The following is a 144,179-nucleotide window of genomic DNA, read 5'->3' as shown; positions in this document are numbered from 1 at the left end:
TGTACTGGGCTGTACGCACTACCCTCTGTAGCGCCTTGCGGTCAGATGCTGAGCAGTTGCCATACCAGGCGGTGATGCAACCGGTCAGGATGCTCTCGATGGTGCAGCTGTAGGATCTGGGGACCCATGCCAAGTCTTTTCAGCCTCCTGAGGGGAGGCTGAAAAGGTTTTGTCGTGCCCTCTTCAAGACTGTCTTGGTGTTTGGACCATGAAAGATCTTTGGTGATGTGGACACTAAGGAACTTGAAACTTTCGACCCGCTCCACTACAGCCCCGTTGATGTTAATGGGGGCCTGTTCGGCCCGCCTTTTCCTGTAATCACGATCAGCTCCTTTGTCTTGCTCACATTGAGGGAGAGGTTGTTGTCCTGGCACCATGCTGCAAGTTCTCTGACCTTCTCCCTACAGGCTGTCTCATCGTTGATGGTGATCAGGCCTACCACTGTTGTGTTGTCAGCAAACGTAATGATGGTGTTGGAGTCGTGTTTCACCACGCAGTTGTGGGTGAACAGGGAGTACAGGAGGGGACTAAGTACACACCCCTGAGGGGCCGCAGTGTTGAGGATCAGCATGGCAGATGTGTTTTTGCCTACCCTTACCACCTGGGGGCGGCCCGTCAGGAAGTACAAGATCCAATTGCAGAAGGTGTTTAGTCCCAGGGTCCTTAGCTTAGTGATGAGCTTCGTGGGCACTATGGTGTTGAACGCTGAGCTGTAGTCAATGAACAGCATTCTCACGTATGTGTTCCTTATGTCCAGGTGGGAAAGGGCAGTGTGGAGTGCGATTGAGATTGCGCCATCTGTGGATCTGTTGGGGCGGTACGGGAATTGGAGTGGGTCTAGGGTATCCGGGAGGATGCTGTTGATGTGAGCCATGACCAGCCTTTCAAAGCACTTCATGGCTACTGACGTGAGTGCTACAGGGCAGTAATCAATTAGGCAGGTTACCTTCGCTTCCTTGGGCACAGAGACTATGGTGGTCTACTTGAAACATGTTGGTATTACAGACTCAGTCAGGGAGAGGTTGAAAAAGTCAGTGAAGACACTTGCCATTTGGTCCGCGCATGCTTTGAGTACACGTCCTGGTAATCCATCTGGCCCTGCGGCTTTGTGAATGTTGACCTGTTTAAAGGTCTTGCTCACATTGGCTACAGAGAGCATTATCACACAGTCATCCAGAACAGCTGGTGCTCTCATGCAAGCTTCGGTGTTGCTTGTCTCGAAGCAGGCATAAAAGGCATTTGGCTCGTCTGGTAGGCTCGCATCACTGGGCAGCTCGCTTCTGGGCTTCCCTTTGTAGTCCGTAATAGTTTTTAAGCCCTGCCACATCTGACGAGCATCAGAGCCAGTGTAGTAGGTTTCAATCTTAATCCTGTATTGACGCTTTGCTTGTTTGATGGTTCGTCTGAGGGCATAGCAGGATTTCTTATAAGCGTTCGGATTAGTGTCCCACTACTTGAAAGCGGCAGCTCTAGCCTTTAGCTCAGTGCGGATGTTGCCTGTAATCCATAGCTTCTGGTTGGCATATGTATGTATGGTCACTGTGGGTACGACGTCGTCAACGCACTTATTTATGAAGCTGTTAACTGAGGTGGTATACTCCTCAATGCCATTGGATGAATCCCAGAACATATTCCAGTTTGTGCTAGCAAAACAGTCCTGTAGCGTAGCATTCGCGTCATCTGACCACTGCCAAATTGAGCGAGTCACTGGTGCTTCTTGCTTTAGTTTTTGCTTGTAAGCAGGAATCAGGAGGATATAATTATGGTCAGTTTTGCCAAATGGAGGGTGGGGGAGAGCTTTGTATGCATATCTGTGTGTGGAGTAAAGGTGGTCTAGAGTTTCTTTTCCTCTGGTTGCACATGTGACATGCTGGTAAAAATGTGGAAAACTGGTTTAAGTTTGCCTGCATTAAATTCCCCGGCCACTAGGAGTGCTGCTTCTGGGTGAGCGTTTTCTTGTTTGCTTATGGCCTTACAGAGTTGGTTGAGTGCGGTCTTAGTGCCAGCATCGGTCTGTGGTGGTAAATAGAAAGCAATGAATAATATAGATGAGAACTGTCTTGGTAGATAGTGTGGTCTACAGCTTATCATAAGGTACTCTACCTCAGGCGAGCAATACCTCGAGATGTCTTTAATATTAGACATCGCGCACCAGCTTTTACTGACAAAAAGACACACACCCCACCCCTCGTCTTACCTGACGTAGCTTCTCTGTTCTGCTGGTGCATTGAAAATCCCTCCAGCTCTATATTATCTGTGTCGTCGTTCAGCCATGACTCGGTGAAACACAAGATATTACAGTTCTTAATGTCCCGTTGGTAGGATAATCGTAATCGTAGGTCATCAAATGTATTTTCCAGTGATTGCATGTTAGCAAGTAGAATTGTTAGCAGTATATCTTTCTCGTTAGACTTGTTAAAGGAAAAAGCTTCTTCCAGTTCGTGGTGAGTAATTCCAGTTCTGAAGTCCAGAAGTTATTTTTGGTCATAAGAGACGGTAGCAGCAACATTATGTTCAAAAGAAGTAAAAAAAGAAGTTACAAAAAACGCAAAAAAACTAACAAAATAGCACAATTGGTTACGGGCATGTAAAACATCAGCCATCCTCTTTGGCACCATCTTCAATGCAATCTCGAACATGTGAACTTTCATGTGGCTTTAAAACAAATGTGTATGTCATCTGTAAATACGAATACCATTGTTAAATTACGAGCCTAGTTGGTTTATCCAAAGAAAAAGTCAGCAACCTTCCTGCTAGCTGTGATTGGCAGAGATAATGAGTGGGCTGGACATGCCGAGAGATGAGTTGGATTGGTCTGCCATATGGCACACTTCTGTCTATTTGAGCTGGTCAGTATGTCAAGGTAATCCTGTCTAACACGGCTTTAATTTTTTTTATTGTGCATTAAAACTGCATAAGTGTTGCTCTCCACTTTCTGGAGGACTGAGTTTTGAAATCAGTGGAATTCAAGTATGATAGCTTCCGGATTACATCTTCAAACTAAGGGCAACCATGGCGTCCGACAGGAGACGCACCCAACAATCAATTATGTATCAGTTACGGGTAAGATAGTCTGGCTAGCTACATTATCAGATATTACATGTTTTTTGACAGAAAGAGACATTTAATTGGCTAGCTTTAGCCTAATGTTAGCTAGCTGACATTGAACCTGGTTGGTTAGCTAGCTGCAGATTCATGCATTGTTATTATGGTTCATTGTTTATCTAGCTAGCTAGCTACCTGTCTTAACAAAAGACTCCACTATGCAAGTAACCATTTCCTAAATTCAGTCAGGCCATCTACTCAGATTTCAGAGCACTCTCGTCTGAGTGTGCCAGAGAGCGCAGAATAACTGATGAATTTATGAGTGCTCAACACCCGTTGAATATGGCCAGTGTCAGTAAATGTCAGTAAACTCATCGGCCGGAGCATCTGTGTGCGCTCTGAACGCGAAACTCTCTGAATTTACAACCGGACAATCTGACAGCACAGTTGCAGTCACCAACGCTCTGGAGAACATAACAGCCTAACCAGCTCTGCCAGTGCAGTAATGTTCAGTAAGCTGTTCTCTCTCACTTAGATGCCTGGAAGTAGCTGGCAAGTTAGCTTGGTTGCTTGACTGCTGTTGTTAGTACATTCGGATCAACCCAATATTCAGTACCTGCTTAATAAAGTGAACTAATGAACCCAAGTGAACCAATAAACAAGAGCCAATACTATTACCATACACACATAGTAACCTACTGACAAAACCATAACATGATTATATTTTATTCTATTCTATCAGTATCACACTGTCCTGCTCCAGAGGCAGGACAGTAACTCTAAGAGATACGTCACGAGGGAATACTTCACAGGAACATCTCTATGGGAACACCACTGTGGTGTCACTGTTTGTCCTTCCAAGTATTACCTCTCAAGGTGACATCCCAGCTAGTATGTAACAGAACGTTACCTAGAAGTTCAAAGATGGTTACATATAATTTTAATTTTGGTAGTGTTCTATGAATGTTCTCCAACTGGTTTGACATTGGGAATGTTATCAAATAGTTCAGAGAACATTAAGAAACAACAATCTTCTGTGGGAATTTCAGTATTCAGCTTAACGTTTCCTACAGGTTTCCTCATGGTTCTATTTAAAGTAATGTTCTCAAATAGTTCAGAGAATGTTAAGAAACAATGTTCTTCTGTGGGACTTTCAGTACTACATAATGACATTGTGAAACCAAAAACATACATTCCAGGATGCAGGATAGTTGCTTGGCTTTGGAACTTTCTCAGCACATTTAAGGAACTTCACAAAAAAAACATTATTTTCTTGATATTTCATTACTTTAACAGAACGTTTCCTAAAAGTTCAAACATGGTTACATTTCATTTCAATTTTAATAATGTTCTAGGAACGTTCTCCAACTGGTTTGGCTTTGGGAATGTTATCAAATAGTTCAGAAACAACGTTCTTCTGTGGGAATTTCAGTACTACAGAATAACGTTGTGAAACCAAAAACATACTTTCCCACAACTTCCAAGCAACCAAATGTGCTAGCTTGGATGTAACAGATGTCCACTCACTAACAAAATGTCCATAAAAGCCTTTGCCAATTTCAAACAGCAGCAAAGATTCTCTCTCCCCCCCCGCTCTCTCTCTCTCTCTCTCTCGCTCTCTCTCTCGTTCGCTCTCTCGCTCTCTCTCTCTCTCGCTCTCTCTTTTTCTCTCTCTCTCACTCTTTCTCTGTATCTTGTCTCTCTCTTTTTCACACGTTTTCTATAATTTCCCCACCCCCATCTCTCTCTGCCTTAGCTCTCCATCCCCCTTCACTCTTTTTCTTCTTATTCCTTATTCTCCATTCAGGAAAATGTTAATGTTGAGGGCAGAACTGCTGACTGGATGGAAACTTATAGACAACGTGAGCCTTGCCAAATAGCAGCTCGATGCAATAAGCCATAAGTGTGACAGAGACATAGTGACACGTCCAACAGACAAACTACTGACTCAGCATAAAAATAAACAATACAGTAACACAAAGCTATGTGCTTAGTCTCTTATAGTGGATGTGTGCGTGCGTGTTTTCGGGGCGTGTGTTTGTGGGTGCGTACATGTGTGGGCCCGTGGGCATGTATGTGTGTGTACGTACTGTGTGTGTGCATTTGTGCGTGTGCATACAGCCTCCACATGCTATTTGCTATGTACTGTAGCCAAGGCTCCATTAAGGATATCCTACTGTGGAGGAAAATGATTGAAATAGTTTTCTTCAGACAGTCAGTGTGAAAGCATTCAGCTGTATAAACCAATGAATCTGACCTTCACACTCTTCCTTTTCTCACAGTCACAAACCTTGGCACAGTAACTCCATGTTCTTTATGTAAAGAGAAAAATCCATTATGTTAGTGCATTTACTGGCACAATGTACAACTCTGCCCTTTTATAAGATGTCATTGTAAAAACCTTAGCTCTTCAGAGAGAGTGAATTCTAACATCACAATGTGAGCAGGGCCAGGAGGCTAGGACGCGCTCTAGGCTCTTATGGTGTAGTTCACACTGCTACCTGGTAAAGCAGGCCAGTATAGTAAAGCTGTCCAGCTGTGGAGAAGCGAGTCAGTCAGTGTGTTAAAAGCAGTGATCATGCTGTGCTAAAGGAAAAGTGCTTCTAGCATGCTGTGTCTCATGAATTATAATCCAACAGAAGGGAAATTGATGCCATCACGCCTGTTAAGACAACATTCAAAGACACAGGCGCACACACACACACACACATGCACGCACAAAAGGATGCCCACACACATACACAGACTCTCGTCATCTTTCTCAGAGGGCATTCATGTATTTCTGAAGACACGACGTTATCAGTCAAAAACACATAAGCATAAATGGAACCAGTCAGCAGTGTCTCTGTCTCTCAGCGCCTCTCTCAGCACCTCTGCCAAAATCCACTGAGATCTATATACAGTGCATTCGGAAAGTATTCAGACCCCTTCACTTTTGCCACATTTTGTTACGTTACAGTCATATTCTAAAATGGATTAAATACATTAAAAAAACATCAGCAATCTATACATAATACCCAATAATGACAAAGCAAAACCATGATTTTAGACATTTAAAAAACAGACATACTTTATTTACATAAGTATTCAGACCCTTTGTTATGACACTCGAAATTGAGCTCAGGTGCATCCTGTTTCCATTGATCATCCTTGAGATGTTTCTACAACTAGATTGGAGTACACCTGTGGTAAATTTAATTGATTGGACATGATTTGGAAAGGCACACACCTGTCTATATAAGGTCCCACAGTTGACAGTGCATGTCAGAGAAAAAAAACAAGCCATGAGGTCGAAGCAATTGTCGGTAGAGCTCCGAGACAGGATTGTCTCGAGGCACAGATCTGGGGAAGGGTACAAAAAAGAATCTGCAGCATTGAAGGTCCCCAAGAACACAGTGGCCTCCATCATTCTTAAATGTAAGAAGTTTGGAACCACTAAGACTCTTCCTAGAGCTGGCCGCCCTGCCTAACTGAGCAATCAGGGGAGAAGGGCCTTGGTCAGGGAGGTGACCAAGAACCCGATGGTCAGTCTGACAGAGCTCCAGAGTTCGTCTGTGGAGATGGGAGAACCTTCCAAAAAGACAACCATCTCTGCAGCACTCCACCAATCAGGCCTTTATGGTAGAGTGGCCAGACGGAAGCCACTCCTCAGTAAAAGTCACATGACAGCCGCTTGAACTCTCAGACCATGAGAAACAAGATTCTCTGGTCTGGTGAAACCAAGATTGAACTCTTTGGCCTGAATGCCAAGCGTCACGTCTGAAGGAAACCTGGCACTATCCCTATTGTGAAGCATGGTGGTGGCAGCAAAGTACAGAGAGATCCTTTAGATCCTTGAATACAAACCTGCTCCAGAGCGCTCAGGACCTTAGACTGGGGCGAAGGTCCACTGTCCAACAGGACAACGACCCTAAGCACACAGCAAAGGCAACACAGGGGTGGCTTCGGTACAAGTCTCTGAATGTCCTTGAGTGGACCAGCCAGAGCCCGTACTTGAACCCGATTGAACATCTCTGGAGAGACCTGAAAAGAGCTGTGCAGTGACACACCTCCTCGTCCAACCTGGCGGAGCTTGAGAGGATTTGCAGAGAAGAATGGGAGAAACTCCCCAAATAAAGGCTTGCCAAGCTTGTAGCGTCATTCCCAAGAAGACTCAGGGTTGTAATCCCTGCCAAAGGTTATTATTTTTGGGTACTTGTAGGTTTTAGCAAACATTTAAAGGGTGTATGTAAAGGGTCCTGCTATCATATGGATCAGTCAGATATTACATGCTAGCATGTGATCATCAAAGTGACTTGCAACCCACTGTCCCCCAGGCGCCAATGACGTGGATGTCGATTAAGGCAGACCCCCACCCCTCTTTGACTCAGAGGGGTTGGGTTAAATGCAACAGACACATTTCAGTTGAATGCATTCAGTTGTACAATTGACTAGATATTGCCCTTTCCCTTTCCAATATAGCATGTTGGTTAAGGAGTCTCTCAATTCCATTCAATTCAATTTGCTTTATTGGCATGATGTAACAATGTACATATTTCCAAAGATTACTTCAGAAATCTACAATATTAACATAATTAAAATAATAATAATAATCAATATTGTTAACGGGACAACAGTAACAACAATAACCAAGGGTCTAAATAACCATACATTGAACAGTAACAATAAGCATAGAGGACATGTTGGTCTGTCAGACACTGTCTCTCATCTTATGTTAGGCAGCAATGTAGTGCGCTGCCAACCCACAGCTCTCTGCGTCCTCCCCCAACAGGACAGGTAGCCTACTCACATCAGAGAGGTCTTTGAATAAGGGTTTTAAATTTAGGGAAATGACACCGTAATTGTTTTTTATTTTTTACATTTTTGTCAGGAAATGCAGCTCTGTCTCGTGTTCTGCTGTGATGCAGTGGTTGCACAGCCTTTCCTCTACAGGAAGCCAGGTTTTCCTGTGTCTACCCTTCTCAATGGCTATGCTGTGAACACTGAGCCTGTACTTTGTCAAGGTTTTTCTAAGGTTTTGATCAGTAACCATGGTCAAATAGTTTGCCATGGTGTACTGTTGATTTAGGGCCAGATAGCACTGCATTTTGCTTTGTGCTTGTTTAAGCAATGTCATTTTGTTTTGACTGTGTTGTAACTTGGTTTATTCTCATTGATTGGATGTTCTGGTCCTGAGGCTTCAGTGTGTTAGTCGAACAGGTTTGTGAACTCAGCCCCAGGACCAGGGACTCTTTTCTTTGCTCTGCTCTTGGCATTCCAGGTCTTGATAATGATATGAGAGGGAGTCACTGTATTTTTTGAGTTTTTATTATTAGTGGATGTTGGCCGAATTATCTCTCTCTCTCTCTCTCTCTCTCTCTCTCTCTCTCTCTCTCTCTCTCTCTCTCTCTCTCTCTCTCCTCTCTCTCTCTCTCTCTCTCTCTCTCTCTCTCTCTCTCTTCTCTCTCTCTCTCTCTCTCTCTCTCTCTCTCTCTCTCCTCTCTCTCTCTCTCTCTCTCTCTCTCTCTCTCTCTCTCTCTCTCTCTCTCTCTCTCTCTCTCTCTCTCTCTCTCTCTCTCGCTTTCTCCATCTCTCTCTTTCTCTCGCTCACTTTCTCTCTCTCTTTCTCTCTCTCTTTCTCTCTCTCTCGCTCGCTCGCTTTCTTTCTCTCTCTTTCTCTCTATCTTTCTTGCAACAACAAAGTTAATTATCATAGTCAAGCTACAGTCTAGCAGCTCTCTGGTTTGTATCATTATGGCTAGTTTACTAGGTTTATTTCACAGATTCTATAAACCCAAAGACCTGGGATGGAAAAATCAATGATAACACCCTATACCAAACCTGGGACATACGGTAGAGTGAAATATCTTGAGAGAGAAAAAAAAACATCACACTTTTTGCATAATTGTGTGAAGCACATGAGTGTACCCTTATTATAGCACTGGATGTGCTAAAACCATCACATTACTAAGTGTCCATCCTCACACTACGTTATCAGCTCTGGGATTGATGGGACAAAATAGCTAACTTGTTTTTCATCATTAGGGGTATTTTGATCAGGTTTTTCCACCACTTTGACATTAAGTTTGTCCCCTATTCCCTATACAGTGTACTAGTTTTGACCAGGGCCCATAAAAGTAGCACACCATGGAATAGGGAGTAGGGTGCCATTTGGGACACAGACATTCACATCTGATGCAGCTAAACTAAGTGCACTTACAGCAGCATGAGTCATTTGATTACAGATACAAGGCAGATAGTCAGTCAGTGGTTATCAGAACATTCGCCTCAAGTGATTCATCCAACATTAATACTAAGGCCCAATGTCAGACAAGAGCTAGAGGCTTCGAAAACCAGTCGTACATAAAATGACATTATTTTCCATCGACCAACTTTAAATGTTGACCACTTCATCAATATTCCATGGAACATTTTTGGTAATTGCATTGCAAAGGAGTTTAAACTTTATTTAACATTATTTTCCACATATACTGCTTTCTGATTGTAAATAAATAATTACAATTAAGAATTTAATCAACATTTGAGCTTGAACCAAAATGCCCTGGCTGATATTACTGGTATGAGGTTCCCAAATACAGAGTGGCAATAGTTCATGTTCCAGCTCATTGTTAATTGTGTTTTTTAATCCCTAAACAAAGGATGGAATAATAATCTGCATATTGGGGTCTTGTATTCAGGGAGTCTTAGACTCTTGGCATATCTCACATATATCTCTGTCTGCCTTCCTTATCCCTAATGTCAGAGAGGATTATGGGATGCCCAAAAATACAAACAAACACACAAACATAATTATGGCCTAGTCCTATCAGAGCCCATGATTGGCCTCTGATGCCGGAATATTTCATTCTGAGGGTTTTAATTGGCTGGTACAGTAGGGAGGTTTTAACCACTCTCTCTATGTACACAGAGCTCTACTGTTATCCTTCTCAATATGAACAGAAATGATGCAGAATTCTATATTTACAATAGGACACAATGCAATATGATTGGAAGTTATTACAACAGCTCATACAGATAAATAAACTAAGCAATTGTCTATGGAGATAAATAATAAATAATATATAAATATACAAACAAACAAACAAACAAATACAATATGATTATTCTGTAAATCAGACCCTGTCTGCCAGGCCAGTTGGTGTGTTTGTGTACAGTAGTAAGAATCATTGCACATAACTTTGAAAAAGGGCCAAAACTTGATGAAACCACTATGGGCAGTCAGATGTTCAGGTTAAAGGGGTTCATTCCAGGACAATCAACGTCAGGAATCCCTTTCTATTCTCAGTAACGGGATCCTGGAGACTAAACTCACTCTGAATCAGACCCTGATCACAGTCAGACACAGGCCAAACATGCTCCCAGGGCAGGAATTATGGAGAGAGTAGGAGTACTGAGGTAACTGATGGCTCCAAATACTGATGAAAACAAAACAGTGGGTTTGGCACTGAGATTCTGCTGACACAAAATGCTCTTTTTGTGGTTCAACCCTGGCATCTTAGACTGCACCAGAACTCCACTGTCCACTTCTCAATCTCCACCATTAACACACAGTGACGTCAAATAGCCACAGGAGTACATGAGCATCCTTAAACCTTCAAGCAGGTCAACCATTTAGCAAAACGGTTTTGGCCAGAGAGAGAGAGAGAGAGAAGAGTGGAGAAGGAAGACAGGGGGGGAATGAGAGAGGCAATTTCAACCAGTCTTGACTTTTGAGATTTAAGAGTTGAATGTAATGTAAACCCAGTTTTAAAAATAGGTATGGAGATGGAAAGATAGCAGAAGTCAGAAAATCTTCATCTGTCTCATATCCAACCTCCAACCAACCCAGAGCAGGATTCTAACAGTGCTGTGACCCGTTAGAGGTGAGATCTTAGGTAAGGAGTGCTGTGAGCCAACATTTCTTCAGAGAGAGAGAGAGAGGAGAAGGAGCAGTGAATAGCTGCCAAGATGTGCTCCTCCTAAGAGGAAACAGAGAGTTAAACATACAGCAGCATCTAACAGTGCCCTCCAGCTACCAGGCAGCTGCCTGCTTTAAACAAACCTGGCTGAAGCTTTCTACTCGAACCTTAAACATACGCTTCTTCAACTTAAAACAGATGTTTCCTGTTCTATTAATCCAAATTAACGTGATTTGTTTAGAATTGGCCGCTTCCAAAGACAATGTTTATAGGGTCTTAACAATGAAGAAGGATCTGAGATTTAACCTGTACTGGGGTGTATGATATACAATGAGAGGGGAAATGACAGTGTCAGAGGAAGGCCCTGAGAATTGTCAAAGACTCCAGTCACCCAAGTCATAGACTGTTCTCTCTGCTACCACACGGCAAGCGGTAGCGGAGCGCCAAGTCTGGGAACAAAAGCCTCCTTAAAAGCTACTACTCCCAAGCCATAAGACTGCTGAACAATTAATCAAATGGCCCCTCTTATTTTATTATTATTTATTCAAATGTTCTGCACTGTCTCTCTTGCACAGGCTTGATGTACACTCACTGGACTCTAACCACACCTACACATACTGCACTGACACTCCAACACACACACACACACACACACACACACACACACACACACACACACACACACACACACACACACACACACACACACACACACACACACACACACACACACACACACACACACACACACACACACTCACATACACACTCACAACAAACAAACAAAGGGAAGCACAGCCATGAGCTGCCCAGTGAAACAAGCCTACCAGGCGAGCTAAACGACTGCTATGTGCGCTTTGAGGCAAGCAACACCAAAGCATGCATGAGAGCACCAGCTGTTCCGGACGACTGAGTGATCACGCTCTCCATAGCCGATGTGCGTAAGACTTAAACAGGTCAACATTCACAAGGCTGCAGAGCCAGATGGATTACCAGGACGTGTACTCCAATCATGCGCTGACCAACTGGCAAGTGTCTTCATTGACATTTTCAACCTGTCCCTGACCGAGTCTGTAATACCAACATGTTTCAAGCAGACCACCACAGTTCTTGTGCCCAAGAACACCAAGGTAACCTGCACTCACATCTGTAGCCATGAAGTGCTTTGAAAGGCTGGTCATGGCTCACATCAACACCATTATCACAGAAACCCTAGACCCACTCAAAGTTTTATACCACCCCAACAGATCCACAAAGGACACTATCTCTATTGCACTCCACACTTCCCTTTCCCACCTGGACAAAAGGAACACATACGTGGGAATGATAGTCATTGACTACAGCTCAGCATTCAACACCATAGTGCCGTTAAAGTTCATTCCTAAGCTAAGGACCCTGGGACTAAACACCTCCCTCTGCAACTGTATGCTGGAATTCCTGATGGGCAGCCCCCAGGTGGTAAGGGTAGGTAACAACACATCTGCCACGCCGATCCTCAACATGGGGGTCCCTCGGGGGTGTGTGCTCAGTCCCCTCCTGTACTCCTTGATCACCGATGAATGCATGGCCAAGCACGACTCCAACACCATCACTAAGTTTGCCGACGACACAACAGATCACCGACAACGAGGAAACAGCCTATAGGGAGGAGGTTAGAGATCTGGCAGTGTGGTGCTAGGATAACAACCTCTCCCTCAATGTGATCAAGGCAAAGGAGATGATCGTGGACTACAGGAAAAGGAGGGCCGAGCACGCCCCCCATTCTCATCGACGGGGCTGTAGTAAAGCAGGTTGAGAGCTTCAAGTTCCTTGGTGTCCACATCACCAAAGGTCCAAAAGGCTTCTTAACCTGCTAGGGCTAGGGGGCAGTATTGACACGGCTGGATAAAAAACGTTCCCGATTTAATCTGATTACTACTCCTGCCCAGTAACTAGAATATGCATATAATTATTGGCTTTGGATAGAAAACACCCTAACGTTTCTAAAACTGTTTGAATGGTGTCTGTGAGTATAACATAACTCATATGGCAGGCCAAAACCTGAGAAGATTCCATGCAGGAAGTGGCCTGTCTGACAAGTTGTGTTTCATCTTGGCTCTTTTTATTGAAGACTGAGGATCTTTGCAATAACGTGACACTTCCTACGGCTCCCATAGGCTCACAGAGCCCGGGAAAAAGCTGAACGATATCGAGGCAGCCTCTGGCTGAAACACTTTATCGCTTTTGGCAAGTGGCCACTCAGAGTACTATGGGCTTAGGCGCGTGCCCGCTTCGACCGAATGCTTTCTTTTCCTTTGTCTGTTTATCTAAACGCAGATTCCCGGTCGGAATATTATCGCTTTTTTATGAGAAAAATGGCATAAAAATTGATTTTAAACAGCGGTTGACATGCTTCGAAGTACGGTAATGGAATATTTAGAATTCTTTTGTCACGAATTGCGCCATGTTCGTCACCCTTATTTAGCCGTTAGGATAGTGTCTAGAACGCACGACCAAAACGCTGCTGTTTGGATATAACGATGGATTATTTTGGACCAAACCAACATTTGTTATTGAAGTAGAAGTCCTGGTAGTGCATTCTGACGAAGACAACAAAGGTAATAACATTTTTCTTATAGTAAATCTGACTTGAGTGCTAAACCTGCTGGGTGTCTAAATAGCTAGCCCTGTGATGCCGGGCTATCTACTGAGAATATTGCAACATGTGCTTTCACCGAAAAGCTATTTTAAAATCGGACATATCGAGTGCATAGAGGAGTTCTGTATCTATAATTCTTAAAATAATTGTTATGCTTTTTGTGAACGTTTATCGTGAGTAATTTAGTAAATTCACCGGCAGTGTTCGGTGGGAATGCTAGTCACATGCTAGTCACATGCTAATGTAAAAAGCTGTTTTTTTATATAAATATGAACTTGATTGAACAAAACATGCATGTATTGTATAACATAATGTCCTAGGGTTGTCATCTGATGAAGATCAAAGGTTAGTGCTACATTTAGCTGTGGTTTGGGTTTATGTGACATTATATGCTAGCTTGAAAAATGGGTGTCTGATTATTTCTGTCTGGGTATTCTGCTGACATAATCTAATGTTTTGCTTTCATTGTAAAGCCTTTTTGAAATCGGACAGTGTGGTTAGATTAACGAGAGTCTTATCTTCAAAATGGTGTAGAATAGTCATATTTTTGAAAAATTGAAGTAATAGCATATCTAAGGATTTGAATAACGCGCCACAGGATTCAACTGGCTGTTGAGTAGACGCAAGCGTCCCACCTAGCCCATAGAGGTTAACAGCTTCTACTCCCAAGCCATAAGACTCCTGAACAGCTAACCGAATGGCTACCCAGACTATTTGCATTGACCCCCCCATTTTTATTTTTATGCTGCTGCTACTATCTGTTTATTATCTATGCATAATCACTTTACCTCAACCTACATGTACATACAGAGCATTCGGAAAGTATTCAGAGCCCTTGACTTATTCCAAATTTTGTTACGTTACAGCCATATTCTAAAATTGATTCAATATTTTTTTTCTCATCAATCTACACACAATAACCCATAGCGACAAATCAAAAACAGGTTTTTAGAATGTTTACAAATTTATTAAAAATAAAGAACAGAAATACTTTATTTACGCAAGTATTTAGACCCTTTGCTATGAGACCCGAAATTGAGCTTAGGTGCATCCTGCTTCCATTGATCATCTTTGAGATGTTTGTACAACGTGGTTGGAGTCCACCTGTGGTAAATTCAATTGATTGGACATGATTTGGAAAGGCACACACCTGTCTATATAAGGTCCCACAGTTGACATGTGTAAATTTCGGTGTTCCTCAAGGTTCGTTTTAGGACCACTATTGTTTTCACTATATATTTTACCTCTTGGGGATGTCATTCGAAAACATAATGTTACATTTCACTGCTATGTGGATGACACACAGCTGTACATTTCAATGAAACATGGTGAAGCCCCAAAATTGCCCTCGCTAGAAGCCTGTGTTTCAGACATAAGGAAGTGGATGGCTGCAAACTTTCTACTTTTAAACTCAGACAAAACAGAGATGCTTGTTCTAGGTCCCAAGAAACAAAGAGATCTTCTGTTAAATCTGACAATTAATCTTGATGGTTGTACAGTCATCTCAAATAAAACTGTGAAGGACCTCGGCGTTATTCTGGACCCTGATCTCTCTTTTGAAGAACATATCAAGACTGTTTCAAGGGCAGCTTTTTCCATCTACGTAACATTCCAAAAATCTGAAACTTTCTGTCCACAAATGATGCAGAAAAATTAATCCATGCTTTTGTTACTTCTAGGTTGGACTGCTGCAATGCTCTACTTTCCGGCTACCCGGATAAAGCACTAAATAAACTTCAGTTAGTGCTAAATACGGCTGCTAGAATCCTGACTAGAACCAAAACATTTGATCATATTACTCCAGTGTTAGCCTCCCTACACTGGCTTCCTGTTAAGGCAAGGGCTGATTTCAAGGTTTTACTGCTAACCTACAAAGCATTACATGGGCTTGCTCCTACCTATCTTTCCGATTTGGTCCTGTCGTACATACCTACACGTACGCTACGGTCACAAGACGCAGGCCTCCTAATTGTCCCTAGAATTTCTAAGCAAACAGCTGGAGGCAGGGCTTTCTCCTATAGAGCTCCATTTTTATGGAATAGTCTGCCTACCCATGTGAGAGATGCAGACTCGGTCTCAACCTTTAAGTCTTTACTGAAGACTCATCTCTTCAGTCCTATGATTGAGTGTAGTCTGGCCAAGGAGTGTGAAGGTGAACGGAAAGGCTCTGGAGCAACGAACCGCCCTTGCTATCTCTGCCTGGCCGGTTCCCCTCTCTCCACTGGGATTCTCTGCCTCTAACCCTATTACAGGGGCTGAGTCACTGGCTTATTGGTGTTCTTCCATGCCGTCCCTAAGAGGGGTGCGTCACTTGAGCTGGTTGAGTCACTGACGTGGTCTTCCTGTCTGGGTTGGCACCCCCCTTGGGTTGTGCCGTGGCGGAGATCTTTGTGGGCTATATTCGGCCTTGTCTCAGGATGGTAAATTGGTGGTTGAAAATATCCCTCTAGTGGTGTGGGGGCTGTGCTTTGGCAAAGTAGGTGGGGTTATATCCTTCCTGTTTGACCCTGTCCGGGGGTATCGTCGGATGGGGCCACAGTGTCTCCTGACCCCTCCTGTCTCAGCCTCCAGTATTTATGCTGCAGAAGTTTATATGTCGGGGGGCTAGGGTCAGTCTGTTATATCTGGAGTATTTCTCCTGTCTTATCTGGTGTCCTGTGTGAATTTAAGTATGCCCTCTCTAATTCTCTCTTTCTCTCTTTCTTTCTTTCTCTCTCTCGGAGGACCTGAGCCCTAGGACCATGCCTCAGGTCTACCTGACATGATGACTCCTTGCTGTCCCCAGTCCACCTGGCCGTGCTGCTGCTCCAGTTTCAACTGTTCTGCCTGCGGCTATGGAATCCTGACCTGTTCCAGACCTGCTGTTTTCAACTCTCTAGAGACAGCAGGAGCGGTAGAGATAGCCAATCATTGAGACTATGAAAAGCCATCTGACATTTACTCTTGAGGTGCTGACTTGTTGCACCCTCGACAACTGTGATTATTATTATTTGACCATGCTGGTCATTTATGAACATTTAATATCTTGGCCATGTTCTGTTATAATCTCCACCCGGCACAGCCAGAAGAGGACTGGCCACCCCTCATAGCCTGGTTCCTCTCTAGGTTTCTTCCTAGGTTTTGGCCTTTCTAGGGAGTTTTTCCTAGCCACCGTGATTCTACACCTGCATTGCTTGCTGTTTGGGGTTTTAGGCTGGGTTTCTGTACAGCACTTTGAGATATCAGCTGATGTAAGAAGGGCTATATAATTAAATTTGATTTGATTTGAATTTGATTTCACTGTGCATGTCAGAGAAAAAACCAAGCCATGAGGTTGAAGGAATTCTTGGTAGAGCTCCGAGACCGAATTGTTTCGAGGCACAGATCTGGGTAAGAGTACCAAAAAATGTCTGCAGCATTGAAGGTCCCCAAGAACACAGTGGCCTCCATCATTGTTAAATGGAAAAAGTTGGAAACCACCAAGACTCTTCCTAGAGTTGGCTGCTCATCCAAACTGAGTAATCGGGGGAGAAGGGCCTTGGTCAGGGAGGTGACCAAGCACCCGATGGTCACTCTGACAGAGCTCTAGCGTTTCTCTGTGGAGATGGGAGAACCTTCCAGAAGGACAACCATCTCTGCAGCACTCCACCAATCAGACCTTTATAGTAGAGTGGCCAGACGGAAGCCACTCCTCAGTAAAAGGCACATGACAGCCAGCTTGGAGTTTTCCAAAAGGCACCTAAAGACTCTCAGTGTCACGTCTGCTCCCACTCTTCCCCACCCTGGCGCTTGAGGGTGCCAGGCTGCCCTGCATCACGCATTTCTATCATCCATTACCCACACCTGCCTTCCCTCGTCATGCGCATCAGCGATTTTGGACTCACCTGGACTCACTCATCACCTGTTATTACCTCCCCTATATTTGTCAGTTCCCCAGCTCTGTTCCCCGCTTCTGCATTGATTGTTTTTTGTCTTTGTTTTCCTGTATGCTGATGCTGTTCCTGTCTCGTTCCATGTCCGCTCCTTATTAAACATTTGACTCCCCGTACCTGCTTAGTCTCTCCAGCGTCAACTCATGTGACACTCAGACCATGAGAAACAAGATTCTCTGGTCTGATGAAACCAAGATTGAACTCTTTGGCCTGAATGCCAAGTGTCACGTCTGGAGGAAACCTGGCACCATCCCTACAGTGAATCATGGTGGTGGCAGCATCATGCTGTGGGGATGTTTTTCAGCAGCAGGGACTGGGAGACTAGGCAAAGATGAACGGAGAAATGTACAGAGAGATCCTTGATGAAAACCTGCTCCAGAGCACTCAGGACCTCAGACTTGGGTGACGGTTCACCTTCCAACAAGACAGCGACCCTAAGCACACAGCCAAGACAATGCAGGTGTGGCTTCGGGACAAGTCTCTGAATGTCTTTGAGTAGCTCAGCCAGAGCCTGGACTTGAACTTATTGAACATCTCTGGAAAGACCTGAAAATAGCTGTGCAGCGACGCACCCCATCCAACCTGACAGATTTGGAGAGGATCTGCAGAGAAGAATGGGGTAAACTCCCTAAATACAAGTATGCCAAGCTTGAGGCGTCAACCCCTACAGTTAGGTAAAAAAGTATTTGATCCCCTGCTGATTTTGTACGTTTGCCCACTGACAAAGAAATGATCAGTCTATAATTTTAATGGTAGGTTTATTTGAACAGTGCGAGACAGAATAACAACAACAAAAATCCAGAAGAACGCATGGCAAAAATGTTATAAATTGATTTGCATTTTAATGAGGGAAATAAATATTTGACCCCCTCTCAATCAGAAAGATTTCTGGCTCCCAGGTGTCTTTTATACAGGTAATCAGCTGAGTGCTCCTAATCTCAAATTGTTACCTGTATAAAAGACACCTGTCCACAGAAGCAATCAATCAATCAGATTCCAAACTCTCCACCATGGCCAAGACCAAAGAGCTCTCCAAGGATGTCAGGGACAAGATTGTAGACCTACACAAGGCTGGAATGGGCTACAAGACCATCGCCAAGCAGCTTGGTGAGAAGGTGACAACAGCTGGTGCGATTTTTCGCAAATGAAAGAAACACAAAAGAACTGTCAATCTCCCTCGGCCTGGGGCTCCATGCAAGATCTCACCTCGTGGAGTTGCAATGATCATGAGAACGGTGAGGAATCAGCCCAGAACTACATGGGAGGATCTTGTCAATGATCTCAAGGCAGCTGGGACCATAGTCACCAAGAAAACAATTGGTAACACACTACGCCGTGAAGGACTGAAATCCTGCAGCGCCCGCAAGGTCCCCCTGCTCAAGAAAGCACATATACATCCCTGTCTGAAGTTTGCCAATGAACATCTGAACGATTCAGAGGACAACTGGGTGAAAGTGTTGTGGTCAGATGAGCCCAAAATGGAGCTCTTTGGCATCAACTCAACTCGCCGTGTTTGGAGGAGGAGGAATGCTGCCTATGACCCCAAGAACACCATCCCCACCGTCAAACATGGAGGTGGAAACATTATGCTTTGGGGGTGTTTTTCTGCTAAGGGGACAGGACAACTTCACCGCATCAAAGGGACGATGGACGGGGCCATGTACCATCAAATCTTGGGACCTCCTTCCCAAATCTTGAACCTCCTTCCCTCAGCCAGGGCATTGAAAATGCATCGTGGATGGGTATTCCAGCATGACAATGACCCAAAACACACGGCCAAGGCAACAAAGGAGTGGCTCAAGAAGAAGCACATTAAGGTCCTAGAGTGGCCTAGCCAGTCTCCAGACCTTAATCCCATAGAAAATCTGTGGAGGGAGCTGAAGGTTCGAGTTGCCAAACATCAGCCTCAAAACCTTAATGACTTGGAGAAGATCTGCAAAGAGGAGTGGGACAAAATCCCTCCTGAGATGTGTGCAAACCTGGTGGCCAACTACAAGAAATGTCTGACCTCTGTGATTGCCAACAAGGGTTTTGCCACCAAGTACTAAGTAATGTTTTGCAGAGGGGTCAAAGACTTATTTCCCTCATTAAAATGCAAATCAATTTATAACATTTTTGACATGCGTTCTTCTGGATTTTTTTGTTGTTATTCTGTCTCTCACTGTTCAAATAAACCTACCATTAAAATTATAGACTGATCATTTCTTTGTCAGTGGGCAAACGTACAAATTCAGCAGGGGATCAAATACTTTTTTCCCTCACTGTAGAATACTCAAGAATGTAAGCGCTGCCAAAGGTGCTTCAACAAACGATCTGAATACTTATGTAAATGTAATATTTACATTTGTAATTATTTTTTATTTGCAAAAATGTCTAAAAAACTGTTTTTGCTTTGACCTTATGGGGTATTGTGTGTAGATTGACGAGGGGAAAAATCTATTTAATCAATTTTAGAATAAGGCTGTAACGTAACAAAATGTGGGAAAATGCACTGTATTACCGCATTTACCTAAACTAAACTGTACCCCTGCACATGGACTTGGTACCGGTACTCCTTGTACCTCATTACTGTAATTTTATTGTGTTACTATTTTCCCATTATTTTATTTTGGAAATAGTTCTTACTTACTTTTTTTTACTCTGCATTGTTTGTTAAGGGCTTGTAAGTAAGCATTTCACAGTAAGGTCTACACCTGTTGTATTCGGCACAAGTGACAAATACAAATACATTTTATTTTATTTGAAATAGGTCCTTCCATGATCCTTTGGGAGACTGTTCTTTACCACATTACACTGTAGTACCACAAACGGTTGAATTGCAATTACTGAGACAACAACATCACCTTCATCATCATCATCATTAGCAGCATTATTATCATCTTTAGACCTTGACGTCCACAAGTAGTGTATTATCTCCCTCTGCTGTCTTCGAGAGTGGAGCAGAGACTAAAAAATCACAATCTTCAACCAGATAACCCTTCAGGCTGTCCAGGTGCTATTGTAGCAGCCTATACTGCGATGCGGAGGGTCATCACCCCGTTTCTCCTCCTAGCTGATCACTAGGTAAACTTTAACGCCGACCTCTGACCCTTGACCTGTTCAGACATGTTATTACAAACATCACTGAGCCCTGCCTACAGTAGTTTACAATATGTCTGGCATGAGGCCCTGTAACACTTCAACTACTTAACTTGGTTATTGTCACTCAAACAGTCTGAGGGTAAGTTCTTAATGGCTGTTCACTTCCCTAGAGATGAACTCTGACCCCTAACACTGAGCGTGCCGGGACTTCTCTTCTAATAAGTGACTCTGATTGGATAACACCTCAGAGGCTAAACCCCTCACTGGCCAATACAAATGAACCATAACATCTAGGCACCATACACAGGCTGTCCTGCATCCAATGGACTAATTCATCCCCCCCTACATAGCCCACTGTGCAACCGTATGCTCTGAATTAAATGTTGTATATTCATTAAATCATTGGTTCTCATACTGAGAATACATGCAGACAAATGACAGGAATAAACAAGCATGCATTCAGATTTATCCACCCAAATAAATGAACGGATCCCATTTACCATTCTCATGAAGGTTTCCTAAATGACACTTCTAATGAGAGTATGAATAAGCAAGACTGATGATGATGCACTACCTGTCTATCTCTATGGCACATCACGTATCCAATACCACATCTCTAATTGGCTATCCCTGTCAATGTACCTCGTTTCAGAATGCCTCGGCAGCATAAATTAACAAGTGAGTGCTGTTACCTAATTGCCTTGATTAGCATAGAGCCCTGCTGCAAAGCAAAGGCAGCAATCAGAGCAGGAAATCAGCAGTTATTATCTCTACCCACATGACTGTCAACAATGACAAACCGGGTCTAAATATCAAGCGCAACATGGGGCAAATCTAGATCTGACACAAAATAGTAAAGGGCCGTAAATTGGCTGTGTGTGTGAGTGTGCAGACATGTGGGAACTTGCACCTGTGTGTGTGTGTGTCTAATGGTGTGTCTCAGAGTCTCAGACACAGGCCTCGTTGGAATAGTACTTCATTCCTGAGTTATATCTACTGTATGTGCCGCTGCATCTCCAGCAGAAAGGCATTAATTGTTGTTAATGAAGGTTGTGATGAATACCATGGTGAGTGGATCTGAGTAATGCATTAGCCCAGAGAGACTGACTGTAGTGGTTATTACAGCTTAATCCACACAGGGCACACAGGCTATAATCAAGGAGCCGACAAATCAACACGGTGTCATTCAACAGGATCAAAGCCTTTCAGCACAGCTCTGCACTGATGCCTTGGAAATGGACCAATTAGAGAGGGGGGCGGTTGGGGGGGGGGGGGGGGGGGGGGCTGTGTTTCTTACTTTCCAACTTTACTACCCTTTCTATTACCTAGAGGTAGCATTAGACAAGATAATTATAGTTCTCTCTCTCTCTCTCTCTCTCTCTCTCTCTCTCTAGGCTACAAAGTTTTTTCTCACTCCAGGGTTTCAATGAAAGTGTTCTAAAAAACGTCAGTCAGATTATCTGGTTCAACCACAGTAACTCTCCTGAGAAACATAATGCTAAGCATTTGATTGGCAGGATAGAAACAGGCGATTGAGAGCCGCCACCTGGGAGTGATTGTTGTTTAGGCACCCGGACAGTCAAGTCCTCCATAGGGATCTGTGAGGCTTTGGGTTAGTGTCAGCAACAACCCCTCCCCTTCATCCCTACACTCACCCCTGCTCCCCCTTCTACCTGCCAATTACCGAAGGCTGCTGTGCTGAGAAATGAGGCTTTGGGTCTAGCTGAGGTATAGTAGAGCCTTAATGGGTACAGTAGGCTGGATATAGTAAACTAAATAATCCTGTAGTTACAATCCCTGATATCAAACAAGAGCAGAATCACCATCACCAGCAGCCTGTTGTTGACACTGTGCTCGAAATCCTCATCATCATCATCCCATTCCCCAACAATCCATAGGGATTCACGATAATTCCGTAGGGAATCATCATCACAGATATTCCATTGTTCCTGGTGAGGCTGTGAGACTGTGAGGCTGCATGCACCTCCACTCAAAGCCTTAACCCTAAAGCCTGTCTATCTGCTGCTGCTCTGAGATTAAGGTAACGACGCTGGTTTATGATGTCGGCAGAGCTGAGCTTAAATGCCCCTAATGACACTAGCGGGAAAAGAGTAGAGAGGAGAGGGGGTGAAGGATGGATGGTGGGAAAGGAAATGGAAGAGGGAGGTAGAGAGGAGAGGGGGTGAAGGATGGATGGTGGGAAAGGAAAGGGAAGAGGGAGGTAGAGAGGAGAAGGGTGGAGGAATCAATGCAGAGCGAATGGGTTCACTATTGTGCGACTAAGTATTGTGTTCTAAATCAGGAACCATGGATATGCAGAGCCATGGATATAAAGAGAAGCTGTCTGTGTTTGCAGGTAACACAGGAGGTTGGTGGCACCTTAACTGGGGATAACGGGCTCGTGGTAACGGCTGGAGCGGAATCAGTGGAATGGCATCAAATACATGAAACACATGATTTCCATATGTTTGATGCCATTCCATTCGCTCCGTTCTGGACATTATTATAAAACGTCCTCATCCCAGCAGCCTCCTGTGGTGTGTAAGTTTACTTTTATGCATGCATGAATGTCCCATTACAGTTCATATAGTGTGAATCTATGCATTTCTTCAGTAATTGATTTATTGTCTCTCACGCATGTCTGGTGTATCAAGACTACAGGAAACACAGATGAGACTATAAAACAGCCTATCTATGTGGAGATGGAATGGGAGGGGGGGCTTACACCGTGATGTGTCTCCCCACACAGGGCCTTCTGAATGACGGATTTCCTATTTAACCTCTTGGGTGGATGGGGGGTTGGCGTAGGTCGCGCTAGCTAGCGTAGCGGCGGGCTAATTAAGTGGGGAAAGATGATGAAGCGGCGTTGGGTGGTGAAAATGCTGATGGTGGAGAGATGTGAGGAACGAGGCAGGGTCGACTAACCGACAGCTCCAATCACCTCCACAGGTCACAGTGTTCAGTGTGTTGACAGGCATCATGGATCACTCGGCAAGAAAACAGCTCACGTCAACAACCACTAGCGGTCAACAACCAACAAACAACGACCAGACAAAACAACAAAGCAAACGGCCAGGCATACAGACGATCAGTTGCCCCCGGTAACAGATCGACCTCCATGCTCCAGGAGGCAGGAAGAGGAAAAGCTGACTAAATCTGCACCTCATCCTGTATTAATAGATTACTCATAATATGCTGCTGTGAGAGAGTTGGTTTCCCAGGCAACATCAAGGACTACAGAAATGGTTGAATGGTCATTAACTGCATGGCTGTGATTAAAACCTTTTTATTGTGGCAGGCTTGACAGAAAGGTATGCAGCTACATAAAAATTTAAGATAGATATTGCAGAATGTTCTGAAAACTATTTTACTCACTAATAAGGATATTAAAGAGCTTCAAGGCAACAATTAAACAAGTGACCATGAATCTGAATAGAATTCCAAAAACCATCTGAGAGACTTAATTAGCTTTGTCATTGTTAAACAATACATGTTTACTTCCTCTACTAAGCACTGCACCAAAACCGTATTTTATGCTGGGTTGAAAACAAGCCCGATCAACACACTGACTGACACTGTGAGCTATTCCCCTCCCTCCCTCCCTCCCGTTCTTCATTTAATCCGCACAGAGCCGTGACAGACAGACAGAATGTAGCTAACCACTGCAAACATCAGCAACATGGCAAACAACACGTTGTGGTGACAGCAGGGATCCTCCAACATTGACCCAGCTACATTCAGCTGTTAATACAGCATGGATACAACAAGATTTAAAAGATCCAACACCATAAAGAAGATGGATGGAAAGACATTGTTAAAAATATGCCTTTGTTTTCTCTCTACTTTTTCATGTCAAGATTCAAGATCATAAAATATAACAACTTGAAATTCCCAGGGAGTAATGCAATGAGTTTGGTTCCTTGATTATTTTTTGACAAATATATTTAGTCAATTTCTCCACAAATCCCCTCAAGCAGAAAGGCTTGAACTCTTAATACTCTATTTCTGGAAGGTCACACAGCAGTTCAGGCACTCCAATCTAACACTCTTCCTGGTTCATGTTGAAGGTCACTGTCTAAATGACCAGTCTGGATTGGACTGAATCGAGGTGTATATGTGAGGTGTGTGTGTGTTAGGGTGTGTGATCAGTGGCAGTAGACATGCCATAGCAGCGTGTCAGATGTCTTGTCTCTTGCTATAACCTAAAGGCCTGGGACTGTGAGGCTGAATAAGTGACTTCTTCTCTATTAGCTTTCACTGAGTAGAACTCGTCCAGCCACTGCCTTTCATTGAAGGTCAAATGTGAGAGGTCTATGAAAAAGGTTGCCTTCACACTTGTGGTCAGTCTCGAGTGAGATCCAAGTGACCTCTAGAAGTGACCTCTGGTGTGAGGTCAAAGTTCACTGATGGGTTCAGCTCCACATGTGAAGTCACATGCATAAAGCAGAGCATGTGTGTCATTAGGATCATTAAAATCTGACAGTTACCCCATGGTTCTTGACACCTAACCCTGACCTTTGTGGCCTATGTTGAGTGCATCAAAAATAAAATGTATTTATCCAATTCATGGAAAATGTATGCATTTTTTTTCTTATTTTCTCCATGCTTCAGTTGTCTTTTATCAATAACTGGAACGTGAAGGGACAAGATCCAGGCATTTTTCTCATCATAATGATCAATGAATGGGTCAGACACCTTCATCATCATTTACATTTTTACATTTAAGTCATTTAGCAGACGCTCTTATCCAGAGCGACTTACAAATTGGTGCATTCACCTTATGATATCCAGTGGAACAACCACTTTACAATAGTACATCTATATCTTTTTTTTGTGGGGGGGGTTAGAAGGATTACTATATCCTATCCCAGGTATTCCTTAAAGAGGTGGGGTTTCAGGTGTCTACGGAAGGTGGTGATTGACTCCGCTGTCCTGGCGTCGTGAGGGAGCTTGTTCCACCATTGGGGTGCCAGAGCAGCGAACAGTTTTGACTGGGCTGAGCGGGAACTGTGCTTCCGCAGAGGTGGGGGGGCCAGCAGGCCAGAGGTGGATGAACGCAGTGCCCTTGTTTGGGTGTAGGGCCTGATCAGAGCCTGAAGGTACGGAGGTGCCGTTCCCCTCACAGCTCCGTAGGCAAGCACCATGGTCTTGTAGCAGATGCGAGCTTCAAGTGGAAGGAAGTGTTTCTTCCTTTTTAATATGTAGGCTATTTGTCACTCACAGCCTTTGCATATGTTAGCATTTGTCATAGGAATACATAGACCACAATAATTTCTTCCATTCCATTCCTTTAAGCATGTGTTTACATAGAGAAACAATTTCAACCAAATTCCAGCAAAATAATACATTTCAGTCAGCAGATCGATTTGACCCTTTTTCTTCTGTAGCAGGAAAAGGCCTACAACTGTGACACATTGCTGAGTGCTTGTTTTAGACAAATGGTAGGCCTAGAAAATATAGTTCTGAGTAAGTCAGAAAGGTTTTCTTGTACGGGATTTTGTTAACAGCACGGACAACAGTCTGGTCCAATGTGTTTCCCTAGAAGGAAGCCTGACGAGCAACCTGACAGTTATTCAATGTTTAAAACGACAGCTCACTCTCTACCTCTAACAGTGTGTGTGTGTGTCTGTACATGCATGCGTGCCTATGTGTATGTATACCTGTGTGTATTTGAGCATAAACGTGTGTGTGTTGTAAGAGCAAAGGTGTGTGTGTGTGTGTGTGTGTGTGTGTGTGTGTGTGGAGAGAGAGTGGAAAGATGTTTTAGTGAGTCAGCAGAATCCTGTAGTATTTATTTCCCTCTCAGACACTGTCGGCCACATCAAAGGTCTGTTGAGTGGTACGACTAGTTCTCAGCCAAAGCCAGACATATGCCATCATTGGAAAAAGACATCTCCAGCAGATAATAACGGTGGGCAGTTAACATCTTTGTAGTGCTGCTGTTGAAGTGAAAGCCATAAGCAGAAAAGATGATTACTCAGGCTCCGGAAAGCTCTTCTCCTGTTTTAATCGCTCTACATATTTTTGTTTTAAGAATGAAATGTTAACATCCATAAATAGATGAATGGCTGGAATTAAAGAACTAGTATGCCTACAGAGTGGGGAGTTCAAATCCTCACGTGACCAAGCAAGATGGAACTATTTGCAGACATGAATCCACCACAGTAAAGCATAGTGCAAACATAAACAGATACTGTAGGAAGATAAACCTGTTAAATACAGTAGGTGACCCCCACAGCATGTCGCAGTAGAACCCAGACTCCAGAATGTTAGTGTATTATCTACAGTTGAGTTCAGCAAACTGACACAGGTGAGATGTAGCAGCTGGCTACTGTTAGGGTCTGTTTATCTTTCTAACGTCTGTCCAACCCACACATTCATAAATACACTACTTCCCTACCCCTGACTTAGTGCCCAAACAGTACAGGGCTCAAGGTGAACTAGAGCTTAAAACTTAAAACTTAAAAGAGTTAAAGGTTGATTTAATTAAATGAATAGAAATAAGCAAAATCCATAAAAATCATGTTGACCAACTTATGGAAGGAAATAGTAAAACAATATTTTCAGGAATTATGTTACACAACAGCAGCAGGTAGTTCAGGTCAAGATGTCTCGCTAAGATGACATCAGCATCTAGTGACACCCAATCTCCAGGGTCAGGTCCAAGTATAAACAAGGAGGAACTGGGAGGTTATTGTACTGGCCTGTAGAATAACAAAAACCACATGTCAGTTTGCCTGTGTGTATGGTGTGGTGTGTGTGTCTGTCTGTGTCTGTGTGTGTGTGTGTGTGTGTGTGTGTGTGTGTGTGTGTGTGTGTGTGTGTGTGTGTGTGTGTGTGTGTGTGTGTGTGTGTGTGTGTGTGTGTGTGTGTGTGTGTGTGTGTGGGGTTAGTTCGGATATGAAAAAACTAATCACACGTAACCCTGGAGACAGCTGACTATGACGAACGACCTCAACCGGATATTCAGGGAATTCGACATGGCTACACTCACATTCAAATGTAAATGTCAGTGTCAAATATTTCCCAGAAAATCACCCTAGCTCTCTCTCCAAATGTATCCTTTCGCTTGCTAATTCAGTTTTTTCATTTTCACTAGCCACCAAAATGATGAAGTCATTAAAATTCAGAAATGTACACTACTGTTCAAAAGTTGGGGGTCACTAAGAAATGTCCTTGTTTTTTAAAGAAAAGCAAATTTTTTTTGTCCATTAAAATAACATTAACAAATAACAAATTGATCAGAAATACAGTGTAGACATTGTTAATGTTGTAAATTACTATTGTAGCTGGAAACGGCAGATTTTTTATGGAATATCTACATACTGTAGGCATACGGAGGCCCATTATCAGCAACCATCACTCCTGTGTTCCAATGGCATGTTATGTTAGCGAATCCAAGTTTATCATTTTAAATGGCTAATTGATCATAAGAAAACCCTTTTGCAATTATGTTAGCACAGCTGAAAACTGTTGTTCTGATTAAATAAGCAATATAACTGGCCTTCTTTAGACTAATTGAGCATCTGGAGCATCAGAATTTGTGGGTTCGATTACAAGCTCAAAATGCCTAGAAACAAAGAACTTTCTTCTGAAACTCATCAGTCTATTCTTGTTCTGAGAAATGAAGGCTATTCCATGCAAAAAATTGCCAAGAAACTGAAGATCTCGTACAACGCTGTGTACTACTCCCTTCACAGAACAGCGCAAACTGGCCCTAACCAGAATAGAAAGAGGAGTGGGAGGCCACGGTGCACAACTGAGCAAGAGGACAAGTACATTAGAGTGTCTAGTTTGAGAAACAGACAACTCACAATTTTTTTATTTATTATTATAATAAAAAATATCAATCATAATAATAATATTTACAAAACACAACGTGCCATTGGAACACAGAAGTGATGGTTGCTGATAATGGGCGTCTGTACGCCTATGTAGATTTTCCATAAAAAAATCTGCCGTTTCCACCTACAACAGTAATTTACGACATTAACAATGTCTACACTGTATTTCTGATCAATTTGATATTATTTTAATGGACAAACAAACAATGTGCATTTCTTTCTAAAACAAGGACCTTTCTAAGTGACCCCAAACTTTTGAACAGTAGTGTATATTTGTTTTTAAATTATAGTTAATATTAGAATTATATAGCAGAATATCTCTAATTCTTTCAAACCCAGACAAATTCCCAGTACAATATGCTGTTTAGAAACCTAGGCCAGGGTTCAATCTGATTGCAGGTTTTAGACAATGGAGCGTTTAAAGGCAATTTCCAATTCAGCTGGTATATGCAGCGTTTACCGTGAATGCAATATCCACCAACACTGGAACATTGCTTTTAAAAGCTGCGTTGTCTGCAACCAGTGATCAGGTTGAACCCCATCCTTAAAGGATGACTGCACATGGGCAACACAGCTGATACACAAAGAAAAAGATTGGAAAAAACTATAGCTACAATATATCAATTGAATCAGTTACAACCAGCATCAATAGCATCCCAGAGGGACATGATTGATATGGAGGCTTGTGTTGTAAATAGAATCTGGAAGAGTTCTAAGTGAGAACACTCAGAAGAACCTTAGGCAGTCCCACTCATGGCTGGTGATTGTGTCATGGGGGCAGGGACAGAGTCAGCTCTGTGGACACACACTGGGAACAGTAATAGGCTTAGTGTAACAAGCAGGTAGGCCAGATCATATCTACAAATTAGAGAGAAGATTGGGTGTTAGATAGACCAGACACAGATGGAGCCAGGGTAAGATGTTCGATTGATCCCAGAAAGGTTTGAAAAATACTTTTTATTATTACCGTATATCCTTATTCTGTCAAATTGTGTGTGTGTGTGTGTGTGTGTGTGTGTGGTGTGTGTGTGCGTGTGTCTGTGTGTGTGTGTGTGTGTGTGTGTGTGTCTGTGTGTGTTAGTGTGTGTCTGTGTGTGTGTCTGTGTGTGTCTGTCTGTGTGTGTCAGTGTGTGTATGTGAGTTTGTGTGTGTGTGTCAGTATGTGTGTGTCTGTGAAAGATATGCATGTGTAGTTATGCCTTGTGCATGTTATTTTGTATTCTGTCTACCCCCCCCCCCCCCCCCCCCCAAACACACACACCCCAACTTGTATGTGCAACTCAATTAGTGCCCCAGAAACAGAGGCCTCATACAAAACACACTGACACAGCCAATTAGGATGTTTGTTTCCATTCACATTGTTCGTCGTTTATTTTCGACGACAGTTTAAGGTAAATCGGGCCTCAAAATGTGTTATTGGGGAACAACGGCTACAGTAGTAAATATGATATTCATTCTAGACTAGAGCTACAGTAGTAAATGTGTTATTCATTCTAGACTAGAGCTACAGTAGTAAATATGATATTCATTCTAGACTAGAGCTACAGTAGTAAATATGATATTCATTCTAGACTAGAGCTACAGTAGTAAATATGATATTCATTCTAGACTAGAGCTACAGTAGTAAATGTGTTATTCATTCTAGACTAGAGCTACAGTAGTAAATGTGTTATTCATTCTAGACTAGAGCTACAGTAGTAAATATGATATTCATTCTAGACTAGAGCTACAGTAGTAAATATGATATTCATTCTAGACTAGAGCTACAGTAGTAAATATGATATTCATTCTAGACTAGAGCTACAGTAGTAAATGTGTTATTCATTCTAGACTAGAGCTACAGTAGTAAATGTGTTATTCATTCTAGACTAGAGCTACAGTAGTAAATATGATATTCATTCTAGACTAGAGCTACAGTAGTACATATGTTATTCATTCTAGACTAGAGCTACAGTAGTAAATATGTTATTCATTCTAGACTAGAGCTACAGTAGTAAATGTGATATTCATTCTAGACTAGAACTATGGTAGTTACAGTACTGCAAGGCTTCTGATTCTACTGTAACATACTTTAGAATGTGATCACAGGGGTAGTTATGCAACACAGAGTGCAGGTTTCATCTTGACTTGCTGAAGCACTTCTCCTCAAAACCACTTTTGACCTGACAGTCAGGTCATGTTTTCACCTAAGGCTCAAGTCTTTGACTTATTAATGTAATTGATTGCTTGTCAGGTTGTTTTTATGGTCACACTAACCACAAATCTACTATAGGAGATTAGCTGTTAGTGCCAAGTGATGCTTCTTACAGATGTAGGATCACTAATTTGAGGCAGTTTGCTACATTAATGAATGGACACTTTTGTAAAGGTTGATACATTTTTCGTGAAGTTGAAATTACAAACTTTAGAAGCCTTTCTAAACCTCAAACACACTACACGTTTTACACTTCCTGCATTCAGGAAAGATTCTACATCTGTATACCAAACGCCACACAGCGTTCAGGTTTTATTGCTTTTCAGAGGAATCCATTCCAGGATTGTTCAAAGGCATTCCTCCATCTAAACATTGCAATAGTACATGGAGCATATTGTGGGAGAGAGTCATGAATGCCATGTTGAACCTGCTTCACAGAACCCTTTACTCAGAGAAGCTCTAAACTAGAACACCTTGGTAACGTCAGTCATTAAATAATTACTTGCCTTTCAACAATCTGGCCTGCAATCTATCTATCTACCTACCTCCATCTTTCTCTCCGACTCAGAGCTCCTCACGACCGTGTGCTTCTGAGAGGCATTTAAAGATGATTTAATTAAAAGAGAAATAGGGCAGTGAGGAGAAAACACTATTCGCTTTCTGGCCCAAATGGAATACCCAGCTGCAATCATAGAGCAAGGCATGCTCTCCCATGTCCAAACCTGCCTCCCAGGAGAGAACTGGTCATGTTAGTGTGTGTAGGACATGACTTTGATGTTGTCACTCTTATCCCAAAGGCATGGTTGTGTGATGAGGGAGGAGTGTGGGGTGTGTGTGCGTGGGCAGAAGGGGTGGTGTGTGTGTGTGTGTGTGTGTGTGTGTGTGTGTGTGTGTGTGTGTGTGTGTGTGTGTGTGTGTCTGCGTGCTTGAGTGAGTGCATGTGCGCTAAGGTGCAGAGAATCAGAGCAGGTGGTCAGTCCAGTTCAAGTGTTCAGCAGTCTGATGGCTTGTAGATAGAAACTGTCTCTGAGCCTGTTGGTATCAGACCTCATGCTCATTTGCCGTCTGGGAGTGAACAGCTTGTGTGTGTGTGTGTGTGTGTGTGTGTGTGTGTGTGTGTGTGTGTGTGTGTGTGTGTGTGTGTGTGTGTGTGTGTGTGTGTGTGTGTGTGTGTGTGTGTGTGTGTGTGTGCGTGTGTGTGTGTGCGCATACCAGTCACACAGATGAAATCCTGCTCTACTTGTGACCCCGGTCACAAACCTGCTAAATCTTCCCGGAATATCCCCATACTCCACTTATAACTGCAGACATCTAACCTAACAGCTAAAGAGCATCTAGAGAACCAGTTAGCCTAGATATCCTTACTTTACAGCTGGAGAATTTTCACTTAAAAGTCAGTGACCTAAAGTAGACACAACAGGGGATTTGTCTAGTTTTATTTGTGGTGGATGTGTATCCTGCTTATATTCCTGGGCCCTCCTGGAGTATTGTGTTGGTGGGGTGGGTTTCTAATGATGACATGGTGAGTCAGGTTGAGTTGTCCTGACCTGCCCTGCCATCCTGGCGGTGCCCTAATGTAATGTAGAGAACAAGTCAGACATGTTAGTCAAACTGGAATGGACCTTCTTGATTTCCTGGTCTTGCCAACCACCTGTAGCTCTGGCGACCCCTGGCACCTTGTCCATATCATTACAGAGCTTAGACAAATAAATAAATACTCATTATGGACTGAAGAATATGTACTACAGTTGCAATGAAAGAAGAACACCAGGCTAAGCCCATCTAATGTTATGAATATTGTATGTTGATTTCTGGTTTACCTCCAAATATTACTGTTCATTATTTTTTATTGTGATTGTTACTGTTTTCTTTGTGTGTACTGTCGAAAGCAACAGTGCATTGTTAGCTAGCTAGCTATTCACCGTAGACCATAGACCTTTACCTTAACTGTTCATTTCCTTAACTATTGACACGGTTTAAATGATTTGAATTTCAAAAGTGAATGTTCTCCTAAAATAACATAAAGCATGAGATTTATCTTGGGAATTACATTCATCTTTTAATTTCGGTCATACATTTTTGGTGCTGTAAAGTGAGATTACTATGGTAATGTAATTGCTCCTGTTTTATCTGGGCTACAGTGGAAGATGAGGATTAATTTCAGCTGTTGAATAAGAGTCATGTCTGTGGAAAAATAAAGGAGATAGTAGTCACAAGCCGTCTCTGGGTAGATTCAGACTGACACGTCAGTTTATACAGCCATTTTCTCCTTATCTGGAAGGAGTTTTTAGGGGAAAGAGAGAGAGACAACCCATATTTATGTTTATTTATTTTCCCTTTTGTACTTTAACTATTTGCACATTGTTACAACACTGTATATAGACATTTTACATGTCTTTCTTCTTTTGGAACTTTTCTGAGTGTAATGTTTTATTGTTTATTTCACTTTTGTTTATTATCTATTTCACTTGCTTTGGCAATGTACACATATGTTTCCCATGCTAATAAATTGAAATTGAATTGAGAAAGAGATGGAAGTTTAATTTCCTTATCTACAGTAGATACAGACATTACCATACATTGCATCAGCTGATATACAACCTGATTGGTTGATGTCTCCTAGTCGTCCCCCATATTGATACAAAAATCCTCTCGGAGATATAATAACAATGTCATATTTCATACCCACACACACTACGAGCTGACACATTGAATGTGAGCTCAAACTGCAGCATGCATACTAAAAAAGGCTCTTGTTGCTTGATTTAATCAAACATACAGTAGAATCATCTCCTACATTTATAATTGGGTTTTGATTCCCAGGTGGAGAAAAGGAAAAAAGGCCTTCATCACATCAAGGATGTGTTGGGGCTTTAAATGCCAGACAGCCCTTTTATAGAGGGAGAGAGAGACACAGAACGGCACACATAACGACACACAGAACGACACACAGAGAGACACATAGAGAGACACAGAGACACAGAGAGAGACACACAGACACAGAGAGAGACACAGAGAGAGACACAGAGAGAGACACAGAGAGAGAGACACAGAGAGAGACACAGAGAGAGACACAGAGAGAGACACAGAGATAGACAGAACGACACAGAGACAGATAGAGGAGCAGACAGGGAGAAAAAGAGAGAGAAGAAAGGGAAGGGAAGAATTCAGAGGGTGGAAAACATTGTCTATAGCAGGCATTTGAGCCTCAGTGAGGCCATTAAACATTGATGATGTTTACCCATATTTGTGCTGGCGTTCATTGCTCCGTTCAATCATTTTCTAGGTGAGAAGCTGGAAAGGGTACCAAGCAACTCAGCAACTCACCTGATAACCTCCTAAGACACTGCAATATTCCAAATTCATTAGAACAAAACCACTCATACACACACACACACACACACACACACACACACACACACACACACACACACACACACACACACACACACACACACACACACACACACACACACACACACACACACACACACACACACACACACTAACATGCAAATAATATGTATATATGTAATCTTCCTAAAGTGTCAAAGAAAGTACTACTGTGTGGCTGTAAACACAACGGTAACGCAGCTTGGCTACAGTCCCAGTGTTATCAGGAGGTTCCCATTAGGATGAATCTAAATGCAAGGATGTCTTTTTAATCCGCCCCCAGGCACTGACCCAGATCTTCACACCCACATGCATACGTTTCCTCTTAAGAGCAACGCTGGAGAAGAGCTGTGAGTATGTTTGTGCCAATCTCATTTACCGTAGTTGGTGTGTTTGTGTCAATGTTTGTCCAAGTGTAATTCATCTGTGTATGAGGGTGTCACTGAGTTTGTGTGTGTGTGTGTGTGTGTGTTGTCATGGGTATAGCTGTCTTGCACAGAGGGGGGTATGGGGGAAGTGGTACTATACAAGTGATGAGTAGAGAGAAGGAGAACAAAACATCTTATTCCTTTGGAATCTGTTCTTGGCTGTGAAAATAATTCTCTCTCGAGGACTATAAAGTTTGTGTCTGGCTGGGGTGTGTTTATTTAATCTATCTCTGTCTCTCCCTCAAACTATCATCAGAATTTTCTTCCCAAACGATCACTCAGACTACAGTACAGCAGAACCTTTCCACTGTTCTAGAAGGATCCTCTCCCAGTCTATTTCTGACACACACAGCCAGAAGACCAGATTATGACTGTACAGAAGGCTATGGACATGACACATGAGACATGAGAAACCAACCACTGTAAGCGTCAGCAACATTTGGTCCTTTGAAATAACACAATCCACAAAGTTTGAAGATTAGCTACAGTGCAAACCCATGTGTTCTAATGCAAGCACTGGTTTGGGTACTTCCTGCTTACCTTGTCCATTGGGTCAGGACCACAGGTACTGAGAGAGAAAGGGGGTGAATGGGAGCTGTGTGTCTCTACAACGAGAAGAGCGAGAGAGAAAGAAAGAGAGAGAGAGAGAGAGAGAGAGAGGGAGAGAGAAAGAGAGATAGAGAAACGAGAAAGAGAGAGCGAGAGAGAAAGAGAGTGGGAGAGAAAGAGAGATAGAGACACGAGAGAGAGAGAGAGAGAGAGAGAGAGAGAGAGAGAGAGAAAGAGAGTGGGAGAGAAAGAGAGATAGAGACATGAGAGAGAGAGAGAGAGAGAGAGAGAGAGGAGGGAGGGAGAGAGAGAGAGAATCTTTAGTGCTGTTTGAAATTGAATGCTCCCTTCCATGAATAGCAGCACTTTGGATGTAAAGCCCAGTGTGCCTCATCCTCTCTCTCCCTGCCTGTGTGTGTTAGTGCTGAGGTAAGCATGCTGTCTCTTTACAGTCCATCCAACTGGGAGGAAAACATTAGTCTATGTGGGGAGATAGATTTCGCACTGGGACACACATTCATTCATAACACAGTCATTATTCCAGGTGTGCAGTTTAGCCTGGCAGACAGCTATTCATTACCATAGGTGTTGGTTCATTTGGGATTTTAGTGTGTGTATGTGCGCGTGTGCATGTGTATGTGTGTGTGCATGAGTGAGAGTGAGAGACAACCCATATTTATTTTCCCTTTTGTACTTTAAATATTTGCACATTATATGATATTTGAAATGTCTTTATTCTTTTGGAACTTTTTTGAGTGTAAATGTTTACTGTACATTTTTGTGCTGTTTTTTCACTTTGCTTATTATCTATTTAACTTGCTTCGGCAATGTAAACATACGTTTCCCATGTCAATAAAGCCCTTAAATTGAAACTGAATTGAGTTGAGAAACAAAGAGAGAGAGAGAGAGAGAGAGAGAGAGAGAGAGAGAGAGAGAGAGAGAGAGAGAGAGAGAGAGAGAGAGAGAGAGAGAGAGAGAGAGAGAGAGAGAGAGAGAGAGAATGAAGGGACATATTCTTCATAATAAAACAGCTACAGTGCCTTCAGAAAGAATTCATACCCCTTGGCTTATTCCACATTTTGTCGTGTTAAGTTTGAATTCAACATTTATCAACAACAACAAAAATTCCCCTATCTACACACACTATCCCATAATGACAAAGTGAAAAAAAACGTTTTTACAAATGTTTTCAAAAAAGTACAGAAATATCTCATTTATGTAAGTATTCACACCCCTGAGTCAATACATATTAGAATCACCTAAGTCTCTAAGAACTTTGCAAACCTGGATTGTACAATATTTGTACAAAACTATTCAAGCTCTGTCAAGTTGCCATGGTTTTTAAAACCAATTTAAGTCAAAACTGTAACTCAGCCACTCAATAATATTCAATGTCGTCTTGGTAAGCAATGCCAGTGTATATTTGGCCTTGTGTTATAGGTTATTGTCCTGCTGAAATAATGTATTTAATAATTTGTCTCCCAGTGTCTGTTGGAAAGCAGACAACCAGGTTTTCCTCTAGGATTTAAAAATAAATAAAAATAATTGGATTTATTGAATATTCGAAACATACAATATACTTGCAATGAAGCCGCTCAACAACTACATCATCCAGTCATCCAACAGATTCCCATTCAGAGCGACACACAGCATCCAGGGTCAATGCCCTGCTTAAGGGCACGTTGACCGATCTCTTACCAGGCCAAAAAACGTGAACCCGAACCCTCCAAGATTCCCCCACAGTTCCCCAATAGCTGTCCCTCAACCATTAGAGACCCCTCCCACAGGAAGAAAAATAAAAAATACAATTAATTCCATTCCCCACCCCCAAGAACCCCCCAATGCACCAACAACCAAGAGAATGAACTAAAGAGAAAAAAAAGGAAAAGACAGAAGAAAACAGAAAACAACAAAAAAATGTATAATACATTTAAAACAAAGGACATCAAGGACAACTAAAATCATAACAGCAATGCCAACTGTATATGTTTGTGTGCATGTCTGGCACTATTACATGTATGTGTGTGTTCTTGTATGTGTTTGTTTGAATGAGAGTGTGTGTATATGCATGTGTACAAACACCTGCATGGCATCAGCCTCAGGCAAACCGGCATTAGTTGTAAAAAACTGCCACTTATAGTGTCATTAAAATGTACTTTTTATTATGTTTTATTGTTTTTATCTTTGACCATCATTCTATCTCCCACACAACAACACCACTCCCACTTGTCTCCAATTCCACATCCCAACCCTCAGCCCATCCCATCTATCTCTGCTGGCCACCCACTTCGGGTTTCTACGCAACACATATCTTTCAACTATGCTGTGATGTTTAACGTACAATTTCAATCTATCTAATCGAGTGGAATCCACAGATTGCGAGTTGAAGATAAATCATTTTACTAAGAGTATTAGTATATTAGTAATTGACTGATACAGTCTCTCAAGATCTCCAAACAGTACTATTTCTAGGGTCAATTTTAGATCAATGCTATGCATTTTCAGCCATTCCTGACCCTGAGACTAGAAACAGGCTACCTGAGGGCAATACCAAAATAAATGGTCTATTGATTCTGTATCCTCACAACAAAATCTGCAGAGCTTCGATGATTTTATGCCCCAAATATTCAACATTTTGTTGGTGGCAAGAATTCTATATAATAATTTTAGCTGAAAAGCACAAAGTCTTGAATCTTGCATTATTTTATATATCAACTCATACACCCTGTACCATGGAATCGGTACATCAAAAATCTCTTCCTAACTTTTTTGCAATCTTTATGGCACAGTTGTCAACATCCTGGTCCTCAAATGAAACTGCAATACTTTCCTATTCATGCTATTTTTATTCCTCCACCAGTTTTGATCCTTTATATTGGGCAGACAGACCAGTTCCCTACCTTCTCCCGCTGCCACCTGCCTCCTCCATTGTTGGAGTAATGCTGTAATCAATTGGTTGTACTCTTGGATTGAGCAGACCTTTCCGTACAATTTGATAACTCCATGAAGGACATAACTCTACCATTCCAATTTACAATAACATTTAAGAACCAAATACCCTTTTCAAACATCTTTCCCATAAATACATGTATTTAGTTAACCAGCACATTTGAGTTCAGCCATAATATTTGTTCTATCTTTTCAGGGGGATGAAATTGTAGCCAGCTCTGTAATGCTTGTTTGAAAAAGATACTTTGAAAAAAATATAATTTTCAATTAATCGAAAATGAGACATGGCAATCTGCACAAAGGCAAAAAGGCCCTTTTTAAACAATGGATGAGCTTTTGTTAGTAATCTACTTGAGAACCATTTAGGGTCCAAATAAAACTTTTGAATGAGTGATGCTTTTAGAGAGAGGTTTTGTGCTTCTATATGTAATAATCTCAACCCACCCAATTCATATTTTTTATATAGATAGGCACGTTATATTTTGTCTGGTTTAGCGTCCCAGATAAAGCAAAATATTTTTTGCTCATATGATTTGAAAAACGAATCATCAGGAATAGGCAGCGCCATAAGTAAGTGAGCAAACTGAGATATGACTAAGGAGTTAATCAGGGCAATTTTTCCATAAGATCCTGGTTGCAGGGTCTTGCAGGATCTTGTCTATTTTTACAAGTTTTCAATTGAAATTCATTGTGGAGAGCTTATTTATATGTTTTGTGATATGAATACCAAGTATGTCTACTTCACCATCAGCCCATGTTATAAGTAAACTGCAGGGTAATGTAAAAGTTGTATTTTTTTAAGGATCCAATACGTAATATTGTACACTTATCATGAGGTTTTAGTCCAGAGAGTACAGAAAAGTTATCTAGATCTTCCTGGAGACATTGCAGGGATCTAGCGTGCGGACTTAATATAAAACTTGAGTCATCGGCACACATGGACACCTTTGTTTTTAAGCCTTGGATTGCTAATTCTCTAATGTTGTTATTGGATCTGATTTTAACAGCTAGCATTTCGATGGTAAAATCCAGTCTTACTTTATCAAATGCCTTTTCAAAATCCGCTATAAATACCATTCCTGGCTTCTTATATGTTTCATGATGTTCTATTATTTCTAGTAGTTGTCGTATATTATCTCCAATGTATCGTCCATGTAAAAAACATGTCTGATCAGGATGAACAGGATGAACAATACCACTCTTCCTCTAGGATTTTGCTTGTGCTAGGCTCTAGTCAGTTTTTTTATCCTAAAAAGCTCCCTAGTCCTTGCCGATGACAAGCATACCCATAACATGATGCAGCCACCACCATGCTTGAAAATATGAAGAGTGTGTCACGGTTGTTGTAAGGAGAAGCGGACCAAAGTGCAGCGTGTGTGTCGTTCCACATTTTATTTACACTGTGAAACTATGCAATACATAAACATAAACTAAAGAACAAAACAACAAACCATGACTCAGAGGTGAAACATACACTACTCAAAAACAATCTCCCACAAACCCAGGTGGAAAAAAAACCTACTTAAGTATGATCTCCAATTAGAGACAACGAGGACCAGCTGCCTGTAATTGGAGATCATCCCAAACAAAACCCCAGCATAGAAATACAATACTAGACCCTGACAACATTTAAATAGAAAACATAGAGAAAAAAAACCTGTCACGCCCTGACCTACTCTACCATAGAAAATAACATCTTTCTATGGTCAGGACGTGACAGAGTGGTGCAAACATAATACTTTGTATTCAGGACATAAAGTACATTTCTTTGCCACATTTTTTGCAGTTTTACTTTAGTGCCTTGTTGCAAACAAGATGCATGTTTTGGATTTTTTTTAATTCTGTACAGGCTTCCTTCTCACTCTGTCATTTAGGTTAGTATTGTGGAGTAACTACAATGTTGTTGATCCATCCTCAGTTTTCTCCTATCACAGCCATTAAACTATGTAACTGTTTTAAAGTCACCATTGGCCTCACGGGGAAATCCCTGAGCGGTTTCATTCCTCTACGGCCACTGAGTTAGGAAGGACACCTGTACATTTGTAGTGACTGGGTGTATTGATACACCATCCACAGTGTAATTAATAACTTCACCATGCTCGAAGGGATATTCAATGTCTGCTTTTTTATTTTTATCCATCTTCCAGTAGGTGTCCTTCTTTGTGAGGGAATTGATAACCTCCCTGGTCTTTGTGGTTGAATCTGTGTTTGAAATTCACTGCTTGACTAAGGGACCTTATAGATAATTGTATGTGTGGGGTACAGAGATGAGGTTGTCATTCAGAAATCATGTTAAACACAATTATTGCACACAGAAAGAGTTAATGCAATGTATTATGTGACTGGTTAAGAACATTTAGTCCTGAACTCTTATTTAGTCTTACCATAACATAACCATAAAGAGTTGAATAGTTATTGACTCAAGACATTTCAGCTTTTCTCCCCAATTTCGTGATATCTAATTGGTAGTTACAATCTTGTCCCATCACTGCAACTCCTATAGGGACTCTTTAGAGGCAAAGGTCGAGAGCCATGTGTCCTCCCAAACACGACCCTGCCAAGCCGTACTGCTTGCTTGCAGGCGCCCGGCCCGCAACAAGGAGTCGTTAGAGGAAATCCCATCCGGCCAAATCCTCCTCTAACCCGGATGATGCTGGGCATATTGTACGCCGCCTCACGTGTCTCGCGGTCACGGCCGGCTGAGACACAGCCTGGGATCGAACCCGGGTCTGTCATGCTTTAGACCGTTGCGCCACTCGGGAGGCCCCAGATGTTGATTTTAAAATAATTTGTTAACATTTCTAAAAATACAATTCCACTTTAACCTATTGTGTAGGCCAGTGACACAAAATGTATATTTAATACATTTTAAATTGAGGCTGTAACACAAGAACATGTGGAAAAAGTCAAGGGGTGTGAGTACTTTCTGAAGGCACTGTATGTGGTCTCATTTTGGAATTATATATTTTTTTCTTCGTCTTTTGTCATATTAACTGATGGAATATCCTGATATCACCTGGGCCTAATGCACATCTAGGCTATTCGAGGCGGCAACCACCATCGCAGTTTGCCAGCGTGGCACCATCAGCCTTGGCACGACATGACTCAAGAGCAGAGGGTTGCCATGACAACCAAGTGGCCACACTTTACCGACAGACTCAACATGAACTGCCCACGTCTATTTTCCACTTCAAAGAAACCGGAACACTTTGAACAAAACCCTCTGTAGTTTGGCTCGGCATGTTCAAATGGGACCCAGAGACATACTGTACAGTGCATGACTGCCCTCCATATTGTGTTTATTAGTTTACTGGTTACACCGTCATACTAAATTTGAAATGTTTACCCTACATGAAACCTGTTGTACCTCATTATAGTTCTTCATCTACACATCGGAAATCAGAACCTAATTGACCTCTATTCAAATGCATACCTGATTTTTCTTGACACACCTCTCTCTGGTCTTTGTTTGTCCCTCTCCTCCCACCGTCTTTGTCATTGTGAATGGACGGAAATGGAGAGCACCAAAACACAGCACTAGTGAAAGGACTTGATGAAGCCACAGCCTGCAGCCAAACAATGGGGGAGTCTCCCTGTGTTTAGCTTCCACTTCCTTACCACACAGACACAGGGCTTACCGAGGAGAGAGACACTGTATTATGGTGGATGACAGAACAGGGCAACTATTTGATTGGAAACAAGTACATTTGGCCAAATTGTATAATGTATAGAAAGAAAAATGCAGGAAATTGCTAAATGGATGGACATTGTGATAATTTGGTTGCCTGAGCACCTCTTAAACATTATACTATTCATTAACCTACATCTAATGTTAAAATACAGCCCTGAGGCAATGCTCAAAGTCTCTCTCACTCGACAGTCACCACTCAAATCCCTTTCTCCCAACGACACAGTTGCCAAGGAAACGCCAGCAGTTGCCAATAGTCTTAAAATTCCAAAATGAGACGGTTGAATCTCTATGGAAATTCCAGAGGTGGAATATTTTTCACTGAAGCGCCATTCTCCAGAAACAGAAAACAGTTAACGCCCAGTTAGCCAACTGATTTTCCATAACACCTCAATTCCCAAAACCAGACATTAACCAATTATTGTGCAGCTAGGCAACCTGACATGACATGCATTTTGCAAGGAAAGGAAAATTAGGAGGCAGAACTAAGCCATAACATTTTGTGGTTTATGTTTTTATATAACAGTCTTATGGTCTTGTTCATCATCTCCTATGTTTGTTCTCATGTCTCTACAAGCAGTTGGTGAGTGGCTCAGTTTGTTTATTCTGTGATTTTATTACCGGACCAAATTGCTCTTGCGGGAGACCAGTGCAATTTTCAGCCCACACATGTTAATTAGACACTCTATGCTGCTCACCCAGAGAGAAGAAATATAAACACTTTATGTACAATACAAGCCCTTTTACAACTCCTGTATATCATAGGTTAGGTTCAACAAATGGATGTTTGGTGTCAATGGTGGGGATGGGGATGGTTTGGGCTGCTACAGATGTAGGATCTTAATTTGATCCCCTTGCTGCAGTGCATTTTCAACTTGTAGTGTATTTGAACTGCCGTCGAACCGAGCTCCGGAAATAGATACATTAAGAAAGTGCATTATTATTATACCTTTATTTCAACAAGGAACACAGACTGAGACCAAGCTCTCTTTTACAGCTGGGCCCTGAGTATACATGTTTACACATACATGAGGCACAACTCTCACTTGTTTATTTAAACTATGAATTTTTAACTATGAGCAAGTGCAAGTCAAGTCTCACACTTCCTGCACTTCTGGTCATTCACCATCCCTACGGTAGCATGTCCTGGAGAAACCCCAAACACAAGAGGACTCCAAAACTCAAAGAGGAGGATTATGTCCTACGTAGGTTCTTTTGGATAAATTAGTCTAGTGACATTCCATGTTTGAATGGACGCAGAGAGAGGCAGGGGTCTGAGGATTGGGGACAGGTAAACCCCACATCTCTAGGAGTGGTGATAATGGTAACCCTTTGACTTTTTCCATTAACTCTACTTTAAAATGTCTGGCTTAAACCAAAATCCTTCCCATCATCCATTTCAGGCAGCCCAGTACTGATGGCCCATTAATGTACTGAGGTGAGCGTCCATGTTTTTAACAGCTACCCTCGCCCCCTGGCTCTGCCCTACTGCAACCCTAACAGGGATAAAACACCCAGCCCTCCCCAAAGTATAGTAAATGGTCATGTATAACTCCTCTCCATTTTGTCTAATAAAAACAGAAGGTAGTGTGTAAATCACAGTGCTTCTCCTATCCACTGCTGCAGCTGAATCTTTAATGGAGGCCATGTTACAACACATCAGCCCTGGGAAGTAATGCAATATTTTAAAAGGACAATGCTCAGTCCCCAACACAGCTTTACAGGATGAATACAGTGCAAACAATGCTACCGCCACTGGAGATCTTGCTAAATGTTTGATTTTAGGACATGCAGAAACATTTTAAATGTTCACTGATTTAAAGGCTTTATTTTAAAGTAAGTTTTAGAGCCAATAAAACAAAACAGTTCAGTTGAAGAAAAAACTATTGCAAAGGAAAAAAGCTCACAGAATTTGTTTGTGCATCTAAACATATGGGAGGATTTCCAATATGAATATGGAGAATGTAAAAGGAATGAACAAAATCCCTCACGAGATCCATCTGTATGCATACTGCTTGAATATGTAACACACATTACTCCCTCCCCCCCCTCTCCTTGTGTCTCCTCAGCCTCCATGCTCTGGAATGGCAACACTGTCACCACAACACAGCAAGAGGATGAGCCATGTTGCTCCAAATCACTGTTTTCTGCTGCTGCTCCAGAGTAAAGCAACAAAGCGTCCCAGCCTCAGACACTCCTCACAGGCCAAACAGCAGGCCGTACAGCAGGCCATACAGCAGGCCGTACAGCAGGCCGTACAGCAGGCCATACAGCAGGCCAAACAGCAGGCCATACAGCAGGCCATACAGCAGGCCAAACAGCAGGCCAAACAGCAGGCCAAACAGCAGGCCATACAGCAGGCCATACAGCAGGCCAAACAGCCAGCTTGGCTGCAGGACACAATAGGAACTGGATGTCCTTGACTGGACATATGAGGTTGAATGGGGGCATTCTGCTGTATGGTTTTTGGTGTTGTTATTCTGGTGAGAAGACAATCTAGATTGCTTGCTCATTCTATTGTGGCTTTGGACAAACATTATTCATTATTCATGATGAACTGAACTATAAAGTCAAAAGGACATCAATGTAGGGCTCAAATTGCTATTACTCTGGTACAGTCACTGTTTACCTGTAAGGATAGACACAGGAGATGGGAAGCAAGTACAGGGAGTGAACATTTAATGAAACAACGGACAAATAACAAAACAAGAACAGCGTCTGGACAGGGGGAACAAAACGACATTAAGACAATAATGCTGACACAGGGAACCAACTGAGGAACAGACAGATATAGAGGGGCAATCAACAAAGTAAAGGAGTCCAGGTGAGTCCAAAGAGTGCTGATGTACGTAATGACGGTGACAGGTGTGTGTAATGGTGGGCAGCCTGGCGCCCTCGAGCTGGCACCCACTTCACTATTTCATATGTGTGCGTGCAATTCAGTCATAAAATAACATCCTTGTTTATCTTTCCATATGGGAGCAGAGACACAAGAAGAGACCAGTCAGGCACAAGAGGATACTAGTGCTCTGGTATAAACCCCACAATAAACTCCACAGCTGTCAATTTAGAAATTCATGCAAGTGATGGAACAATTCTTGAAAGTGTTGATTGTTTGAAATATCTGGGTTGGAGGATAGATACTGAATTATCTTTTGGAAAACATATTGATTATATTATAAAAACAATTAAACTATAAGCTTGGGTTACTTTACAGATCTAAGAATTGTTTTACTGTATCCATTAGAAAGACCTTAGTAACCCAACTGCTGCTTCCAATACCAGACTATGGTGACATCATCTGTCAAAACACAACCACGACCTTACTTGCAGATTCATTTTTGTGTTGCATTATAAGACATCATTGCGAAAAGTAGGAGTCACTAAATTGTCTGTCACTCCCAAGCAGAAGACAAATACATTAATAGCAATTCATTTTTAAATATATCAACTTAAATTTCCCTGTATACATTAAGGAACAGCTAACTTTACAAGACTCACAGGACTCCTTTTGACAACATCAGCAATTACAAATTCCCAGGGTATATCATAAGGTTGGACTAAGATCTTTCAGATACAAAGGCCCAACTGACTGGAATCATTTACATACAGAAATAAGGGCATTAAAATCACACATTGAAATTTAATGTTAAGATCAAACTGTTTGTGTTTTTAACTAATAGAAACATCACCAAGTGAAGGCATTTGTGAATATGTATACTGTATATTCTAGGTACTAAGGTATATTAGTTATAATAGTAGTTGCAACAGTAGTTTTTATTAGTTGTAGGCCTATTAGTAATTGCACAAAACTTTATGCTGTTAATGTACATTTTATTAATATTATTATTATTGTTTCATTGATGTTATTAGACAGTAATTGCCATATTACTCTTGTTATTAAGTATCATCCAGGCTGTATCACAACCGGCCGTGATTGGGAGGCTCATAGGGCGGCGCACAATTGGCCCAGCATCGTCCGGGTTTGGCCGGTGTAGACCGTCATTGTAAATAAGAATTTGTTCTTAACTGACTTGACTAGTAAAATAAAGGTTAAATAAAAATACAAATAAAATAAACAAGTTTTTTGGACACTTGAAACAAGATAGTGCATCTTAAGAGGTTTCATCCTGCAAAATGTCTAATAACTAAATATACTGAACAGAAATATAAACGTGTCACAAACCTCTTCATCAGAAGATATGTTGAAATCGCTGTCGGACAAAGTGGACCAATATGCAGCGGATTGCGTGCTCATCACCATTTATTTTAAATGTGAACACGAGGAAAAAACAATAAACAAAACTCACGACAGGAACAGTGTAGCAGGCTAAACAAAAGCAGTGCTAACATACAACTACCCACAAGTGACAAACAAAACACACACCTACTTATAGGACTCCCAATCAGAGGCAACTAGAAACACCTGCCTCCTATTGAGAGTCCAGCAACCAAATCTGCACATAGAAAACTTAACCTATAACCTACTCATACTAAAACATACACCACAAAACCCCGGAACACATAAATAACACACCCCTCTAAGCTATACACAACAAACCCCCACCATACAAAACAAACATACCTCTGCCACGCCCTGACCAAATAATACAAATAATCCTCTATACTGGTCAGGACGTGACAAAACGCAACATGTAAAGTGTTGGTCCCATGTTTCATGAGCGAAAATAAAAGATCCCAGAAATATTCCATACTCACAAAAAGCTTCTTTCTCTAAAATGTTCTGCACAAATATGTTTACATCCCTGTTAGTGAGCATTTCTCCTTTTCCAAGATAATCCATCCAGCTGACAGGTGTGGCATATCAAGAAACTGATGAAACGGCATGATCATTACACAGGTGCACCTTGTGCTGGGGACAATAAAAGGCCACTCTAAAATGTGCAGTTTTGTCATACAACACAAACCACAGATGTCTCAAGTTTTGAGGGAGCGTGCAGTTGGCATGCTGACTGCAGGTATGTCCACCAGAGCTGTTGCCAGAGAATTGAATGTTCATTTCTCTACCAATGTCGTTTTAGAGAATTTGGCAGTACGTCCAAGGGTCCTCACAACGGCAGACCACTGGTAACCATGCCAACCCAGGAACTCCATATTGGCTTTTTCACCTGCGAGATCGTCTGTGGGGTGGGGGGTGGGGGGGTGCTGAGAAATATTTCTGCCCGTGAATAAAGCCCTTTTGTAGGGAAAAACTAATTCTGATTGGCTGGGCCCTTCCAAGCACACCCATGGTTGCGCATGTCATGTGAAATCCATAGGTTAGAGCCTAATTTATTTATTTCAATTGACTGATATCCTTCTATGAATTGTAACTCAGTAAAATCTTTGAAATTGTTGCATGTTGCGATTATATTTTTGTTCATATAAATAAACAGGAAATTAAGATTAATTCACACCAACACAATAAATAAATGCAGTTGTACATTCATAATATAGTGTACACCAGCCAGAATGAGGGGAGAAAACGTTCATGTAACAGTGCAGTAGAACTGTTCCGTGCAGTGGAAGTGGCTCATGTGGACCACTGCATTACAGACGGTGGCTTTAAAAAAACACCCATCATAGTTCTCTTTTATGCTAAAACACAACATTCCTTGCATAATCAAACACAGCTTCTCCTGGAGAACCAATCGGCTCCTTTTAAACAGCATAAAATCTTTTGACAAGCAAGATGTTCAGATGATTCAATAAAGGGGAAATCATATCATTTCACAAATGTGGAACATGTCTGTCAATGTAGCTTTTCTCTCCGAGCTTCCCAGGTCCAACAGGATGAATACATGAAACCCTCTCATCTGCTATTAATGGTGCAGTACGCCCACGTCTGATTCAACTCCACACAAAGGTCAGGAAGGAGGGTGGTGAACATTAAGCAGCCGTTAATTGAAAACACGTACAGCTCTCGAGAAGCGTGAAGAGTGAACAGAGATTCTATAAAACAATTTTGATTTGTAGGTTTTAATTCAAATAAGCGGCGAAATATGAATATATACAGTGCTGTGAAAAAGTATTTGCCCCTTTCTATTCTTGCATATTTTTGATACTGAATGTTATCAGATCTTCAACCAAAACCTAATATTAGATAAAGGGAACCTGAGCTTACAAATAACAAAAAAATGTATACTTGTAACGATGTATGCTGAGAGTCAGGAAGCAAGTTCAGGGAGTGAATACATTTAATAAATAAATGAACACAACAAGAAACACGAACAGCGCACCAACATGACACAGATACAGAAACAATGATGACTGGGGAAGACACCAAAGGGAGTGACATATAAAGGGCAGGTAATCAAGGAGGGGATGGAGTCCAGGTGAGTGTCATTATGCGCAGATGCGCGTAACGCTGGTGACAGGTGTGCACCCCGTAACGAGCAGCCTGGTGACCTAGAGGCCGGAAAGGGAGCACACGTGACAGTACCCACTCCCAGACGCGCGGCTCCAGTCGCAGGACGCCTACCAAGATGACGACCTAGAGTGCTTTAGTGAGAGCATATGTGACAGTACCCCCTCCCCGGGGCGTTCGGCTCCAGCCGCAGGACACCAACCAAAGGGACGATCTGGGGATCCGGAGCGGACCGGTCGCCTCTGCTGAGGCGCAGAAACCTGACGAACAGGCTGAGGAGTGAGAGCCTGATGAGCCGGCTGAGACCTCCCTGGTTGCCTTGGTCGAGGAACGGGAACCTATTCACCCAGCTGAAGGCATGGGAGCTTATCGAACCCGCTGAGGCATGGAAGTCTACAAACCCGGTAGCTCCGGTAACCAGGTAGCTACGGCTCCAACACCCGGACCCGACATCACCTCCAACACAAAAAAAAGAAAACACTCCCTGATGCTTCTCTTTGTTGAGTCGTCATGCTTTAACGATGTACGCTGAGAGTCGGGAAGCAAGTTCAGAGAGTGAATACATTTAATAAATAAATGAACACAACAAGAAACACGAACAGCGCACCAACATGACACAGATACAGAAACAATGACAACTGACCTAGAGGCCGGAGAGGGAGCACACGTGACAATACTTATTTTATTTAATTAATTAACAAAGTTATGCAACACCCAATTTCCCTGTGTGAAAAAGTAATTGCCCCCTTACGCTCAATAACTGGTTGTGCCACCTTTAGCTGCAACGACTGCAGACAAATACTTCTTGTAGTTGTTGATCAGTCTCTCACATCGCTGTGGAGGAATTTTGGCCCACTCTTGCATGAGGAACTGGCTTTAAATCAGCGACATCTGTAGGTTTTCAAGCAGGAACTGCTCTTTTCAAGTCCTGCTGCAACATCTCAGTTGGGATTAGGTCTGGACTTTGACCATTCGAAAACTTCAAATTGGTTGCTTTTTAACAATTTTCAGGTAGATTGTGTGTTTTGGATCATTGTCTTGCTGCATGACCCAGCTGCGCTTCAGTTCCCAGATGGATGGTCTGACATTCTCCTGTAGAATTCTCTGATGCAGAGCAGAATTCTTGTGTCTTTCTATTAAGGCAAGATGTCCAGGTCCTGAGCATCCCCAAACCATCACGCTTCCACCACCATGCTTGACCGTTGGTATGAGGTTCTTACTGTGAAATGTAGTATTTGTTTTTTTCCAGACATAATGGGACACATCTCATGCAAAAAGTTGACTCAAGTTTGCCAAAAAGCACCTGGAATATCATCAAGACTTTTGTAAGAATGTTTTATGGACAAAAGTAGAAGTTTTTGGATGACATGGGTCCCAACAAACAGTTCCTGCTTGAAAAGCAGCAAATGTCACTGAGTTAAAGCAGTGGGCATGCAAGAGTGGGCCAAAATTCCTCCACAGCGATATCAGAGACTGATCAACAACTACAAGAAGGGTTTGGTTGGAGTCACTGCAGCTAAATGTGCTCCAACCCGTTGTTGAGTGTAAGAGGGCAATTACTTTTTCACACAGGGGCATTGAGGGTTGCAGAACTTTGTTTATGAAATAAATAAAATAATTAGTATGTAATTGTTGTGTTATTTGTTCATTCAGGTTCCCTTTATCTAAAATTAGGTTTTAGTTGAAAATCTGATAACATTCATTATCAAAATTATGCAAAAGTAGAGAAAATACTTTATCACAGCACTGTGTACTTCAAAATGACAACATGCCAGGTTTCAAAGGATCCAATGCTATGAGGACAACAACACCCACAACACAGCCCTGAAACAACCAAAAACGTACCGCTTGTCTCCTCTGTGGGTTGTATTCCTTAGTCATGCCTCACAGCCCCAGCCTGATTAAAGTAAATCCAGAGCCTGTCCTAATTACACACACAGGACCTCAATTTGTGTTTATTACTGCCTTGGTATTTCAAAACCAGTCATTAGAGCAAATTGAAATCGGTCGCGCAGGCAAAGGCCTTGGAGGTCAGCCCTTTTGTGTCAAATGGCCCTGGTCTGTTTCCCTGTTTCCCCCTGACCATCTCTGGGGGAGTGGACATCTCCTCCCAGGGGCAGAGAGAGGAGAAACCTACACTGACTAATCAGAGGCCAGCTGGTCATACACACTCAAAATATGAAGGGGCTCAAAGTACGTAGGGATGACTGGGGTGTAGTCTGGAAGGGTGCTACGACCCCCGATCGTAAGTAGGAGAATTTAGCATTTTTCAACTACCTGAAACAGCTTTTTCCTGCAATCTGTAGGCATAATCATTATGGTTAATTCTACTGTATGTCAAAGGTATGTCTATTTTTCTGTATATCTAAGCTTACCTCTTGAGCTGTCTGTATCCTCCTGACTGGTGGTTATTTTTTTAAATAAACAAAATATGCTACTACTTGTTACGGCTTGGTGATCGTGGAGGAGGAATGAGGCGCAGGAAGCAGCGAACACAGGGTAGTGGTGTTTTTAATATACACTCACACAAAAACAAATGTTCCCAAACACAGGGGAGAAAACACATACGGCGTAAAACAACGCCGACACGAACATAAGCCGTCTGACAAGAAACAATCCCGCACAATACGGAAGCGGGCCAGCTAAATTAAATAGCCCCGCTAATTAACTAAACTGAACACAGGTGCCCAAAACCAAAAAAAGGGAAAACCAAAAAGGGAATCAGTGGCAGCTAATAGGCCGGTGACGACGACCGCCGAGCGCCACCCGAGCAGGAGGGGGCGCCACCGTCGGTGGGAATTGTGACACTACTAAGCTACTAAGCTATATGGAATTGTTTTAAAAAGGTCATACCAAGGATCATTTAGTTATTTAATTTAGAATTTTAAGACCCCTTGAAGTATCAAAAAAAATATATAAAAAATTATTTGATGAAAAATGTAGTTTGGCCTCATTGCTATTAGCCTATACAAACACACTGAATACCGGATTCACTACATGGAACAACAGATACATCTAAAGAAAGTTTGTTCTGAAGTGTGTGTCCTACACTACGTTTTAGAACACCTACTCATTCAAGGGTTTTTCCTTTCTTTTTTATATTTTCTTCATTGTAGAATAATAGTGAAGACATCAAAACTATGAAACAACAGATATGGAATCATGTAGTAACCAAAAAAGTGTTAAACAAATCAAAATATATTTTATATTTGAGATTCTTCAATTAGCCACCCTTTTCCTTGATGACAGCTTGCACACTCTTGGCATTCCTCAACCAGCTTCATGAGGTAGTCACCTGGAATGCATTTCAATTAACAGGTGAGCCTTCTTCAAAGTACATTTGTAGATTCTTTCCTTCATAATGCGTTTGAGACAATCAGTTGAGTTGTGACGAGGTAGGGGTGGTATGCAGAAGATAGCCCTATTTGGTAAAAGACCAAGTCCATAATATGGCAAGAACAGCTGAAATAAGCAAAGAGAAATGACAGTCCGTCATTACTTTAAGACATGAAGGTCAATACGAAACATTTCAAGAACTTTGAAGTGCAGTCGCAAAAACCATCAAGCGCTATGATGAAACTGGCTCTCATGAGGACCACCACGGGAATGGAAGACCCAGAGGTACCTCTGCTGCAGAGGATAAGTTCATTAGAGTTACCAGCCTCAGAATTTGCAGCCCAAATAAATGCTTCACAGAGTTCAAGTAACATACACATCTCAACATCAACTGTTCAAAGGAGACTGTGTGAATCAGGCTTTCATGGATTAATTGCTGCAAAGAAACCACTACTAAAGGACACCAATAATAATAAGAGACTTGCTTGGGCCAAGTCACATGAGCAATGTAGTCCAAATTTGAGATTTTTGGTTCCAACCAATTGTGCTTCGCCTCATGGGCCTCCCGGTCGTGGCCGGCTGTGACACAGCCCAGGATCAAACCCGAATCTGTAGTGATGCCTCAAGCACTGCGATTTAAGTCAAAACTGTAGTTCTACCGCTGAGGAACATTCACTGTTTTTGGTAAACATTCACTGATCTTGATAAGCAACCCAGTGTAGATTTGGCCTTGTGTTTTAGGTTATTGTCCTGCTGAAAGGTGAATTAATCTCCCAGTGTCTGGTGGATAGCAGACTGAACAAGGCTTTCTTAAAGGACTTTTATCCTGAAAAACTCCCCAGTCCTTAACAATTATAAGCATACCCATAACATGATGCAGCCACCACTATGCTTGAAAATATGAGGTGTGGTACTCAGTAATGTGTTATATTGGATTTGCCCCAAACATAACACTTTGTATTCAAGACAAAAATGTAATTGCTTTAGCCACATTTTTTGCAGTATTACTTTAATATTCTGTACAGGCTTCCTTCTTTTCACTTTGTCAGTTAGGTTAGTATTGTGAAATAACTACAATGTTGTTGATGCATCCTCAGTTTTCGCCTATCACAGACATTAAACTCTAATTGTTTTAAAGTAACCATTGGCCTCATGGTGAAATCTCTGAGCAGTTTCCTTCCTCTCCGGCAACTGAGTTAGGAAGGAGGCCTGCATCTTTGTAGTGACTGGGTGTATTGATACACCATCCAATGTATAATTAATAACTTCACCATGCTCAAAGGGTTATTCTTTTTTTACCCATATACCAATAGGTGCCCTTCTTTGCGAGTTATTGGTAAACCTCCCTGGTCGTTGTGGTTGAATCTGTCTTAAATGTACTGCTTGACTGAGTGACCACTATAATTGCACAGAGTGAGTCCCTGCAACTTATTATGTGACCTGTTAAGCACATTTTTACTCCTGAACTTATTTAGGCTTGCCATAACAAAGGGGTTATATACTCATTGATTCAAGATATTTCAGCTTTTCATTTTTTATTAATTTGTAAACATTTAAAAAAACATAATTCCACTTTGACATTGTGGGGTATTGTGTGTAGGCCAGTGACAAAATATCTGAATGTAATCCATTAAATTCAGGCTGTAACACAACAAAATGTGGAAAATGTCAAGAGGTGGAATACTTTCTGAAGGCACTGTATGTTTCTCAGTTGAACAGGTTGGACCAAATTAGCCCTTTTATAGATTACACTGACTTGTGGGGATTGGATGCCAATTAGATAGTAACAAATAGTAACATATTTCAATGAGCCTTGACCAAAACCAGCACTTCTCTCTTCCCACTAGCTCAGATCAGCATAGTTTCTAATTGCGTAATAACGACATATCAAGCAACATAGAGTTATGGATTCTAGATTCCGTTCCACCTATTCTGCTCCAGCCATTACCACAAGCCCGTTCTCCCCAATTAAAGTGCCACCAACCTCCTGTGCTGCCAAGACACAACAACCAACATGAGGTCACACTATGACCTGACTACAGCCACAGTCATATTGCTCATCATCTCTGTCAGCCCTTCCCATTGGTGGTTTAACTGTCAGCATTCCATCACAGCATTCCATCACATTTGATATGGGTCACTCTATAGAAGTACTGTAGTGCAATTGGTGGCTAGAATTTTTTTCACATTTTCAGCACACGTCTTCCAACATATGTCAGGTATATGCTGCTCACACACTTTGTATTGCATATTTGAAATATTTACCTGAATTCCATACCCCCCCCCCCCCCCACAAAATGTGTCACTACTGAAACATAGTGAAAAGTTTGAATGGCTGTAACTGGCTTATAAATCAAATCAATCAAATTGTATTTGTCACATGCGCCGAATACAACAGGTATAGACTTTACTATAAAATGCTTTACTATAAAATAACTTTTTCAAATAAAAAGAGAAAATAGTAACAGCGCCTATCCCTCAGAGGCCCCAACACTGAGTACCGTATGTTCCAGTGAAGGCACAATGATGTCCAGCCGGTAAAACCTCATAAACGTGTGAGGGGATGCCAAACTTGCCGCATTGCAAATCTGTTGTACAGAAATGCCCTAAAACAAATGCCTCAGGCTCTCCGGAGGTTGAACTCCCCTGCTATTATAAGTCAATATATAGTAATACCCTCCACTATCCAATGGGATACCCGTTGACGAGAAAAAAGAGGTGGGTGAAAAGCCAGATTCTCTAAAACAAGGATGAATTGCTAACTTTAGGCACAAAGGAAGGGTTAGGTTGAAGGGTATCCTTAGATAGCCCAGGGCCATATTGCAGGCACGAACGATGAACTGATGCAGAATTCAGCACTAGTAGAAAAGTAGTTTGGAACTAGGGAAATGTATTCTCAGTGCCTTCCAGCATCTTGAAAAGGCTGCTGTGAAATAGCTTCAAGCACAATAGACAGATTTTCGCAGCCATCTACAAACACACACTGTTACACACACTCAGACTGGAGGCGGTAAACATGCGTGTGCCAGTTTTCACGCAAACGTTGCCATTTATAAAAACCAAACTACCCTCCCGCAAACTTTAGAACATGCGCACACACAGTTTCTAGTGGTTGAAGTATTGCATTGCAAGGAGCCTAGTATTTGGTGAAATGGGGGTTATGATGAACACTTATTCATAACATAAAGCAGGTTAATCTTCAGCTCTGACATTTTCTCCTGAGGTGCTGACCTGTTGACCTTCCATAACCACTGATTTTTATTTGACTTGGTTGGTCATCTATGAACATTTTAACATCTTGAAGAATGATATAGCCTTAATAGACATGTACTCTTTTAATATCCTCTCTAGGTTTCTTCCTAGCCACCATGGTTCTACATCTGCATTGCATAAGTGTATAAGTACTTTGTGACATCTGCTGATGTGATTGATTGAAAAGATGCAATCATTTGCCGTTAGTGAGAAGAGATAAAATATATTTTGTTTATCTTTGCATTCTAACATAATTAGAAATAGGTATCTATGGCCAGATTGTTCTTCAAGATGTTCAAACATTCATAGATGACCAGCAGGGTCAAATAATAATCAGTGGTTGTAGAGGGCGCAATAGGTCAGGACCTCAGGAATAAATGTCAGTTGGCTTTTCATAGCCGAGCATTCAGAGGTCGAGACAGCAGGTGCGGTAGAGAGAGAAAGTCGAAAACAGCAGGTCCGGGAAAAGGTAGCATGTTTGGTGAACAGGTCAGGGTTCCCTAGCTGCAGGCAGAACAGTTGAAACTGGAGCAGCAGCACGACCAGGTGGACTGGGGACATCCAGGAGTCATCTGGCCAGGTAGTCCTGAGGCATGATCCTAAGGTTCAGGTCCTCCGGGAGGGGAGGGGGGAGAGGGAATTAGAGGGAGCATAATTCAATTCACACCAGACAACAGATAAGACAAGAGAATTACACCAGATATAACAGACTGACCATGGCCCCCCGGCATAGACTATTGCAGCATAGATACTGGAGACAGATAGGGCCGGGTCGAGGGACGCTGTGGCCCCGTTCGACGATACTCCCAGACAGGATATAACCCCACCCACTTTGCCAAAGCACAGCCCCCACACCACTAGAGGGATATAAACAGACCCCCAACTTACTACCCTGAGACAAGGCTTAGTATAGCCCACAAAGATCTCCTCCAACACACAAGCCAGAGGGGGAACAAAACCGGACAGGAAGATCACATCTATGACTCAACCCAATCTAGTGAAGCACCCCTCCTGGGACAGCATTGAAGCGCACTAGTAAGCCAGAGAAAGCCCTGCCTCCAGCGGTTTGCTTAGAAATTCTAGGGACAATTAGGAGGCCTGCGTCTTGTTACCGTAGCGTACGTGTAGCTATGTATGGCAGGACCAAATCGGAGAGATAGGTAGGAGCAACCCCATGTAAAGCTTTGTAGGTTAGCAGTACAACCTCGAAATCCGCCCTAGCCTTAACAGGAAGCCAATGTAGAGAGGCTAGCACTGGAGTAATATGATAAAATATTTTGGTTCTAGTCAGGATTTTAGCAGCCGTGTTAGGCACTAACTGAAGTTTATTTAGTGCTTTATCTGGTAGCCGGAGAGTAGATCATTGCAGTAGTCTAATCTAGAAGTGACAAAAACATGGATTCATTTTTCAGCATAATTTTTGGACGAAAAGTTTCAGATTTTTGCAATGTTACGAAGATGGAAAAACGCTGTCCTTGAAAAATTCTTGATATGTTTGTCAAAAGAGAGATGAGGGTCCAGAGCAACGCTGAGGTCCTTCACAGTTTTATTTAAACGACTGTACAACCATCAAAATGAATTGTCAGATCCAACAGCAGATATCTTTGTTTCTAGGGACCTAAAAGTAGCATCTCTGTTTTGACCAAATTGAAATGTAAAACATTTGCCGCCATCCACTTCGTTATGTCTGAAACACAGGCTTCCAGGATAGGCAATTTTGGGGCTTCACAATGTTTCATCAAAATGTACAGCTGTGTGTCATCCGCATAGCAGTAAAAGTTGACATTGTGTTTCCGAATGACATCACCAAGAGGTAGAATATATACTGAAAAAAATTGTGGTCATAAAATGGAACCTTGAACAACGCCGAAACGTACAATTTATTTGTCAGAGGACAAACCATCCAGAGACAAACTTATATCTTTCCAACAGATAAGATCTAAACCAGGTAAGAACTAGTCCGTGTAGACCAATTAGGGTTTCTAATCTCTCCAAAAGAATGTGGTGATCGATGGTGTCAAAAGCAGCACTAAGGTCTAGGATCATGAGGACACATGCAGAGCCTTGGTCTGACGCCATTAAAAGGTAATTTACCACCTTCACTAGTGCCTGTCTCAGTGCTATGATGGGGTCTAAAACTAGACTGAAGCATTTCATATACATTATTTGTCTTCAGGAAGACAGTAAGTTGCTCCGCAACAGCTTTTTTTATATAATTGAGAGGAATGGGAGATTCGAAATAGGCCGATAGTTTTTTACATTTTGTGGGTCATGGTTTGGCTTTTTCAAGAGAGGTTATATCACTGGCACTTTTAACGAGTTTGGTACACATCCGGTGTATAGGGAGCCATTTATTATGTTCAACATAGGAGGGCAAAGCACAGGATGTAGCTCTTTCAGTGGTTTAGTTGGAATTGGGTCCAGTATGCAGCTTGAAGGTTAAGAGGCCATTACTTTTTTCATGAATGTGTTAACAGATACAGGGTAAAAAAAAGTGTGTCTCCATTGATCCTAGGTCCTGCCAGTTCTATGCAAATTCAGGACAACTGAGCTTCGGAGAAATATGCAGAATCAAAGAAGAGTCTGTAATTTGCTTTCTAATGACCATGATCTTTTCAGTGAAAAAAGTTCATACATTTATCACTGCTGAAGGGAAAGTTACCCTCTTGTTGAATGCTGCTTTTTAGTTAGCTTTGCGACAGTATCAAAAATACATTTTTGGATTGTTCTTATTCTCTTCAATTAGGTTAGAAAAATAGGATGATCGCACAGCAGTGTGGACTCTTTGATATTGCAAGGTACTGTCTTTCCAAACTAGTCAGAAGACTTCGAGTTGGGTGGAGCGCCATTTCCATTCCAATTTTCCTAAAGCTTGCTTCAGGGCTCTGGTATTTTCTGTATACCAGGGAGCAAATTTCTTGTGACAGATGTTTGTTTTTAGGGGTGCGACTGCATCCAGGGTATTACGCAAGGTTAAATTTAGATCCTCAGTTAGGTGGTTAACCGATTTTTGTATTCCGACATCCTTGGGTAGGTGGAGGGAGTCTGGAAGGGCATCTAGGAATCTTTGGGTTGCCCAAGAATTTATAGCAAGGATTTTGTTGATCCTTGGTTGTGGTATGAGCACTTTATTTATTGCGATTACAAACATAATAAGATGGTGGTCCTATAGTCCAGGATTACATTTAGGAAAAACATTTGGATCTACAATATTTATTCCACGGGATAAAACGAGATCCAGGGTATGACCGTGGCAATGAGTAGGTCCGGAGACATGTTGGACAAAACCCACTGAATCGATGATGCTCCAAAAGCCTTTTTGAGTGGGTCCGTAGACTTTTCCATGTGGATATTATAGTCACCATAGTCCGATAGTTGTGGGTGAGTCCCAGAAAGAGGGCCAATTATCTACAAATGCTATCTTTTGGGAGGGGCAGAAAACAGTTTAACCAGCGATTGAGTTGTGAGAATCTGCTGTAGAGCTCATCACTCCCCCTAACTGGGAGGGGGCTCTGTGTTTAATTTTCCGTCAATTCGCAAGAGACAATGTACACCGAGTGTACAAAAACTAGGAACACTTCGCTAATATTGAGTTGCACCCCCTTTTGCCCTCAGAACAGCCTTAATTCATTGGGGGCATGGACTCTACAAGGTGTCGAAAGCATTCCACAGGGATGCTGGCCCATATTGACTGCAATGCATCCCACAGTTGTGTCAAGTTGACTGGTAGTGGATCTCTACTCTGAATAGCTCGTTCCATCTCATCCCACTATTTGAAGATGGATACACTGCTGCCATGAAGGGATGCACCTTATTGGAAATGATGTTCAGATATCCTGTGGCATTCAAACATTTGTCCACTTTTATCAAGGGACCCAATGTGTGGCATAAAAACACAGCACCACCACCAGCCTGCAATGTTGACATGCTATATGATGGATGCATGTAATCATGTGGTTTCATCCCATCAGCTTGAAACAGCAGGAACAAGGAGTAATCAGACCAGGCAATGTTTTTCCAATTCTCCAGTGTTCAGTGTTTTTGTTCATTAGCCCACTGCAACCATTAACGTACTGCATTAGCATCGAATAGCCCCTGTGATATGCAACTTTTCAGGGAAGTTAGGAACCAACATACACAGGCAGTCAGGGAAGCTAAGGCTAGCTTTTTCAAACAGAAATTTGCATCCTGTAGCACTGACTCCAAAAAGTTCTGGGACACTGTAAAGTCCATGGAGAATAAGAGCACCTCCTCCCAGCTGCCCACTGCACTGAGGCTAGGAAACACTGTCACCACTGCTAAATTCGCAATAATTGAGAATTTCAATAAGCATTTTTCTACGGCTGGCCATGCTTTCCACCTGGCTACCCCTACCCTGGTCAACAGCTCTGCACCCCTCACTGCAACTTGCCCAAACCTCCCCTATTTCTCCATCACCCAAATTCAGATAGCTGATGTTCTGAAAAAGCTGCAAAATCAGGACCTCTACAAATCAGCAGGGCTAGACAATCTGGACCCTCTATTCCTAAAATTATCAGCCAAAATTGTTGCAACCCCTATTACTAGCTTGTGCAACCTCTCTTTCGTATCGTCTGAGATCCCCAAAGACTGGAAAGCTGCCGTGGTCATCCCCCTCTTCAAAGGGGGAGACACTCTAGACCCAAACTGCTACAGACCTATATCTATCCTACCCTGCCTTTCTAAGGTCTTCGAAAGCCAAGTTAACAAACAGATTTCAAATCCCACTGTACCTTCGCCGCTATGCAATCTGGTTTCCGAGCTGGTCACGGGTGCACCTCAGCCACGCTCAAGGTCCTAAACGATATCATAACCGCCATCGATAAGAGACATTACTGTGCGCCGTATTAATCGACCTGGCTAAGGCTTTCAACTCTGTCAATCACAACATTATTATTGGCAGACTCAACAGCCTTGGTTTCTCAAATGATTGCCTCACCTGGTTCACCAACAACTTCTCTGATAGAGTTCAGTGTGTCAAATCGGAGGGCCTGTTGTCCGGACCTCTGGCAGTCTCTACGGGGGTGCCACAGGGTTCAATTCTTGGGCCGACTCTCTTCTCTGTATACATCAATGATGTCGCTCTTGCTGCTGGTGATTCTTTGATCCACCTCTACGCAGATGACACCAATCTGTATACCTCTGGCCCTTCTTTGGACACTGTGTTAACCTGTTGGGGCTAGGGGGCAGTATTTACATGGCCGGATAAAAAAACGTACCGATTTAAACTGGTTACTACTCTTGCCCAGAAACGGGAATATGCATATAATTAGTAGAGTTGGATAGAAAACACTCTAAAGTTTCTAAAACTGTTTGAATGGTGTCTGTGAGTATAACAGAACTCATATGGCAGGCCAAAACCTGAGAAGATTCTATACAGGAAGTGCCCTGTCTGACAATTTGTTGTCCTTCTGTTGCATCTCTCTCAAAATTACAGCATCTGTGCTGTTACATGACATTTTCTAAGGCTTCCATTGGCTCTCTAAAGCTGCCAGAAAGTGGAATGGGGTGTCTGCTGTCTGCTGTCTCTGGGCAAAGAACAGCAGCAGAGTTTGTAAGTGGTCAGGCTGCGGACAGTGAGACTGAGATGCGCATTCACGAGACTACTCAATTTTTTTCTTTCAGCCTTTGAATGAATCCAACGTTGCCCGGTTGGAATATTATCGCTATTTTACAAGAAAAGTAGCAAACAAATTGATTTTAAACAGCGTTTGACATGCTTCTAAGTACGGTAATGGAATATTTTGAATTTTTTTGTCACGAAATGCGCTCGCGCGTTACCCTTCGGATAGTGACCTGAACGCACAAACAAAACGGAGGTATTTGGCTATAAAAAGAGGAAAGGGGCTGAAACTGAGCTCTGGGGGACACCAGTAGTGAGAGCACGTGATGCAGACACAGATCCTCTCCATGCCACTTGATAGGAGTGACCTGCCAAGTATGATGCAATCCAGGAATGTGCAGAGCCTGAGACACCCAACCCTGAGAAGGCGGAGAAGAGGATCTGATGGTTCATGGAGTCGAAGGTAGCAGATAGATCTATGACATGTGTCAAACTCATTCCAAGGAGGGCCAAGAGTCTGTAGGTTCTTGCTCCTCCCTTGTACTTAATTGATTAATTAAGATCACTGATTAGTAAGGAACTCCCCTCACCTGGTTGTCTAGGTCTTGTTGGTATCTTGAGGAGGGGTGCAACTCTGGCCATTTTGAAGTCAGAGGGGATGCAGCCAGTGGTCACGGATGAGTTGATGAGAGAAGTGAGGAATGGGAGTAGGTCTCCAGAGATAGTCTGGAGAAAGGAGCAGGGGTGGTGGTCAAATGGGCAGGTTGTTGGGCGGCCGGACATCATTAGTCACAAGATTTCATCTACAGCAGGAATGGGCAGTCCTCGGGGGAAGAAGTGGTGTCACATTTTTCCCCTACCCCTAGCAAACACAGCTGATTAAACAAAATGCATTCTAAACTGAAGATCATGATTAGTTGATTATTGGAGGCAAGGGTGTTATCTGGGGCTGGGGAAAGGTGTGACACCAATCAGGCCCCTAAGCACTGGAGTTGCCCATCCTTGATCTAGAGAGAGAGAGGGGAGAAAGGGGTCAAGGAGTAGGATTATTCTGTGTAAGTGGGACCAGTGGACTCAGTAGACTGAGTGAATGAGGAGCGGATGTCGTCAACCTTTTTTTCAAAGTGGTTGGCAAAGTCGTCCCTAGAGAGGGAGGAGGGAGTGAGAAGAGGGAGGAGAAAATGGAGAAGAGTTTCCCAGTGTTGGAGGCTGAAGCTTGACATTTAGAGTTCTAGAAATGGGCTTTAGCAGAGGATAAAGAGAAGATAGAGAAGTGGGAGTGGAAGGATGATAGGTACTCCAGAAGTTTAGTTTTCCTCCAATTCTGCTCAGCTGCCCGTAGCCCTGTTCTGTTAGCACAGAGTGAGTTACTCAGTGGGAATGGTAGGTCGGGCCGGCCGGGAGGAAAGGGGATAGGGAGAGTCAAAGGATGTGGAAAGGGAGGAGAGTAGGGTCTTAGAGACAGAGACATGAGGGAGAAGGATTTAGCAAATGGAAGAGAGGATAGGATAGAAGAGGAGAGAGTAGCGGGAGTGCGAGCGTGAAGATTGTGACGGTGCATTACCATTGGATAGGGGCTGAGTGGGTAGGGTTGGAGGAGAGATGAAGAGAAATGGAAACAAAGTAGTGATCAGAGACACGGAGGGGGGCTGCAGTGAGATCAGTAGGTGGACAACCTCTAGTGAAGATGAGGTCAGGTGTATTGCCTGCCTTGTGAGTGGGAAGTGACTGGGAAAGGGTGAGATCAAAAGAGGAAAGGAGTGTAAATTAATTAATTGAAGTCAGGCATCAGGAGGTTAAATACACCCAGTACGATGAGTGGTGAGCCGTCATCTGGAAATGTGTTTATCAAGGTGTCAAGCTTATTGAGGAACTCTCTAGGGGCACCTGGTGGGCAATAGATGCCAACAATATTAAGCTTGAATGGACAAGTGACAGTGACTGCATGGAATTCAAATGAGGAGCTAGACAGGTGAGAGAGGGGGAAAATAAAACATCTTTGGAGAAATGAGTAGCCCTGAGCCACCACCGCGATGATCAGATGCTGTCAGACTACGAGAGAACACATATTCAGATGATGAGAGAGCAGCTGGAGTAGCAGTGTTCTCTGGGGCAATCCTTCAGGGCCAAAAAGTGTAGGGACTGAAGGGCAATAAAGCCTGAAATGAACTCCCCATTATTGACCGCAAATCGGTAGTTCCAAACACTGCCAGAGACTAGGAATTCCACATGGATTGTGTGTAAAGGACAAAACTAAGGGTTGCAGCCACAGGATGGGGAGCGTCTTTAAAACCTACAGGAAGAGGAGAGAACTGGGATGGGAAACACACATGTACTTGCCAAAACTACAAAAGAGCAAAATGAGATCAGAAAATAACTAGATAAGAAACTCAAGAGAGAGAGTGGTGTAGAGCCATCCTCTCCTTCAAACAACTCTGAAGAACAACTCCCCAGAACGTCTGTTTTGACGAAAGTCTTCGGTTTGGTGACAACACCGCCGCTTGATATTACCACCGCTTACAGCTGACACTGAAAAAACATGACACAATGTCCCAAGAACTTCCTGACATTTTCCTAAAAACGGCCTCAGTGACAACCCTGGGACAAATCAGAAACTAGACAAAACCTCGTAGGGACCATGACACAACGTCCCAAGAATGTCCTTAGAGCTCTATTTTTACCGGGAGGGATGGTCGGTGGTGGATCCAGCTCGATGATTGGGGTGGAGGAGGTTAGCCAGCAATGGCTCCATTATAGGGGGTTTGCCCAACCCCAGATCCTCCTAGGGTGACCACATTTAAAAATATCCAGATGTGTTAGCTTTCGAAATAAGACTTTGAAAAATAGAAAAGGCATTTTGGCGAATTCTACTAAAAAATCTGAACTTTCCAATAGGGTCTGGTTCCTGCAGATACCTTCTCAAGGCACAGATGCTGTGAGACATATGAGCTGAGACATAATGTCGAATGGTGCAAGAGAGGATGGTGCGCTACTGCCACCAACAGCATGGGTGGTGAAATTACATAACTAGCTACTATCTACACACTGGACCAGAGCTGGTGTGGACCAGTGTTATCAAGCTACTAGGTACAAATAATATTTAAAAAAATATTTGAGGAAAACATGTATTTGGCATTATTGCTATTAGCCCATACACACACACACATTGATGAACAGGTTTACGTCATGAAACAAGGAGTTGCTAGAGTGCGATGAGCCAAGTAAAGCCCCACCGGCCAAACCCTCCCCTAACCCAGACAGGGCTGGGCCAATTGTGATCTGTCCTATGGGACTCCCGACCACGGCCGGTTGTGGCACAGCATACGATTAAGTGCCTTAGACCGCTGCACCACTCATGAGGCCTAACCCCTTATTTTTTAAACTAAACAGTCTTCAAATATACTGTACACCCATTCATTTTTCCAACTGGTACTGGGGGAACCTTCAGATGAGTCTTGTGACATTTACATGTTCGTGAGAGTCTGACTTCATCCCTTGCTGTTGCCGCGCATACTTCTGGAGCTCTTGTTTCAGAGGGCCCTCCTTCAGACTTATAACAAATTGGTTGCGAAGAGTTGATTAATCATTGTCAGATCTGTCCTGTTCTGATTGGAGCTATCGGCTAAATAGCTCCTGTGTCAGCAGGAGGTAGTCTCCCATAGGTTCATCTCCCCTCTGGTTACAGTCAAAGAAGCAGTACCGAAGAGTGGGTGTTGGGGTGAGGCTGCCAAACTGGTCCTGTAATGCAGCACACAAAGAAGCAGGTGAGTTCATCTGGACTTGACTAAACAACATGGTTTTTCTTTGCACTGCCATCTAGAGCCCCCATGATGAAATCAATCTACTGCTGTTCTGCCAGTTCTAGGGATTCCATTTGTGCCCGCAACTCCCCAAAACTAACTCCACTACTCTCAGCAATACATTTGGTAACCCAGGGTGAACACATGAACCACGGCATTGCTACAGGAGTATACTGAGGTAGTGGGCCTGCCACTAAAGAACTTGCTGCCCCCTGTGCTCCATCCCCTAGCTGATCCATAGCCCCTGTGCAAGAGAATTGTGCTTGGAAAAATCCTACCGATGCTACTTGACTTTAAGAGGTGTCAAAGTTTAGCGTGAACCCCTTTTAACTCCACCCAACACTGCACACAACCCCAACACAGAAGACCAGGACAGGTAAGTAGCCTCAGGGTAAGTTTTATTGTAATTTCATGGGTTAACATGGATTTGGAACCTGTTTCCCCAATTCCCACAACAGACTGCACGATTTCCCGGAGGGGGCCGACAGCATAGAGCCTCCCCTCAGGTAGGTTACCGCAAAAGTCATGTGAAAGTAACACACTGCAAATTATTTTGATATGGCACTGCAAAAATATAGTGAAAAGCAATAACAATCTCACTCCACTGCACACTGAATTATGCTAATATGGCACTGCAACAATATAAACTCAGCAAAAAAAATAAAGTCCCCTTTTCAGGACCCTGTCTTTCAATGATAATCCAAATAATAAAATCCAAATAACTTAACAGATCTTCATTATAAAGGGATTAAACACTGTTTCCCATGCTTGTTCAATGAACCATAAACATTTAATGAACATGCACCTGTGGAACGGTTGTTAAGACACTAACAGCTTACAGACGGTAGGCAATTAAGGTCACGGTTATGAAAACATAGGACACTAAAGAGGACTTTCTACTGACTCTGAAAAACACCAAAAGAAAGATGCCCAGACCACGTGTAACAACACCTGCACAGGATCAGTACATCCGAACATCACACCTGCAGGACAGGTACAGGATGGCAAAAACAACTGCCCGAGTAACACCAGGAACGCACCGAGGCCTTTACTCTGGAGCGGGATCGATTTGGAGTTGGAGGGTCTATCATGGTCTAGGGCGGTGTGTCACAGCATCATCAGACTGAGCTTGTTGTCATTGCAGGCAATCTCAACACTGTCCATTACAGGGAAGACATCCTCTTCCCTCATGTAGTACCCTTCCTGCAGGCTCATCCTGACATGACTCTCCAGCATGACAATGCCACCAGCCATACTGCTCGTTGGCCTTGCTCTACTCTGCCAACCCCTCTAAAGGACTCTACTGCTATGGGACAAAATAGTGAGTTGGAAAGACAGACAAGACAACATGTAGAGAGGGTGGGGATAGGTTCTTAATTTCTAGGGCCCAACGAGAACCATATCCCCACAAAAATAAAATAATAAATGTCTCTGTCTGGCGAAATATCCAGATCCGCATAGTTCCCTGTCCTGGAACACGCCCGGTCTGAGACTCTGTTTGGCAACGTCACCGATGTCCCGGAACGAGAGGGAGACAGACATTAGTGGCTTTCAGTGGTGTGGTAAAGTAGCCCAGAGAGAGAAAGTGTAGTATAAGGGGAACACAGGAAGAATCACATCCCTTACTGGGCGGAGCTAAAGCTCCTAGATGTGTGTTGTACCAATGCCTCTTTGTCCTCTGTTCTCAGATCACCCCTCAGCTCCACAGCCACAGTTCATTGTCAATGCAGCCGCCCACTTCCTCACTCGAATTTGCCTGTAGGACTTCTCATCCGGCAGACACTGGTTTATTGCAATCACAGCAAACACCCAAGACATGCGAACTTTATAGGGGACCTATCCCCACGGAGAGACATTCTCAGCTCAACTCTCAGCAGCCAAACAACAGAAAACACACGGCTTTTAAAGGAAATGACAGCCAATCCCCAGCTACCTGTTTGATTAGCCAACTCTCTGCAGGTGCGTCTGATCACATCAGCCCCGCCACACACTTATTCACTAATCTGCCAATCCATTTCGTGACATAGCCCAAACTGTTTGGACGCTACAGACAGTACCGACTTCTGACGAGTCCCAAGACATTTGTAGAGCAAAAGGGAAACTCCATCATGTTCGTGGGAGTCTCATCTTTCCATAGAGGGGTTCGTTTCTAGGTGAAACCGTTCAGATGCTACAGACAATTTTGGGAGAAGACCGATTTTCGGGATGTTTCATGGTCTGACAAACACCACTCTGGCTAATGAGATTCCCTCGGGAGCGCAGACATTGACTCTAGAGGGTTTTTAAGACCTGTTTCAAGACTAAAATGGCTGCCTCTACCATATGGATGTTTGTGACTATTCACAATCTAATATATGATCACAATCGAATTTGACAACAATCCAAGATAAAACATAACCCACAATGTAGATTATTATATGTGGAAAAATATGGGCCATCATGTTATGGACTGTACATTGCATGAATAATGCACAACATTTGGTTATGTGGTATAGCCATGCTATAGCCTACCAATATACGTAACTACTGTAGTAGTTCCATCCAATGCTAGAGGGCAAGAGGGATGAAGGTGTCAACAGAACTTCATCCATGGAGCAATCCCCTGTGAAGTAATTTGGCACCCTCATGAGGAGTTTGTCAGAAGTGAAGTGCAAGGACACACACACACACACACACACACACACACACACACACACACACACACACACACACACACACACAATTTACAACCATTCTAAATGATATTTTCCCTAACCCTAAACCTAACCCTAACCTTAACCCGCAAACATGACCTTAACCCTAAGCAACAATCATTCAGCAATCAAGAAATCAATCAAACATCATCCAGGAATCCTGGACAAATACATTGGGAAACACATAAATATAAAAACAATGGAATTATTGCACATTCCAATGAACTATAAAACTATAAAATACAGGATTATTTCCTTTGAATGACTGTAAAACCCAATGAAAATGGATATGATGTTTATTGAATTTTTTTCACAGGCAAAATAGCACAAGATTGAATTGTCACCTTGTCACCAAAAATATACCCAATTACTAGAAAAAGGAGACCCTTACCTCAGAGATCATACAAAATACTACAAATACTGCAATGAAATCTATTTAAGTGAATCAACACCAAATATCAAATTACATCTACTGTTTCCCTCTCATATTCTCAATCTTTACTGTGATGATGGTACTACAATTACTGTCAGGTAATGCTTTAAACATTTATGTTCAAACTCTCAACTTTGATAACTGTTCAAATCAAATATTTACAAAAACACAATGTATGTACTTATAAGGCAGCCTAAAAGGGTCCAACGATGCCCCAAAAATACTATAAAATCAAATAAGTAGCTATCAAAACCTTGACAAAAAGCCATTGATGTATCTATTTCTTATTTATCTTCCATTGAGAAATTGAATATACCATTCTCAATAAGACATTATAACACCTCAACTAACGCTAAACGAATGAAAAAAGCCTGCACTATAGCCAGGGTTCTATAATGCCCCAAAATTACTGTACACTCAAATAAGCAAACAGGCAAATTTCCAAAGCTTGACAAAAACTCATTCACATATTTGTTTCATAATTCAGCTTCTGAGGCTGCTCTCATTTGTATAGTTAATTAAAAGCTCTCACAACTGAAACATATAAATAATTCATAGGTTATTTATGTGTAATTACCATTTTACTATGTACTTGCAAACACGTAGGAATTTAAATAATAGTAAATACTAGTACCTAGTAATGTCCCAAAGCATAAAATAAAGTGCTACCAACTTGGTAAGTCTACCTTAGTCTGATCTTAAAGTTTAATCGTAAACCCTAGCTGTGCTGTATTGTACTGTATATCAGCGGTTTACAACCTTTTCTGTTCTGGGGACCACCAAATCATCTTCAAAAGGACTACCATTTGCAGAGTCACAGAATTCTTTAACTTAAAATATCTTAGCAGTCAATTTTATCAATGAATGTAACAGATTAAAGGACTATTATTACAGATTAATGTTTGTAAAGCCTTTACACTTGTGGGAATTGGCCTATATGGATAGGGCTAAATTGAATTTTTTTTTACATAAGAAATATGGAAAGCATATGCATAACCATGGTAGCAAATATAAGGGAACAGTTTGGAGATTATGGGAAAATGATTAGACTAAAGGTAAGGAGACAACAGTTGACCTGACAAGAGACTGAATCCAATCATGACATTTTAAGTGCATTTTACATTTACCATACTTGTTGCAGCATTTGTTATTAACAACATCTGAAAATACTCTAGATACATTCAGTAACATGACAGGAATATTCGTGGAAAATTTGGGGTAGGTGCAACATAAGACAAAAAAATTACAAGGGTTTGAGTGAGAGGTCTAACTGGTGTTTCCAAGTGGCCATACACCTCTCCAAAGTTTGCACAGTTCCTAAATAATTTCAATGCACTTTTATGACTCAAAGAAGAGCTCCTAGTTGTGCCGTTGAGCCCTGCATCCCCTCCTTTTCACATTAACCCTGCAAACAAAAACTTGTCATTAGGATGTCCCCGGAACATCATGAAACGGACACCTAAAGTGGTCAGGATGTTGTGTCATGGTCCCCTGGAGGTTTTGTCTAGCTCCCGGTTTGTCCCAGGACATCCCAAATTACGTTTTTTAGGTCATTCTTGGGACGTTGTGTCATGGTCTCCTGGAGGTTTTGTCTAGTTCCCGGTTTGTCCCGGGGACATCCCCAACACAGGAGGTTGGTGGCACCTTAATTGGGGAGAATGGGTTTCCAGGTGTCTAATGCCATTCCATTTGCACCGTTCCAGCCATTATTATGAGCCGTTCCCCCCTCAGCAGCCTCCTGTTGTCCCCAAGGATGTTTTTGGTCCCCTGGAGGTTTTTGTCACTTGATGTCCCAGGTGTCCCAAACCATTAGAAGTAAAGTAATGAAATGTAATGTATAGCATGTTACTGTTCCAATTTAGGTGTTTATCGGTGTCCAAATCTGTAATTTAAGGGGCAACACAATTTGCATTGTAAAAAGTAATGTACAATTGCTTATAATACCCCTATGGTATTATGTTTGGAAGAAAAATATAAATGAATAATAATAATATAATAATAAATTGAGGACCACCTGCAGTACCCCATGTTGGTAAGCACTGCTCTATATTACTGCTCAAATATGAGTAAAAAGATTCACACCAAAAGCACTGATTATGTCAAGAGATTTTGTGCTGTAGTCCCTCATCATCTCTTACTTTGACTATAATGTCATAGACTATTATTCACAAAACATTTTCTTGGTTGCGCTCATCGTGGTTGAGGTACTTGATTAGTCGTGGTGGGAGGGGCAATTTTTTTATGCACCTCAGTCTGTGGATTCCAACCTGCTGGCGAATCTTCAGCCTGCACAACTGCATCAGTGGACGTGATTGCGCTGGAAGACAATGGCAACAGATATGGTAATACTGTATGTGACGCTTGTATATAGAAAGTACATAGCATGTGCACAAGTCATTCCAAAGAAGTGGCTGTTTGGGCAGTGTCGTGTGTGCATGCATGACATCCCCCTCATCACATCAGTAACCCCCAGCAGCCAAGGGCATAACTTTGTGTTGAATATTAGGGGGGTGTTCAGGGTCAATGGATTCAGGGTTTGACACCCTGGTGGGGGAGGGGGGGGGGCATTCTGCCCCCGAAAAAAGAAGGAAAAAAGAAATAGCTGTGAAATGGTCATTTCTGGTTAATTTTAAAGGGAAAATACATACAAAACTTTTCTGATAATTTGGACAATCACAACTGAAATACCAATCATTTCTGTATTACTTTAAACTCTTGATCTAACTAATATAATTCAGAAAGTCACTACCAAACCACTGCTTTAACTACATTTAAATGTCATAACCCATTATTCTGTTTGTGTACCCTTCACACTTTTCATCATCTAAAATATATTTTCCCCCTCCAGAAATTAGGCTAACAACATACTGGTCCATATTATCAGGCTGGTGTGTTATTTAGCAATAAGCTAAATAACCTGTAGCATAACTGATGCAGCATGCAGGCTGGCTGCAGCATACTGGCATTTGTGCATTTAGCCAGACCAGTGCTTCCCAAACTTTAGTTAAGTTGGTTCTAGAAGTATTCTAAGGATGATTATTAGGTTGCATAAACATGATTAGTGCTATCCCCCCAGAATTTTGGCCTTCACATTTGTTTTTTGAACATTAATAAGGAGGATAGACTTTCGCTGCTGGTCAGAGTCTGAGAGACAGGCAGGGCAAGCTGCACTGAGAGAAACAGGGTTGCTTGAGCCTACTGCCTGAGGTTCAGATAATTATTTAAAAGGTTGACAATACTTCCACAGTTGTCATTGAGCTCTCAAAATTGATCCCAATATAACCGTTACCAACTACCACTTGTTTTGAAAACTAGCATTCACATGTGAGATGCGCATCACTTCGCAATACAAACCTTCCCCATTTGACAAAATATAATTGTCGATATAATTATTTTTCGTGCTTATGAATTTACCATAACATTTGACTGTACTAATTTATTTGTTATAAGTTAGCTCACAGTTTTGAGGGTTTGCTAAGAAGAGAGAGATGAGAGAGAGAAAGAGAGGAGATATTGCACGTTTCTCTGTTCTCCTTACAAGCCTTGCTCAACTTTCTTCCCTTCTGAGGATCGGGCCAAACCAAAAGCATAATTGGTGGTGGGGGGATCCAATCATAAAATGAAGAATTGAGGAACACTGTGCTGTAAAGCCACAGAAAGCCAGTAGCTACCTGACACTTTACGGTGGGAAAATTATTTTGAATCAATCAAATTCATTATGGTATATTATTGAGGTGTTATATAGACCTGTCACTAATATTGTTGGAGCCATGACCTCCCCATACCCCTCACAAGTTTTTATTTATCTAGGCAAGTCAGTTATGAACACATTCTTATTTACAATGACGGCCTACACAAGCCAAACCCTCCCTGTCCCGGACGATGCTGGGCCAATTGTGCACTGCCCGATGGGCCTCCCAATCACAGCCAGTTGTGATACAGCCCAGGATCAAACCCAGGTCTGTAGTGACACCTCTAGCACTGCGATACAGTGCCTTAGACCACAGTGCCACTCGGTCCCTTATGAGCCTGCCAGCAGCTGCTAGCTAGACATTAGCTCTGGGATCCAGGTCAAGGCACCACTGTAACAGGCTGGTATGAACCCTGCTTATTAGCCACGCATACAGTCCTGCTATACCAAAATGCTACCTTATGTTGTGTAGTATGTGTAGGTGTGTCTGTACAGTATGTGTGCATGACACTCACTTGCTTTCTCTTTGATGACTTCCCAGTCCTCCAAGCTATCTAGGTGCTCAGTAAGTCTGGAGCAGAGTTTCACATGGCCAACGTAATTCAGGAGTACATCTATGATGGGTCCTGCCCAGCGAGTAGAGATTATCTCACAGAACTAATGATGGAAACACAAAAAGCAATGATAGGCTATGGTATATTGTATTTTTTAGTCTCTACTTTACAAGAAGTGTCCCAAATACCTATGTCCTAACATGACAGCATAACAATTATAGGCGATTATAGTGTAGGTAAACATTATTACATAGTAAATCAAAAAAACATTTCTTACCACAGGACACTTCAATGAGTGACTATAAAGGAAAATAAAAAAAATGGATCTCTGTTTCTGCATAGATCTGATCATTTATTGACGGTACATATTATGAAACAGACTGCTCCTTTTTCTTTATTTCAACCCGGTGAAGTGTCCTGGGGTAAGGAATGTTTTTGGGATTTTCAAGTCCCTCAGTCTAGGAACTGATTACCTTTTTTGTTCAAGCTGGGCTAAAGCGCGTTTGGATACACTTTCTTTCCATTGGTACATAGTACTTACAATTGTTGCTGACAGCATACCACCCTGCATCCCACTGCTGGCTTGCCTCTGAAGCTAAGCAGTGTTGGTCCTGGATGGGAGACCAGATGCTGCTGGAAATGGTGGACCAGTAGGGGGCACTCTTGCCTCCGGTCTTAAGATCGAATCCCAGGGCAGTGAATGGGCCATTTCTCTGCTCAGAGTGCTGTCTTTTGGATGGGATGTTAAACCGGTGACCTGACTCTCTATGGTCATTAAAAATCCCCCTTATTGCAAGAGTAAGGGTGTTAAAGCTGGTCTCCTGGCTAAATTTCCATTTTGGCCACCTAATAATCCCCCTCATTCTTAATTGGCATTATATTTAGAATGTATGTAAATATATTACACAGATGCACATACCAAACATTTCATTGTTATTTTGTTTACCTGAACAGGTTCCCCAGTACTTCTGCATGTATTGGTATTGTAGCGCAAGTCATCCCTCTCAGAGGTCTCCTGATGTGGTGGGTGTGGACCACTGCCATAAGTGCAACTAAAACAGGAAAGGGCGTCGCAGCCATTGTCCATCAGATACTTCAGCATAGACAGGTACTTCATACCGAATATGAGGGTGGCCGGGAATGAGGTGGGGTGAGTGGGTACGTAGGCGTTGACATTGGCACCGTGCTCCACCAGCAAAGTGACCAATTCAATACTACCCTGCCTCAATGCTACCAGTAGCGGGTTGAAGGTGTCCAGGTTTGGGATGGCGCCGGCTTCTAGAAGCATGGTGGTTGCCTCCACGTTGCCGTTGGCGACGGCGAAGTAGAGAGTCGTGCTACGATGGTCCTCGTACATCATGGAGCGGTCATCTGACAGCATGGCGTTGACGTCGTAGCCGGCCTCAATCAGGACCTCCACAACTGCGTCCCTGTTGCACTCTGCGGCCAGGTGGAGGGGACTGACTCCACTGCGATTCACTCTGTACTTGCTGGTGACTTTGATCAGCAATGACACAATACTGAAAAAGAAAACCACACAGAGGGAATTAGTGGGTGCCCAGAGTGGAAGATTAGTGTTAGGGTTAAAACATTCCCTTAAAACGTACGTAAAGTTCCCATTTTTTTCAGAAATCACAGTTAAAGTATTCCAAGATGGAGAATTCCCTCCCTGGTTACTACCCTTCTGATAGCGGGAATCCTCCAACCGGAATCCTCCAACCGGAATCCTCCAACCGGAGTCCTCCAACCGGAATTCTCCAACCGGAATCCGAGGAATCCAAGTCTCCACAAGAAATACCGCAACAGGACTCAAGGCATACAGTACACATTCTATTCTGAAAAATAACATTTCTTCACAGCTTTGTTGTGGTGTGTCTAGAATATGTGTCACAGTTCTGACTAATCCTAGCATTTTGCTTTGTGTACTTTACGAACTGAAAGATTACAGTAGCATTTTCCTTGGTTGATAGTCCCTTTCTAACTTATGTTCCTTTCAGTTTAGGTGCGGAGAAAGGTGCATGTGAGATGTAAGTCTGTGGAGTTGGAAACAGAAACTAGAACAGCGGCGATCGGTGCTGTTTAAGATGAGGGAGGACAATATATATTAATTTATGAGCATGGCCTTATTTCTTTTACAGCATATAGGATGACTGTCATTCATATTCCATTTATCCAGCTCAATGCAATATCGATTAGGTTTAGGCTACTATATATAGGATACTCACATTTTCCCTGTACCCATCATGAGGTTTCTACAACCTAGCCTATGAATTAAAGTTTGTAACGTAGGTGAACAGGTCAAGAGAATTTTTAGTAATCAAGGAGACAGACATTGACACATTCAATACCGCCTTGCACATTCTTGTCTCCATCTATCTGATCTATGGTGTAATCATTAGTCCAACAGTTGCAATGAGTTTCTATTGGACAATTCAGGTATGTTTATCCCCATTTCTAAAAGTGGCAGTAATAAAGCCTCTTGAAAAAGCCAAACCTTTACCTGGAAAATGTAAAAAAACTATCGGCCTATATCGAATCTCCCATTACTCCCAAAAAAATGAAAAGCTGTTGCGCAGCAACTCACTGCCTTCCTGAAGACAAATAATGTATACGTATTGTTTTCACTATATATTTTACCTCTTGGTGATGTCATTCGGAAACACAATGTCAACTTTCACTGCTATGTGGACGACACACAGCTGTACATTTAAATTAAATTGCCTAAACTGAAAGCCTGTGTTTCAGACATTAGGAAGTGGATGACGGCAAAGGTTTTACGTTTAAACTCAGACAAAACAGAGATGCTAGTTCTAGGTCCCAAGAAACAAAGAGATCTGCTGTTGGATCTGACAATTAATCTTGATGGTTGTACAGTTGTCTCAAATAAAACTGTGAAGGACCTCAGAATTATTCTGGACCCTGATCTCTCTTTTGACAAACATATCAAGAATATTTCAAGGGCAGCTTTTTTCCATATTCTTAACATTGTAAAATCAGAAACTTTTTGTCCAAAAATTATTCAGAAAAACTAATCCATGCTTTTGTCACTTCTAGATTAGACTACTGCAATGCTTTACTCTCCGGTGACCCGAATAAAGCACTAAATAAACTTCAGTTAGTGCTAAACACGGCTGCTAGAATCCTGCCTATTTTATTATCATATTACTCAAGTGCTAGCCTCTCTACATTGGCTTCCTGTTAAGGCTAGGGCTGACTTCAAGGTTTGTTGCTAACCTACAAAGCATTACAATGGGCTAGCTCCTACCTGTCTCTCCGATTTGGTCCTGCCATACATAGAACAGCTGGAGGCAGGGCTTTCTCCAATAGAGCTCAATTTTTATGGAAAAATTCTGCCTATCCATGTGAGAGACGTAGACTCGGTCTTGACCTTTAAGTCATTACTGAAGACTCATCTCTTCAGTAGGTCCTATGATTGAGTGCAGTCTGGCCCAGGAGTGCGAAGGTGAACGGCAAGGTTCCTCTAGGTTTCTCCCTAGGTTCTCGCCTTTCTAAGGAGTTTTTCCTAGCCACCGTGCTTCTACATCTGCATTGCTTGCTGCTTGGGGTTTTAGGCTGGGTTTCAGTATAGCACTTTGTGACTTCTGCTGATGTAAAAAGGGCTTTATAAAAACATTTGATTGATTGATTGACCTACGGTAGCTACAGGACAGCAGCTTAAGTTCAAAGCTACAGTCTGGGATCTGGGAATTATGGTAATTCCAATTATTGAACCACTGATTCTATTCTTGGATAATATAATGTATACATGTACACCAAAATAATTATTTATCATGCCTCATTTTAGGAGCATCAGGTGGTGACAGAGGTCTCAGCAGAGTTAGGCAGCCAGGCGAGAGAAGTCTGTGGCAGAGGTGAGGTGCATTTTTGCAGATACAACACTTTATTCTCTCTGTCCAGCAAACACTGGACAAGCCATATGCTATTTTAAGGCAGTCTGACAAACCTCCAAAGTTGATTTCCAAACTGTGTCAAGGGTTGATAGGGGCTTTTCCCGATGACACAAAACATGTAAAACTAAAATGTGAAGAAGACCTGGTGATGAATGGATATAGATATGTTAGAATGCCCAGTCATGTTTATATAATCTCAGACATAAATTAATGCAGTTTAAGACCATCCATAGAACCTACTATATGCCAGTGAAACAGAATATCATGCACTCATAAATGGTATTATTCTGCTGGAGGTGTAAAGCTCAAAAGGGGAAATTTACATTTTAGCAGACGCTCTTATCCAGAGCGACTTACAGTAGTGAATGCATACATTTCATACATTTTTTTTTTTTTTGTACTGGCCCCCCATGGGAATCGTACCCACAACCCTGGCATCGCACACACCATGCTGGCATTGCAAACACCATGCTCTACCAACTGAGCCACAGGGAAGTCAGGACAGCAGCTTCCAATTAATATTTGCATATGTTGTGGTCTTGTGAAGGCTGGCTGAATTCTGGCAAAGAGTATGTACTTTTATCTCAGCATGTCTACAGATTCTCCCTTGTCCCTGTTTTTGTTTGCTTGGAAATGTTTATACTGGAAACCGTTATCAGAAGAAACTGTGTAACCTAGCATTTTATATGGGCTCCCGAGTGGCGCAGCGGTCTAAGGTACTGCATCTCAGTGCTAGTAGGCGTCATTATAGACCCTGGTTCAATTCCAGGCTGTATCACAAACAGCTGTGATTGGGAGTCCCATAGGGCAGAACACAATTGGCCCAGCGTCGTCTGGGTTAGGTTTTGGCCGGCGTAGGCAGTCATTGTAAATAAGAATTTGTCCTGAACTGACTTTCCTAGTTAAATAAATAAATAAAATAGTGGCTAATAAATGCATTGCCATTAATTGGAAGGTTGATTTTCCTCCCACAATGTATGGAATAAATTTAAAGTTATATACAGTATCATTAGATTTGTTTTAAGATTAAGGATACACTGTGCAACTTTCATAAGGTCTGGATGCCTTATATGGAATACTGTATTGTATTGAAAACATGCCCACGTCAGGGGAGATTTAGATAATCCCTAGCTGCTGGGCTGCTCAGTCCTTACTGTTGTCACTCTGGCACACCTGAAGTCGTTAATGAATGTTTCACTAAGATCCTAAAGCTGAGTGGGGTGTGTTGGGTTCGGGCGCTACAGGGTCGTGGACCCCTAGGGGCAGGATGGGGTGACCCAGCTATATTGTGTGCAAGTAAAATGAGCTCTACAGTACTATTAGGCTTATGATATGAATTCTGTGGAGGGTGTACTGTGTCTGTGTGTTAGGAAGTTGTGTTGGGGAGAAAGTTGAGTTATTGACAAGACTGGTGGGGGTCCCGTGTGCAGTTAGCTCTGGCTGGCTGGGCCGTCTGACTGAAATTTGATATAGAGGATGTCTTAAAGACAATCAAAAGTTGTCTTTGTACTTTATTTGTAAGAGTTGTTAATTTGTTGGGCTACTGGTTAAAGGGTCAACACAATATTGATTATTGAATTATCATGGATCTAGTTCAGTCTTATCAATCACTTAAACATATTAAAAAATATCTTACCTAGCTTAATGACTGTGGGAATTTTTGCTTATTTTTGTTGTTCTAAATAGAGACGGCTAAAAGGGCCATTGTGTAGAAATGCAGGAAATGTGCTTAAGATGTCTGAAAAAAATGGGAGTCCCAGTCCCCCTCCCAAGTTATGTCCCCTTCTGAAAATGGCACTGCTGGGTGATTTAAACTTCTATGGGCTACGTGGGACGCTAGCGTCCCACCTGCGGGACACAGCCAGTGAAAAATCAGGGCGGCAAATTCAAAAAAACCAAAATGTCATAATTCAACTTTCTCAAACATACAACTATTTTACACCATTTTAAAGATACACTTCTCCTTGATGTAACCACATTGTCCGATTTCAAAAAGGCTTTACAGTGAAAGCAAAACATTAGATTATGTGAGGAGAGTACATAGACAAAAATAATCACACAGCCATTTTCCAAGCAAGAACATGTGTCAATAAAACCCCAAACACAGCTAAATGAAGCACTAACCTTTGACGATCTTCATCAGATGACACGCCTAGGACATTATGTTACACAATACATGTATGTTTTGTTCGATTAAGTTCATATTTATATCCAAAAACCCCATTTTACATTGGCGGGTGATGTTCAGAAAATGTCTTCCAACCAAAACTACCGGTGAATCAGCACATCAATTTACAAAAATACTCATCATAAACGTTGACAAAATATAAAACAATTATTTAAAGAATTATAGATAGACTACTCCTGGATGCAACCGCTGTGTCAGATTTTAAAATAGCTTTACGGAGAAAGCACATTTTTCAATATTCTGAGTACATAGCTCAGCCATCACAGTGAGCTATACAGACACCCGCCAAGTTCGGGGCAACCTAAACTCAGAATTAGTATTAGAAATATTGTCTTATCTTTGCTGGTCTTCATCAGAATGCACTCCCAGGACAGCTACTTCCACAAGAAATGTTGTTTTTGTTCAAAATACTCCATAGTTATGTCCAAATACCTCCGTTTTGTTCGTGTGTACAGATCACTTATCCAAAGGCATAACGCGTGAGCGCGGAACCAGAGACGAAAAGTCAAAATGTTCCATTACCGTACTTAGAAGCATGTCAAACGCTGTTTAAAATCAATCTTTATGGCATTTTTAACGTAAAATTGCGATAATATTCCAACCGGACAATAGCATATTCATTCAAGAAGAAAAAGAAGGAACGGCGCGCTCGCGGGACCGAGCATATCCAATCCCTTTGTTGCCAGGCAGACCACTCAGTAACTGAACTCCTATTATCTGCCCAGTGACAGGAGAATGCTCAAACCACTTTCTGAAGGCTGTTGACAGTGGAAGCCTTAGGAAGTGCAACGTCACCCCACAGACACTGTAGTTTCGATAGAGAATCAAAAGAAGAACTACAATTCTCAGACTTTCCACTTCCTGCTTGGATTTTTCTCAGGTTTTTGCCTGCCATATGAGTTCTGTTATACTCACAGACACCATTCAAACAGTTTTAGAAACTTCAGAGTGTTTTCTATCCAAATCTAATAATAATCATACTAATAATATGCATATTCTAGTTTCTAGGCCAGAGTAGTAACCTGTTTAAATTGGGTATGTTTTTCATCCGGCCGTGAAAATACTGCCCCCTACACCCCAACAGGTTAAAAAGTCTCTTCTGTGCAGATGGTCAGGGGCTGGAACATAATTATAATAACTTGTACACTGCAAATTAACCGCAAGTAAGCACAAACAGATTACATAGTACAATAATGTTATCATTTCAAAGCTTGATTAAATTGAGACACCATTATGTATCTCTATTGATTTGAATTCCTGGTGAGTTTACAATATTTTTAGTCCAACAACGAATCTAATAACAAAGAAATAACATCGCTCGCTATTTTAAGCTAACTTGAGTTCAAATGGCGCTTCTGGGAAGTACACCTAGTTTCCTGAAATGAGTCACATTTTAGAAATTATATTTACTTTTGATACTTAAGTATATTTAACACCAAATATTTGTAGACTTTTACTCAAGTAGTTTTTTACCTTGTGACTTTCACTTTTACTTGAGGCATTTTCTATGGTATCCTAACTTTTACTCAAGTATGGTAATTTGATACTTTTTCCACCACTGCTTATGTAAACAAATCCAAACAGCTGTGCTGCTGGGCAGGTCGGTCTCACTGTCTGTGTGTTCTGGATAGACCTCAAACAACTCCGATGTTTATCCCATGTTAGTGGGCACTGTAGAAATCAAAAGCCAACCTTCATGTAAGTCATCGAGAACTCTTGTACACAAAACTATGTTTTGGACGATACTGACTTTATGACTGGAATAAATGTTTCTGACTAGTTGTGATGCTACGGGGGACCAGTACGGAGAAAAATTTTTTATGAAATGTATGCATTCACTGCTGTAAGTCGCTCTGGATAAGAGCGTCTGCTAAATGACTAAAATGTAATGTAAAAATGTTTTCAACAAGAGAAGTTAGTTCTAGAGTTCAGTTCTGCTTTAAGGGTGCTGTGCATTGATATTTGTAGTATTCCCATGTATCAAGGTATTGTAAGATAATTGTAGGTACCCATCAGCTCCTCGTTGGGCAGCAATATGTAGTGGCAGAAGTCCTTTATTGCCCGCTTTGTTGGCATCAGCATCCTGAGAAAGAAGAAGCTCCACAATGTCCTTATGGCCGTTCTTAGCTGCTTCATACAGAGCGGTGGCCCCATCACTTGCCTCACTGTTGATATCAGCACCTAGAACATATTCAGTGCAACTGACAGTTAGAAAAGTCAACAATCGATCCATAGTAAGAGCTCCATGACAGTTTTATGTGATCTGCGCCCTTTGGCCGATCTGCAAGGCATTCCTAGTCGATCACCAAACATGTCTGTAAAAACCCAACGATAAAGGCTGTGATAAAGACTTGTGCTCTCTTTTTTTCTTGCTGTTGACAGTAGGTGTACTTGATTCAGAAGCCCTGCGCACCGGATAAGCAAAGTGCTCCCATTATTAGCAGCTCGTCATGTCTCTTTTAATATCAAGGAATATTTCACTTTTTCTGGTCATAGAAATAACATGAATTTGTGTATGAGGCAGATGCGGTGCGACTCGAGTTTTTCCATCTGGTAGAAGATGGTGTCCCCTCTCTCTGGTCAGTCTCACCAGAAGAAAGGAAGGAGAGAGCAGGGACCGTGAGAGGTGGACTCTCTGCTGCTCTCTCCCTCCCTCTGTTGATACTAATGCCGTGTTCAAAACAACTGGGAACTGGGAAATCTCTGACTTACATCTTCAGTGCGTTCAAGACAACTGGGATATCGGGAAAAAATGAGATGTGACTGTGAAAAATCGTTTTGAACGGTCATCCAACTCGGAATTCCAAGTCGGAAACTCAAGCATCTTTCTAGGCCTCTGATCACTGACGTAATGATTTGACCTTGTTTTTTTCCCGGGTTCCCAGTTGTCTTGAAAGCACCATTACCATCAGAAGCAGATACCATCAGTCCAGTAAAATAAAAAATGTACTTATTTGCTAATTATTTCAATTCATGCTCAGCTGTGCCTCGTAAGTGCTACAGCAACTGATCGATTTAGTAATCAAAGCTCGAGTTTTGAAATATAATATGGTCTGAGAAGAACAATATTGGCATGCCAGGCATGTTGTAGCTAATATGCTGTGATCATGCATTAGGCCCACTGCACAAACCTCAATATTACAGAATAATTGTTTTTCTAGGTTAATGTTACATTTTTTAAGTCATGAAAAAAATCTGAGTGGTAGATCTATGCTTGCTTATTGACTGCGAAAGTAATCTTGACTCAGAAAAGGTTGGTGACCGCTGGCCTACAGAGTTCACCCATTTTTCCAGGGGAAAGACATACCGTGTTTAATGAGAAATCGAAGTGTTTCCTTGTGTCCACTCTGGGCTGCAGTAAACAGGGGCGCGATACCGTACATGTTGGTTGGGCTGAGCTTCGCCCCGGCCTGGACCAAGATCTCACAGATCTCCACGTTGTTGCGGCTCACAGCCTCCTGGAGAGCTGTACAGCCCTGAATGCAGTGTTTGTTCACTACAGCACCGTGATTCAGAAGCATGACCACAATCTCAGCATTACCACTTTCACAAGCTGTGGAATACAGTCAAAGATGAAGTTAAATGGAAGAAATCCCAGACTTTGTATGTCATGGAAGACAGTGTTTCCTAAACAAGGGTTTGGGGGTATTCCCAGTGTATGCAAGACAGCTTAGAATGGTATTGGAAGAGGCATTCTGTAATGGCAGATTTTGAGGGTAGCTGTATTTCTCATATCAAGCCATCCCTGTCCCCCCATATACCTTTCCTTTCTAATGAAGTGTGCACTTGTTCACTAGTATTCCCCACAAATGCAAAAGCATTAGATCGGTGTAGGCTTGGGCTGGAGGAATTCTTGTATCAGTAGTTTTCTTTCAAATCCATGAAGGGCAAGTTTTTCATTCAGTTTTTTCTCACGGTGTGCTGATCTTGCAGCCCAACACATCATTTTATTATCAGTCAAGTAGCCTATGACTTAGAATGCTTAAAATAAAAGGATAATTACAAAGAGATAGGCAGATAATCTAGGTCTTAGTCGGGCTCTAAGGCAAATGTGTTACCTTTGTAGAGTGGGGTCTCTCGGTCCTTGTTGGCGAGGTCTGGGTCAGCCCCCTTCTCCAGAAGCATCTCTACACAGGCCACCTTTTCCCTGTACACCGCCAAGATGAGAGCAGTCTGGCCTTTCAGGTCACACTTGTTAATCATACTAGGTTGAGCTTGAAGGGTGAAAAGAAGAACACATGAGATAAAAATTAGACTAGGCTATACTTTATTTTAGTCTGCTACTTAGCTGGGTGTTAATTGGTAAAATTGTAAAATACTTGGTAATTACGTGGTAAAAGGGATGTTCCATTTGGTATGGACTGCTGTTGTGCTCAATTGTTCAATTATTTGACGTGAGATGAGAAAATATAAATTGCCTTCAAGCCACATTTTAAAAAGTATAATAAATCTATGTAATATAGCCTACACCATCACAACAAATCCATTATTTATTTTAGACAGATCTAAACAAACATGATATGAAGAAAGTGTAGTCTATTTCAGAAGAACAGAATAGCATACTCAGTTGTCCTGATGTTAGGCCCTGATGTGGCTATGCCATATGGCTGTGGGCTACACTAGTTCAGTTAGCAGACACGATTTGCTTAGAATTCCGTGGCATTGTTTCATATTATTTTATAGTATTAGTATTATTATTACAACAGCTGGTGCACAGAATCTAAGGAAGTCTCTAGATTTTGCTCGCCTGAAGTAGAGTATATTGTGATAAATTACAGGCCACACTACTTGCCTAGAGAGTTTTCAGCTATACTTCTCGTGGCTGTTTATTTACCACCACAGACAGATGCCGGCACTAAGACCGCACTCAGCCAGCTGTATAAGGAAATAAGCAAACAGGAAACCACTCACCCAGAGGCGGCGCTCCCAGTGGCCGGAGACTTTAATGCAGGGAAACTTAAATCAGTTCTACCAAATCTCTATCAACATGTTAAATGTGCAACCACAGAGGGAAGAAAATTCTAGATCACCTGTACTCCACACACAGAGACGAGTACAAAGCTCTCCCTCGCCCTCCATTTGGTAAATCCGACCACAACTCTATCATTCTGATTCCTGCTTACAAGCAAAAATGAAAGCAGGAAGCACCAGTGACTCGGTCTATTAAAAAAGTGGTCAGATGAAGCAGACGCTAAACTACAGGACTGTTTTGCTATCACAGACTGGAACATGTTCCGGGATTCTTCCGATGACATTGAGGAATACACCACATCAGTCACTGGCTTTATCAATAAGTGCATTGACGACATCGTCCCCACAGTGACTGTACATACATACCCCAACCAGAAGCCATGGATTACAGGCAACATTCGCACTGAGCTCAAGGGTAGAGCTGCCGCTTTCAAGGTGCGGGACTCTAACCCGGAAGCTTACAAGAAAACCCGCTATGCCCTGCGACGAACCATCAAACAGGCAAATCGTCAATACAGGGCTAAGATTGAATCATTCTACACCGGCTCCGACGCTCGTCGGATGTGGCAGGGTTCGCAAACTATTACAGACTACAAAGGGAAGCACAGCCGCGAGCTGCCCACTGACACGAGCCTACCAGACGAGCTAAATCACTTCTATGCTCGCTTCGAGGCAAGCAACACTGAGGCATGCATGAGAGCATCAGCTGTTCCGGACGACTGTGTGATCACGCTCTCCGTAGCCGACGTGAGTAAGACCTTTAAACAGGTCAACATTCACAAGGCTGCGGGGCCAGATGGATTACCAGGACGTGTGCTCCGGGCATGTGCTGACCAACTGGTAGGTGTCTTCACTGACATTTTCAACATGTCCTTGATTGAGTCTGTAATACCAACATGCTTCAAGCAGACCACCGTAGTCCCTGTGCCCAAGAACAAAGGCAACCTGCCTAAATGACTACAGACCCGTAGCACTCACGTCCGTAGCCATGAAGTGCTTTGAAAGGCTGGTAATGGCTCACATCAACACCATTATCCAAGAAACCCTAGACCCACTGTAATTTGCAAACTGCCCAAACAGATCCACAGATGATGCAAGCTCTATTGCACTCCACACTGCCCTTTCCAACGTGGACAAAAGGAACACGTATGTGAGAATGCTATTCATTGACTACAGCTCAGCGTTCAACACCATAGTACCCTCAAAGCTCATCACTAAGCTAAGGAACCTGGGACTAAACACATCCCTCTGCAACTGGATCCTGGACTTCCTGACGGGCTGCCCCCAGGTGGTGAGGGTAGGTAGCAACACATCTGCCATGCTGATCCTCAACACTGGAGCTCCCCAGGGGTGCGTGCTCAGTCCCCTCCTGCACTCCCTGTTAACCCACGACTGCATGGCCAGGCACGACTTCAACACCATCATTAAGTTTGCTGACGACACAACAGTGGTAGGCCTGATCACCAACAACGGCGAGACAGCGTATAGGGAGGAGGTCAGAGACCTGGCCAGGTGGTGTCAGAATAACAACCTATCCCTCAACGTAACCAAGACTAAGGAGATGATTGTGGACTACAGGAAAAGGAAAGGAGCACCGAGCACATCCCCATTCTCATCGACGGGGCTGTAGTGGAGCAGGTTGAGAGCTTCAAATTCCTTGGTGTCCACATCAACAACAAATTAGAATTGTCCAAACACACCAAGACAGTCGTGAAGAGGGCACGACAAAGCCTATTCCCCCTCAGGAAACTAAAAATATTTGTCATGGGTCCTGAGATCCTCAAAAGGTTCTACAGCTGCAACATCGAGAGCATCCTGACCGGTTGCATCACTGCCTGGTACGGCAATTGCTCGGCCTCCGACTGCAAGGCACTTCAGAGGGTAGTGCGTACGGCCCAGTACATCACTGGGGCAAAGCTGCCTGCCATCCAGGACCTCTACACTAGGCGGTGTCAGAGGAAGGCCCTGAAAATTGTCAAAGACCCCATCCACCCCAGTCATAGACTGTTCTCTCTACTACCGCATGGCAAGCGGTACCGGAGTGACAAATCTAGGTCAAAAAGGCTTCTCAACAGTTTTTACCCCCAAGCCATAAGACTCCTGAACAGGTAACCAAATGGTTACCCGGACTATTTGCATTTTTCTTCGCACTATTGGTTAGAGCCTGTAAGTAAGCATTTCACTGTAAGGTCTACACCTGTTGTATTCGGTGCACGTGACAAATAAACTTTGATTTGATTAAGAATACAATTGAACATAGCTGAATAAAATATCAAATCAAATCAAATTTATTTTTATATAGCCCTTCGTACATCAGCTGATATTCTCAAAGTGCTGTACAGAAACGCAGCCTAAAACCCCAAACAGCAAGCAAAGCATGTGAAAGAAGCACGGTGGCTAGGAAAAACTCCCTAGGAAAAACTCCCTAGAAAGGCCAAAAACCTAGGAAGAAACCTAGAGAGGAACCAGGCTATGAGGGGTGGCCAGTCCTCTTCTGGCTGTGCAGGGTGGATATTATAACAGAACATGGTCAAAATGTTAAAATGTTCATAAATGACCAGCATGGTCAAATAATAATAATCATAGTAGTTGTCGAGGGTGCAACAAGCACGTCCGGTGAACAGGTCAGGGTTCCATAGCCGCAGGCAGAACAGTTGAAACTGGAGCAGCAGCACGGCCAGGTGGACTGGGGACAGCAAGGAGTCATCATACCAGGTAGTCCTGAGGCATGGTCCTAGGGCTCAGGTCCTCCGAGAGAAAGACAGAAAGAGAGAAAGAGAGAATTAGAGAGAGCATATTTAAATACACACAGGACACCGGATAAGACAAGAGAAATACTCCAGATGTAACAGACTGACCCTAGCCCCCCGACACATAAACTACTGCAGCATAAATACTGGAGGCTGAGACAGGAGGGATCAGAAGACACTGTGGCCCCATCCGATGATACCCCGGGACAGGGCCAAACAGGCAGGATATAACCCCACCCACTTTGCCAAAGCACAGCCCCCACACCACTAGAGGGATGTCTCCAACCACCAACTTACCGTCCTAAGACAAGGCCGAGTATAGCCCACAACGATCTCCGCCATGGCACAACCCAAGGGGGGGGGGGGGGGGGGCGCCAACCCAGACAGGAAGACCACGTCAGTGACTCAACCCACTCAAGTGACGCACCCCTCCCATGGACGGCATGGAAGAACACCAGTAGGCCAGTGACTCAGCCTCTGTAAAAGGGTTAGAGGCAGAGAATCCCAGTGGAAAGAGGGGAACCGGCAAGGCAGAGACAGCAAGGGCGGTTCGTTGCTCCAGCCTTTCCGTTCACCTTCACACTCCTGGGCCAGACTATACTTAATCATAGGACCTACTGAAGAGATAAGTCTTCAGTAAAGACTTAAAGGTTGAGACTGAGTCTGCGTCTCTCACATTGGTAGGCAGACCATTCCATAAAAATGGAGCTCTATAGGAGAAAGCCCTACCTCCAGCCGTTTGCTTAGAAATTCTAGGGACAATTAGGAGGCCTGCGTCTTGTGACCGTAGCGTACGTGTAGGTATGTACGGCAGGACCAAATCGGAAAGATAGGTAGGAGCAAGCCCATGTAATGCTTTGTAGGTTAGCAGTAAAACCTTGAAATCAGCCCTTGCCTTAACAGGAAGCCAGTGTAGGGAGGCTAACACTGGAGTAATATGATCAAATTTTTTGGTTCTAGTCAGGATTCTAGCAGCCGTATTTAGCACTAACTGAAGTTTATTTAGTGCTTTATCCGGGTAGCCGGAAAGTAGAGCATTGCAGTAGTCCAGCCTAGAAGTAACAAAAGCATGGATTAATTTTTCTGCGTCATTTTTGGACAGAAAATTTCTGATTTTTGCAATGTTACGTAGATGGAAAAAAGCTGTCCTTGAAACAGTCTTGATATGTTCTTCAAAAGAGAGATCAGGGTCCAGAGTAACGCCGAGGTCCTTCACAGTTTTATTTGAGACGACTGTACAACCATCCAGATTAATTGTCAGATTCAACAGAAGATCTCTTTGTTTCTTGGGACCTAGAACAAGCATCTCTGTTTTGTCCGAGTTTAAAAGTAGAAAGTTTGCAGCCATCCACTTCTTTATGTCTGAAACACAGGCTTCTAGCGAGGGCAATTTTGGGGCTTCACCATGTTTCATTGAAATGTACAGCTGTGTGTCGTCTGCATAGCAGTGAAATTTAACATTATGTTTTCGAATGACATCCCCAAGAGGTAAAATATATAGTGAAAACAATAGTGGTCCTAAAACGGAACCTTGAGGAACACCGAAATTTACAATTGATTTGTCAGAGGACAAACCATTCACAGAGACAAACTGATATCTTTCCGACAGATAAGATCTAAACCAGGCCAGAACTTGTCCATGTAGACCAATTTGGGTTTCCAATCTCTCCAAAAGAATGTGGTGATCGATGGTATCAAAAGCGGCACTAAGATCTAGGAGCACGAGGACAGATGCAGAGCCTCGGTCTGACGTCATTAAAAGGTCATTTACCACCTTCACAAGTGCAGTCTCAGTGCTATGATGGGGTCTAAAACCAGACTGAAGCGTTTCGTATACATTGTTTGTCTTCAGGAAGGCAGTCAGTTGCTGTGCAACAGCTTTTTCTAAAATTTTGGAGAGGAATGGAAGATTCGATATAGGCCGATAGTTTTTTATAATTTCTGGATCAAGATTCGGCTTTTTCAAGAGAGGCTTTATTACTGCCACTTTTAGTGAGCTTGGTACACATCCGGTGGATAGAGAGCCGTTTATTATGTTCAACATAGGAGGGCCAAGCACAGGAAGCAGCTCTTTCAGTAGTTTAGTTGGAATAGGGTCCAGTATGCAGCTTGAGGGTTTGGAGGCCATGATTATTTTCATCATTGCGTCAAGAGATATAGTACTAAAACACTTAAGTATCTCCCTTGATCCTAGGTCCTGGCAGAGTTGTGCAGACTCAGGACAATGGAGCTTTGGAGGAATACCCAGATTTAAAGAGGAGTCTGTAATTTGCTTTCTAATGATCATGATCTTTTCCTCAAAGAAGTTCATAAATGTATTACTGCTGAAGTGAAAGCCATCCTCCATTTGCGAAGGCTGCTTTTTAGTTAGCTTTGCGACAGTATCAAAAAGAAATTTCGGATTGTTCTTATTTTCCTCAATTAAGTTGGAAAAATAGGATGATCGAGCAGCAGTAAGGGCTCTTCGATACTGCACGGTACTGTCTTTCCAAGCTAGTCGGAAGACTTCCAGTTTGGTGTGGCGCCATTTCCGTTCCAATTTTCTGGAAGCTTGCTTCAGAGCTCGTGTATTTTCTGTATACCAGGGAGCTAGTTTCTTATGACAGATGTTTTTAGTTTTTAGGGGTGCAACTGCATCTAGGGTATTGCGCAAGGTTAAATTGAGTTCCTCGGTTAGGTGGTTAACTGATTTTTGTCCTCTGACGTCCTTGGGTAGGCAGAGGCAGTCTGGAAGGGCATCAAGGAATCTTTGGGTTGTCTGAGAATTTATAGCACGACTTTTAATGCTCCTTGGTTGGGGTCTGAGCAGATTATTTGTTGCAATTGCAAACGTAATAAAATGGTGGTCCGATAGTCCAGGATTATGAGGAAAAACATTTAGATCCACAACATTTATTCCATGGGACAAAACTAGGTCCAGAGTATGACTGTGGCAGTGAGTAGGTCCAGAGACATGTTGGACAAAACCCACTGAGTCGATGATGGCTCCGAAAGCCTTTTGGAGTGGGTCTGTGGACTTTTCCATGTGAATGTTAAAGTCACCAAAAATTAGAATATTATCTGCTATGACTACAAGATCCGATAGGAATTCAGGGAACTCAGTGAGGAACACTGCATATGGCCCAGGAGGCCTATAAACAGTAGCTATAAAAAGTGAGTGAGTAGGCTGCATAGATTTCATGACTAGAAGCTCAAAAGACGAAAACGTCATTGTTGTTTTTTTTTTTGTAAATTGAAATTTGCTATCGTAAATGTTAGCAACACCTCCGCCTTTGCCGGATGCACGGGGGGTATGGTCACTAATGTAACCTGGGGGTGAGGCCTCATTTAACACAGTAAATTCATCAGGCTTAAGCCATGTTTCAGTCAGGCCAATCACATCAAGATTATTATCAGTGATTAGTTCATTGACTATAACTGCCTTGGAAGTGAGGGATCTAACATTAAGTAACCCAATTTTGAGATGTGAGGTATCACAATCTCTTTCAATAATGGCAGGAATGGAGGAGGTCTTTATACTAGTGAGATTGCTAAAGCGAACACCGCCATTTTTAATTTTGCCCAACCTAGATCGAGGCACAGACACGGTCTCAATGGGGAAAGCTGAGCTGACTACACTGACTGTGCTAGTGGCAGACTCCACTAAGCTGGCAGGCTGGCTAACAGCCTGCTGCCTGGCCTGCACCCTATTTCATTGTGGAGCTAGAGGAGTTAGAGCCCTGTCTATGTTCGTAGATAAGATGAGAGCACCCCTCCAGCTAGGATGGAGTCCGTCACTCCTCAACAGGCCAGGCTTGGTCCTGTTTGTGGGTGAGTCCCAGAAAGAGGGCCAATTATCTACAAATTCTATCTTTTGGGAGGGGCAGAAAACAGTTTTCAACCAGCGATTGAGTTGTGAGACTCTGCTGTAGAGCTCATCACTCCCCCTAACTGGGAGGGGGCCAGAGACAATTAATCGATGCCGACACATCTTTCTAGCTGATTTACACGCTGAAGCTATGTTGCGCTTGGTGACCTCTGACTGTTTCATCCTAACATCGTTGGTGCCGACGTGGATAACAATATCTCTATACTCTCTACACTCGCCAGTTTTAGCTTTAGCCAGCACCGTCTTTAGATTAGCCTTAACGTCGGTAGCCCTGCCCCCTGGTAAACAGTGTATGATCGCTGGATGATTAGTTTTAAGTCTAATACTGCGGGTAATGGAGTCGCCAATGACTAGGGTTTTCAATTTGTCAGAGCTAATGGTGGGAGCCGTCGGCGTCTCAGACCCCACAACGGGAGGAGTAGAGACCAGAGAAGTCTCGGCCTCCGACTCCGACTCGCTTAATGGGGAGAACCGGTTGAAAGTTTCTGTCGGCTGAATAAGCGACACCGGTTGAGCATTCCTACAGCGTTTCCCTCCAGAAGCCATGAGAAAGATGTCCGGCTGCGGGGACCGTGCGAGGGGGTTTATACTAACGTTACTATCTGTACTTACTGGTGGCACAGACGCTGTTTCATCCTTTCCTACACTGAAATTACCCTTGCCTAACGATCGCGTCTGAAGCTGGGCTTGCAGCACAGCTATCCTTGCCGTAAGGCGATCGTTCTCCTGTATATTATAAGTACAACGACTGCAATTAGAAGGCATCATGTTAATGTTACTTAGCTTCGGCTGTTTGAAGTCCTGACGAACCATGTCCAGATAAAACCTCCGGGGTGAAAAAGTTGAATGAAAAAAGTTGAGTGAGGGAAAAAGTAAAAATATACGGTAATGAAAAAGTAAAAAACCGTCAGGTATCAAAGTAAGATCGGCAACAAAAACGCACAGCAGCGTAAACAAGTCTGCAAGTTGTGACCGGAAACAAAAATAGAAAGGATATTTTCTCCAAACGATTTGAGGGAGTGCGCATATGCATCTATTCTGTGTTGAGCGGTTAACAAAGAAACAGGTACTCCTACAGTGTATGCTTAATTTAGAGTTATTTATGTAACTTTAGTTGTGATACAAATGTTGGGCTATACGTTTTGAGTTTTAATACATTTTAAGGCTGCATGATGAGACTAATGACTATTTGAAAAAAGTTGCATGAAAGGCATGAGCTCTGTTTTGTTTTTTTGTGTGCAGACTGTACACACTTCATCAGTCCCTCATTCACAATTTGACAAGCACTTGATAATACCATCCCCTTTGTGTGGCCGCAATGCCCCCTAAAAAAATCCATGCCTTTTGCGGCCAGTGGCCATTGTGCCCTTGAGCTGAATCTAATAATTATAATTCCCTTTTCCCGGCTACGTGGTCCAAAGCACCTCTAACTAAAATGGCTCTCCATCACGTGATCAGGTCTTTCTCACAAGCTACAAGTGAAGACAGACACACCGGGGACTCAACTGCATGCGTCCTTATCCAATTCCTAGGCGCATATTGAAGATATTGGAAAAACTGTCCACATTTACTTTTTGTCAGGCAACAAGATGAGTAGGCCTAACGAACAGCAGAAAATCACTAGCCTATGTCAATCTAACATCCCCCATAGTAAAAAAGACAACTTATTCTATTCTGTGCAATAAAGAAATATTTCAAACATAGTCTGGGAAAGTTGTGGAATGGAATAGATCCCAAATGAATGCAACCACTAGCATCCCAAAAACGTTTAAGCTATGAGGCTGACAAAACAAATCAGAACGTTTAGCTTAAAATGTTGATAAACTATTCGACTATGTCTTCACATTATAAGCGCAGCATTACGCACATGGCAGTAGGCTATAAGCGGAAATGTTCCATTAGTTAGAAAACACCATTATCGAAAGTGACTGCAAATGTGATTATGCATGTAATGCTTTTATTATAAAGTTGCATTTTTATGGTGAAAATGATCTTCCCAAAACTTGAAACTCACGTGCTGTGTATGTATGCCAGTTAGGCTTTACACCTGTTGGAAAGTGGATTAATGTGCTTCATTTTAAGAAGTTATTTGGCCACTTTAGTTGTGATAGAAACATTATCAAAACATATAGGCCTATGGCCTAGAATGCACGAGGTGTGTGACCTTGATTTGAAAAAGTCGCAAAAAAAGGCATACGTTTCTTGCCTTACTGCACACAAGCTGGGCATCATTCACACGTGATAATATTTCATTCACATGTGATAGGCTAATATTGTCTATTCTTGATTTATTCTTGTCTTTACATATACTGTTGGGATCGCCTAAACTTTGAACATTGAGATATTAAATAAATAATAGAGACAAAGCCTCGAATAGAAAGAGTTTGTAAAAAGCCAGAAGGCTTTGGAATGTGTTTGATGGAGGAGAGGAGAGCGATGTGTTGATATAGGGAAGACAGATATCTGTGGGTCAGGAGATGAGGTCAGGAGGAAAGGAGAGCGATGTGTTGATATATGGAAGACAGATGGATATCTGTGGGTCAGGAGGTGAGGTCAGGAGGAGAGGAGAGTGATGTGTTGATATAGGGAAGACAGATGGATATCAGTGGGTCAGGAGGTGATGTCAGGAGGAGAGGAGAGCGATGTGTTGATATAGGGAAGACAGATAGATATCTGTGGGTCAGGAGGTGAGGGGTGAGGTCAGTTCCTCTTAAGGAAGTAATCAGGGTTGCTATCTGGTTACCTTCTTTCCTGTAGAGCCATAAAATGTAAGGATTGGAGAGAGAGGAGGAGTGTCTTAAGTAGGATGCATATAAACTGTGATGTCTGAAATGTTTAGCTGTCTGATTTTCAGCTGTACAGAACCTTTGGGAAGGATTAAACTTGGTTAAAGCTTCTACAGTGTCCGAGTTATTTAATCTGAAAAATAAGAACCTAACAGTTGGTGTGGCCGGCAGGATTCACCACGATTTTTAATCAAAGCAAAGAGTCCAGATTAGTGGAGCAGAGCTGGCAACAAACAAAAGGTAGGCTACGTTCCTATATCTGTTTCCACTCATTTTGACATCTTGGGGAGATGAGAATCGTTGACTGAACTAATTATGGGATATGGACCTGGAGAGCCTAAGTTTAATTCTATAGGCCCATTGTGTGACGACCGGTCGTAGCTTTGTGGTATATGCTAGTACCATATAAGTAAAGAGTAAGTCCTGAGCAGGATAGATCCTGTGGAGGGTAAGTCTCATGAGTCCCGAGCAGGATAGTTCCTGTGGAGGGTAAAAGTTTAAGAGTAAGTCCCGAGCAGAATAGATCTGTGGAGGGTAAGTCCCAGGAGTCCCTAGCAGGATAGTTCCTGTGGAGGGTAGAATCTCATATATAAAGTCCCGAGCATAAGCCTGTGGGAGGGTAAAATCTAATAGAGAGAGGGGAAGTCCTGAACAGGGTAATCCTGTGGAAGGTAAAACAATTGTGTAACGGTATATAGACCCATAAGAAGGGCAAAAGGCCGAGTAGCAGTGGCCATGAAAGCGCAGGGTGTGAGTGAATGTGTGAAAAAGGTTGGTTTATGCCCTATGGGCGGGCGCGATGAGAGATGAAGTGGGTTATCAATAATAGTGATATTTGAGGAAGTATTGGAATAGGACATAAAGTCCTGTCTGTATTCTCCAGTGATAAATGTTTCAGACGCTATGGTATCGGTTCTAATACAAGGTATTAAGTGCCGTGACCAATTAAATATTATCCGGGGAAAGTGTGTAGTGCTATCTTAGAAAATAACTAATAGAAGGTGTGTATTATAGACGGGAGTGAAAAAGCTAAAATACCCTGAACACCGATGGGAGTGTTTAGGGAATAATAACTATTGATATGGCGACAAACGGACCCATTTCTCCCTGTAATATAGAGATAGCGAATTTAATAAAGCCATGGAGGCGCTAAAAGAAGCGCACGAGCATTCTACCAATTCGACTGGAATATGGGAAAAAGTGAGCAAATTAGAAAACATTTGACAACCTTTTCCTGCTGACGGAAAATTCTAATCAAATAAAGAATTCAGGGAGGCAATTATAACTTGGCACAAGGACATAAAACCAGAATCAAAAGCTCAATATACCAGCGTTTTAATACAATGGAAAATGTGTAACGATAAACCCATAAAGTGTGACACCAGTACTTTACTACAGAAGGCCTGGGAATGGGAGTGTATTCATAAAATTTGCGCCTCTGCTTTAATGACGGGGTTGAACACTGTGATCAAAACGATAATTGCGGGGGTAGTAGATTTCATCTGAGACGATGTTTTGAGAGTGGAATATGACTCCGCTCGCCTCGCAGACATGCGAAGGGTTAGTAGAGCCATAGAGAAAAGCACTGAATATAGTTTCAATGGCCAGGATAAAACTAAGAAACGTAGAAGAAAAAAATCATCAAAACGTAAGGAGAGGGCTCCCTGTTTTAGATGTGGGACTATCAGGCATTGGAAGAATGAGTGTAAGTGTCACGACTTCCTCCGAAGTCGGTCCCTCTCCGTGTTCGGGCGACGTTCGGCGGTCGACGTCACCGGTCTTCTGGTCATCGCCAATCCACCTTTCATTTTCCATTTGTTTTGTCTTGTCTTCCCACACACCTGGTTCCAATTCCATTCATTACATGTTGTGTATTTAACCCTCTGTTCCCCCCCATGCCCATGCCCTTGTCCGGAATTGTTTATTGTAATTGCTTGTGCACGTTATGTCTGGTGTGCGTCGGGTTTTGTACCCATTTATTGATTGTTCTGTTTTCCGGTGGGTTTTTATTATTAAACTGCGCCGTTGGAAACACAGTTTTTGCTCTCCTGTGTCTGACTTCTCTGCCGCCAGTACGCACCCCTTACAATAAGGTGATACTGGAATCTAGTGAATTAGCAGGAAATGCGGCTATACAAGAGTTTGCATCTTTTTCAAAAGAGCAATAACGAATCGTTTTGAGGTTAGCAAGAATGGAACTTTCACGTAGCCGTGTATAGTTTCTGTTCAATCGATAAACAGTACATAGAGATTACAGTTTCTATGTGATGGGAGATGTATTCGATCACGTTTAACCTAACTTTTATTAGCGTACCGATGGGATTTACAAATAGTCCCACGTGGTATCATTTAGCATTGAAACAATCGTTAAAAGGGTGTCAATTGTAGGTTCTGCGTTGGTACAATACGTGGATGATTTGTTATTAGCGTCATAAGACGAAGAAACTCATATGCGAGACCGCACCACATTGGTAGACAATTTGGCGGAACGGGGTCATAAAGCATCGTATGACAAAGCACAACTCGCACGCTCAGGAAAACTTTAGGAGTTTTCAATATTGTTAAACATTTTATTCTGTCAGTCTCTGAAATTGCTGAGCCGCTACAGAGATGACGTAAAGGGAATAGAGTAGCGGGGTAGGCTGTGTGTGGTATGCATTTGGAGTAATTCATGATTTCGGTACATGGTGGTCACCACGGGGCATGTTAGAAGCGACAGGAACACCAGTAAACATGGTCTGGAGGTAGATTTATTATTAGAATAATGTCAGTTAACCAGTAAATTAGCAGTGGTGAAATGTGAAGCTCATACAAGTCGTACAGATAAAATTGCCATAGGTAATCGTAAAGCAGACGAAATGGCTAAGGCGGCTGCCTTGGTGAGAGAAAGTGTTATGGAACCACATATATATATTGTGGAATCCGTACGATGAGCCATGGCTAAATTGGCCACAGGAAAACGTATTTACATTTGAAGATTCTAGGTGGAATGCCAAAGGAATGGGTTCTAAAGGTAACATAGTTACATTATATGACGGAACACTCATTGCAAATGCAGAAGGCCTTAGGGTTTGTCTAAATCATTACACAGTTTATGTTGTTTTATTTTAAGTACATTTAATGTCGTCTTATTCTGGAATGGGATTGTAGAATGGGGAAAAGGAGACCAGTGAATCGTTAGACTCGGTGGAGAGATACTATCGCCGTGTTGTGGGATTTATTGGGAGGGGTCTTTTCAATTCAGTTAAAATGGGTATGCAGGAGGATGAAATGTTTGGAAGAGGTATTTAAATGGTTTCCGAATGACAGGGAAAGAAAGGGAGAGGAAACATTTTAATGGTGACGAAAGCTCTGAATATTAAAAATTCCTAATGAAGAATGATCAACTTCATTAGGAATTAAATAGACGGGGGGTTTCTGCACAAAATTCATGAGAAACACCATTCTCTATCCACATTGTACCATTACTTTAGGAGATTATTATTATTTCTGTAGGGAGTTATAAAGAGTTGTAATGCTAAATTGTTTATTTTTGATTTAACACGTTTTTTTTTAATCACATGTTTGAAAGGGGTAAATGACCAGTTCCCTGAGGTCCTGGTCTTTGGGGTACTTATACACTGGTACTGTGTTCAGGCTGCATAGAGAAAAGGAAAATATATGTTAATAAGGGATGACAGTAACTTCAAATGGACTGTGATATATGTATTGCTATCTTCATGATCTGGTAACCATCCTAGGGGTCACCAATAGAACAAGGGAGTATGGACTCATTTAGAAAATGTATTTTTTTTAGCAGTAACATTGTTATTTTTTTGTTGTTGACATTTGTCTTAGAGATGGTATAAAGAAAAGGTTAATGTCATAATTCGACATATAGTCAATGTTTGTCTAGTTCCTGAAACAGAAATGTAATGAACTTAACTGTTGTTATGATCTGTGTTTTTTTAGGTTATCATGGAAGGTGATGTCAGATCATGTTTCAATGCATGGTAGAAATAATTTGACCATAGACAGTGTGTGTAGACCTCAAAACCCTCCTAACCGGCTGAAGAAAAAGCGACAAAGATGTGCTATGAGAGACAATGACTTTTACCACTCCTATCTGAGTCCGAGCCATAAACCAGGGCCGGGCTACTGAGAGCGCGTGCAGAGTGAGCGTGGAGAGAGAGAACAAGCTCAGGTTAAAATCGGGACATTATCAAAGGCCATGAAATGTGACAGGCAGAAGTTACATGAGCCGTTGGGAAAATGAACTGTAAACGATATCTGAAGAAGACACGCTAGAATGATAAATGCCGGGTGAAGGAAAGGGGGGGTGGTGGAATACGCCCTGCTAACTATGTAAACTGAAAATGCATTGAGATACTGATTTTTCTTTACCAGGCCACTCATGACAGGAAAACCGGGACAAAGGGGGGCTGTAATGAGAAGAGTTATGACCGGCAATAAAAGGTTGTTTATAAATGTGAGTTCTGACAGGGATGATGTGTGCGGAGTTGATAAACTGGAATTTGAGCCTTAGTCTCAAAGTAAGCACTGAGTTCAGTCATTCTAAATTCGGGTTGGATAAGTGATAAAACGTTTTCGTTGTGATTGGAATACTGCGAGAGAGAATGGCTAAAGCACGATGAGGGGCTGGGGCGCAGCTAACAGTTATGTGGCCGAGAATGTTTCCAGAAACTTCTCTCTAAGTGTCATCCTGAGGGGAGGTAATTGGTCTGGGAGACTCACTGGATGACAGCTTGGGACTAACATGAACGTTTTTTTTTTTATTTTACCCTGTATTCAGAGTTTTTATGTTAGATCACATCAATGAGTGGTGCTGAGTTATTAAACAAGTACTTTGTTTCTCTTTTCTTTTCAAGTCAATATGTTTTTAGGTTTAGTGGAACATGAGGGTATTCATTGTTCCAGAGTAGGGAATGATGTATATTGACTATTTGATTTGAGAAGGTGTTAATATGTTTGTAAATATAGAAAATGCATTAGGAGTATGATTCCATTCCCAGAGACTGAATATTGTTGCAGGAGATAGCTCATAGAAGAAGGAGAGCAGCTAACTGTACACAATATGGGGATTTAGTTGAACCTTACACATACCCAGATAATGGTGAAAATAGCAGAGATAGTATTGTCATTTCAGACACTATTGTCAACTTTCAGTAATGAGTTTGTCACAGAAGGCATAACACTTGAAAGAATAGCAACCGATCCCTGTATACAGGAGGCCACATTGCAAGAAGGGAAGTTTGCTGTGATAATAGCATCACATCTCCTGCAGAGTGTGATTAAGAAACATGTGACTCAGAGTTTTGTACGGTTGGATACTCTTCCAACGCCACTAATCTCTCCCCCATTTCTGACAGCTAGTAAACACTTGACACACCTCCCAGTAGATTGGGAAAGAACAACGATACATGGGAAGTGTCAGAAGGTGGCTGCTTATCAACCGTTGGGGCCCAAAGTCTACACTGTAACAAAGGTGTTTACAAACGGGTGGGGGGTGGATCGGCCTTGGGATGAGATGTGTACCTAACTTGAGCACAGGGATGTATGATCCGCAGGTACCAACTGTAGCAGAATACAGGAGGTCAGTGGAGATGTTGGTGGCTAGATACCAAGGGATAAACTGGGAAACAGGTAGGGGGTATCTGAAAGTTCAGTCCTAGACTTATCAGTAAACCACAAAGACAATAGGAGAGCAGGAGACAAATTCTGAGCAATAGCTAGTCTCACAGCAGTCCCTGTAGGGACAGTAACAGAAGGAGCAGTAGTAGAAGCGTAGAATGCTATATTAATAGCATGAAAATGGACTACTGCGCAAATGAGGGGTATTGTGAGACTATAGTCATGGGCCATGTTGGAAGTAGCAGTGGTTACTTTTGTAGCATTGTCGGTATATCAGTAACGACGACTCATGTCACATGGATTGGTTAGTGGCAACTGGGGAACCGATGGGAGGACAGAGGATGCTGTTATTTAAATATCACAAATGATGTTGTCAGGAAATAACTCATGTGTTGCAGTGTGTATATCCTCAGGTGGAACCAAGACATAACCAACGGCACGGGCTGAATTCTGGAGATTGAGTACATCAAGAGACACCAGGCGGGGGTGTTGGAACAGCATTGATTTGAGAGACACACTACTTCGAACAGTACCTGCAGTGGTTAAGATCGTCATGTCTCTCCTTGGGGGTTGCATAGTTTTCACGTGAAGTGAGGTCCAACGGCATAATGGGTGAGTGAAGACACCATGACACAGGAAGCGGAGCGAGAGAGAGACTAGATTCCACTGTAAGACATACAGATGGTTGGGTCTGGAAATGACTATAAACATCATAGTTGGTTTGGGATTTAGCTGCTTTATGGGTTAATGCATCATATGATAGAGGATAGAGGGGTAATTGTACTGTGAACAATATGTTGAAGGCATTGATGTAAAAGCAGATACAGTGCCGAGTTCCCTCAAGAGGATGGAACGTGGATTAGGGATACGCACTTGCATATCAGGTGTCGTGCCTATCAGGTGAAATGGAGAATATGGGGAACAAAGTGAAAATGACATGACTTGGGAACACTTCTCGGAACCTGGGGCCTAAAGGGGAAGACTGGGTGAAAGCATGAGGAAGCTTTTTAGAGATTTCATTTTTGTGGAACCCAGCAGGAAATTATATTGGAGGCATAGTCAGGTGAAGAGAGAGTGGGAATTGTCATGGTTTCAGACTTTGGTTTTCATGCATATATAAATATGCATAGCTGATCACATTGTTAACCTGTTAGGGCTAGGGGGCAGTGTTGACACGGCTGGATAAAAAACGTTCCCGATTTAATCTGGTTACTACTCCTGCCCAGTAACTAGAATATGCATATAATTATTGGCTTTGGATAGAAAACACCCTAACGTTTCTAAAACTGTTTGAATGGTGTCTGTGAGTATAACAGAACTCCTATGGCAGGCCAAAACCTGAGAAGATTTCAAGCAGGAAGTGGCCTGTCTGAGAAGTAGTGTTTCATCTTGGCTCTTTTTATTGAAGACTCAGGATCTGTGCAATAACGTGACACTTCCGACGTCTTCCATAGGGTCTCAGAGCCCAGGAAAACGTTGAACGATATCGAGGCAGGCTCTGGCTGAAACACTTTATCGCTTTTGGCAAGTGGCCACTCAGAGTACTATGGGCTTAGGCGCGTGCCCGCTTCGACCGAATGCTCTCTTTTCCTTTGTCTGTTTATCTAAACGCAGATTCCCGGTCGGGATATTATCGCTTTTTTTATGAGAAAAATGGCATAAAAATTGATTTTAAACAGCGGTTGACATGCTTCGAAGTACGGTAATGGAATATTTAGAATTCTTTTGTCATGAATTGCGCCATGCTCGTCAGCCTTATTTAGCCTTTAGGATAGTGTCTAGAATGCACGAACAAAACGCCGCTGTTTGGATATAACGATGGATTATTTTGGACCAAACCAACATTTGTTATTGAAGTAGAAGTCCTGGGAGTGCATTCTGACGAAGACAACAAAGGTAAGAACATTTTTCTTATAGTAAATCTGACTTTGATGAGTGCTAAACCTGCTGGGTGTCTAAATAGCTAGCCCTGTGATCCCGGGCTATCTACTGAGAATATTGCAAAATGTGCTTTCACCGAAAAGCTATTTTAAAATCGGACATATCGAGTGCATAGAGGAGTTCTGTATCTATAATTCTTAAAATAATTGTTTTGCTTTTTGTGAACGTTTATCGTGAGTAATTTAGTAAATTCACCGGCAGTGTTCGGTGGGAATGCTAGTCACATGCTAGTCACATGCTAATGTAAAAAGCTGGTTTTTGATATAAATATGAACTTGATTGAACAAAACATGCATGTATTGTATAACATAATGTCCTAGGGTTGTCATCTGATGAAGATCATCAAAGGTTAGTGCTACATTTAGCTGTGGTTTGGGTTTATGTGACATTATATGCTAGCTTGAAAAATGGGTGTCTGATTATTTCTGGCTGGGTATTCTGCTGACATAATCTAATGTTTTGCTTTCGTTGTAAAGCCTTTTTGAAATCGGACAGTGTGGTTAGATTAACGAGAGTCTTATCTTTAAAATGGTGTAAAATAGTCATATTTTTGAAAAATGGAAGTAATAGCCTATCTAAGGATTTGAATAACGCGCAAGCGTCCCACCTAGCCCATAGAGGTTAATACTGTTATGTTTTATTTTTTGTTGTTGCTTTCCAAGTCTTGTGCTATCACTCTCTTAGGAACCAGAAGGGAGAAGTTGAGAAACACAGCCGCTCCATCTGCCATAGAAAGACGGCAGATTCAGCTGGAATGGCATTTTGTTATGCGTCGATAGATGGGAATAAAATTGTGTGATCACAGTTTAGAGGCCATAAGTCTATGAATTTGTACACCTCAAAGTGACTGGTTGTTCATTGTTTGTTGTTTAATTCATGTTTTATAATCATTTGTTAGGTTTTTTTTTTTATTTAATGTTTTATTATCATTGTTTACACATTTAAGTCATTTCCAAGTTTATGTAAAGTGAACATTAGGATGCTATTGTTCAAGAGGAAGGACTGTTGGGATTGGCTAAACTTTGAACATTGAGATATTAAATAAATAATAGAGACAAAGCCTCGAATAGAAAGAGTTTGTAAAAATCCAGAAGGCTTTGGAATGTGTTTGACGGAGGAGAGGAGAGCGATGTGTTGATATAGGAAAGACAGATAGATATCTGTGGGTCAGGAGGTGAGGTCAGGAGGAGAGGAGAGCGATGTGTTGATATAGGGAAGACAGATAGATATCTGTGGGTCAGGAGGTGAGGTCAGGAGGAGAGGAGAGTGATGTGTTGATATAGGGAAGACAGATATCTGTGGGTCAGGAGGTGAGGTCAGGAGGAGAGGAGAGCGATGTGTTGATATAGGGAAGACAGATAGATATCTGTGGGTCAGGAGGTGAGGTCAGGAGGAGAGGAGAGCGATGTGTTGATATAGGGAAGACAGAGAGATATCTGTGGGTCAGGAGGTGAGGTCAGGAGGAGAGGAGAGCGATGTGTTGATATAGGGAAGACAGATAGATATCTGTGGGTCAGGAGGTGAGGGGTGAGGTCAGTTCCTCTTAAGGAAGTAATCAGGGTTACTATCTGGTTACCTTCTTTCCTGTAGAGCCATAAAATGTAAGGATTGGAGAGAGAGGAGGAGTGTCTTAAGTAGGATGCATATAAACTGTGATGTCTGAAATGTTTAGCTGTCTGATTTTCAGCTGTACAGAACCTTTGGGAAGGATTAAACTTGGTTAAAGCTTCTACAGTGTCCGTGAGTTATTTAATCTGAAAAATAAGAACCTAACAATACTAAATAATATATATGTGAAATTTCTTTTGATTTAGACTGGACCATTATAATGCACCTGTCTCGAAACAGGGGCAGTGGAAAAAAATACATGTCATCTGTATGCACTTAAATAGAGAATGGAGGACGCTTTTACTGTGGTTCATGTTCATGCCAGCCAGGTAGGCTATACTCCTGCTGTAAAGAGGAGCAATGTGCTTAATATTAGGAAAGTTGAGAAATAAATATAGTAAGCCTAGCCTATAGAAAGCAGAGTGATGGCCTCTTCTTTTTAATAGAGGCCATCACTCTGTTTTCTCACGCAATTTGCATCGCCTATAGAAATATTGCAAAACATAAGCTCATGGGCTCTCATGAAATGTTTGATTACATTTGCAATGATGTGAGAGTGATTAGAGGGACAATAGAGTGCTGAGTACCAGGCAGTTAGCAAGTTTGGTAGGCTACTAATGACCATCAGCAGCATCAGCTCTTGGAGAAACCTAATTACCTCATGACTCGTGACCCCCGGTGTGGCAGTAATAAGGTTACCGTGACAGCCCTAGTTACCACTTCAAACTTTCTCAGTATATATCATGTCAACAAGCTGAAATAGGATTGTAAAATAAGTGTTGCCAAAAAGGACAACAACAATGATCCCAAAAATGACAGTACTAATGTTAAACATTAACCTATCACTATACATGTTCATACATGGAGTTTTGAATTGCACTTACCCCCAAGAAGAACCCTGACACACTGATCTTGGCCATAATATGCAGCCTCGTGCAGCGGGATCCATCCATACTTGTCAGGCCACAGTATGTTATTCTCAGTGTTTTTAGCCATAGCTTGAACCGTAGTGACATCACCATTCAGGATGGCTTGCACAATAGCGTCCTGTTCCCTAATAGGCAAACATACCCATCATCATCCACTTGCTTTTTTTCCTCTAGCCCACATGTACAATACAAGACATTAAGCGGAAATCCAGATCATTCTGAAACTCAGTAACTCTGACAGTGATAATTTTTTGAATTAGGTAACTTTGAGTTATGGATAGTGGATTAAAACAAAATACACTCATCCTTAGTTAGGGTTTATGGTGTTGGAAAAAACATTGGTTACCTTAAAAGGGGAATTCCACCACTTTATCTCGAGCACAATAGCACTGTCTACATTTGTGAAAATGGCGTTGTGGTTAAAAGACAAGATAAAAAAGTGCAATTTGATGAAAACATTTTTAAAAGCAGTGATTTCTAAACACTACTAGAATGGTGATGACACGGTGAGCAGGAAAAGGTTCCCCTCCCCTCCCATGGCTAGAAACTTGATGCAGATTTAGAAAATCATTGTTGTGCAGTATTATTCAGTTGTATTTGCCATTTTCTTATCTTGAAAAGTGAAAGTGGTGGAATTTCCCTTCAAGCAGATCATTCCCAGCAGGTTTGTATCCTATGAGGTGGAGAAATAACATACAATAAATGCCATCACATATTAATACAAACATCATTACATATCCTAAAGTGTTCATGTCTTGGTGTGAAGGGAAGATGTGTTGCTAAGATACCCTTTGTGAAAGAAGACACTTACTCCTCTGTCCCCGGGCACGTACTGAATGGAGCCGTCACCTCTGTGCTATGCCAGCATGCGCTTTCCATTGCCTGTGACAAAATGGGTCACCACAACGCCGTCACATTTCCTTCTTTCTTCACATTTCTTTCTCCTGCTACAATAACAGTGAGATATACTCAGTTGACAGTCACAGCTGACTGCTGCAAATGCGTACGTAAAATGAACTAAACTAATACAGTGGGACCCTAAGCTCATTGGATATGGTGTGTTTCTTCAAAGTGAAATGTTTGATTCGCATTGCTGACATGATTACTATGAAAAGCTCTGTATCAATCACTACAGTAGAGACATCTAAAATACCTGTCTTCAATTCTAGTTCATATCGCCATTATAATGTTCCTCTGAAAGCTTTTCTTAGGGGTAGGCTTGAGACATGTGCATATCCAACATGCACAGTTGCAGGGCACTAAAAAGTTGGTTAATAAAAAAAAAAACTTGTACCATGCTACAGGTTTTCGCGACAAACTATCGCTAGGAGATGCTAGAGCAAAGTGTTGCACAAGCACACGCAATGCAGCAATTGTCCTGCCAATACCGTAACATGACCTAGTAAACCTTATAAAACCTGCAATCTTGCATGCAACTCAGCACGGAGACTTGTTTTCATCAGTGTTGCTATTTTTCAACCTTGGTGACATGTGAACTTCAGACCATGCTACTTGGATGTATTCCCAAAAAGCCTGTTGGGTAAGGGATCATTATCATGAGATTTGTTGGGACAGGTGTTTGGCACGTGGCCCACTGGACTCAATCAGACCAGCCTGTAAACAAGGTGTTGTATGTCAACAAACGATACTCTAGGCATCTCGGTTTTCCAGCTAGCAGTAAGCGGGTAAATTGTTTAGTCACGTTAGCTAAGCAGACGTAAACACCTCACAAGTCAAGTCATTCGTTTGAGAAAACAGTCACTCTCATGCATATCTGCAACCTACATACGATATCGAATGGCAAAACCCACAATAAACGTAAGGTTATATGATTCGGAAAACATTTGCATTGATGGAGTCTGTACAGTGACACATAGGCGCATATGACTGACTAGAGCAACATAATAATCAGAGAACACTTTCCTTGATCAAGTCTTGACTGGCAACACTTTCTATTACATTGTCCTTGTGCCATGTAGTGACTTGATAAGTAACAAGAATTTCGCTACACTCGCAATAACATCTGCTAACAATGTGTATGTGACCAATACAATTTGATTTGACTTGGAACTACTTTGTAATGACCAGATAATTACTGCTATACACTGTAACTACAGATATGTTACGTAACAAGGACAGTTATAGTGCAGCATGTCATTATGCCATGATATTGGAATTGTATGTAACTATCCATAGCCTACAACTTAATATAAATGGTGGCCCAAATCCAAAAGTGGATAATGAAAAAGAATGAAGGCTCTTTTCAGCTGGCACATACACGTCAGTTGGGTTGGCAGTAGGCGGCCTATGTCTTGGTTCCTGCCTTGGTGGGTTTGGCCTGGTTGGGGATGGATTTGTCCTATATTGGACTGTTCTTCTGCCTAGAGCTGTTGGGGTATTGCTGGCTTCACCCGGTGAAGTGGCATTGTGGGCATCACTGAGGCTGCGTTCGATAGCCAGCAGAATCAGCTCGTCATCTGACAGGTTGTTGTAGAGACTGTAGTCATCAAACCCCAGGTTGTGGCCCGGCGTGGAACCAGGGATAGATATGCTGGCAACTGCCATGTTGGATCTGGAGAGAAAAAGAGAGGATACAGTGTATCAGTAATGTATGATGCATTATGTCCACCATGTTGGATCTTGAGAGACCCATTCCTAATCAATATACACCAGGGGTGGCCAAGCCTGGTCCGGGTGGGTTCTGTAACATATTCCGTCTAGAGACCATGATTAAAGGGATAGTTCACCCAAATTACAAAATGACATATTGGTCTTGCTTGTTCAGATAAATGAATTTACTTTAAGATGATTTGGACTTGACGTGCAAAAATGTTATTATCGGGGATATTGACTTGCATTGGTCTTGTTCCAGAAATGCAAAAAACGTATAACGTGTAGACAGTGCCCATGTCTTTAAAAAAAAGTTACAAAGTATCACTGTATTACATTGTCCATACTGGTTACAGTGCAGGAAAATCAAATGTTGTAATTGGGGTGAGATTTCCCTTTAATTTGGACTGGAACACACTACATCATCACCCTAAGTCCAGTGTAGGACATATATTACATCAGGGTGGTTCCCAATACACATTTCTGCTGAAGGGGTATTGAACTGTTCACTACTTCCCAAAAATGTAAAAGCATTGGATTGATGGAGGCATGGTCTAGGGAGTTTCCACCATATTTTTTCCACTAGGCTTTTCCTTCCAAATCAATGAAAGGAAGTGAACAAGTGCACACTTTAGGAGAAAGGAGAGATAATTGGGACGTACTGTAGCCAGAGACTATGGGATTGATTCAATTGAACCTGCAATGTGGCATTCATGAAGCAGTCCCACGATCATCAAATTCTACAATGGTTTTGAGTAAAGTAAAGGAACATATGTGCAAGTGGGCTTGTCAATTAAGGTGTTTAAAGTCCCCCCTAAGACAAGCATACCATACAAATGGATGACTTGAAGGAAAATCATTTATTGAATGGGTTTATTTAGGTTGGGTGAGGCTGGGATTATGTTAGGATTGGATAATGAAATTATGATATGCTCCCCTTGGAATAGTGTTCACATTTCACATTCAAATCATTAAAGTGATTTGGAAATAATCAAGGGTTGGAACCGGTTCAGGGAACAGAACCGAATTTTTTTTTTTTTTCGTGGAACAGAATCAGAACCACAAATGAAAGTGATCTAAACTGTTCTGGAACATAACCGTTATTTTAAAAGTCTGGGAACCGGTTAAAAACATTTTACATTGCAGGCATTTCTTTTCTGTCCGACAAAAAACACAAAAAAGCGCCTATGCAATGCCCTCACTCAGAAACGTATTCCAGTGTCTGCTTGCCTGCCAGCTGAAAATCTTTACCAGTGTGTAGGAAATCTGCCCTCCCCCTCAGAAGACGAGTTTAGTGGCCTACTGACGTTACAAGCGTGATTCAGAAATTAGGGAGATAGATTTTTAATTCGAAAATAAGGGATTCAACTTTTAAATACTACTTAAGGATACTATAGTTGTCACATTATCACGATTTATTAACTAGAAAAAAATAGGACGTGTGTTTATTTTAATTCTTGTGCTGCATTGCACACTAGCTAGCTGTTCCAACATTAAGCCAACTTTCTGATGGTCAAAGACATTAAAAGTTCCTTCATATAAGCCGCTCCTTCATAGATATAATTCTGTGAGCATAATTCAGAAGATACATGTCATAACAACAAGATGCCCACCAGTTCAAACCAAGCCTCCTCCACCCTCTCTCTCTCTTTCAGTCGCATCTCGCACCCTACACTCATCTGTCCAATGCCTTTAAATAGCTTGCCTGATCCATAGCAAGCTGCTCTATCCGCAGTGATTGGTGAAGTAATTTAATGTCGAGCTAAATGTAAAAACAAATCTATCTCAGAGGTTTATAAAGGAACAGAAAGGTCCATGTAGGTTTTTTTTTTACACAACAACAAAAGTGCACCAAAGTTGCCAAATAACAATGTAAATGAAAATATGTCTCACCTTTCTCACAAGCTTTTACAGTTTTCCAAAGGCAAAAAGAGAGTGTCAAAGTTTCGCTCTCTGGTTAAACTCCCCCACTAAGACTTCTCCACTCCTCTGTCAGTAGATGTTTCTGAGACAGGGCTTCCAATCCAGCCGTCTGGAATATTTCTGGGAGCTTCACATGATATCCATAGGGTAGTGGGCCAACTTTTCCTCTCCCCCCTTCATAGCTCAGAATACTCCTGAGGGGGAGTTGGCCTAGATAGCACTAAACAACAAAACAAATTGATGGAACTCTTGGGACTAACAGTGAGGAATCCCAAAACATGGTGAGTATCTTACTAATCAGAAAATGTGTTAATCATACAATATGTGCATATTACAATAGAGTGATATTGACTGACTGTGTTCAATGGAAACTGTGAGTTGTCCCAAGTACAGTGTTCAGGCTTGTAATCCTCCTGTGCTAGGTCAGACTCTTGCTGTGTCTGGTTTGGTTGTGGCGGGTTGGTGTGCCTTGTTCCTTATGTTGAGAGGTCTGGTATTGTGTTGTGTTACAATCAATGTAATGGAAAGAGGTGTTTATTGCGGATGCCTGTTTCTTATTTTTAGACAAACAAATCCATGGAAAAAGGGTCAAGTTTATCGACAAGGTTGACTTCTTCCCATTTTGTTGGCAGGTCAATCTGCGTCATGTGTTTGTTTCATTTTGATCTGAGGGCACTTTGCATTTATTTTCGTATGAGGGGAAGGTCATAGATACCCCACAGGCTGGATTCCAGAATACCAGCCACTACAGTTACAGTCGTGTCATCAGTCTTTTAATACCACGTTGAGTGTAGAGCTTAGGGGTTAAATCAATACTGACCTCTATACTAAGGTTAGGGGTTAGTTCAGTACTCGCCTAAGAAATTGTTGTAATGCAGAAGAAGCAATGAAAGGCTGTTCACAATTTCTAGTTTTACCTACTGTATTAAAGTGGAAATATAAGTGTGAAAATTTGTATGCCTATTCTGAACATTATTTTGTAAATTACATCAAAATAGAAAACAACTAACTTGTCAGTTGCTGTTTACTTGAGTAAACATTATTCTCCAATTAGATATTGGATTAAAAGTTAACTTAATGTAAAGTGACAAAACAAATCTTACAAACATTAATTGAACATTGTTATGTCTGTAACCAACATTTGCTAAAGCAATAACCCCTTCACACTATTTAGATGGACAGTCTCAGTTTCTTCTTCGACTACTATAACAATACTTTTGACCAGCTGAAGCAAGTCGCACAATTTTTCTTCAGGCTAGCAGTAGCCAGCCATGCATTATTTGTTTGCCTATTTCGTTGATAATCGAATAGGACTAAGTAAGTAAATAGTGCACTTTCAGCTGTCAGGATAATTTCTTTGACTTCTCGAATGCGAACACATTCAAACCGTTCATATCAAAGATCCACCACCATATTTTTATGCTAATGCATCCTTATTTCTATGCCAAACTTCCACTGTTGTGCGTGGTCAAAGAGCTACATTTTTATGTCATCTGACCATTCTGCATCAGCATGAGGATGTGGCCGGTGACATATTGCTTCTTGGAAGTCCAATATCTTAAAAACTTGACTGCTGACATGCAAAACATTTTGGGACTGTATCAACAGTGGACTAATGAAGATAGTTTTCCTTTAAGCCTTTATTTATACAGTGTTTGACATTGTCTTCAAGCAAGTACTGATGATATCATTAGCATTACATGAGTCATAATAAATCTGTCGATAAATCTGCAATATTCATAGAAAAATGTACTTTTTTTTTACATTAAACACTGAAATAGTTCCACCCACCTGTGGCAACAAGACCTTTGTACACAATGCAGTACCAAAATCACTATATTCAATGATATCACGGATAGTTCCGGCCAAACCATCTGATTGCCTGAGAAGCATTCCAAGCTGTGGTTTATTTTCTGATACAGGCAAATTCACTGTACCCCAGTAAAAAAAAAATCTCACTGCGCAGGGTAAACAATTAATTTAGTAATCAATAAGAGTCAGAGTTGCTGTTGCTAACTACAAGTACATACACATTTACACATCATTTACAATAGATTCATTCGAATGTTACTCCTGCCATTGTAATATCAAATCAAGCCTATTATGCAGTACACAACTGTGCAAAGACACATTCCCCCTTCATCTCAACTGGCTTACAATATGCAAAACAATCACATTTATTGAAAACAAGTCACGGAATCTGTGGACTTAGAGTCAACAAAACAAAAAGAAATTCCTAGACATCCTCTGAATTTCCCTTTGTATAGTTGAGGAACTTGATTAGTGTTGGTGGGAGGGGCAGGGTGTCGATGTGCCTCAGTCTGGGGATTCCAACCTGCTGATGGATCTTCAGTCTGCACAACTGCATCAGTGAATGTGGTGGCACTGAAAGTGCAAAGAAGTTGCTTATTAACCAACATGAAAAAAAATTATAGTACTGTAGTATCCCAGCAAGCAGGGGAACATCTAAGGACATTTGGCTATGTTCCCAATAGGTCCCTTTAATAGTTTTGGCAAGACGTTATCCCACTGACGTTCTGAGAAGGTTCTAGGAATATTAAAACATGACAATAGCCTGAAGACGTTCAGCACAGGTTCTGGTTTGGTCGCAGTTCCCAGTAGTGAACGTTTCGAAAAGGTTCCTACTAAGTTCTGATAGGACGTTATCCATGGGCCATTCAATGACCACAAGGGGACGTTTCATGATGGTCCCAAGGGAATGTTCCCTGGGGACCTTTGTGTAGTTCCCTGAAAGTTACCAGGACATCACTAAGGACCATTTCAGGACCTTTTCAGGATTTACATTTTACTAGTTATTAGGATGTTGCATGATGGTCCAAAGGGAATGTTCTCTGGGGGACCTTTGTCTAGTTCCTTGTAAGTTACCAGGATGTCATTGAGGACCATGTTTGGACATTTGTTTTACCAGTCGTCAGGACATCACGTGATGGTTCCAGGTGTCCCAATCCATTATAAGTAAAGTAATGAAATCGTATGGGGGTTTAAGGTAAGTGGTATGCTGTTCAGCTAAAATAGTAAAAAAAAAAATGTAATCAATCAAAATATGCTCACATTTTACATGATCCCTTAGTACTGACTTTTCAATATCACCCCAGCTGGGATTTGAACTCACAATCTCTGTACAGGGATACAGTTATATTTTTGCTGCACCACAAAGTCTGTAGTATTTGTGGTCAGAAGTCCCCTACACATTCATTACCTATGATTTAAAAAAAAAAAAAAAAAAAAGTGTTTTAAGTGAGAAGTAGGCATTGGTCTGAAGCCTGAAAAATAAAGGAAATTCACATGGGCACCGCAATGCCTACTCCACCCATGCTCTACGAAGGTTTTCTAGCACACAGCTTTGGTGTACGACTGTAGCTATGCTGGTCTATTGTACTTCAAACTATGTGTAGGCAGGTTGCTTAGGATTTAAACTTCTCAAACAGCCTGATTCATACTCTTCAGCGGGATAATAGACTTTACAGTGTCCTGCTATTTCAATCCCCAATTTCCCGGTCTCCGGGTGGTAACGCTAACCATTACGCTGCTAACCCTGCAGCAACCACGTAATCAGTTTTGATTGAACGTTTATTTATCTTGCTTGGTTACATTTGTTTTGTCTAAAACAGTTGATGTTTAAAAACGGTCTCATTTATACCTAACCAAGTTAGAAGTATGTCATTTTATTTTCACTGAGCACAGGTAACATAAGCAAGCAATGAGATCCCACTAAGCATTTACAGATGGTCAGTGCTATCTTGAATCCTTGGGACATTCCTACCCTAAACCCTAACCTTAACCCCTACCCTTGCTCTAACCCCTTACCCTAGTTTTGTCGCACCTAGACTACTGTCCAGCTGTGTGATCAGGTGCGGCAAAGAAGGACATAAGCAAATTACAGTTGGTCCAAAACAAAGCAACACGTATTGCTCTTAGATGTACATGGAGGGCGAATGTAAATGACCTGCATGTCAATCTCTCTGGGCTCAAAGTTGAGGAGAGATTGATGGAGTCACTATTGGTCTTTGTGTGAGGTGTTGATATGTTGAAGGTACCGAACTGTCTGTTAAAGCAGTTGGCACACAGTTTGGACACTCATTGGTATCACACAAGACATGCAACCAGAGGTCTCTTCACAGTCTCCAGGTCCAGAACAGAGGCTGGGAAACACACAGTATTAAATAAATTCATGACTAAATGGAACTCTCTACCACCCCAGGTAACTCAAGCTAGCAATAAAAACGGATTCAGAAAACTGAAAGAATACATTACCACACGACGGGAACTGTGAATAGACACAGACATTTTTAAGCATTTTGTATTGTATTTTGCATTGTATTATGTATGTGATACGTGGTTGGGATACGACTGGGATATGTGGATGTCTCCCTAGGCTATCGTAAGATGAAAGCACTAGCTGTAGGTCACTATGGATGGGAGCGTCTGCTGAATGGCTGAATTGTAATGTAAATGTAGTTCTATGTACACCCAACTGTACAAAGCATTAGGATCACCGTCATTTATGCTGCTGCTCTTGCTTTTCACGAGAGTGGCACGTGTAGCTTGTTTGGCCAATCATAAGTCATCAAAGCGGCAATAGGCTACAGACATAGAGCCTCTATATGTAGCAAAAGTTAGGAGATATCTCATCAATGGAAGATGGAATTAAAGGGATGGAATTCAAATTTAAAGAGAAGGTTAGGCTACAATGACCAACAGGTAGGCTGCTAACTTTATATTTTGAATGGAGTTGTTGTTTGTAACTGTGTAGGACGAGAAAGTGCATGCAGTCTCAATTAGCCTAGCTAGCTAGCTTAACTAGCTTTTTCTGGTTTGACACAGTCAAGACAGCTCCTACGTAATCATATTGGATGAGAAATAACCTAACTATTGCAACTATTAGTGTACTATAGTGCGAGTTGGCTTGTTTGGTTGCTAATCTTCTTCTCTCCCTCCTCCCTGCACACCGTGTCACTTGCTCACACTCACAGTAGCCTACATACACAGTAAGGCCCCCCTGCTTCCCTCACTCGGATCGGATCAGACCAGGTTTGGATCGGACCAGGTCTATATGGAACGGGTCTAGTTGTCCTTTGGAACGGGTCTCTATATATAAAACATTTATTTACAGTGCCTTCTGAAAGTATTCAGACCGCTTGCTTGACTTTTTGCACATTTAGTTCAAGTGTGTTACAGCCTTACTCTAAAATTAATTACATTGTTTTTTTCCCTCATCAACCTACACGCAATACCCCATAATGACAAAGCAAAAACAGGTTTTTAGAAATTTTTAAAACGGAAATGTACATTTACATATGTATTTAGACCCTTTAATCTGTACTTTGTTGAAGCACCCATGGCAGCGATTACGGTATTGAGTCTTCTTGGGTACGACGCTACAAGCTTGGTACATCTGTATTTGAGAAGTTTCTGCCATTCTTCTCTAAAGATCCTCTCAAGCTCTGTCAGGTTGGATGGGGAGAGTCGCTGGACAGCTATTTTCAGGTCTCTCCAGAGATGTTCAATCTCTTTAAGTCTGGACTCTGGCTCGGCCACTCAAGGACATTCAGAGACTTGTCCCAAAGCCACTCCTGCCTTGGCTGTGTGCTTAGGGTAGTTGTATTGTTGGAAGGTGAACCTTCGCCCCCAGTCTAAGTTCCTGAGCGCTCTGGAACAGGTTTTCATCAAGGAGCTCTCTGTACTTTGCTCAGTTCATCTTTGCCTCGATCCTGACTAGTCTCCCAGTCACAAAAAAACATCCCCACAGCATGATGCTGCCACCAACATTCTTCACGTAGGGATGGTGCCAAGTTTCCTCCAGACATGATGCTTGGCTTTCAAGCCAAAGAGTTCAATATTTGTTTCATCAGACCATAGAATCTTGTTTCTCCCCCCCGTTCATGGGACAGTTGTAAATCTTGCAGCGCCTTGTGTCAAGATCGCAGATTTTGGAGAAACAAGAAATGTCGGTACATATAAGTGTCTTATATCGGCTGAAAGCTTAAATTCTTGTCAATATAACTGCACTGACATGTTGTTGTCTGTCCAATTTACAGTAGATATTACTGCGAAAAAATGCCATGCTATTGTTTGAGGAGAACTCCTAACAACAAAACACTTTTTTCACCGTGATAGGTTTGATAAATTCACCTCTGAAGGTGAAATGTATACTTACATTTTGAAATATTGCTCTGATTTATCATCCAAAGGGTCCCAGACATAACATGAAGTGTCGTTTTGTTAGATAAAATCATTTTTCATATCCTAAAAAGGTCCATATATCATGCACGATCGATTTTGTATTTCCACTCGTTCAATTTGTGAAAATCTCACCCTAAACGTTGTTTCAACTCATCAAATTGCATTCGTATGTATTCCTCAGAGATCCTAGAACATAACGAGACTTCACTACATCATTAGGGGTGTAGTATATCCTATAGGACACCATATTTGGTCAGAGAGCGATGCCTTCATGTCACGCCGATGACGCGGGCGGTCTTCACTTGAACGACTCTAACTTTGTCAAATAAGCACCAATCGGTGCTAGCTAGATAGTGTTTACTCACCCTTTTATTTTGTAAATTAGCACTTACCCACTTATATTGCATTCACAGCGTTGATCAAAGCTCAGAATGCTTAAAATTCTTGATCTGAGTGCGCCTGCATCTTTGCGACCAAGTCAAATCATGAACAGTTGTTTGTTCTTTATGTTCGCATGCACCCCCCGGATTTACCCCCCGGTTTTCCTTGTTAGCAGCACATTCACCACTATCTCAACCGGCTAACTCCGCCCACATGCAAGTTGAGGCACAGGACAAACTACTGCAGCTCAGAGTCAGGCTCAGCAGACCAACAGCAAATGGCAACACAAGTAGGCAATTAGACGCCGCTGTTAGACTCGTGGGTTTGTGAGATGCCGGTCATAAGGCAATTTTGTTTAACGTCCGCGACTCCTGCCGTGTCCAATCATCCAATTTTACAATCATACAATCAACTTCACTTTGTTATTACCAATCTAAGTACATAACAAAATAATAGTAATAATTTATTTGAATGTTAAACAAATTGACATTTACATGCACAGAGAGAGAGATGCATAGAGAGAGAGAGAGAGAGAGAGAGAGAGAGAGAGAGAGAGAGAGAGAAAGCTGCGGTGGACTGACCCGTTGATCTAGCTAACGTTAGCTAGCTACACGGTTGACACGGTAGCCAGTTAATCTAGTGGCAACCTAATGGTTATTGCAACCTAATGTTTATTAGTTAGCTATTGCCACACACATCTGATTAATCAGAGTCAGTTCGCTGAGGCAATAGATCATCTTTGGGAGAGACGTGAGCGAGAGAACAATTAAGTGAATTAATAAAGTTTTGGTGGCAATCAGCCTTGAAATCAGCACATTTTGAGTTATGGCTGGCGTATTATCAGTACTAGGCAAGGAAAGGAAAGTTAGTCTACAAAGCTGAAAGCTACCGGCATCTTCTTGCATTGTAAAGTGATCTAGCCTGTATGGACATTGCTTTGCAAACAGGAATGAACAGTTTAAATATTTCTACATGCCATGTTGCATGCCATGTTGCATCATTCAAGTGTGGTAACCTCTGTGCAGCATGAATGGGGAGCTAACATGATGCAGCCCAGACTCCTAGTGCAGCCTAAGTGGAGCAGGCACGATGCGCTCACGCTATAACGGGTACATTGGCTTGTATGCTACAGTTTGACAGTAGTAACAAAAGTAACAAAAATTCTAGTACCCATTTTCAGGGTCTAACATTGAGAACTGAAGTTTCAGTATATTGTGTAACTCTATGGTGTAAGCTCACTTACTTGCTTTCACCTTGATCCCTGCCCAGTCACTGTAGCTATCCAGGTTCTCGATCAGCCGGGAGCAGAGTTTCACGTGGCCAACGTAATCCAGGAGCACATCTATGATGGGTCCTGCCCAGTGGCTAATTGTCGGATCGGAGATTGCCTCACAGAACTGAAAATGAAGGGCTCAAATTGGATTCAAAGAACAACCCGAGATGGAATTGTAAACTAATAGACCAGCAAACCATCTACATTGCACATTAACCCAACCTACCTGGACGCAAGTGTAGCGTCGAGCTTCGTCCTCATCAGTAACGTAGCGCACAGTTTCGCCGAAGATGCTGACCCTTCTTGAAGTTTTCAGGGGTGGGTGTGGCTTGCTGCCATATGTGCAATCAAAACAGGAAAGGGCATCACAGCCATTGGACATCAGATACTTCAGATAGTTCAGGATGTGTAGATACTTCATACCGAGCATGACCACTGCCGGGAAGGAGCAGGGGTGTGTGGGGATGGACGCATTCATGTTAGCTCCATGCTCCACCAGAGCGGTGATCATTTCCATGTAACCCTGCCTCACAGCGATAAGAAGAGGGTTGAACATGTCAAGGTTGGGGTTAGCGCCTGCATCCAGAAGCATTTCAGCGGCTTCTAGGTTGCTGTTGGAGACAGCAAAGTAGAGTGCTGTGCTGCGATGGTCCTCATACATTTTGGATCGGTCTTCTGCGAGCTGGAAATTGACGTCATAGCCTGCCTCGATAAGGATCTCCAGGATCCAGTCCCGGTTGTGCTCGGCAGCCAGGTGGAGGGGACTGATGCCACTGCATTGAACTTTGACCTTGCTGGTGGCAGGGATCAGCATGGAAACAATGCTACAGAAGGGAAGCACAGGGATCAAATTGAAAGGGAAATGTTTTGCTTGAAGAGAAACCAATGCTTTAAATTAACCAATCAATCAATTAATTGAACTCACTCAAAATGTCCTTTCTGGACAGCAATATGAAGAGGCAGGAGGCCAGACTTGGTGGCTCGGTTAACATCTGCTTTATGAGATAGAAGCAGTTCCACAACTTCCTTGTAACCATTCTTACTTGCCTCATACAGAGGTGTTTCCCCATCCCTTGCCTGGCAGTTTATATCAGCACCTACAATACACAAGAGCATACACAACATTTATACAATGTTGAAATAAAGCAAAACTGGCAACACCGCAACATCACCAGCAACAGATGGTCTGCATGCTTAACTTCTCGAGGGTAGGGGGCAGTATTTTGACGTCCGGATGAAAAGCGTGCCCGTAGTAAACTGCCTGCTACTCAGGCTCAGAGGGTAGGATATGCATATTATTAGTAGATTTGGATAGAAAACACTCTGAAGTTTCTAAAACTGTTTGAATGGTGTCTGAGTATAACAGAACTCATATGGCAGGCAAAAACCTGAGAAAAATCCAACCAGGAAGTGTGGAAATCTGAGGTTTGTAGTTTTTCAAGTGATTGCCTATACAGTGACTTAGGGTTCATTTTGCACTTCCTAAGGCTTCCACTAGATGTCAACAGTCTTTATAACCTTGTTTCATGCTTCTACTGTTACTGGGGAGAGAATAAGAGCTGACTCAACAAGATGACTGTCTGAGACCAATGAGTTGTTTACTGGGCGGTTACGCAGGCGCACCGTTCCTTCTTTTCCTATGTAATAAATACGCTATTGTCCGGTTGGAATATTATCAAATATTTATGATAAAAAAACCCTAAGGATTGATTGTAAACATCGTTTGACATGTTTAAACGAACGGTAATGGAACTTTTTTACTTTTCATCTCGGGTTTTGCGCTCGCGCATTATGCCTTTGGAATAGTGATCTGAATGCGCCAACAAAACAGAGGTATTTGGACATAAATATGGAGTTTATCGAACAAAACAAACATTTCTTGGGAAGTGGGAGTCCTGGGAGTGCATTCCAACGAAGATTAGCAAAGGTAAGTGAAGATTTATAATACTATTTCTGAGTTTTGTTGACTCCAGAACTTGGCGGGTAACTGTATAGCTTGCTTTGATGGCTGAGCTCTGTACTCAGAATATTGAACAATGTGCTTTCGCTGTAAAGCTGACACAGCGGTTGCATTATGGAGAAGTGTATCTATAATTCTTTCAATAACTGTTGTACATTTTATCAATGTTTATGATGAGTATTTTTGTAAATTGATGTGCTCATTCACCGGAAGTTTAGGAGGCAACACATTTTCTGAACATTATACGCCAATGTAAGATGGGGTTTATGGATATAAATATGAACTTTATCGAACAAAACATACATGTATTGTGTAACATTGAGTCCTGGGAGTGTCATCTGATGAAAATCGTCAAAGGTTAGTGATTCATTTTAGCTGTATTTCTGTTTTTTTTGTGACGCCTCTCCTTGCTTGGAAAATGGCTGTGTGGTTTTTCTTGTCTAAGCGCTGTCCTAACATAATCTAATGTTATGCTTTCGCCGTAAAGCCTTTTTGAAATCGGACAATGTGGTTGGATTAACGAGAAGTGTATCTTTAAAATGGGATATAATAGTTGTATGTTTGAGAAATTTGAATGAGATTTTTGTTGTTTTGAATTTGCCACCCTGCTCTTTCACTGGCTGTTGAATACTGTGTTCCGCGGGTACCCCAGAGAGGTTAATGGTTATTTTCAATTCTATTCATGCCATTGTAAAGAACATAATACTTTCTCCAAGATGTAGGAAACCCATCAACAAGGGTTTGGACATAAGAGTTCAGGTTCAATATGTTATGAACTTGTTGTGCTTAAGATCCCAGACTGCATCTTTAAAACAATTAATTAAAAATAATCTTGAAGCTGGCTTGTGAAAATTTGAAAACGACTCACCTTTGCTAATCAAGAAGTTCAACACGTCCACTCCCCCATTCTGTGTTGCCATATAGAAAGGTTCCATCCTGTAATTATTGACTGCATTAAGCTTGGCCCCGGCCTCCAACAACATCTGGCATATTTCCACGTTAGCACGCCCGGCTGCTTCATGGAGAGGTGTCACACCCTGAACACAAGCCTTGTGTACTGAGGCTCCATACTTCAGGAGGATGTCTACAATCTCCACATTGGGCTTCTCGCAAGCTGAAAACACAAACAGCACAGGTAATTTTGGTTGGATATTGCTGTTTGTAAAACATAAGCTGATTGTGTAACAGTGGTGGACTTTGCCAGTGTGACCAGTAACCTAGCTTGAGACCTGGAGACTTGTCTTAGCCCCAAGAGCAAACACCTACAGATGTCAGATCTTAATATGACCCATTTCGTCACAGGAGGAAAATAATCCTGCAGCAGGAGGATTTGAATGTATATTTCATATTTTTAATCGCCGCCAGTGGGCAGCTGGAATTGGTGTTTGTAGGCTATACAATAAATTAGTCTGCAGGTCCACTGGGCGTCAGTCAAGTAGCCTATGTAGGCTGCATGCAGGCTACTGCGTGTCTCGTGTGAATTTTTATGTGGATTATAATAAATTGACAATATTTGTATGGGTAGATGTACTTTTCTTTTGGGAAAAAATGTGTTTATATCAATTATATGTTGAAGGCAACCAATAGGCAGAATAAATGTTTGGTTGTCTCAGTGCCTGTGTGGTCCAGCAGGTACAGTTGCTGACCATGGCATACATATGTCAAAGTAGGCATGGGTTCAAATCTGGACCACTACTACCCTTTGAATTTTTGGAGAAACAAGTACTTTTCTAGTTATTCTCTGTGGGCTGTACTTATACTCTTACTAGTAATTTCTAATGCTCAGAGCACGCAGGACCCCTTACCGGCGAATGATGAACTACAAAATCGAAAGAATCATGATTCTACAAGTCTCTCGTTCACCATATGGGGCTTGTTATTGGTGCCGTCTATTGATACCTTTGAAACGAGGTCTAGTTGCGGCCACAACCGGACTAGATTGTGAACCACTCTTGGCGGAATGACACTGCTCGGCTTGCCTGGCTACCCTAACTCCGTGCTCCGCCCCGAATGCTATGCTACATCCACGGACGTTAGAGCAGCGGAAGAATTCAGAGTGAGTTGTAAGGCTTCTGCTTGATGCCGCGAGGGAGATTAGCACAATATTGTTAGCGAACTGCAGCAGCCCCCGAACAATTAGTTCTCGAGTTCGAGTTTTGAGCAGAGGCAGGCTGAGTGTGTTTTGGTTGTACAAAAAGCTGTGTCCATCAAGTAACATTCAATAATCAATTAATAGCATTCATTCTTGCACCATGTGATCAATTATCAGTTCTAAACATGTCTATTTCCTCTCGTGTACATGATAGACAGTTACTGGTTGGAGCACATCTCTGTAGCTGCTGGGCTGGAGGAGCACGTATTAATCCTGCTGTAGAATTCATTGTGGCCAGCAGACTAAAATGAACGAGTAACTTGGAAAAAATGAATCGTGACTCTTGTCAGTAAAAAGAGTCATTCAAAAAGTAAGAATTGTTCGCGAACTGCACATCACTAGTCTTCACTCCTGAGGATTTCTTGTTCTTGGGTTCTTAGCCAGACGCAATCAAAGATAAGTTGCACTTTAATGACCTGCCTTTGTAATATGATATATTTCTGGAGTATGATAGGCATTTCAATGATACACTATATACACAAAGTATGTGGACAAATTAGTGGATTCGGCTATTTCAGTCACACCCGTTGCTGACAGGTGTAAAAAATGGAGTACACAGCCATACAATCTTCATGGACAAACATTGGCAGTAGAATGGCCTTACTGAAGAGCTCAGTGGCTTTAAATGTGGCACCGTCATAGGATGCCACCTTTCCAACAAGTCAGTTTGTCAAATTCCTGCCCTGCAAGAGCTGCCCGAGTCAACTGTAAGTGCTGTTATTGTGAAGTGGAAACGTCTAGGAGCAACAACGGCTCAGCTGCGAAGTGGTAGGCCACACAAGCTTACAGAACAGGAGCACATAAAAATCGTCTGTCCTCGGTTGCAACACTCACTACCGAGTTCCAAACTGCCTCTGGAAGCAACGTCAACACAAGAACTGGATCTTTGTGAAATGGGTTTCCATAGCCAAGCAGCCGCACACAAGCTTAAGATCACAGTGCGCAATACCAAGTGTCGGCTGGAGTGGTGTAAAGTTCCCAGCCACTGGACTCTGGAACAGTGGAAATAGTAATGAATCATGCTTCACCATCTGGCAGTCCGACGGATGAATCTGGGTTTGGCGGATGCCATGAGAAAGCTACCTGCCCCAATGCAGAGTGCCAACTGTAAAGTTTGGTGGAATAGAAATAATGGTCTGTGGCTGTTTTACATGGTTCGGGCTAGGCCCCTTAGTTCCAGTGAAGGGAAATCTTAACGCTACAGCATGCAATGCCATTCTAGATGATTCTGTGCTTCCAACTTTTTGGAAGTTTGAGGAAGGCCCTTTCCTGTTTCGGCATGACAATTCAGCCGTGCACAAAGCGAGGTCCATCAGAAATGGTTTATCGAGATCGGTGTGGAAGAACTTGACTGGCCCTAACCTCAACCCCATCAAACACCTTTGGGATGAATTGAACACCGAATGCGAGCCAAGCCTAATCGCCCAACATCAATGCCCAACCTCACTAATGCTTTTGTGGCTGTATGGAAGCAAGTCCCCACAGCAATGTTCCAACATCTAGTGGAAAGTCTTCCCAGAAGAGTGGAGGCTGTTATAGCAGCAAAGGGGGGACCAACTTCATATTAATGCCCATGATTTTGGAATGGATGTTTGACGAGCAGGTGTCCACATACTTTTGATCATGTTCTGTATAATTCTGCTGTTGCAATTGTGTTTTGAGGACAAGTGTAAATCAAATGTCTAGGTAGATAACTAGCTAGCTAGTTAGCTTTGGCTAATCCAGAATGTCACAAAAAAAGTTACACATTGGGGGCCTCCTTAGTGGCGCAGTGGTCTAAGACTCTACATCACAGTGCTTGCTGTGCCACTAGAGATCCTGGTTCGAGTCCACGCTCTATTGCAACCGGCCATGACTGGGAGACCCATGGGGCAGCACACAGTTGGCCCCGTGTTGTCTGGTTTAGGGGAGGGGTTGCCCGGCAAGGATATCCTTGTCCAATCAAGCTGTGGCTTGCTGAGCACATGCACGGTTGCCAGGTGTTTCCTCGGATATATTGGTGTGGCTAGCTTCCGGGTTTAGCAGGCATTGTGTCAAGAAGCAGTGCGGGTTGGGTTGTGTTTCAGAGGATGCACGGCTTTAGACCTTCGCCTCTCCGGAGTCCGTACGGGAGTTGCAGCGAGGGGACAAGACTGTAACTACCAATTGGGGAGAAAATGGGGTTAAAATAAGTTAAATCTCCTGTTTTTAGCTTCCCACATGTTTGTCGACCAACTTGTCAGTGGCGTAAAGAGTGAACAGATTAATCAGATGTGTGTGGCAATAGCGAACTAATTAGTTTGGCAATAAACATTAGGTTGCCACTAGATAAGCTGGCTAAGCTAGCTAGCTGCAGTCAACCGTGTAGCTAGCTAACGTTAGCTAGATCAACGGGCAGCATCCTCCCACGCATTGCACTCTCTCTCTCTCTCTCTCTCTGTCTGTCTGTGCCTAAATGTCATCTCAGTAAGCTTTTTGAATCACAGGTTTTTGTGTATGTGTGTATTTTTCTTTATAGCTTGTAGCTGTAATACCCTTCAAAGTGGAAAGGAGAGAAGTAGGATGGAGGGTAAAACCGGTTTTGTCTAGAAGGGATACAGCTTTTGTCAAATTGACTTTTCATAGCAGGTTGGGAGAATGAATGTAGCAGGTTAGGAGCTTAAGCTTTGAAAAAGGGTAAGGGTTTGATGAAATGCAAAAATAAATCACTTTTGATTTCAATTTGACAAAATCTGTATCCCATCTAGACAGGACCGGTAAATTACCTTGGCAGGAAAAAGATGATTGAGTTGACTATCACAATTTATATCTGTACTTTTGGATTATTTATGTTATGTTCCCCAGCAAGAAAACCAATTAAATATTGTTTACCAAATTATTCTAACTTGAACATACAGTGGTTCTTTCTTTCCAGTGTATGCCGCGACCGTTTGTGGTAGATGGTGGCAGATTGTAGTAAATTGCGTCATTCTGGCAACAATGGCTGACACTTAAATAACCTGCCATAGAATTCTCAAGTCACATGATGATATGGTGTGTGAACCACCCACTACGACTTGGGAAACCATGCAGTTTCTTAGGCTACAAATGAAATAAATTATGATTAACTTCACAGACAGGGTGGTGAAAGTGCACGGCGATGAGCTTGATTCTCCTTTCCAATAAATATCGAGGGTCTTATTCTGGTGACATGATGATCGATGCTTGACTGCCATTAGACAATCAAAAATATTCTCGCTCTTATCCATAATAATCTCATCATGTACGATAGACTAGATTACCGGCATTGTATCTGCGAGCTGTTAACTAAAGCTCAAGTGTCAAGACCAGAGCAGGCACATTTGCTATTTAACGCAACAGTGCTGTGACAAAACTATCGGTAGAGTTGAAAATGTAATGGAAACATATTGAACTTCAGATTTTTATTCGGTACATGAAAACTTGAGTGAAAAGTACATTTTGTGTGCACTTTGTCATCACGCACAAGTCTGTTTGGTGGAAACATACCACTGGTGGGAAATGCGCATATTTTCTCCATGCGGATATTTTCATAAAACTCTGTCGCCAATTGGATGGAAACCTTGCTATTGAAGTAAAGTATTTACCTGCCACTTTGTTAGAATGGAAACTAATGTTGGTATAGCCTACCCTACTGACTGTTATTATTTTATTATTCATGTTATCCATAAGTGTCTGGTATGGTTATTTCTTATCAAGATCTGGGGTAAATTAAGCCTGGACTGTCCATATTTGAAATGTGTAACTAAATCAAGTCAATCGGTGGATTGCATCATTAGTACCAGAAGAGCTTGGGCCGGAATCGAACCGTTGGGATACACTAGACACACTAAGTTATAGCCTAGTGGAGAACAATATCAAGTTGTGGAAAAAATACCCAATTGTCATATTTGAGTCAAAGTAAAAATACTTTAATAGAAAATAACTCAAGTAAAAGTAAAAGTCACCCAGTAAAATATTACTTTAGTAAAAGTCTAAAAGTATTTGGTTTTAAATATACTTAAGTATCAAAGGTAAAAGTAAAGGTTGAAATAATTTCAAATTCCTTATATTAAGCAAAGCAGACGGCACCATTTTCTTGTTTTTTAAATTACGGATAGGCAGAGGCACACTCCAGCACTCAGACATCATTTACAAACGAAGCATTTGTGTTTCGTAAATCCGCCAGATCAGGTAGTAGGGATGTTCTCTTGATAAGTGCGTGAATTTGACCATTTACCTGTCCTGCTAAGCATTCAAAATGTAAGAAGTACTTTTGGGTATCAGGGAAAATGTATTGAGTAAAAAGTACATCATTTTCTTTAGGAATGTAGTGAAGTAAAGTACAGATACCCCCAAAAATGACTTAAGTAGTACTTGAAAGTATTTTTACTTAAGTACTTTGCACCTTTGCTAATATCTATATTGTGTTATTAAAATGACAGTTGTTGATGTGTATGGCTGCATTTCAGATACATTTTGGTACATTTGAATGTTGCAGTAATAGGACCTATACCTAAAGTGTTTGAGGAAGCGAGAACATTATTTTATCCTGTTATGGCTCGGGGGCAGTATTTTCACAGCCGGATAAAAAACGTACCCAATTTAATCTGATTATTACTCCTGCCCAGAAACTAGAATATGCATATAATTATTAGCTTTGGATAGAAAACACTCCAAAGTTTCTAAAACTGTTTGAATGGCGTCTGTGAGTATAACAGAACTCATTTGGCAGGCCAAAACCTGAGAAGATTCTATGCAGGAAGTGCCCTGTCTGACAATTTCTTGCCCTTCTTGATTATCTCTATCCATTACAGAGGATCTCTGCTGTTACGTGACACTTCCTACGGCTCCCATGGGCTCTCAGAAGGCGGCAAAAAGCTGAATCGTGGCTTTGCAGGCTCTGGTTGAAAAAAAGTAGCGTGTTTGGGTAGTGGCTGGTTACAGTACTGTGAGACTCAGGCGCGTGCCCGCGTCGACCCCATGCTATGTTTTCTTCATGCTTCGAAGTACGGTAATGGAATATTTAGAAATCTTTTGTCACGAATTGCGGAATGCTCGTGACCCTTATTTACACTTCGGATAGTGTCTTGAACGCACGAACAAAACGCCGCTATTTGGATATAACGACGGATTATTTTGGACCAAACCAACATTTGTTATTGAAGTAGCAGTCCTGGGAGTGCATTCTGACGAAGACAACAAAGGTAATCAAACTTTTGTAATAGTAAATCGGAGTTTGGTCAGGGCTAAACTTGGTCGGTGTCTAAATAGCTAGCCGTGATGGCTGGGCTATCGACTGAGAATATTGCAAAATGTGCTTTCACCGAAAAGCTATTTTAAAATCGGACATATCGAGTGCATAGAGGAGTTCTGTATCTATAATTCTTAAAATAATTGTTATGTTCTTTGTGAACGTTTATTGTGAGTAATTTAGTAAATTCACCGGATGTTTGCGGGGGGTATGCTAGTTCTGAACTTCACATGCTAATGTAAAAAAGCTGTTTTTTGATATAAATATGAACTTGATTGAACAAAACATGCATGCATTGTATAACATAATGTCCTAGGGTTGTCATCTGATGAAGATCATCAAAGGTTAGTGCTGCATTTAGCTGTGGTTTTGTTTTTTGTGACATATGCTAGCTTGAAAAATGGGTGTCTATTTCTGGCTGGGTACTCTGCTGACATAATCTAATGTTTTGCTTTCGCTGTAAAGCCTTTTTGAAATCGGACAGTGTGGTTAGATTAACGAGAGTCTTGTCTTTAAAATGCTGTAAAATAGTCATATGTTTGAAAAATGAAAGTTTTCGGATTTTAGAGGAGTTTGTATTTCGCGCCACGCCCATCATTGGATATTGGAGCAGGTGTTCCGCTAGCGGAACGTCTAGATTAAGATAGCGAGCCCTGATCCCGATGACTTGACTGCCCCCGCTTGGAGAGAAAGAGAACTGCTTTTTTTTAGCCACTAGCGAGGCTCATTTGAATTACCTGATGCATCAGGAAAATTCTTCACGAGAAAAGAGTGATCAAGTTAATATCTAACATCTGTAGGATTTACTTACCTTTGAAGAGTGGTGTTTCTCCATTCTTATTGGCAATGTCTGGATTGGCACCTCTGTCCAGAAGGCACTCCACACAGTTCACTTGGTGAAAGACAGCAGCCAAAAGAAGTGGGGTCTCATTGTAACTACCACATGTGTTCACCATACCAGGATGGGCTATAGGAACGACAACAGAACTTTGTGACCCAAGAAAATGAAAAATAATCAGCATGTACTGATAAAAGATCTGCCTGTGATTCAAGACCTGTGTGTATAAAATAGAAACCATTCTCAATTACACTTGTCTTTATTTCACTCTCACCTCTTAATATAATCTTGAGGCATTCTTTTTGACCGTAATATGCAGCTTCATGGAGAGAAATCCATCCTTTCTCATTTGGTATCAAGAGACTCATTGGGTTGCATTTCACAATCTCTTTCAAAGCCTTTAAATCACCATTCTTGATCACATTCACCAGGGGTCTCGCATCTCTAAAGCATAGACAAAGATGAAGGGGAAATTTGTCATTCAATTTAGTGTCATTGTGGATCTCGCTAAATATTAGCGGCATCAGGACACACATTTGTGGAACACCTGTATTACTGCTTTCCCTGTTAGGGAAATGTATCAATACTCACCATCAGATTTCTATGTTGGGCATTTTGGAATAATAATACACCTGTGCACCAACTTAATGCTGATCAAAATAATAATTGTTTTCACATTCATTCTTTCTGGCATACATACTGTCAAAATAAGTTAAAAGGTTGACAGACTCACATAATAGGGTCTGCTGATGGAAGGTTTGCAGATGATGGGTTTGGATGTGGGTTGGTTGGGTTTGGATTGGCTCGGGGAAAGTCATACACGTGCCTTGTTGCAGAGGGGAGCCTGGCACGGGTCGTAAATTGGTTTGGCTGGTAATTGGGTTGTCGATCCACAGATTGTGATGATTGAATTGACCCAATAGAGTTGTTGTCCTCAATGAGGCTGCGATCGATGGCCAGCTTCATCTGCTCCTCATCTGACAAGACACTGTAAAGACTGTAGTCATAAAAACCTGTAGGGGTGACCATTGCTCCAGATCTGGTTGATCTGGTTGCAAGGATACAAAAGTCACGACAATGAAACTTACTAAAATGTAACTGCACTTTTAAAACTGCATCAGTACGTAACCAAAATCACCAACAGCATGTGCACGTCAAAGTAAAATGGCTAAAAATGAATATATATATATATATTTTCTATGAAAACCAATATATGACTTCAATCAAATCTCATGATCATTAAGGATTTAGATTTTATTGGCCCCATATTTAAGTAATAGTATACATTTCAGCTTCAATGTCGCTATCAATTGCCCAAAAAATGTAATTAGCCTGTAATACTCATGTGACTTGAGTGTGTCAACAAGATGCGAAAGACTGCACAAGTAGTTGCTGACATTTGCTGCACATCTACTAATGTCAAAGAGGTAATTCAAGACAACTTTGAGTTCAAATATTGCAGATAATTATTTTGTTGCCAAGTCAGTGTTGTGGGCCTATAGTGTATTGTTTTAGCCTAGGACTAACACACCTTTATTCTACTTGCCACAAAGCTCTTGATAAGTGTTAATGCTGGGCTATAACATAAATATGCACATCATAGAACCCATTTCAAACAGACAGTGGGAACTTAAGTCTATATCTTTAGTTTTTGGTTATGATAACGTAACATACATTAGCTGTACCAATCTCATATCATATTCCTACATCATATTCCATTCATAAATGGAAATGACAGAAAATCTTAGACTGTAATGTTGATTGCAACCACATGGTTAGGGTTAGGTTAATTCATGACATTTCTTGATGTAATTTCTTTGCAGCAACTATACCAGTATCCAATTTTAAATAGTAATTCAACCATTTCTTTCCACTGAGTCATTGTTTTCTAGACCATTGTTTTGAGGGGGTGCAGTTATAAGATACATCTGAGCAATAACTTAATATCTGGTTACCAAAGTCATTTTGCTGAAGGAAACTTAGTGTAAATTGCAATTAATGAAAATATGCATGCTTGAAGTCCTTATACAGCTTAGTAATAACATGGTTATTAGCATAAACAGAAACTAATGTGGCTGTTGGCAACTTAGTCAAGTTTAAAATAAAAAAAAAACATACAGACATGTTATCGCTACCTTTTAGAGTTGGCAGTGTGCAGTCAAAACACTAACTGTAGACCAGCAGTTGTTAGATTGTAGTTATCGAGAGGTGATGAGGATTTGAAAATGTATTTTACTCTTGAGTGGTCCTCCATGCGAATGAAGAAAAAGCAGCAGCTCCAATGTTCATGATATATTACAAAGTGGGTCTTGATTTCATGTTTTGGCAAGCTGACCTATGACCACAAAGTTTGCTTGCATGTGTTGCTCAGAATAGGGATGCCCTACTTCAGATATGGCATGGTTTATGCTGACAGCTAAGTTCCTAGAGGGGGGTGGGGGAGTGTGTGTGTGTGGGGGGGGGGGGGGGGGGGGGGGGGGGGATTATTTAGGTTATACCAAGGATCTATCTAAAAAAAACATTTAAATCATATTTGTTACATACAGGTTTTTAGCAGATGTTATTGCGGGTGTAGCGAAATGCTTGTGTTTCTAGCTCTAACAGTGCAGTAATATCTAACAAGTAATATCTAACAATACACACAATCTAAAGTAAAGGAATGGAATTAAGAATATATATTTAGATATTTGATTTAACATTTTAGGACCCTTGTATGTATAATACATATATATTTGATGAAACATTGAATTTGACCTTACTACTATTAGCCCATAGAAACGCATTGAATACACATTACTACATGGCAAAACAGATAGTCAAAAATAAATAAAAAGGAATTATGTTTTGAAGTGTCTGTCCTATATCTGAGAGATATAAGAAATCTCCGGAAATAGTAAAAAAAAAATACCCATACCACTTTTTTGGCCACAAAACTACTTCAATACTTCCATTCATTTTAAAACCAGTGTCAGGCTACCTTTGTACGTGTTTGTGAGAGTCTCAGAAGGTGGGGTCATATTAGTTTGTAGCCCAAACCATCCATATGCTACAGACAGAAGTTGGCACATCGGAGTTACCGACTTTGGACAAGTCCCATGAAGCTTGTCGGGCTCGTTGAGCAAAAAGGAGAGTCTCTGTTCGTGAGAGGCTCAGCTTTCCATAGTGGGTACTCAAGATGTACTCAATATGTACTGTACAGTACAATAAAACAACCTTGTCTGGACCTATCTCCACAAATGTGATTATGTGCATAAGTTTATGTTTTGTTTGCCAAGCTGTAGTCTATTCAGTTCCCTCACATTATACTGCATGTGCGCTCGGAAAAAGTGGAGCCCAAAGTTCAGCAAAGAGTTTTCCCTTCCCTTTTACAGTAAGTGGCATACATTTAAAAGAAAGTCCATCTGTTAGCTTAGTAGAATCCCCCTCCCCCCAAAGACTCAGACTCTTAGGGGTAAAAAAATAAGAAAATGAATGAAATGGCTATAATCAAAGTGTTTATTTTTGGAAGTTGCTTTCATTTCAGTGCATCTAATATGTACATATTTCAACTGTATTAAATTCTTACTTTTTCAATTGCACAAAAAAATCTTTCTATTTTGAGTGTCAAGACGGTGCATTAAATCCCCAACCAACAAGTTGGCATTCCTATAGATGCAAGGAAAAGCTTTGTGTTCCATTGAGTCAATTTCAGCCATTACAGAGTTTATATTTCGTGGTTGTAATCTTAAAAGTGCATCATGCAGAAATCACTCCTCCATTTCCTGGTTGCTAAACTTCTAATAGCTCACCTAACTTCAGTTTATGTGACAAAACCAGCTGTCATTGTACTATCTAAACCGCTGTGAAATATATTTTCCATAACTAGAATATTTTTATTTTCATCTGTTCGAAGCTGGTGTACAGAACCAAAAGTAAAAGACACACAAACTAAACTTAATAATGGTAAGCATAGAACTGGCGGATATAGAACAGATCAACCGCTTCTTAACATTGCTTTCAGTGAGAATGACAGGTCTATAACTCAAACTCACATTTTTAACTCACATTTCTACGTGAATTTGGTTGGGTCGCCCAAAAAGTTACATATTGCAGTTTAAACTGAAAAAACAAATGGCACATGCAAGAGTGGGACATGAAAGGAATCAATCCAGTAAGTTAAGTGACAAGTGGATTTTGCACCTCAAACACAGGAAAAAGATGGTTGAAAAGTAGAAACCCAGAGGTGGACGGGGGGTATGTACATTGCATTTTTTTTGCAAAATCATGTGGAATGCATACATCCATTCCTTTGCCTTCTTTGGGATCGGTGTCCCTTCCACAGGACGGTTGAGCTAACGTAGGCTAATGCGATTAGCATGAGGTCGTAAGCAACAAGAACATTTCCCAGGACATAGACATATATATTGGCAGAAAGCTTAAATTCTTGTTAATCTAACTGCACTGTCCAATTTACAGTAGATATTACAGTGAAAGAATACCATGCTATTGTTTGAGAAGAGTGCACAATTTTGAACATAAAAAGTTGTTAACCTGTTATGGCTAGGGGGCAGTATTTTCACGGCTGGATAAAAAACGTACCCGATTTAATCTGGTTACTACTCCTGCCCAGTAACTAGAATATGCATATAATTATTGGCTTTGGATAGAAAACACTCCAAAGTTTCTAAAACTGTTTGAATGGTGTCTGTGAGTATAACAGAACTCAAATGGCAGGTCAAAACCTGAGAGATTCCTTTACAGGAAGTGGCCTGTCTGACCATTTCTTGAACTTCTTTGCCATCTCTATCTTTTACAAAGGATCTCTGCTCTAACGTGACACTTCCTACGTCGTCCATAGGCGCTCAGAGCCCGGGAAAAACCTGAATGTCGTCATCCCAGCCCCAGGCTGAAACACATTATCGCCTTTCTCAAGTGGCCGATCAAGGGACTGTGGGCTTACGCGCGTGCCCTGGCCGCCCCCGTCTTTGTGATTTTTCCTCTGTTTGCCGAAAAGGAGATTCCCGGTCGGAATATTATCGCTTTTTTACGAGAAAAATGGCATAAAAATGGATTTTAAACAGCGGTTGACATGCTTCGAAGTACGGTAATGGAATATTTAGATTTTTTTTGTTACAAATTGCGCCATGCGCACGGCCCTTCTTTACCATTCGGATAGTGTCTGGGACGCACGAACAAAACGCCGCTATTCGGATATAACGATGGATTATTTTGGACCAAACCAACATTTGTTATTGAAGTAGCAGTCCTGGGAGTGCATTCTGACGAAGACAACAAAAGGTAATCAAACTTTTATAATAGTAAATCTGATATTGGTGAGTGCTAAACTTGCCGGGTGTCTAAATAGCTAGCCCGTGATGCCTGGGCTATGTACTTAGAATATTGCAAAATGTGCTTTCACCAAAAAGCTATTTTAAAATCGGACATATTGAGTGCATAGAGGAGTTCTGTATCTATAATTCTTAAAATAATTGTTATGCTTTTTGTGAACGTTTATCGTGAGTAATTTAGTAAATTGTTAGCAAATTCCCCGGAAGTTTGCGGGGGTATGCCAGTTCTGAACGTCACATGCTAATGTAAAAAGCTGTTTTTTGATATAAATATGAACTTGATTGAACAAAACATGCATGTATTGTATAACATAATGTCCTAGGTGTGTCATCTGATGAAGATCATCAAAGGTTAGTGCTGCATTTGTGCTGCATTTGGTATCCATTAATTATTTTGACTTTGGGTAAATTTTGGTTGTGTTTCAGATTATTTTGTGCCCAATAGAAAATGAATGGTAATGTCATTTTGGACTCACTTTTATTGTAAATAAGAATAGAATATGTTTCTGAACACTTCTACATCAATGTGGATGCTGCCATAATTATGGGATAATCCTGAATGAATCGTAAATAATGATAAGTGAGAAAGTTACAGAGACCCCAAGACATGCCATTAACATTGTTCGGGGTATGGCTTGGCCAATGGTGCGGTCTCCGACAACATTTTAGAGTCCCTTCTCTTGGCCGCAGAGTTTTAAAGCTAATTTCCTGCAATTCTACACATTTTGCCTTTGTGCAGAGAGAAGTTTGAACCGTTTTAAAGCTAGTTTTTGACAATTCTACAAATTTTGCCATGCTTTTATTGTGTTCTTAAGCTATCTGAGTGACTCAAACATTATAACAACATCAGAGGGGGCCCCATGCCATTTTTGGAATTCTAGATTCTCTCTGACTGTCTTGTTTTTATTTTGGTGGTTGTTAGTTCTCAAAGACAATCTTATAAATATGTTGCTCTATTATCTTTTCTACATATTTTATATCTCTTTTTAGTTGTTTAAGTTTACACTGAAAACGTTTTACCATCCCAAATTCTTTTTTTTATAGCATATTTTTGGGAAAAAAACTGCTCATCTTTGTTAAGTGATTGACCAATCAAATCAAATGTCGTGCATTGCGCAAAAACAGGCCAAAAAAATCAAGCTGTCCACCCAAACTGAACTCAAGTAAGCTCAAGTACAGTACACTACAGTAGAGCACAGTACAGTGGTGTATAGTATAGTAGAATATAGTAGAGTAGGGTACATACAGTACAGTAGTGTAGAGCACAGTATGGTACAGTGCAGTATAGTAGAGCACAATATAGTACAGTACAGTAGAGCACAGTAAAGTAGAGCACAGTACATTTGAGTACAGTACAGTACAGTACAGTAGAGTACAGTACAGTAGAGTACAGTATGGTACAGTACAGTACAGTAGAGTACAGTAGAGTACAGTATGGTACTGTACAGTACAGTACAGTAGAGTACAGTATGGTACAGTGCAGTATCGTAGAGCACAATATAGTACAGTACAGTAGAGCACAGTAAAGTAGAGCACAGTACATTTGAGTACAGTACAGTAGAACACAGTAGAGTACAGTAGAGCACAGTAGAGTACATTGAGGTAGTACAGTATAACATATTATAGACCTCTATGCCATTTGCCAAATAGATTTCAATGTTTTGGCTCCTGGAGTGTTGGAGCTGGCTATGCATCTCAATACAATACACTTTTTCCTGAAGTGTACACTTGTCCACTACCCATATGGTGGTCCTCTGTAGCTCAGTTGGTAGAGCATGGCGATTCAACTTTAAAACGGAGATTGCCTCAGTTGTGTTGCCCATGCTGTCACAGATGCCATAATGGCACAGATACAAATATGAGATCTTTATACTGTATATCTCCATGGTGTAAATTGATTCGGTTGTAACCGTTTCAGCTTGGACAGTTTTGACTCATTTTGGACCTTAAAGAATCCCGATAGATAACATATGGTTGGCTGTCTTTCATTTGGACAGATGTACATCTCAGTAAATATATATTTTAGTCCCAAAACCGTACTTGACATGTTTCTTGATATTGTTACATCTGCCCCTGCCACGCCCTCTACTTCTCATCCTGTGTCTCCCTAACCTGCCGCCACTCCCCCAGTGCTCTCTCCCTCTCTCTCTCTCTGTGTCGGTGTATCTGATTGTGTGAGTGGAGATAGGTGTGCTGGAGTCAGAGCAGATCCCCACCAGCTGCAACCTGTTCCATAATCAAGACTAGAGGTCGACCGATTAATCGGGATGGCCGATTAATTAGGGCCGATTTCAAGTTTTCATAACAACTGGTAATCGGTATTTTTGGCCACCGATTTGCCGAATTTGTTTTTTAAATAAAAATATTTTTTAACTAGGCAAGTCAATTATGAACACATTCTTATTTTCAATGACGGCCTAGGAACGGCGGGTTAACTGCCTTGTTCAGGGGCAGAATGACAGATTTTTACCTTGTCAGCTTGGGGATTCAATCTTGGAACCTTACGGTTAACTAGTCAACGCTCTAACCACCTGCTTTACATTGCACTCCACGAGGAGCCTGCCTGTTACGCGAATGCAGTAAGAAGCCAAGGTAAGTTGCTAGCTAGCATTAAACTTATCTTATAAAAAACAATCAATCAATCAATCAATCATAATCACTAGTTAACTACACATGGTTGATGATATTACTAGTTTATCTAGCCTGTCCTGCATTGCATATAATCAATGCGGTGTGCATTCACGAAAAAGGACGGTCGTTGCGCCAACTTCTACCTAACCATAAACATCAATGTCTTTCTTAAAATAAATACACAAGTATATATTTTTAAACCTGCATATTTAGATAATATTGCCTGCTAACATGAATGTCTTAACTAGGGAAAATGTGTCACTTCTCTTGCAAACAGAGTCAGGGTATATGCAGCTGTTTGGGCCGCCTGGCTCGTTGCGAACTGTGAAGACTATTTCTTCCTAACAAAGACAGCCAACTTCGCCAAACGGGGGATCATTTAACAAAAGCGCATCTGCGAAAAAAGCACAATCGTTGCACGACTGTACATAACCATAAACATCAATGCCTTTCTTAAAATCAATACACAGAAGTATATATTTTTAAACCTGCATATTTAGCTAAAAGAAATCCAGGTTAGCAGGCAATATTAACCAGGTGAAATTGTGTCACTTCTCTTCCGTTCATTGCACGCAGAATCAGGGTATATGCAACAGTTTGGGCCGCCTGGCTCGTTGCGAACTAATATGCCAGAATTTTACGTAATTATGACATAACGTTGAAGGTTGTGCAATGTAACAGGAATATTTAGACTTATGGATGCCACCCGTTAGATAAAATACGTAATGGTTCCGTATTTCACTGAAAGAATAAACGTGATAGTTTCCGGATTCGACCATAATAATGACCTAAGGCTCGTATTTCTGTGTGTTATTATGTTATAATTAAGTCTATGATTTGATATTTGATAGAGCCGTCTGACTGAGCGGTGGTAGGCACCAGCAGGCTCGTAAGCATTCATTCAAAACAGCACTTTCGTGCATTTGCCAGCAGCTCTTCGCTGTGCTTCAAGCATTGCGCTGTTTATGACTTCAAGCCTGTCAACTCCCGAGATTAGGCTGGTGTAACCGATGTGAAATGGCTAGCTAGTTAGCGGGTGCACGCTAATAGCATTTCAAACGTCACTCACTCTGAGACTTGGAGTAGTTGTTTCCCTTGCTCTACATGGGTAACGCTGCTTCGAGGGTGGCTGTTGTCCATGTGTTCCTGGTTCGAGCCCTGGTAGGAGCGAGGAGAGGGACAGAAGCTATACTGTTACACTGGCAATACTAAAGTGCCTATAAGAACATCCAATAGTCAAAGGTATATGAAATACAAATCGTATAGAGAGAAATAGTCCTATAATAACTACAACCTAAAACTTCTTACCTGGGAATATTGAAGACTCGTTAAAAGGAACCACCAGCTTTCATATGTTCTCATGTTCTGAGCAAGGAACTTATACGTTAGCTTTCTTACATGGTACATAATGCACTTTTACTTTCTTCTCCAACACTTTGTTTTTGCATTATTTAAACCAAATTGAACATGTTTCATTATTTATTTGAGGCTAAATTGATTTCATTTATGTATTATATTAAGTTAAAATAAGTGTTCATTCAGTATTGTTGTAATTGTCATTATTACAAATCAATAAAAAATAAAAAAATTGGCCGATTAATCGGTATCGGCTTTTTTGGTCCTCCAATAATCGGTATCGGCGTTGAAAAATCATAATCGGTTGACCTCTAATCAAGACCTCTACAAATACTCAGCCCGGCCACTTCCACGCTGCCAGATCGTAGCCTCTGCTCATTCCGTCCCCTCTGACTCTGGTCCCTGTCGCCAGTCCCTCGTCTCGTCAGTCTTGCTTCCCTGCCCTGGACCCCCGCTCTACTGCTTCCTTGCATTCCGCTCCGGACCTGCTTACCCTGTCCCTGCTCCCCTTGCACCAGCCTCAGTTCCTGGTTCCCTGCTACCCGCCCAAGCTCCCCCTGGCCTGTACCCCATCTCCTCACGCTTTTCAATAAATACCTTGGTTACCTTATCCCTGTCTCCTCGTGTGAATCTGCACTTGGGTTCACCTGCTCCACCCCGTGTAACAGATATACTAAATGTTCGGTAGTGACACTTCTTAAAAATAAAGATTTACTAACATGCTCACTCATTTTCTCTTAAATGTTTTCAGACAGACTACTCAGCATGCAGCCATGCTGGAGAAGGGTGTGGATTAAGGCACAGTCATTATAAAGTATTTCAACATGTTTGTTTCGGTAGTGACATCAAAAGGTGAGACAGCATTTAAAAAAAAAGAAACATAAAAAAAGAAGCATAACTACTAATTAGATCAGTATCTTTCAATGTTATAATAGAACAACTCAATAATAGTGTAAAAACAAAATCACAAATCATGAATTGCTTTATTTTCAAACATGAAGTTTAGGAGTCAGGGTTAAGGACAGCCACCTCTCAATAGAAATGGGTATATAAAAAGATCTTTGTACTATATTAATCTAACAATATGCTTGTTATTGCCTTGGATTGAATAAGAACATATCATGATGTAAATAAATGTCCTAAAGTTTGAGGCTTAACTTTTTTGGGATGGGACTGAAATTTACACCACTTCTATAGAATCACCCATCACCCTAAGACCTGATTCAAGTCAAATGGGTTAAATGGCATTATATGTATAGCATTCTAATGAGGGAAAAGGTACAGGTCACTGACCTGTATCTATAGGCACCTTGAATTGTTTTGAACGTAGGCTATAGTGTGTCTATATGGTTAGGGTTAGGGCGGCAGGTAACCTAGCAGTTAGAGCGTTGGGCCGGTAACTGAAAGGTTGCTAGTTTGAATACCCGAGCCAACAAGCTTAAAAATATATGTCGCTGTACCCTTGAGCAAGGCATTTAATCCTAATTTGCTCAAAGGGCGCTGACCCTGTAAAACAACACGTTTCACTGCACCTATCTGGTGTATGTGTGAAATAAAGCATGTATTGTTTATTGTTTTGTAAAACCCCCCATGTGTTCTCTTGATCCTATCGTGGATATGACCTTGTTATGATATGTAAATAAGGAGGCGGGGATATTAAAAAAACATAAATATAGAGCTGAAAAGAGAGCCGAAGAGAAGATAATGTCATCCACCAATGGTTCTTAATTGTGTTGTTTCAGGCTCCATCGGGAAGAGTGTCACACGTCTTCAGGTAAGGATAAACAACATGTAACAGTGAGGTGCCATTCACTATCTACAATAGAGCGATCAAAGAATAACAGCTCAAACACCATGAGGAAACCTATTAACCTCACACAGTATAGAAAGACAAAACACTCCCTGTCTGGTGGAAAATCAAACAGATATTTTTCTCCTGCCATCGATTGATGCTTTAAAGCGGCTGTCAGCAGTAGAAACAATAGCAAAGCATCCTCCCCACCCGTGTTTCGGTACAAGACTGAGGGATAGGGCTGGTGAAATATACCACTCTCAAATTCTTAGAGCAATGGATGCAAGGACTGACCATCCATGGTATCAAAATGATAGTTGTTAACCATGTTTTGAGAGTATACTGGACAGTGTTTGTTATATTTAATTTGTTTACAAACATTGGAGTAAAACAAGCTTATATTTTGGATTTGATGAAGCACGACAGCTGAACTAAGCTCATAAGGCATTGATAAATTATATTCTTCAAGAACCGATGGGTACATATCATTCATTAACTGGTAAAAAACATGGATGTAGTAACTCCATATTGCCCCTTTAAAAGCCTCTAAATACTAACCTGTCATAGGCCTGGACCAGACTGATCTCTCTTTTCTTTTCTCTCCCGTTCTCTTTTTCTTTTCTATTTCGCTCATCCTGACACACGGATTCGCTGCTGTGCAGGGTCATTCATAATCTGTGTCGCCTTGGCAACCACTCACACCGATGTGTCATCTACTGAGCGGGGCAGCTTTGACCCTGTCTGAGGGACTGTGTCTGTGTGTCCGTGCCTGCATGCGTGTGTGTGTTTGTGTGAGTGTGTGTCCGACCCTGTCAACAGGCCAGTAGGTCAGAATGCAAAGTCAACAGTCAGCTCTCTTCAATGACCATGGCTTAATGACCATGGCTTCATGGTAACAGCTCTCCTCAATGACCAAGGCTTAATGGTGACATCTCTCCTCAATGACCATGGCTTCATGGTAACAGCTCTCTTCAATGACCATGGCTTAATGACCATGGCTTCATGGTAACAGCTCTCTTCAATGACCATGGCTTAATGACCATGGCTTCATGGTAACATCTCTCCTCAATGACCATGGTTTCTTGGTAAGTCATCTCTCTTCAATGACCATGGCTTCATGGTAACATCTCTCTTCAATGACCATGGCTTCATGGTAACAGTCATCTCTCCTCAATGACCATGGCTTCATGGTAACAGTCATCTCTCCTCAATGACCATGGCTTCATGGTAACAGTCATCTCTCCTCAATGACCATGGCTTCATGATAACAGTCATCTCTCCTCAATGACCATGGCTTAATGACCATGGCTTCATGGTAACAGCTCTCCTCAATGACCAAGGCTTAATGACCATGGCTTCATGGTAACAGCTCTCCTCAATGACCAAGGCTTAATGACCATGGCTTCATGGTAACAGTCATCTCTCTTCAATGACCATGGCTTAATGACCATGGCTTCATGGTAACAGCTCTCCTCAATGACCAAGGCTTAATGACCATGGCTTCATGGTAACAGCTCTCCTCAATGACCAAGGCTTAATGACCATGGCTTCATGGTAACAGCTCTCCTCAATGACCAAGGCTTAATGACCATGGCTTCATGGTAACAGCTCTCCTCAATGACCAAGGCTTAATGACCATGGCTTAATGACCATGGCTTCATCGTAACAGTCTGGCAAATTAGAACAAATCAACACCCTTCTCGTCCTCCACTTCTCACTCACCCCTTCTCCTCTCACTCACCACTCTACCTCACCCAACAACATCATAACACACACCCACACAGATCCTTCCAGCTAATGAAAAACACATTTTCACTACCTAATGAAATTAAGACCTCAATTTGCCAGATCATTTTGTTTTGGTAAATAAAGCATTAGCAGCACTAAACTCCCTATAGCCTACCACAGCTCACAGGCTCACATACTGAGGAGGCTACATAGACTCAAATCATAGTGACTCACATCATACAGATGCACATACAGACATGCATGAATGCACATACAGACATGCATGAATGCACAAGTACACACGATTGCACACACAAACAGAGAGAAAGAGAGGAGAGAGAAAGAGAGAGAGAAGAGGGGGAAAGGGAGACAGACACATAGAGAGAGAGAGAGAGAGAGAAAGACAGAGACAGAGAGAGACAGAAACAGGCATAGACAGAGAGCGAGAGAGACAGAGACAGGCATAGACAGAGAGACAGAGAGACAGAGAGACAGAGAGACAGAGAGACAGACAGAAGGGAGGCAGGCAGGCAGGCAGAGAGAGACAGATAAGTAATTGTATTGGTGATCCACACCAAATGATACATAAAAGGTATGATCTGTTTTTCCTCTCGAAGACGACTTCTGATTTATGGGTCCATAAGAAAAGAACAGCTCCACCAGGACTATCAATGTTGTACTGTACTGTATTGGCTTTCACTTACATTGATCATAAAATGACTGTCTTACCCTTTCCGCAGGGTAAATACAAATTCAATCACTTATAGAGAAGGGGAAAATCAATCCCCCAATGAAACATCACACTGCTTTTCCTTTCATTAATTAGACACAGTACAATGGTTTATTATAATTGAGAATTTTTGGGCAGCAACCTAGAAAATAATCTAGGGGAAACACTGGAACCCCATAAACGGAGAGGACTCGCTGACTCATGATGCTACACTCTAATGTAGGGGTTCATAAACCTTTTCAGCCTGGGACCCAAATGCGAAATTCTGTGTTTTCCTGAGACCCAAGCTCAGGAAAATATGCAACTATACGTAAATATCGGAACATTTCATTGCCCTTATGCCTAAAAAAAAAAAGCAATATATACAAAAACAAATATCAATGAAATACCCATAAATATATTTATGTTTATTTATCCCCATTAAAAACACTCTTACATTCCTGTCTAGGTTCGAACTGTTGCTGTTAAAATACAATAAATAATTTCATTCTGAACTGGAATAAACAGATTGATCACATCACACAGATGTATAACAGAACACACACAGGCTCAGTTTTTGATAGTGCAACCCTAAGTAACAGTACGGATACAAAATTCTGGCCTACTGTACATCCTACTGTATAAATGATTGTTGATAGAAGGTCTAGGTCGGAACTGTTGCTGTTAAAATGTTGTTGTTTTTTTAATTCTGAACTGGAATAAACTGATTGCTCACCTAACACAGATGTAGACCAGAAAACACACACACACACACACACACACACACACACACACACACACACACACACACACACACACACACACACACACACACACACACACACACACACACACACACACACACACACACACACACACACACACACACTCCTAATGAGAGGTGTGTGACTGGTTGAAGATTCAACAAGCAGGTCTATTCTGGGATCAGCTTTTAACAGTACAACACTGAGGTCATGCTCAGCATTCAGTCTGTTTCTGTACTTGAGAACCCTGACTTGCATAGGTACAGTTGAAGTCAGAAGTTTACATACACTTAGCTTGGAGTCATTAAAACTCGTTTTTCAACCACCCCACAAATTTCTTGTTAACAAACTATAGTTTTGGCAAGTCGGTTAGGACATCTACTTTCTGCATGACACAAGTAATTTTCCAACAATTGTTTACAGACCGATTGTTTCACTTATAATTCACCGTATCACAATTCCAGTGGGTCAGAAGTTTACATACACTAAGTTGACTGTGCCTTTAAACAGCTTGGAAAATTCCAGAAAATTATGTAATGGCTTTAGAAGCTTCTAATAGGCTAATTGACATAATTTGAGTCAATTAGATGTGTCTTTTTGCTTGACATAACGGGAAAATCAAAAAAAATCTGCCAAGACCGCAGAAAAAAAATTGCAGACCTCCACAAGTCTGGTTCATCCTTGGGAGCAATTTCCAAATGCCTGAAGGTACCACGTTCATCTGTACAAACAATAGTACGCAAGTATAAACACCATGGGTCCACGCAGCCGTCATACTGCTCAGGAAGGAGACGTGTTCTGTCTCCTAGAGATGGACGTACTTTGGTGCAAAAAGTGCAAATCAATCAAACAGCAAAGACATTGAAAAGATGCTGGAGGAAACAGGTACAAAAGTATCTATATCCACAGTAAAACGAGTCCTATATCAACATAACCTGAAAGGCCGCTCAGCAAGGAAGAAGCCACTGCTCCAAAACCGCCATAAAAAAGCCAGACTACGGTTTGCAACTGCACATGGGGACAAAGATCGTACTTTTTGGAGAAATGTCCTCTGGTCTGATGAAACAAAAATAGAACTGTTTGGCCATAATGACTATCATTATGTTTGGCGGAAAAAGGGGGAGGCTTGCAAGCCGAAGAACAACATCCCAACCGTGAAACACGGGGGTGGCAGCATCATGTTGTGGGTGTGGAAAATTATGAGGAAAATTATGTGGATATATTGAAGCAACATCTCAAGACATCAGTCAGGAAGTTAAAGCTTGGTCACAAATGGGTCTTCCAAATGGACAATGAGCCCAAGCATACTTCCAAAGTTGTGGCAAAATGGCTTAAGGACAACAAAGTCAAGGTATTGGAGTGGCCATCACAAAGCCCTGACCTCAATCCTACAGAAAATTTGTGGGCAGAACTGAAAAAGTGTGTGCGAGCAAGGAGGCCTTCAAACCTGACTCAGTTACACCAGCTCTGTCAGGAGGAATGGGCCAAAATTCACCCAACTTATTGTGGGAAGCTTGTGGAAGGCTATCCGAAACATTTGACCCAAGATAAACAATTTAAAGGCAATGCTACCAAATACTAATTGAGCGTATGTAAACTTCTGACCCACTGGGAATGTGATGAAAGAAATAAAAGCTGAAATAAATCAATTCTCTCTACTATTATTCTGACATTTCACATTCTTAAATAAAGTGGTGATCCTAACTGACCTAAGACAGGGAATTTTTACAAGGTTTAAATGTCAGGAATTGTGAAAAACGGAGTTTAAATGTATTTGGCTAAGGTGTATGTAAGCTTCCGATTTCAACTGTATGTTGTGCCAAACTGGATCAGAAGATCTACTGCTTTCTCAGTCAGGCAGGAGACCACTTCCTGCTGTAGATGAACAACCCAGAACTGTGTGAGTGTTCGTCTCAGAAAGCATCTTGCTTCAATCAGTTTATTCCAGTTCAGAATAAAAAATATTCCTTGTAACAGCAACAGTTCCAACCTAAACTTATTTTCAACAATAATTTCTACAGTAAGATGTACAGTAGGCCTGATAATTTTTCATCTGTACCGTTTCTTAGGGTTGTACTATCAGTAGCTAGTTAATTTGCTTTTGCCAACGTTAGTTATTAGCTGTTTAACGTTACAAGGCCATGGGATTGTTTGAAAGAGAATCTCACATTTACTCTTATGAGAGATGGTACTCCCTTATTTCTGCTCATCATTACCTGTTATAAAAATGGCAACGCCTTGCTTGTTGACTTACTTTTCAACTTTCGAAGCACTGTTTCCCGAAGCATTCTGCCCTGTTCTGAACGAACTCCCTGGGTTTCCCGTCATGTTGTGCCTGGATGTTTGGTCAGGACGTGTCGTTTTATTAATTTGTTCATTTCGAGAGACTCATTACTAAGCACTTCCCCACACAAAACACATTGTGGGCACTCCTCGTTATTTCTCAAAGTGTGTATGAAAGAGACAAAAAGTCATCGCTGTATTTGCGTTTCATGACGATTGAGCTCAGTCAGAACTTGTGGCTAGCATGAGTCCATTTCATGACAGCGGTGAGTGATGGCGAGTGGGAGTAACAAGTCAGTGGCTTGAACAACAGCGCTGCAGCGTGTGGGTCGCGAAGTGATCTTCAAGAAAACTGCAGAAAAAAGATCCGGTAAACAGCGAAGCACATGGGTATCTTCCTCTACAACCTCTCCGCACACTGAACCGAGAACGCAGTTGCACCTGGCCAAATTAATTAAATTAATGAAATAATTATACATTTACACCGCGACCCACCATTAACAGGACCAATACTTTAAACGCTGCTCTAATACATGATGCTCCACTCTAATACAAGTTCATGATGCTCCACTCTAATACGTGATGCTCCACTCTAATGCTAGTTCATGATGCTCCATTCTAATGCTAGTTCATGATGCTCCACTCTAATGCTAGTTCATGATGCTCCACTCTAATGCTAGTTCATGATGCTCCACTCTAATACATGATGCTCCACTCTAATGCTAATTCATGATGCTACACTCTAATGCTAGTTCATGATGTACCACTCTAATGCTAGTTCATGATGCTCCACTCTAATGCTAGTTCATGATGCTCCACTCTAATGCTACTTCATGATGCTCCACTCTAATGCTAATTCATGATGCTACACTCTAATGCTAGTTCATGATTCTCCACTCTAATGCTAATTAATGATGCTACACTCTATTACCAGTTCATGATGCTCCACTCTAATGCTAATTCATGATGCTACACTCTAATGCTAGTTCATGATGCTACACTCTAATACCAGTTCATGATGCTACACTCTAATGCTAGTTCATGATGCTCCACTCTAATGCTAATTCATGATGCTACACTCTAAAACATGATGCTCCACTCTAATGCTAGTTTGTGATGCTCCACTCTAATACATGATGCTCCACTCTAATGCTAGTTCATGATGCTCCACTCTAATGCTAGTTCATGATGCTACACTGTAATGCTAATTCATGATGCTCCACTCTAATGCTAATTCATGATGCTACACTCTAATGCTACTTCATGATGCTACACTCTAATACCAGTTCATGATGCTACACTCTAATGCTAATTCATGATGCTATACTCTAATGCTACTTCATGATGCTACACTCTAATACCAGTTCATGATACTCCACTCTAATTCTAGTTCATAATGCTCCACTCTAATGCTAGTTCATGATGCTACATTATAATGCTAGTTCATGATGCTCCACTCTAATGCTAATTCATGATGCTACACTCTAATGCTAGTTCATGATGCTCCACTCTAATACATGAGGCTCCACTCTAATGCTAGTTTGTGATGCTCCACTCTAATACATGATGCTCCACTCTAATGCTAGTTTGTGATGCTCCTCTCTAATACATGATGCTACACTCTAATGCTAGTTCATGATGCTTCACTCTAATGCTAGTTCATGATGCTACACTCTAATGCTAGTCCATGATGCACCACTCTAATGCTAGTTCATGATGCTACACTCTAACGTTAGTTCATGATGCTACACTCTAATGCTAGTTCATGACGCTACACTCTACTGCTAGTTCATGATGCTCCACTCTAATGCTAGTTCATGATGCTACACTCTACTGCTAGTTCATGATGCTCCACTCTAATGCTAGTTCTCAACCACCATCTAAGGCCAGAGCCCTGGGGCCTGAGAGCTGAGGATACTAGACAGCTGAGGTCAGTGTGAGTGAACAGTGTTTCCCCACGGGAAGGGGGGGAACACTAATGAATAATAATCAGCTTGTAAATTGCAACCCTCTACAGGAAATTAGAGACTGATTGAAGGCTCCTCATCTTCCTGCACATCATTGATCCACAGCAGCCGTCACCACAGCAACACTCACTCAGACCTCCCCAGGTTGAACTGAACACACTGAGGCTGGGACACTTCTGTTCTCTAATCTCGTGTTTGTGATTAGAAGGGCATGAAATAAATCTGATCTATGACCAGTTAGTCACTCGTTACACTGGCACCGGGCCTGACAGGTGTGAGGTGAGGTGTTGATCCAGAGACAGTTTGTTTGTGTTTTGTGGGGTAGGGCCTATTCTAAAGGTTAGATTATGATTGGCACTTTTCTCTGAAGCCCCTATCCTCAGGGTAGATGGCTGACATAAACTGATTTTTAGATTATAAGGATGTAAAAAATATTGGAAGCCACTAATATATTTCATCATGGTAAACCCAAAGTGACCTTCAAGACAGACTGGCCACTGACCACTCGATCACCTGTAATGGTTGCTTGAGAACCTGAGAGCACACTGCGATGCAGCAGTCACTTAGGTGAGATCAATACAGGGTAGTATTTCTGTAAGACAATATGAGGTCAACAACACAGGACAAAGCACACCAAAAACCTTTATGTGACCTGTATACCTTGTTTGAGTATGGTGGCCTAGCAAGGTTGAGTCCATCTCTGATGACTTTATCCCTAATCATGATCTTCAGCTTCAGTTTGGGGTAAATCACCAGCTCCCTCCTGTTGCCAAGCGTCAGGTTCCTCTGCGCACTTAGATACGCGCCCCCATTCCTCCCAACCCGGTCACTACTCGGTTCGGTCCAAGACTTGGATTTCCAGGAGTTTAGACTCGTATTGGTCGAACAGGTGGTTGTTGGGTGGTGTGGTGGGCATCGGCCAAAGCATGAAATACAGGCCGGCAGCTGCCTCATCCTCAACTTTCAGCCTTTGCACCGCGTCGTGGATCCTTTGCCGTTGGTGCGGTATGTAGACACCATCGCCTTCCAGATCATCGTAGCCGTTATCCACGAAGGATTCCACATACTGAGAGAGCCATGGCTCCCCCCTCTTGACAGCAGAGAGAAAAATATAGTTTTAAGTTCATTTCCTGCAACTTTGTC

General features: G+C 41.8%; 2 protein-coding genes and 1 pseudogene across 5 annotated transcripts; all 3 read right to left on the bottom strand.

The window, feature by feature from the left end:
* Window positions 1-66,925: 66,925 nt before the first annotated feature.
* Window positions 66,926-106,640, bottom strand: LOC106607987 (ankyrin repeat and SOCS box protein 2). Of its 3 annotated transcripts, none has more exons than XM_082976965.1 (10): window positions 106,412-106,640; window positions 102,720-104,480; window positions 101,864-102,033; window positions 81,483-81,638; window positions 80,732-80,977; window positions 79,434-79,605; window positions 72,272-72,845; window positions 71,287-71,428; window positions 69,328-69,397; window positions 66,926-68,962 (listed from the first exon to the last, which is right to left on the bottom strand). In XM_082976965.1, the coding sequence occupies exons 2-10, from the start codon at window positions 102,785-102,787 to the stop codon at window positions 68,947-68,949; spliced, it is 1,614 nt and encodes a 537-aa protein (XP_082833091.1). In that variant the 5' UTR covers window positions 102,788-104,480; window positions 106,412-106,640; the 3' UTR covers window positions 66,926-68,946. The 3 variants fall into 3 exon arrangements, with proteins under 3 accessions (XP_082833091.1, XP_082833090.1, XP_014061016.1); XM_082976964.1 differs by having other exon boundaries at window positions 66,926-69,397; window positions 102,720-102,790; window positions 104,187-104,480; window positions 106,412-106,638; XM_014205541.3 differs by lacking the exon at window positions 106,412-106,640 and having other exon boundaries at window positions 66,926-69,397; window positions 101,864-102,581; window positions 102,720-102,790.
* A 1,434-nt stretch (window positions 106,641-108,074) lies between these two features.
* On the bottom strand, window positions 108,075-126,798 carry LOC106607989 (ankyrin repeat and SOCS box protein 2-like). Of its 2 annotated transcripts, none has more exons than XM_014205543.3 (9): window positions 126,615-126,798; window positions 125,213-125,527; window positions 124,754-124,923; window positions 124,453-124,608; window positions 117,128-117,373; window positions 115,225-115,396; window positions 114,526-115,123; window positions 114,270-114,423; window positions 108,075-108,826 (listed from the first exon to the last, which is right to left on the bottom strand). In XM_014205543.3, the coding sequence occupies exons 2-9, from the start codon at window positions 125,506-125,508 to the stop codon at window positions 108,678-108,680; spliced, it is 1,941 nt and encodes a 646-aa protein (XP_014061018.2). In that variant the 5' UTR covers window positions 125,509-125,527; window positions 126,615-126,798; the 3' UTR covers window positions 108,075-108,677. The 2 variants fall into 2 exon arrangements, with proteins under 2 accessions (XP_014061018.2, XP_014061019.2); XM_014205544.3 differs by having other exon boundaries at window positions 125,213-125,467; window positions 126,615-126,797.
* Window positions 126,799-143,516: 16,718 nt separating this feature from the next.
* The window catches only part of LOC106607979 (sterile alpha motif domain-containing protein 5-like), a 1,413-nt pseudogene continuing 750 nt past the window's right edge, over window positions 143,517-144,179 (bottom strand).

Source organism: Salmo salar, chromosome 06, assembly GCF_965601325.2.
Source record: "Salmo salar chromosome 06, fSalSal1, whole genome shotgun sequence".
NCBI classification, from domain to species: domain Eukaryota; kingdom Metazoa; phylum Chordata; class Actinopteri; order Salmoniformes; family Salmonidae; genus Salmo; species Salmo salar.
This window is presented reverse-complemented; position numbering and strand designations above follow the sequence as displayed.

Bases quoted from the DNA above. Each gene is read 5' to 3' on its own strand.
- LOC106607987 (XM_082976964.1), bottom strand. From the start codon at position 102,787: ATGGAAAGCGCATGCTGGCATAGCACAGAGGTGACGGCTCCATTCAGT. The intron at 81,639-101,863 runs GTAAGTGCAATT...TCACCCTTCAAG, and splicing joins TGTCAGGGTTCTTCTTGGGG to CTCAACCTAGTATGATTAAC. The intron at 80,978-81,482 runs GTAACACATTTG...TGTATTCCACAG, and splicing joins AGAGACCCCACTCTACAAAG to CTTGTGAAAGTGGTAATGCT.
- LOC106607989 (XM_014205543.3), bottom strand. From the start codon at position 125,508: ATGGTCACCCCTACAGGTTTTTATGACTACAGTCTTTACAGTGTCTTG. The intron at 115,397-117,127 runs GTGAGTCGTTTT...TGTGTATTGTAG, and splicing joins GAACTTCTTGATTAGCAAAG to GTGCTGATATAAACTGCCAG. The intron at 115,124-115,224 runs GTGAGTTCAATT...TCCCTTCTGTAG, and splicing joins GTCCAGAAAGGACATTTTGA to CATTGTTTCCATGCTGATCC.